We start from the raw sequence: 129,872 nt of genomic DNA, 5'->3' as shown, positions 1-129,872 counted from the left end.
TCAGGTTTGGCAGAACTAGGCTGCTATCTCTTTTCAATTAGGACAGGAAACACATTTGACCTTGCCTCCGTCTGATTGGTGTTTTTTTTTACTAACCCACCACGCTTCCGTCTGGTTAACCCTTTCACTGCTGCACTACCGAACGGTTAACCCTTTCACTGTGACAATACACAGAAGGTTAACCCTTTCACTGCCACACAACAGCAGGCTAACCCTTTCACTGCCAACTACAGAAGGTTAACCCTTTACTATCACACTACCGACGGTTACGGTAGTGTGATAGTAAAGGGTTAACCTTCTGTAGTGTGGTAGTGAAAGGGTTAAAGTATGGGAAGTAGTCACTCCTTGGAAATAGGCTTCAAGATGAGGTCAACTATATTTACCTTAGAACGCCGTTTCTTAAAAGACTACATGCGGTAAGGAATAAAAACTGTCCCTGTGTATCCTATAATGACAAGAGCATTAGTAATGTGTTTACATTAATCCTGTCACTGCCACACTACCAACGGGTTAACCCTTTCACTGCGACAATACAGAAGGTTAACCCTTTCACTGCCACACTACAGAAGGTTAACCCTTTCACTGCGACAATGCAGAAGGTTAACCCGTTCACTGCCACACGACAAAGGGTTAACCATTTCACTACCACACTACAGAAGGTTAACCTTTTCACTACCACAATACAGAAGGTTAACCTTTCACTACCACACTACAGAAGGTTAACCCTTTCACTACCACACTACAAAGGGTTAACCTTCTGTAGTGTGGTAGTGAAAGGGTTCAACTGGGTCCCAGGGCAAGATAGAATAATAATAATTATTATTATTATTATTTAAAATCTGGGTCCTCAGCTTTAGAAGCTTGACCAGGGTCTTGGCAGGTATAGCCTGAACCAGTCACATCAAGCCTGCCATTTGAATGCCCTCCAGGCCTTTTGTACTTAAGGGTAGTATAAGGCCCACGGTGCCTTTTATGGTGAGTGGAGAAAACCTCTTATATCCTCGAGGGCCTGACAATCAGTTAGACAGGCAGGTGAGAGAGACGTTGTCCTGGATGTAAACGGTGAGCGGGGCTGTGGGTCACGACCCCACGGAGGGGTAAAACACAAGATGTGACCTGCGGTTGTTCTTACAGGGCCGTCATCATAAGACCTGCCAAACGACTGGGAGTGATCGGTCCGCGGCGCACACAACAACAACAACAACAACAACAACAACAACAACAACAACAACAACAACAACACGGACCGCATGCTTCAAGGACAAAAGGTTAAGGAGAGGCTGTTTAGGGCTTACGGGCGCGTCTCTTTAACTTTACAAGGGGATTTGTCGTTCGAAAACTGAAATAGAGTCGCAGTTGAAAAAAAAAATATTAATACAATTCCATATTCATGGATAACCAATACTGATGAATATTAGATGGGATAATAAAGACCCCAGTCTGACGGTTCTATGTGAAAGCTCTCCGCCTCCGGTTTGCCTGAGAGACGACATTGTATTTATGTGAAGGTATGAAGCACTCTCTCCATACGCATCCCCCCCCCCCCCCCCCCCTACTCCCCCTTCTCCTCCTCCACTGACCGACCTCACAGGAACACCGAAAATAACTTAACCTGCTCAGCAAGGGGAGTTTCAAGGCAGGGTTTTTTTCAGTGAAAGCGCCTAGTGATGAAGAGGCAAAGAAATTAACAAATGTAGCCTATTTGTTAAGCTATGCGGGTGAATACATTAGCCATGTACACCACAGTGAAGTCATTACCATGGTAAAAAAAGAAAGAAAGTAGATGTCTTCATTTTTTTGTGATATAGACACAGGCAGATACTAAAAACATTGAGCGAGTGCATGGTCTCTGACTACTATAGCTCAATACCACCCCCTGGTGGAGGTTTGTTTGGATGTTGTCAGGTTGACATCCAAACAACAACTGGATCTCCAACGTTTGTTTTAAGGGTCCCATCTTATACATTACAGCGGGATGAAGATGTTTTCCTCCTGTCAGAAACGGCCCGCTGTGCCTACCTTAACTCTTATGATTGAATCCTACATCTAGGCCTGTGTCAGAAACATGTAGGCCTAGTATTAGTTTTAAAAGCTATCAAATGAAACTCTGATATGAGAACTATTGAGTCAACTTGCCATAACTACTGCGCTTTGGAGTTTCACAAGTACTGGCTGGACCCTATTCTTTATTCAGAATTTGTTTTTGACATTTAGAAAGATACAAGGCCTTATCTCTATTTTTCATTTGGAACATCTAAGCTTAGGTTTGTAGACTATGAATATTGTAGGCAATTTGAAGCCTCCGCTTGGGCTCTGTCTCCACCCCGTGGGCTGAAACAACGCCATACATTTAGATTAATTGAGAACCACAGGTTTAAGAAATAATAAACAAAAATAAAAAATATATTGTGTCTCTCATCATGCAAGATCATGCACCAGAAAGGGGAGAGGCTTGCAACCTATAGAGGCTACCATTATCATAGTTTAAAACTGTGGCCAATATAGCCTAAAGAAAATGTCAACAAAAACATCAGCAAAATGCAGACAAATGCATCTATGGCTGTGAGACGTCACTATACTGTCCAAAAGAATCAACCACTGCACAGTTAAGTATGTCTATATCGGCTAGTATAAGTTGAACTGTGGAACATGTAATGATAATAAAGGCTGAAATAACTTTTCAGTCATTTGAAAATGTCAAATATGTTCAATGACAAAAGGTTGCCATACAGTATGGTATAGGTACGCTGCCCCTTTTGACATTGTAGGCTGTCTATTATTCATTCTTTGATGTATTTATTTTAACCTTTATCTCAATAACTTAATTGTTCAAGATCAAATTTAATCCGGCTAAGTTTTACAAAATATTCCACTATTTAAAAAAAAATAAGTCTTCTTATATGCTGTACGTTTTATTTTTATACTGAAATAGACTTTTTTTTTTTATTATTAAGGATTCATCCGGTTTGCCATCATGTATAAAGTAGCCTAGTGGACAGTCAGGCGCGCAGCTCGTGGAACATCTACTCTCCATCATATCAGCACAGCTGCGTTTGGTGTGCTGGCATTCCATTTCAAGTGCAGTGGACGAGCGAGCATTTAAACGCTTATAGCTTTGCTGCTTGTTTCTCAAAGAAAACAAGGGCCGTGTTTTATAGCATGAAATACATATACGTTGACGAAGGGCATCACTTCTGACTCCCAATACTGCCTCTAATGCAAAAAATAAAATCTCGTGCGAAAAGAGGGGTTGAAGGAAAGGGACCCTCTTCCAAGAATGGACGAGTAAATAAAATAAGAATCTATAAAGACTTGCATATTTTAATCGGACATGTTCAAATCGTTACCGAAATCGAAGCAAACTAGTAATGTTGCCTATATATAGTACCAAATTATATTTCTGTTGTATTGACAGGCATGCAAAAAAAAAAAAAAAAAAAAAAAAAACACAACCTCTTTTCAAAGCTGGGTAAGAAGAGAAGTTAGTAGATGACGGCAAAGAGATGTTGTCATTAACTTAGCCATGTTGTTAACTACTTAAACTGCCGATGGGGATGATGGATAAAAAAAAATATGCATAGTTCAAATTCGCTACTTTGATCATCATGCCGACTATTTTGTCCCCCGCACGCGTGCTTTAAAAGATGTGGGCTAGGGATGGAATAGTAGCTGGCTATAGGATGGCAAGCTAATATTAGCTGGGGCTAGGTATAATGTCTCCACCACGTTTAGCATGCCTTATATTCAGAAGAAAATACTAAGGAGCCCCATTCTGCAAAAACCGCTTCACTTGTGTGTCATCTTTAAAACTGTTCTAAAAATCCCATAGCACTCGCACTATTACTGGTGGAATTAATACCATTATATGTCTCTTACCTTCCGGCTTGTTTTCGGCAGCCATTTCCCCTTCACGCGCAACATCCTCCTCCTCCTCACGACCGTGGGTACCACGCGCGTGCACGAGGGAGAGGACAGCAGCGCGGCGGAGGAGGAGGAGGAGGAGGAGGAGAGGCAGGGAGTCAGGACCGAGGCGAACTTACCATTGGTTGTTGTTGTTGTGACTGGGAGAGGCAATGGTGACTGACAACGAAGCTCTTCTGGGATGATGACTTCTCGTGAGTGACAACGTGAAGAAAGAAAACACAAAGAAACAACGCAACTATTATTATACAAAACAACGTGATTGGTCGAAAAGTGAACGATAATAATAACACATGCACCGGTGATCATCTCGACAAGATGCTCGAATGTTTAGCTCCTGTACATTTTGACTGTATATTTTCGGACTGTATATTTAGAATGTATATATATACATATTTTAGAATGTATATCTTTGATTGTGTACTCTTATTTTTTGACTTTTTCTTTTTTTCTCTAAATGTTTATTGTGAGCTATATCTGTGGTGCCGAATTTCCCTCGGGATTAATAAAGTACTTATATTCTATTCTAGATGAGGTATCGAATACGTGGAAATGCTTGTTTATAGTGTATTCAAAATGTGTGTGATGCAGAAGGTCGTATATGGTCGTTTACTGGATGCAAGATGTTGTATGTCACATCATGCACTTAATTTGAGATTATAGTGCAAATGTGTAGACGTTTATATTATACATCTTAATAGCCCTTTCACTGCCACACTACAGAAGGTTAACCCTTTAGTAAAGGGTTAACCTTCTGTAGTGTGGCAGTGGAAGGGTTAACCTGCTGTCGTGTGGCAGTGAAAGGGTTAATAGTCTTCTATATGTCCGAGTGTGTTGCTGTCTGTCTGTCTGTCTGTCTGTCTGTCTGTCTGTCTGTCTGTCTGTCTGTCTGTCTGTCTGTCTGTCTGTCTGTCTGTCTGTCTGTCTGTCTGTCTGTCTGTCTGTCTGTCTGTCTGTCTGTCTGTCTGCTTGTCTGTCTGTCTGTCTGTCTGTCTGTCTGTCTGCCTGTCTGTCTGTCTGTCTGTCTGTCTGTCTGTCTGTCTGTCTGTCTGTCTGTCTGTCTGTCTGTCTGTCTGTCTGTCTGTCTGTCTGTCTGTCTGCGTTGAAACGGGGTTAGCTGTGGGTTTGTTTGGATGGTGGCGCGTGGTGCTGAAGGACAGCTCCTCTTAGAGCAGCTGCTCTGCGTGATGTCAGCGCGAGGCGGCGCTGTTACCTCCCGTTGTTGAAGAACTCCGTTTGAAGTTTTCAGAGGATTCTTTGATTGATTGATTGATTTTTATTTATCTCGAACCAACACACTATAACTATATCACAACAAATTGATAAAAGAAAAAACAATATACATACATACCTACCTGCTACAAGCTACATACACACATACATACAAACACATATACGTGGTATACACACAGAATTAATGAATTAATGAAAACTTTATTTAACAGATTGCAGAATGGGTACAATACGGTACGGCTCAATACACACAATTGTTAAGGGGATGCAGACCAGAGAAAGACGTTTGTCTTGTTTACATCAGGGTCCCCCATTTTCAATTCATATAGACATTTATGACATACACAACATACATGACATCATGACATTTATGGCATAGGGACATACATGACATACAGGTATATAGTACTGTTACATTTGTGACATATACGATATGCAAATACACAGTACTGTTACCCAGAGATCCTAACAGAAAATATACAAACACAGACACACAAACACAGACACACAAACACAGACACACATACAAAAAGGAAGAAACCAAAACATAGAATTTGGTTCGAGAAGGGGCAGAAAGAAGCAGTGCTTATCTAGTCGGAGTCCTGCCCCTTCCTTACATCACACAATTTACAGTTTCTACTCTCTATCTAACCTCTCTATCTCTATCTAGGAACAATATTTGTAACCCTTTCACTGCCACACGACAGACGGTTAACCCTTTATCACACAACCGACGGCGATGCTCCATCATTAGCGTCATTAGCTCCGCATCCTGCTAATGATGGAGCATCGCCGGCGGTTGTGTGATCGTAAAGGGCTAACCTTCTGTATTGTCACAGTGAAAGGGTTGACCGGCTGTCGTGTGGCAGTGAAAGGGTTACACGTCACTATCTAAAGATGGTAAGTTAGAGTGTTAATTGTGTTCATTCTGTACTTCATGGTGATGTATCACATTCACACTCCTCCCAAGTAACTTGGGTTGACAAATGCAAATGCATTGGCTGTCCAAAACATTTCAAAAGGGTTTCAAATGGTTCTTCGTCTCAAGGGTTCAATAATAATAATAATAATAATACATTTTATTTATAAAGCGCTTTTCAAGAACCCAAAGACGATGACAATGAGCAAAACAAATGAACAGAGAAACAAAGAACCACAGGGAATAAGCAACAGTATGGAGACGCAGAACATACAACCACGGGTAACAAGTAACAGATACAGAGTCCAGTAGGGGACCAGTCAGGGAAGTAAGGAAACCGAGGGGAGGGAGGGGGGGGGGGGGGGGGGGGGCAGGAGAGGGAGAGAAAGTAGGGGAGGGGAGGTGGTAGGTTGAAGGAGGGTGGTTATGGGTAGGGAAGGTTGTATGCTTGGGAGAACAGGTAGTCCATTGTATATGCACAACTCTAAATAAATACATACAATTAGAGTTGTATCTTATCAGGAAAGTGTCATCCGCATGGAGCCAAATGTCTTAATTACACCATATACTTTAAATTGTTACACATTTTTATTGAATGTTATTTCAAGTCTCTTGTATGTCGGTAAAATTATTCAGAATAATACATGAAAGTTAATAACATAATGAAATTATTTAAATTGTTATGTTGTATTGGTTTATGTTCTAAAATGAACTGATTGAATGTTTGTATACATAAACTAGCTGTCAATAAATTAAAATAAAAGAAGAGCCCATTTGGATAGGAAATAGATTGCCAATTTTTTTTATATAAATCTGCTATTTTGCTACAGAAAATCCACACAAAGTAAAACTTTTATGTGTCAACAAGCATATTTCACCTGAAAATGAGGTCTGCAATTACGTAAAGATCAATTATGTGAATCAATCTATTGCCATTCTCAGAAAAAGTCCAGAGAACATGCACTCAAATAAATTAATAAGAGAGGAAGTTATGCAACGGTTATGTGGGGAGATACATTACATATGTAAATGCACTATAGAAAGCAAAAACAAATGGTCCTAATCCTTAAACTGATAATAATAACTTTATATACCAGTAGATCAGAAATAGACAGGAAAACAGCCTCTCCCTGAACGTCAGCAAAACAAAGGAGACTATCAAGGACTACAGCCCCCTCAGCATCGACGGGGCACCGGTTGAGAGAGTCAACAGCTTTAAGTACCTCGGAGCCTACATATCCGAGGACTTGACATGGACCACACACATTGACAGTGTTGTGAAGAAGGCACGACAACGCCTCTACTTCCTCAGGCGCCTAAGGAAGTTCCAAGTCAGTCAGAAGATCCTTAAGAACTTCTACTCATGTACAATAGAGAGCATCCTGACTGGCAACATCACCTCCTGGTTTGGGAATAGCACTGCACAAGACCGAAGCAGACTACAAAGAGTGACACGTTCAGCCGAACGCACAATCGGAGGGGGGCTCCCCACCCTCCAGAACATTTACAACAAGCGGTGCAGGGGCAAGGCTAAGAGAATCATTAAAGACTCCAGTCACCCGAACAACTGCCTCTTTGAACTGCTGCGGTCAGGCAAGCGATACCGGAGTCTCAAGGCGAGCACAGAAAGACTCAGAAGAAGCTTCTATCCCCAGGCCATCAGGCTGCTCAACGAACAATGAACACTACACAACAACAACCATCAAACGCACATAGCACACACATCCACACGCACACACTCACTTTAAACAAACACACTGTAGCACCCACTCCCCACACTTTATAGCACACACTCACTTTAAACAAACACACTGTAGCACCCACTCCCCACACTTTATATTTATTGATGAAGGATTGCACTACAACTCGTACACCTTACTGTAAATTGTACCTAAATTGTACCTCATCCCATTTCTGCTTTGCACTATATAGTATTGTACATTAGTACACTGCATAGAATTGTATATTATATGGTAACTCAGTTACGTCTATTCTGCATCGAACATTGTACATATGTCTATACTGAACACTGTGACCTCATTTTCTACTTCTAATTTACATGCTATACTATGTTATTTGATACTATCTTGTCTAGCACAGTCTTTGGAACGTAACAGTAAGAAGCATTTTGTATGAAAGTATTCTGTACTTCTGTATGACAACTATTAAAGAAACTTGAAACTTGGATTAAGTAATGGCTCATATAGACAATGTATGTTGTGGTCCTCCAGTCCACAAGGTGGCGGAAGGCAGCACAGAAACGCACATGCATTGTCAAAATCGCACGAGGAAGAGATGACAGGGTGTAAACATGGCGCCGGCCTTGGACGATGATGAGATTGACAACGATGATTACTATTCTCTGCTAAACGTCAGGAGAGAGGTAAACTATGCAGTAATCGATTACATTTACGTTTGTTTAGATGTATATAGCTGTCATTCTTCAAACTTCACTGAGCCGATATGTGGTGGTAGTGCATAAAGTTTGAGCTACAAACGTTAGCCAGACAACGTTAGCTCGCTAGTGACCCTCGCTTATCATTGATGTCTCTCTGTCTCCCCTGGTTCTGGAGTAACTTACCTCCGTTTCAGGATCGCATCTGTTGTTTGTACTTTTACTCGTTAACTTTGTTACATGCCAGTGTTGGGTACTTTACAAGATGACTGAGAATCTGTAACGTATATTTGCATATCATAAATGTAACATACCTGTATGTCATGTATGTCCCTATGCCATAAATGTCATGATGTCATGTATGTTGTGTATGTCATAAATGTCAATATGAATTGAAAATGGGGGACCCTGATGTAAACGAGACAAACGTCTTTCTCTGGTCTGCATCCCCTTAATTAACAATTGTGTGTATTGAGCCGTACTGTATTGTACCCATTCTGCAATCTGTTAATACAATTTTCATTCATTCATTCATTCATTCATTCATTCATTCAACGTTAGACTTTCTTTGGTGATAGCTGTCAAACTTGTCTTGACACCAAGCAAGTGAATGCATCCAACGTTACTGCTGCTAATGAAGCTTAACCCTACCCAAAGCTGTAAAGGAATGTGAATCCCTGCCCACATTCAAAACTGCTCTTAAAGAGCACCTACGGGAGGCTGCAATTCGAAACTGGCCACCGTAAATGCCCAAAACCCCCACCACCTCCTAATAGACAGTCTCCTCCCCACCGCATGTATATATTCCCTCCCCACCGCATGTATATTTCTCTCCCACCCACCCACCCCCTCCTAATGTACAGTCCCCTCCCCATCATATGTATATACTCTGTCAGGATCTAGGGGTAACAGTACTGTATATTTGAATACCGTTTATGTCAAAAATGTATCAGTACTAAATACTTATATGTCCCTATGCCATAAATGTCATGTATGTTGTGTATGTCATAAATGTCTATCTATATGAATTGAAAATGGGGGACCCTGATGGAAAAAGACAAACGTCTTTCTCAGGTCTGCATCCCCTTAACAATTGTATGTATTGAGCCGTACTGTATTGTACCCATTCTGCAATCTGTTAAATAAAGTTTTCATTCATTCATTCATTCATTAACGTGAGATACCATACCAACAACACTTTCAGTTTCAAAATAAATATAGCTAGCTGTTGGAGTGAACCATTCTATTATCGAGCAGTTTGATAGTACGTTTTGTGTCTTCAAAAGTTTAATGTCAGTATATAACCCCAAGCGAATGATTCCATGTGATGATCAGACCAGATGCATTGAGACATAATCGTTTCCCCCCCCTATGGAAATGAGTTGGTGCCTGGGTTGGGGTTCAAGTATGTCATATATGTTATGATGAATTGAAAATGGGGGACCCTGATGTAAACAAGACGAAAGTCTTTCTCTGGTCTGCATCCCCTTAACAATTGTGTCTATTGAGCCGTACTGTACTGTACCCATTCTGCAATCTGTTAATACAATTTTCAATCAATCAATCAATCAACTCGTAAAAATCATTTTAAGCAATGCAAGTTTTAATATAGATGTCCCCCTTCATGCATTTATTTTCTTCATTCTGTATTGCACTAATTGTGCATTAGGCAACACAGGACGAGCTGAAAGCAGCATACAGGCGACTATGTATGCTCTACCACCCAGACAAGCACCGGGACCCTGAGTTGAAGCTGCAAGCAGAACAACTCTTTAACCTTGTACATCAAGCATATGAAGGTAAGAAGAGCCATAGCTGCATGTTAGATATTTCACAAACTGTGATCTACTGTATATTAAAGGGGACCATGTGGATCTTTTAGAATCCCACCCTATTGATCACCAAGCCTCTTCCTATGACATTCAAAACCTCTTTGCACCATTGATTTGCTTTCTCAGAAAATTGGCACCAGCCTCCTGTCAACATTAAGTTATCAAATTTATCAATGCTAATGCAAGTCAATGGACTATGAAAGTCTTACTAGTAGAAAGTGAATGGAATGGCTTGCATGCAATGATGGGAGAAGGGCTGGGCAATATGGCCTCTAAATGATATCTCGATATTTTTGGGCTATGTCACGATACACGCTATACATCACGATATTTTGACATTTCTTCTAAAGCACTTACAAATGCTTGATTTAAACCTTTGAAGCATACAGTCACGCCAACATGACGATTAAAATAGTCCCTGCAACATATGTCTGCATTAAACCATGAAGATGCTTTAAAAAATTATTGAATTAAAAGTTTAAAAAAATCTAAAAGAATAGTCTACTGATGGGGCGGCTAGGTGGCGCAGTGGGCAAGGCGCTCGCCACCAACGCAGGAGATGCTGGGTTCAAGCCCAGCTCTCGGCGTTGCTACCAGCTTGGCTGGTTGTTCATACTAATACAATTGGCAGTATTAGGGGGTGGGAAGCTGGTGGGTGGGGATCGGACGTTGTGGACAGCGACTCCTACAGGTCGGTTGGTGCGCCTGCGCAGTAGAATCAGGAAGCGACGAGGGCGGCGTGTCCCTCCCACGCAGACCCCCGACGCTGAGAGATCGCGCTGTGCAGGTGAAAAGATGTGACGGCTGCCTCCTCGAGTACCGGAGGGGACACGTGATGCAAGGCTTCGTCCACATTGCAGCCGGCTTGTGGGAGGCATGGCCTAACAACGTTCGAGACAGGGGAGGGTAGAATTGGACAATACGAAATTGGGGACGGGAGAAAAATAGAAAAATGGGGAGAAAAAGTAGATAAAAAAAAAAAAAAGTCTACTGACACTAATACAGAAATAAATGTATTAACATCTAAGACAATTTATATAAAACCCTTTGGTGCCTAAGACTTTTGCACAGTACTGTGTTTTCTATCCACTTGAGCCAAAAATACACACACACGCACTACTGTGAGAAAATAATAAAAAAAGTATTATCAGCAATGTTATAACATCCTACTGGTAAACAAAACACTGTAAAGGTGTGTGTGCATCATTCATCATCATATATATATTAACTTTTTAATTGCATGAAACATTATGAAGCCGCTTTTCCACGGTCTGCACGGTACCTACTCGACTCGGTACTACCCCCCATGGATATATATAAAGACGGTACCCCCCCCCCCCCCCCCCCCCGTCAGTGTAGCTGGGGCGCGTGTAGCTTTATGCCAAGCAAGCAGTGCAAAAATGTACCGTAGTGGCATGCAGTAATGCGCCTTTCATTTTCCGCCGCCCAGCGCCCAGGTCGCGCGGAAATAGGCTGTCTATTGCCATTCTCTTTGACAAACTCTAACCTTAACCAGCTCCTTAACAACGCCTAAACTTAACCGTTCTAACCTTAACCAACTCCGAAACAATGCCTAACCTTAACCTTAACCTTAACCATGCCTAACCTTAACCATAGAAATTATATTGCCATTCTCTTTGACAAACTCTAACCTTAACCAGCTCCTTAACAGCGCCTAAACTTAACCGTTCTAACCTTAACCAACTCCGAAACAATGCCTAACCTTAACCTTAACCTTAACCATGCCTAACCTTAACCGGCGAAAGAATACACGTTAAAAAAAAATCACGTTAAAAAATATTTTCGATGGGATTCGAACTCGCCAGCAAACAAGCCATAGGATCCACAGCCATGTGTCCTTGCCAATTGAGCTATTGCTAGATACTGAATAAGGGGCGGTGACTTATATATATTGAGCTCCGCTCGTGTCGAACCAAGGGATCTCATGCGCATGCGCGGGCACCTCGCGCGAGCACGCCGGCGCACGCACGCACCTGAGCGAGCACGCCGCCGCCGGTGCACGCACGGTAGCATTTGTCTGAAAAGAAGGGCGCTTTACCGCACTAGCGTGCGGTGACGAATGCGGAAGCATTTTTGCACTGCTTGCTTGGCATTAACGTACAGGCAGCTGGGGCGCTGTGACGTCAACGCGACACACACGGACAATAGAGGATTTCGACGCTAGCTATCAAGCTATGAATCCAGTGCCTTATTAGCTCATTTACGCTAGCCACAATGCTAACAGTTAGAACGCGAGGCTACTACCAGTTCATCCGCCTCCGCTCCTCCATATTCCATTGCCGTTTCTGAATAAAACGCGTAGGGCTAACATTTAAACTCGCTAAACTCTCTCCACTTCTCTCACACGCTCGTATCCCCGTTTCCCTGTTTCCTCCAAACAAACCTGTGGCTCTGTCTCTGGATGTGGTGTGTACGTGTGTGTATGTGCATGTACGTAAGTTGGGGCGAGTGTGTGCATTTTTTTTTCTCTGTGAGGGAGAGACGAGAGAGTAAAGTGCTTCGCCAAAGTAAGTCTCATCTCAGCCGCAGCGGCTTATAAAGTAACGTGAGGGATTGTGAGAAACATCACGATATCCACGATAAGTTTAAAAAGTATCGTTTATGAACTGTACCCGATATTTATTTAATATCGTCATATCGCCCACCCCTTAAATGGTTTCATAACCCATTAACTTGCTCTAGCATTGCTAACAAATGTTAACAGTTGGCTGATGCCAAATTCTCAGAAACACACGGATGCGAAAGCGTTTTTGAATGTTTGATTTGTTGTCAAAATCGAATGTACATTTTGTTTAGGCATATGTTTCTCTTCGGACTAATATTATTGATGGTTATTCATATTCCCTTCCAAGTCCTTAGTGACCCACAGGCGCGAGCGATCTATGACATCTATGGCAAGAGAGGACTGGATGTTGAAGGCTGGGAGGTAAGTCCATTACCCTACTATAGTGTCTGTATTGTAGTCCATTACTCTACTATAGTGTCTGTATTGTAGTCCATTACTCTACAATAGTGTCTGTAGTCCATTACTCTACTATAGTGTCTGTATTGTAGTCCATTACTCTACTATAGTGGCTGTATTGTATTGTAGTCCATTACTCTACTATAGTGTCTGTATTGTAGTCCATTACCCTACTATAGTGTCTGTATGTATTGTAGTCCATTACTCTACTATAGTGTCTGTATTGTAGTCCATTACTCTACTATAGTGTCTGTAGTCCATTACTCTACTATAGTGTCTGTATTGTAGTCCATTACTCTACTATAGTGGCTGTAGTCCATTACTCTACTATAGTGTCTGTATTGTAGTCCATTACTCTACTATAGTGGCTGTATTGTATTGTAGTCCATTACTCTACTATAGTGTCTGTATTGTAGTCCATTACTCTACTATAGTGTCTGTATTGTAGTCCATTACTCTACTATAGTGTCTGTAGTCCATTACTCTACTATAGTGTCTGTATTGTAGTCCATTACTCTACTATAGTGGCTGTATTGTATTGTAGTCCATTACTCTACTATAGTGTCTGTATTGTAGTCCATTACTCTACTATAGTGACTGTAGTCCATTACTCTACTATAGTGACTGTAGTCCATTACTCTACTATAGTGGCTGTAGTCCATTACTCTACTATAGTGGCTGTATTGTAGTCCATTACTCTACTATAGTGGCTGTATTGTAGTCCATTACTCTACTATAGTGGCTGTAGTCCATTACTCTACTATAGTGGCTGTAGTCCATTACTCTACTATAGTGGCTGTATTGTAGTCCATTACTCTACTATAGTGACTGTAGTCCATTACTCTACTATAGTGGCTGTAGTCCATTACTCTACTATAGTGGCTGTAGTCCATTACTCTACTATAGTGTCTGTATTGTAGTCCATTACTCTACTATAGTGGCTGTAGTCCATTACTCTACTATAGTGGCTGTAGTCCATTACTCTACTATAGTGACTGTAGTCCATTACTCTACTATAGTGACTGTATTGTAGTCCATTACTCTACTATAGTGGCTGTAGTCCATTACTCTACTATAGTGGCTGTATTGTAGTCCATTACTCTACTATAGTGACTGTAGTCCATTACTCTACTATAGTGACTATTGTAGTCCATTACTCTACTATAGTGGCTGTAGTCCATTACTCTACTATAGTGGCTGTATTGTAGTCCATTACTCTACTATAGTGACTGTAGTCCATTACTCTACTATAGTGGCTGTAGTCCATTACTCTACTATAGTGTCTGTATTGTAGTCCATTACTCTACTATAGTGGCTGTAGTCCATTACTCTACTATAGTGTCTGTATTGTAGGGGTGGGAATCACCAGTTTCATCATGATACGATACGATATCGATTCTTTGGACAACGATACGATATTTGCCGATATCACAAAGTCTCTCACGATACAATACGATACGATTAGATTCAGGTGCCTGCGATCGATATGAGATGATATCATATGCCCATTTAACACAATCAGTAACATTTAGATCAACAAAAAAAAGGTAATGAAAATATCATTTGACATTTGTATTTTTGAGCTCTTCCAGACATTTAAAGGAAAATCAATCTATTGTTTTTAATACAAATAGACCTCCTGTTCACTGTAAAGTGCCACGTTTTTATATATTGAGCTTTAAACTTTAAGCTACATTTTTTGGAACTCAAAACTCACAACCTCCCTCTCCCAAACCGTTCCTACAACAATTTGTTGATGTTGCATGATCATGTATAGGCCTACATTTATTATGTATTATATTGTTTATGTTTAAATAACATTTAAACATCAAACTCCTCTGACCTCATCTGGTCTTTCCAGACGCGCGCACACACACACACACACAGAAAGGGAGAATGCTATGCTGTAACATCTACACACACGGAGCTACTGCTGTTGTTCTTGGGCGGATATGAGACTCGCCACAGGATTTTCAAAATAATAAGAGTATCGATATGAATCGATCTTATTACATCGCATCGATCCGATTCGATTGTTGATAATTACATCGATGTATCGATCTGGATCGATGTATCGTCCCACCCCTACTGTATTGTAGTCCATTACTCTACTATAGTGGCTGTAGTCCATTACTCTACTATAGTGGCTGTAGTCCATTACTCTACTATAGTGACTGTATTGTAGTCCATTACTCTACTATAGTGTCTGTATTGTAGTCCATTACTCTACTATAGTGGCTGTAGTCCATTACTCTACTATAGTGACTGTATTGTAGTCCATTACTCTACTATAGTGACTGTAGTCCATTACTCTACTATAGTGACTGTATTGTAGTCCATTACTCTACTATAGTGACTGTATTGTAGTCAATTACTCTACTATAGTGGCTGTAGTCCATTACTCTACTATAGTGACTGTATTGTAGTCCATTACTCTACTATAGTGGCTGTATTGTAGTCCATTACTCTACTATAGTGGCTGTATTGTAGTCCATTACTCTACTATAGTGACTGTATTGTAGTCCATTACTCTACTATAGTGACTGTATTGTAGTCCATTACTCTACTATAGTGGCTGTATTGTAGTCCATTACTCTACTATAGTGGCTGTATTGTAGTCCATTACTCTACTATAGTGGCTGTATTGTAGTCCATTACTCTACTATAGTGGCTGTATTGTAGTCCATTACTCTACTATAGTGGCTGTATTGTAGTCCATTACTCTACTATAGTGGCTGTATTGTAGTCCATTACTCTACTATAGTGGCTGTATTGTAGTCCATTACTCTACTATAGTGGCTGTATTGTAGTCCATTACTCTACTATAGTGACTGTATTGTAGTCCATTACTCTACTATAGTGACTGTATTGTAGTCCATTACTCTACTATAGTGTCTGTATTGTAGTCCATTACTCTACTATAGTGGCTGTATTGTAGTCCATTACTCTACTATAGTGACTGTATTGTAGTCCATTACTCTACTATAGTGGCTGTAGTCCATTACTCTACTATAGTGACTGTATTGTAGTCCATTACTCTACTATAGTGGCTGTAGTCCATTACTCTACTATAGTGGCTGTATTGTAGTCCATTACTCTACTATAGTGGCTGTATTGTAGTCCATTACTCTACTATAGTGACTGTATTGTAGTCCATTACTCTACTATAGTGACTGTATTGTAGTCCATTACTCTACTATAGTGGCTGTATTGTAGTCCATTACTCTACTATAGTGGCTGTATTGTAGTCCATTACTCTACTATAGTGGCTGTATTGTAGTCCATTACTCTACTATAGTGGCTGTATTGTAGTCCATTACTCTACTATAGTGGCTGTATTGTAGTCCATTACTCTACTATAGTGGCTGTATTGTAGTCCATTACTCTACTATAGTGGCTGTATTGTAGTCCATTACTCTACTATAGTGGCTGTATTGTAGTCCATTACTCTACTATAGTGACTGTATTGTAGTCCATTACTCTACTATAGTGACTGTATTGTAGTCCATTACTCTACTATAGTGTCTGTATTGTAGTCCATTACTCTACTATAGTGGCTGTATTGTAGTCCATTACTCTACTATAGTGACTGTATTGTAGTCCATTACTCTACTATAGTGGCTGTAGTCCATTACTCTACTATAGTGACTGTATTGTAGTCCATTACTCTACTATAGTGGCTGTAGTCCATTACTCTACTATAGTGACTGTAGTCCATTACTCTACTATAGTGGCTGTATTGTAGTCCATTACTCTACTATAGTGGCTGTATTGTAGTCCATTACTCTACTATAGTGGCTGTATTGTAGTCCATTACTCTACTATAGTGACTGTATTGTAGTCCATTACTCTACTATAGTGACTGTATTGTAGTCCATTACCCTACTATAGTGGCTGTAGTCCATTACTCTACTATAGTGGCTGTATTGTAGTCCATTACTCTACTATAGTGGCTGTAGTCCATTACTCTACTATAGTGGCTGTAGTCCATTACTCTACTATAGTGGCTGTAGTCCATTACTCTACTATAGTGTCTGTATTGTAGTCCATTACTCTACTATAGTGGCTGTAGTCCATTACTCTACTATAGTGACTGTATTGTAGTCCATTACTCTACTATAGTGGCTGTAGTCCATTACTCTACTATAGTGACTGTATTGTAGTCCATTACTCTACTATAGTGGCTGTAGTCCATTACTCTACTATAGTGGCTGTAGTCCATTACTCTACTATAGTGACTGTAGTCCATTACTCTACTATAGTGGCTGTATTGTAGTCCATTACTCTACTATAGTGGCTGTATTGTAGTCCATTACTCTACTATAGTGACTGTATTGTAGTCCATTACTCTACTATAGTGACTGTAGTCCATTACTCTACTATAGTGACTGTATTGTAGTCCATTACTCTACTATAGTGACTGTATTGTAGTCCATTACTCTACTATAGTGACTGTATTGTAGTCCATTACTCTACTATAGTGACTGTATTGTAGTCCATTACTCTACTATAGTGACTGTAGTCCATTACTCTACTATAGTGACTGTATTGTTGTCCATTACTCTACTATAGTGGCTGTATTGTAGTCCATTACTCTACTATAGTGTCTGTATTGTAGTCCATTACTCTACTATAGTGGCTGTAGTCCATTACTCTACTATAGTGGCTGTAGTCCATTACTCTACTATAGTGACTGTATTGTAGTCCATTACTCTACTATAGTGACTGTAGTCCATTACTCTACTATAGTGACTGTATTGTTGTCCATTACTCTACTATAGTGGCTGTATTGTAGTCCATTACTCTACTATAGTGACTGTATTGTAGTCCATTATTCTACTATAGTGACTGTATTGTAGTCCATTATTCTACTATAGTGGCTGTATTGTAGTCCATTACCCTACTATAGTGGCTGTATTGTAGTCCATTACTCTACTATAGTGTCTGTATTGTAGTCCATTACTCTACTATAGTGGCTGTAGTCCATTACTCTACTATAGTGGCTGTAGTCCATTACTCTACTATAGTGGCTGTATTGTAGTCCATTACTCTACTATAGTGGCTGTATTGTAGTCCATTACTCTACTATAGTGGTTGTGGTCCATTACTCTACTATAGTGGCTGTAGTCCATTACTCTACTATAGTGGCTGTATTGTAGTCCATTACTCTACTATAGTGGCTGTATTGTAGTCCATTACTCTACTATAGTGGTTGTAGTCCATTACTCTACTATAGTGACTGTAGTCCATTACCCTACTATAGTGGCTGTAATGTAGTCCATTACTCTACTATAGTGGCTGTATTGTAGTCCATTACTCTACTATAGTGGCTGTATTGTAGTCCATTACTCTACTATAGTGACTGTATTGTAGTCCATTACTCTACTATAGTGGCTGTAGTCCATTACTCTACTATAGTGGCTGTAGTCCATTACTCTACTATAGTGACTGTATTGTAGTCCATTACTCTACTATAGTGGCTGTAGTCCATTACTCTACTATAGTGACTGTATTGTAGTCCATTACTCTACTATAGTGACTGTATTGTAGTCCATTACTCTACTATAGTGGCTGTAGTCCATTACTCTACTATAGTGACTGTATTGTAGTCCATTACTCTACTATAGTGGCTGTATTGTAGTCCATTACTCTACTATAGTGACTGTAGTCCATTACTCTACTATAGTGGCTGTATTGTAGTCCATTACTCTACTATAGTGGCTGTAGTCCATTACTCTACTATAGTGGCTGTATTCCATTACTCTACTATAGTGGCTGTAGTCCATTACTCTACTATAGTGACTGTATTGTAGTCCATTACTCTACTATAGTGGCTGTAGTCCATTACTCTACTATAGTGGCTGTATTCCATTACTCTACTATAGTGGCTGTAGTCCATTACTCTACTATAGTGTCTGTAGTCCATTACTCTACTATAGTGGCTGTAGTCCATTACTCTACTATAGTGGCTGTATTGTAGTCCATTACTCTACTATAGTGGCTGTAGTCCATTATTCTACTATAGTGGCTGTAGTCCATTACTCTACTATAGTGGCTGTAGTCCATTACTCTACTATAGTGGCTGTATTGTAGTCCATTACTCTACTATAGTGGCTGTATTGTAGTCCATTACTCTACTATAGTGGCTGTAGTCCATTACTCTACTATAGTGGCTGTAGCCCCCTCAGCTACATATGCTGGGTCCCAGCTGTATATGTACGCTTTGCTCGCTTCATATCACAGCTGGGCAAATTTAAACATAGACTGAAGTCAACTTTAGATCTCCCAGGCGACGGTACTGTATGTCATCTGAACCCTTTCACTACCAAAGGGTTAATCCTTTCACTACCACACTAGAGACGGTTAACCGTCTATAGTGTGGTAGTGAAAGGTTACCCTTCTGTAGTGTGGTAGTGAAAGGGTTAATACAATTATTTAGCATGTTGTGTTGCCTAAACATAAAATCTGGGCCACTTATTTGACACTTTGTTGAAATGGTCCAACTTCTCAAAATTCCAATGGAGTCTTGTCTGTTTTCTGGGGGGCTGACATCTTGATTAGGCAGCCTCTTCATAGCTGATTAGTTTATCGGCCGATTCTGGTCTTAGTTTGAGTCCCCAAGACTCTGTTAGTTGATTTCTATGTTTTTTCTCCTCATGCCGAAAGGGTTATTTCCTGAAAAGTGATGAACACATTTGGAGGAAGCACTAGATCTGACTAAAATAGCTAGATTGGGTATCGGAGACTATTTTTATATTGTTTTCGGAAAGTTTTAAGTCAAGTTTTTAAGTCAAGCCTGATGTTGCCTTGCACAAAAGAATGATCCCAGTCTAGGGGCGGCTAGGTGGTGTAGTGGGCAAGGCACTCGCCACCAGTGTGGAGACGCTAGGATTCGCGTGTTCGAATCCAGCTCTCCACATTGTTTTTCAGTTTGGCTGGTCGTCCGCAGTAATACACATTGGCCGTATTACGGGGAGGGAAAACTGAAGGGTGGGGATCGAACGTTGTGAACAAGCGACTCCTACAAGTCGGTTGGTGCGCCTGCGCAGTAGAATCAGGAAGTGTCGGGGGCAGCGTGAGCCTCCCACGCGTTACTCCTCGACACTGAGAGATCGAGCTGCGCAGGTGAAAAGATGCGACTGCTGTTACCTCAAGTACCGGAGGGGACTTGTGCTATGTATGACTTAGTCCACATTGCAGCCGGCTTGTGGGAGGCAAGAAACAGCGTTCGTGACAGGGGAGGGTTGAATTGGATGATACGAAATTGGGATGGGAGAAAATATGGAAAAATGGGAGAAAAAGTGGATCAAAAAAAAAAGAATGATCCCAGTCTCTTCCACACAGTGAGGCATACCGTTTATTAATTGGGTATCGGATCGGTACTCTGTATCGGCCAATACCAAAAGCCCAGGTATCGGTATCGGGACTGAAAAGTTGGATTGGTGCATCCCTACTTTCAATATAATACCGATACTAGATATTTTAAACTGTTTCAATACAACATTTTTACACCGTCTCTCTCTCTCTATACCAGTTGGCTGCATTTCTCTCACTCTGGCAGTGACACGCATACTAGGTGCTGTTGGCTGGTGATATACACACACACACACACACACACACACACACACACACACACACACACACACACACACACACTCTCCTCGCCTCGCCTCCTCATCTCTAATCTGCTCTCTTCCACTTCACTTGAAAACAGTGTGCAGATCTCGTCTGCTGTTAGCTTGTTAAATATGCCGAGGGCCTCCGGGACGGACTGTTGATTTGAACAAGAAAACAACAGGACTCCTGCTTACAGCCAGCGCTGTTTGGAAAGGCTTTGCGTTTCGAGGCGAATGAACAAGGAAATGGCAAAGGATACTTTACTAGCGAGCCCGTGTACCGGAGATGCAACGGAACAGTGCAGGGTGCTAATGCACCTGGTGTTAAAGGAACATGCCAACTTTTGGGGAAATTTGCTTATTTGCCATCTACCTTGGCAAATAAGGGTAGCGGATACATAATACCCTTTCTTTCTCTGTGCATGCATTAGGCTTAGGGAACAGCCGTTAGCCTAGCTTAGCATCATTCACTGGAAGTAGGTGTGCCAGTGTAGCCTAGTCCCCAACAGTCACGAAATACACTCCAACTACAACTCCAAAACGTTCCTGTAAACATGTTGTGACTTGTGTATTTACTACGTGGAGAAATAATAATTTTTTTGGTGGGCGGCTAAGCGGCGCAGTGGGCAAGGCGCTCGCCACTAACGCAGGAGATGCCGGGTTCGAGCCCAGCTCTCGGCATTGCTACCAGCTTGGCTCGTCATTCATACTAACACAATGGACCTGTCTCAAAACCCTGCCCTCTTTTCTTGATCCTCCAATCACAGCTGTCGCTTACCTCTGACTTCCTCGTACAAACAAAGTTTGTACGAGGAATTCAGAGGTAAGCGACAGCTGTGATTGGAGGATCAAGAAAAGGGGCAGGGTTTGAGACCGGTCTATTGGCAGTGTTAGGGGTGGGAAAGCTGGTGGGTGGGGATTGGACGTTGTGGACAGCGACTCCTACAGGTCGGTTGGTGCGCCTGTACAGCAGAATCAGGAAGTAACGGGGGCAGCATGAGCCTCCCACGCGTTACTCCTCGCCACTGAGAGATCGCGCTGTTCAGGTGAAAAGATGTGACAGCTGCCTCCTCCTGTACCGGAGGGGACACGTGATGCAAGGCTTGGTCCTCACTGCAGCCGACAAGTGGGAGGCATAGTCTAGCAACGTTCGAGACAGGGGAGGGGAGAATTGGCGAGTCGAAATTGGGATGGGAGAAAAATTGAAAAATAAGGAGAAAAAGTGGATAAAAAAAAGAGAAATACTTAATTTTTTTACATTAAAATTTTCTAAGCAGATATACTCCGAAAAATCTTTTGCCGAACCACTGCTGCCTGGGCGCAGTGATTTCATCATCTCAAAAGCCCTGTTGTTTTTTGAAAAATGTCATTTTTTTAAAATGTTTTATTTCTCCACGTGGTAAAATACACAGGTCACACTGATTGAACTGATTTTACTTTGACTACGGTCTGTAATTAATTGAGTAAAGATGCTGTTGTGCTCGGACAACACCCAGTAAACTGTATGTATGTTCTGATTCCAGGTGGTGGAACGGAAAAGAACGCCGGCTGAGATCCGAGAAGAATATGAGCGCCTTCAGAGAGAGCGAGAGGAGAGGAGACTTCAGCAAAGGACCAACCCTAAGGTGTGTTCACGTTACATTAGATTCAACTTGATTGTCATTGCACAGGGTACAAGTACAGAGTACAACTAAATGTACTTAGCGTCTAACCAGAGTGCAAAGGGGCAGTGAGGTGCGTTGTAATGTACATAATGTGTATAGAATGTAGACTACCGGTATATGAAAAAGCTGAGGTATATACAGTATTAATGTTATTGATTTACAGTATAAACCGAGTGAGTAGCCATCAACACTGTCGACTGTAGTATAAATATGAATACACTGTAGATAATATATGGCCAGTGGTTGTTATAGAAAATATGATATGTTTCATCCTATTACATAATTTGTACACCTTACTGGGCATGTTCATAGCTCTGTTTTAAATACATATTATCTGTACAGCCTTGACTAGTTCATATAGTTTAACTAGTGTACACTACAGCTACTCTGGCAATAGGGCAAACATTCTTCCTTTAAAATATTCCACAACATGGTTTAAAGCCCAACCTCCAGGTTAAACCCTACTGATCAATTATGGGTAGTTTACATCATTGGTATATAATTTCATTATTTTTTTTTCCCCATTTGACACCGGAAATGCCACTCCGAAAGAGTTAAAAAGGTCCACGCACGAATAACATGCACGCGCGAATCAAAAAAGCGTATCAAACGCCGACGTCACTACAGGTGCATATTAATGAGCCGAATCTAAAAGCTTATCAGACGCTAGCACGGCCGTGACGTCACTTCAGGAAACGTATGCCTTGCCCGTCCGGGTCATAGTACTACTCGATATATGGCGCTGGCTAACGTTAGCATTATGTCTACTGTCGTGAACCATTTGAGATCGGGGCATGTAGAGGAGTTTGGGGAACGAGTAAAATCATGTGCAGGTCCTCTTCTCAGACCTGTGTGGTGGTTCTCTCCTCTTTGTGTGCCCCCGTCCTCGCGGGTGTCCTGCCGGGGAGCTTGTGGACGCGGCGGCGGCCGTAGGGTGTTTGAGCCTGTAGCGTTAGTTAGCTCATAGCTATCGTGTACCACTAGCCTTTGCGGGCTCGAGCACCCTGCGGCTGCCGCCGTTGTCGCGTCCGTTGGCTCCCCGGCGGGGTACCCGTGGGGACGGGGGTGTACAGAGAGGAGAGAACCATTTTGGGTCGGCCGTTCATGCCGGCCAGCGAGCCGGATGTCGGGATATGTTGTTAGCACAATAGCTACCAAGCTAAGCTATGTTAGCTTCTAATGGTGTATACACAAACACAATATGTACAACAACACAATGATTTACATTACATTACATTAACGTGGTTGTGGCTTTTACAAATAGTGGTTAGCTTTAGAGATGGATGGCTATGATCACGGAGCGATAATGTTGTTAGGTGAAACAGATACATTTTCATTCGGCTAGTACTAGTAGTAGCAAGGCTCTCTGCCTGCAGTGCCTGCCACTAGCTGTGTGTGACTCTCAGCGCCCCCTGGTGAGCCCCCTGGTGCCCTGCACCTCCTGTGACGACATCATTTCGATTACACGTGCACGTTATGAACCATTGATTAAAATATGCACGTGCGTGGTGATTGTGTTGGGCAGACAAAATGTTTGATAAAAACGCTAAAACTGGGTCAATTTCAATACTTTTTTTTCCCTTCTTCATGAAAGTCACTGTTGGCCTAGTCCACATTGTTTATTGAACAAAAATACAACGTGAAGAAGGTTGGCCTTTAAATAATATGAGTAGATATGAAATATGTATAGAATATGGAAGATAGGAAATCTAGGGTATAAACAGTATGAAACTGTATGAACAGTGAGTATAAACACTATATACTTTGTAACTGTTACAGTAATCCAGAACTATTTTATTGAACTGTAAAAAAAAACAGATTTTATATGTCTTATATGTGCTAATTTTATATCTATTCTATTCTACAATTTTATTGCACTGCACTATTGCACAATTTTACTCTTGTCTATTTTATCTTACTCTTTTTATTATTGTCTATTTAAAACTGAATCAAACCATAAACAAGGTGGCCTGTTGGGATGTTGTGAAGCACTTTGAGCTGCAGTTTCTGTATGAAATGTGCTATACAAATAATGTTTATTATTATTATTATTATTATTATTATTATTATTTATTATTATTATTATTATTATTATTATTATTATTATTATTATTATTATTATTATTATTATTATTATTATTTATTATTATTATATATATCTATAGAAGAGTATTCAGTGGTATAAATAGTATGAGTGGATAAGACTAACTATGAATGAACTATAGGTTGGATATAAGTAGTATAAATGAAAGTAGATATGAACAGTATATGGCAGATGTAGGCAGTATATACATAGTAGTCAGGGGTGTAAAAAGTACCCAGAAATTATACTTAAGTGAAAGTATGGGTACCGTTTCAAAATCGTATTCAAGTAAAAGTCAAGAGTATCTGGCTAAAAACACACTTGAGTAAAAGTAAAAAAGTTTCTACTTTTAAATGTACTTTAATGTGAGTGGTGTCACCGAGTTCAGCCAAGGTGACAGCTGAGGGCAAGAAGCTATTCCTGAACCTGCACCTCTTGTAGGACCAGCAGTCTGTGGTTCGGGTGAGAGAGAGGGGTCATCGATGATGCTGCATCATGCCTTCCTCAGACGTCGTTTGAGCCAGTCAGTCTCAATTTGCAGGGGCTGGTGTACCGGTGAGGCGTTGGGCTGTTCTCACCACCACCCTCTGCAGTGCTGTCTGGTCCGAGGCAGAGCAGTTGCCTGCCATTAGTGGTGCACGATATATTGGCCGCCGATATAATATTGGCAGATATGGTCCTTTTTCTTTTTACACATCGGTATCGGTCCGATATCAAAATAAGGCCGATTTAAAAAAATATATATATTAAAAATAAAAATGATGATAATTATAATAATTTTTTACATGTTTTTTTTTTTTTATCCACTTTTTCTCCCATTTTCAATTTTTCTCCCATCCCAATTTTCATATCGTCCAATTCAACCCTCCCCTGTCTTCGAACGTTGTTTCTTGCCTCCCACAAGCCGGCTGCAATGTGGACTAAGTCATACATAGCACGAGTCCCCTCCGATACTCGAGGTAACAGCCGTCGCATCTTTTCACCTGCGCGGCTCGATCTTTCAGCGTCGGGGGTCTGGGCTTTGGAGGGGCCCCGCCCCCGTCGCTTCTTGATTCTACTGCGCAGGCGCACCAACCGACCTGTAGGAGTCGCTGTCCACAACGCCCGATCCCCACCCTTCAGTTTCCCTCCCCGTAATACGGCCAATGTGTATTACTGTGGACGACCAGCTAAACTGAAAGCAATGTGGAGAGCGGGGCTCGAACAGGAGGCATCCTGTTCGAGCCTAGTCTCCAGCATTCGGTGCGAGCGCCTTGCCCACTGCGCCACGTAGCCGCCCAATAATTTTTTACATGTTTTGGTCTTAAATTGTTTAAAAATATCAGTCATTTCTGAAAAGAAATGACAAAAGTTAAAAAAAAAATGCGTTTTGGAAAATAGCTGGGGCTGGGGCTTCTCCACTAGGACCTTGTGATTATCATAAAAAAGTGTTTTCTATACAGAGATATCGACATCGGTGCATCACCACCTGCCATACCAGACTGTGGTGCAGTTGGTGAGGATGCTTTCTATGGCGCATTGGTAGAAGTTCATCAGAAGTCTGAAGACTGATGGGCTTTCTCCTCAGTCACATTAGGAAGACACTGGTGAGCTTTCTGTGTCGAGTGCCCAAGAGAGGTCTTCAGAGATGTGGAAACCCAGAAACGTCAAGCTGGAAACATACTCGACCTCCATCCTGTTGATATCATCCTCAACCTTTATTTATACTCGAAAAGACAATTGAGGTCACCCTCATTTTTCATGTCGTCGAGACTTTACAGACATTTCAATGCACACATTTCTACAATATAACAATAATAAATATTCATAACTCTCTATATAGTATAAAATGAACATAGGCATAAATCAGCACACAGATTGACAGAATAAAAAAAAAACAATGCATAAATTGCAGACATAAGAATAGGTATAAAAGACAATAAAAGTAGTGCAATGTAAACGTGCAGACTTAATAATGGCATAAAATAAGTACAAAAGTACAATGACGCTCGAAGGCGTGTGAATTCCCCCCGGAACAGTCAGTCCCCCCAAAACACCCCACACATCAATTCCTACCACATCCCCATCCAAGACGCACCCCCCCCCCCCCCCCCCCCCCCCCCCCCCCCCGATAAAGCACGCCATGACCGAAGGAAAAACACACAACAGCCCGTGCACCACTCGCATCGCCATGCACGGGTGGGGCCGTGCAGCGTGATTTTTTTTTCCCGTAGCCGCAGTTTGCGGAGACGCTCTCTGATTGGCCACTGACGTTTCTGGTCATGTGACATGTGCGCCCAATCGTGTGACGCCCGTTTCTTTCACCGGTTAAGCTTAGGCGACTCTTTCGAAGTTGGTTAAGGTTAGAGTTTGTCTTAGAGCAGGGCGATAGAACACCAGCCCTGATTCCAAACTCTAACCTTAACCAACTTAACCAGTTTAACCAGTGATAAACTAGGCGTTAGGTAGTTTGCATGCTGTTCGAGGCGGAAATGGGCAAAGACACAGGCGTCACGCGATTGGGCGCACATGTCGCATGACCAGAAACGTCAGTGGCCAATCAGAGAGCGTCTCCGCAAACTGCGGCTATGAAAAAAAATCACGCGGCCGTGCGTGCCTGCTTTGGTCTTCCTGAAAGTCCACGATGAGCTCCTTGGTTTTCTTGGTGTTGAGGGCCAGGTTGTTGTCTCTGCACCACCACGGGTCAGGGTGAGGCCCACCACCACCACGCCTCCTCCCTGTAGGGTCAGAGTGAGGCCCACCACCACCACGCCTCCTCCCTGTAGGGTCAGGGTGAGGCCCACCACCACCACGCCTCCTCCCTGTAGGGTCAGGGTGAGGCCCACCACCACCACGCCTCCTCCCTGTAGGGTCAGGGTGAGGCCCACCACCACCACGCCTCCTCCCTGTAGGGTCAGAGTGAGGCCCACCACCACCACGCCTCCTCCCTGTAGGGTCAGGGTGAGGCCCACCACCACCACGCCTCCTCCCTGTAGGGTCAGGGTGAGGCCCACCACCACCACGCCTCCTCCCTGTAGGGTCAGGGTGAGGCCCACCACCACCACGCCTCCTCCCTGTAGGGTCAGGGTGAGGCCCACCACCACCACGCCTCCTCCCTGTAGGGTCAGAGTGAGGCCCACCACCACGCCTCCTCCTCCCTGTAGGGTCAGGGTGAGGCCCACCACCACCACGCCTCCTCCCTGTAGGGTCAGGGTGAGGCCCACCACCACCACGCCTCCTCCCTGTAGGGTCAGAGTGAGGCCCACCACCACCACGCCTCCTCCCTGTAGGGTCAGAGTGAGGCCCACCACCACCACGCCTCCTCCCTGTAGGGTCAGGGTGAGGCCCACCACCACCACGCCTCCTCCCTGTAGGGTCAGAGTGAGGCCCACCACCACCACGCCTCCTCCCTGTAGGGTCAGGGTGAGGCCCATCACCACCACGCCTCCTCTCTGTAGGGTCAGGGTGAGGCCCACCACCACCACGCCTCCTCCCTGTAGGGTCAGGGTGAGGCCCACCACCACCACGCCTCCTCCCTGTAGGGTCAGGGTGAGGCCCACCACCACCACGCCTCCTCCCTGTAGGGTCAGAGTGAGGCCCACCACCACCACGCCTCCTCCCTGTAGGGTCAGAGTGAGGCCCACCACCACCACGCCTCCTCCCTGTAGGGTCAGGGTGAGGCCCACCACCACCACGCCTCCTCCCTGTAGGGTCAGGGTGAGGCCCACCACCACCACGCCTCCTCCCTGTAGGGTCAGGGTGAGGCCCACCACCACCACGCCTCCTCCCTGTAGGGTCAGGGTGAGGCCCACCACCACCACGCCTCCTCCCTGTAGGGTCAGAGTGAGGCCCACCACCACCACGCCTCCTCCCTGTAGGGTCAGGGTGAGGCCCACCACCACCACGCCTCCTCCCTGTAGGGTCAGGGTGAGGCCCACCACCACCACGCCTCCTCCCTGTAGGGTCAGAGTGAGGCCCACCACCACCACGCCTCCTCCCTGTAGGGTCAGGGTGAGGCCCACCACCACCACGCCTCCTCCCTGTAGGGTCAGAGTGAGGCCCACCACCACCACGCCTCCTCCCTGTAGGACACCGGTCTTCCGGGTAAGGGGGGGTGGTGCCTTTAACCCTTTCACTACCACACTACAAATGGGGTTAACCCTTTCACCGCGACAGTACAGAAGGATAACCCTTTCACTACCACACTACAGAAGGTTAAACCCTTTCACTACCACACTACAGAAGGTTAACCCTTTCACTACCACACTACAGACCGTCTATATACGTGTACTATATATATCGATTTGAATCGGTAATTACTAGGGATGCTCGATATTGGCTTTTTTACCTATACCGATATTGTCCAACTCTTAATTTCCGATACCGATATAAACCGATACCGATATATGCAGGGTTCCCCCCCCCCCCCCCCAAAAAAAACGGAATAATTTCAGGTAATTAACATTACTTATTACATGGCGTTTTCACAATCGCCGAAATGCTTGCTTGTGATTGGTCAACAGCGCGCGTCAGAGGTCCGTTATCACACGATAACGGACCTCTGCCAAGCAATAATGACCGCTGTGCGCAGCTGTTCGCAATCAAGCCCACTACAACACTGTATCAGTGCTGCTCAGCATATGCACAGCTGCACTCAGTCATCCGTGCAATCAGACCACAGACCTGCCGACTGCCGATAATAATAATCACTTTATTTGGGCTGACAGAGCCACAGAACAACTGCGTTTGCATTTGATCTCGTCTTGTCGATGGTGTACAATGAATTAGGTATATTTGTTAGTAAGTTAGCCATGTAATAAGCGGGATAATGTATAGCTATACTCGATCATTGTCGCAAAATAATTGACCTTCACTGACGTTTAAAACACCTCGGCGCTGCGCCTCGGTATTTTAAACTCTGTGTCGGTCAATTATTTTGCGACAATGACCTCGTAGCTATACATTATCCCTTACATATGTCTTGTTGTAGAATTAACATAACATTATGCATACTTTTGACAATAAATAAAATCAGAATTTGTTCTTACTTGCTTGCCTGGGTAAATAAAGGTTATAGAAATGTAAAAAATAAAATAAAAAATGAAAACCGATACCGATATTTTCCGATATCACATTTTAATGCCAATATCGGCCGATAATATCGGTAGGCCGATAATATCGGACATCCCTAGTAATTACTCATTATCATGCATTATGATACTAATTTGTGAATATGCATCTCTTCTAGGGAATGATCAGTGTGGGTATCGATGCCACGGACCTCTTTGATCGGTATGACGAGGAAGAGGCGCCTGGAGGGGGAGTCCCACACGTGGAGATCAACAAGATGGCAATATCACAGTCGATAGAGGTAACTGTCTGGACCAACTGCTGCAGAACGTGTTGATGGGTGTCTTCAGTTTGATAGGTGTCTTCAGTTTGATAGGTGTATTCAGTTTGATAGATATCAGTTTGATAGGTGTATTCAGTTTGATAGGTGTATTCAGTTTCATAGGTGTATTCAGTTTGATAGGTGTCTTCAGTTTGATAGGTGTATTCAGTTTGATAGATGTATTCAGTTTGATAGGTGTATTCAGTTTGATAGGTGTATTCAGTTTGATAGGTGTCTTCAGTTTGATAGGTGTATTCAGTTTGATGGGTGTCTTCAGTTTGATAGGTGTATTCAGTTTGATAGGTGTCTTCAGTTTGATAGGTGCATCTATCAGTTTGATAGGTACATCTATCAGTTTGATAGGTGTATTTAGTTTGATAGGTGTATTTAGTTTGATAGATGTATTCAGTTTGATAGGTGTATTCAGTTTGATAGGTGTATATCAGTTTGATAGGTGTATTCAGTTTGATAGGTGTCTTCAGTTTGATAGGTGTCTTCAGTTTGATAGGTGTATTCAGTTTGATAGGTGTCTTCAGTTTGATAGGTGTATATCAGTTTGATAGGTGTCTTCAGTTTGATAGGTGTATATCAGTTTGATAGGTGTATTCAGTTTGATGGGTGTCTTCAGTTTGATAGGTGTCTTCAGTTTGACAGGTGTCTTCAGTTTGATAGGTGTCTTCAGTTTGATAGGTGTCTTCAGTTTGATAGGTGCATCTATCAGTTTGATAGGTGTATTCAGTTTGATAGGTGTCTTCAGTTTGATAGGTGTCTTCAGTTTGATAGGTGTATTCAGTTTGATAGGTGTCTTCAGTTAGATAGGTGTCTTCAGTTAGATAGGTGTCTTCAGTTTGATAGGTGTATTCAGTTTGATAGGTGCATCTATCAGTTTGATAGGTGTCTTCAGTTTGATGGGTGTCTTCAGTTTGATAGGTGTCTTCAGTTTGATGGGTGTCTTCAGTTTGATAGGTGTCTTCAGTTTGATAGGTGTATTCAGTTAGATAGGTGTATTCAGTTTGATAGTTGTATTCAGTTTGATAGGTGTATTCAGTTTGATAGGTGTCTTCAGTTTGCTTTGGTCAGTGATACCATAGAAACCTGATCAAGCTGTTTTGTTTGGTGAGAATCATAGCGTAGTAGGTTTGTATGAAAATATGCGAAAGACAGTGGCTCGGGAGGTAGAGCAGTCGTCTGGTAATCTGGAGGTTCCCGGTTCGATTCCCGCTCCTCCCAGGCAGCGTGTCGAAGTGTCCTTGAGCAAGACACTTAACCCCCTAACTGCTGACCCGATGAGCAGGTTGGCACCTGGCATGGTCGCCTCCGCCGTCGATGTGTGAATGTGTGAGTGAATGGGTATAATGTGAGGAACAAAATTGTAAAGCGCTTTGGATAAAAGCTGTTGTATAAATGCACCCTTTACCATTTATGTGTAACGTAAACAAACTATGTTCCGTACATGTGGAATTGATGTATGGACTCTATATCCTGGTTCCGTGGTTGCTCAAAGGGAAGGCACAGGCAGGGAGAGAGGCGTGTGTACTGATTAGCTGACATCCTTTTGAAAATGTTATTCTCAAATCCGGGAGGAGTTTTACTCGTGTTCTTTTGAAAATCTATGCTATAGGGAGGTGTAGTGGTTACGCTATTGCTGTTTCCGGCCGGTACACCATCTTGAAAACGCAATGTAATTCCCCATTGACCATTTCTAAATTGTCTCGTTTTAAAACAAATAAAGCATTAACATTTGCATGGTGTACCTTTCTGTGTGTATTCATCCACAATCTATAGCTCAACATAAAAATATTCGCAAATAATCGTAAAACAAAATCGGCAAATTTTATTTCAACCAAAAATGCTTAAACAATAATGTTAGTGATAGAAGGGAACTCGTTTTGTGCAAAAACGGAAAGCTTTTCAATGTTCATGAGGCAGAATTGTTACAATAGCCGATAATCCATTTTCCCAATGATAAATCCCTATACGGGTGGACCTTGCGGGCGGTCCAAAGCGACGTCAGACTACACCTCCCTATTTCCTACCACGTGTGTGATTTGTGTTTTTTTGTCGTCTGCCGCAGGCCCCTCTGACTACAAGAGACACCGCCATCCTGTCTGGCTCCCTGTCGACCCACAATGGAAACGGAGGCGGAAACATCAACTTGTCCTTGAGAAGAGTCACCTCCGCTAAGGGCTGGGGAGAGGTCAGGGTCCCTCCTGTCACCTACACTACAGTCTCACCACACCATCCACACAGCACACGCATACTCTAATTAGGGGTGTAACGATGCATCGAAATGCATCGATTCTAATGTGACGATTCAACTGCATTGATTTGAAAATGTTAGAATCGATTATAATCTACGGTAAATGTATCGGGAAAAAAAATATATATATATTAGGGCTGTCAGTTTATCGCGTTAATTAGATTAATTAATTACACAGCAAATTATCGCGTTATGAAAATTAACTCAAAATTAATTACAATTTTTTTTTTTTTTTTTTTTTAATGATATTTTTTTTGTATCTCATTCATTCCATAAGAATGTAGAATACACATTTACAGACTTTTTTATTTTTTAATATGGTCCATTTGCATGTTCTTGGTATCTGATTCTAGGGACATCTATGAATCTCAGGGAATGTATTCCCAGTGTCAGAAATACTGTGGGCTAGATCCACAAAGAATGGATTGCACGGTGCAAGTTGCACCCTGGTCTGCATCCCCTTAACAATTGTGTGCCGTACTGTATTGTACCCATTCTGCAATCTGTTAATAACATTTTCATTCAATCAATCAATCTGCGCGGTGATTGATTGAATGAAAATTTTATTTTGAGTAAATTGTAATGAACCAAATGAGAATATCAATACATTTTTTTGTATCTTTGACTGTGAATAACACCATGCTCAAATTGACCAGACCTGAAAAATCTAAGCAAATTAATAGATAGAAGATGATTAAACAGAAGGTTTTGTAGATACAGTACTGAATTCTGCCATCCGGACACATGCAATTTGAAATATGATTATATAATATAGAATATCAGGCATAAAATGGTTATGCGATTAAAATGCGATTAATTAGATTAATTAATTACAAATCCTGTAATTAATTAGATTAATTTTTTTAATCGCCTGACAGCACTAATATATATATATATATATATATATTATTATTATTTTTGTGTATTTTTTTATTGACCTATAGTCCATTCATGCTGAGTGAATCAGTTCCCCCAGCCACATTTGTGTATTCAAAAAATTTTGGGGAATTAACTGATAGAAAATGTATCGAATCGAATAGAATCGTGGTCAAATGAAGACATTTCATGATGCATTGAATCGTTGCCTGAGGAATCTTAATCGTTGTTGTGAGGTCGCATCTCTAACTCTCGCTCTCTCTCTCACTCAAGTTTTGTTTTACTTGTCACATAAAGTACATGTATATTACAGTGAAATGCTTGGCTCTGTATGAGCCCCCTGAGAATGTGTTTCATACAGTAAAAAAAAAAAGTCAAAGAATAAAGTCTACACTACAAATATACAAAATGCAAACAATGTGGTACAGAAATGCAAACGATTTATAAAAAAAAAAAATGCTAAATGAGGTATGGATGTAGTGCAAATCTTTAGTAATAAATAGATAAAATATGGTGTAGTTAAAAGTGAATGTTAAGGGTGAGTGTTTGTTTAAAGTGAGACTCCGCTCCGTCCCCCCTCTGGTTTGCGTACACACTGCAGTCTTGGTTCGCTCCCAGGCACATTATGGCCATGCCGCGCGCTAACCACATAGATTACAGACAGATAGACAAATCATATAACGAACAACGTAAAAGATAATTTGCATATATACTTGATCGCTATAGTCCTGCTGAACACAACTAGTCACAACGTCGGGCTCCCTTGCTTTGGATGGGCTAACCGGCCACATTACTGTGGGTAGTGATTAAACAACGGAGCGATCACTGGTTGGTTTTGGCCGATTATGCTGTCCACTGCATCAAACCACGGAAAATATATTGAAGCCTCATCTTCTTCACTTTTAGCTCGACATTGTTGACTGATCTGTTGTACCCATGCACGCACATTTTCTAATAACAGCATTATTAGACATGCTAATCCAACGTGCCAATGCCAATCCTGGTCGCGCTGGAGAAAAGAAAATATGTTGCGTTTGTCTTTTACGTGTTATTTGTTATTCTAAGATGCTAATTCATCTGTATCTGGATAACCAATGAACGGATTTTTTCGAGGCAGGTATCGTCCACGGAAAATGGAGGCTCTAATTATTATTATTCATAGAGACTCTCGAGCAATAATAATTATTACAGCCTCCATTTTTCGTGGACGAAACATATACCGGACTATAGAATATAATTTCTTTCCGAAATAACGCTACCTGCCTCGACAAAATCTGTGCATTGGTTATCCAGATACATGAATTATCATCTCAGAATAAGTGGCTTTGTACGTGCGTTTTATCTTATCTTTTACAGCTTACGTTTTGGGCAATAATTATTTAGCGGCTCCATTTTTCGTGGACGAAAAATACATCAGTCTAAATAAATGCATTCGAACAAGAAACCAATGTATAGCAATGGCAAAATTGCTTACAAAATTGCTTGGGCTTGTAACGTAGCTTCATCTCGAAGTTTTCATCGATCCACTCAGCCGTGAGGCTCAACATGCTTGTTTGGTTGAGGTCTGAACTCGCCAAATTGCCCATAAATATAGTTTTTGTGGGTACTATTGTCCAGTTGTTGCTGTATGTTTTTATCTGCCCAAAATTCAAGCAAGCATGAAAGCATTACAGGTTTGCTTGCACACCACGCCCCGCTCCGTCGTCGGGGACACTGGCGCGCACCCGAGACCACCTATTCCAGCGGTCCCGTCTTGGACCGAATCAGCGTCCCCGGTGACAGGGGGGGGGGGGGGGGGGGGGGAGCGTTCTCATCACACTCTATTTTGGTGCGATCGTGCTCTGATTCTACCCCGAATGGCTAGTGTGAAAGCCCCCTCTGACTCCATGAGACTCATACACACATCCATGTGAGTCATTGGGAGGTATGAGCCATAACGCACCACTGTGTCTCTGTCCACACAGGTGGAGATGGGTGCTGGAGACACTCACGGGCCTCTCCTCGGAATGAAGATCTTCAGGAACCTCACGACTCGCTGGTACGTTCCAAGAACCACTGGAAAGGCAGGGGTGTAAAAAGTACCCAGAAATGATGGTGAAAGTATGGGTATTGGGTACCGTCTCAAAATCGTACTCGAGTAAAAGTCAGAGTATCTGGCTAAAAACACACTTGAGTAAAAGTCAAAAAGTTTCTACGTTTAAATGTACTTAGCTACTAAAAAGTAAAAGTAAAAAAAATATATATATCTGACTGTCTATTCCTCTGATAGCAGGTGTTTAACCCATTGCCACCTAAATCCGCCTAGTAAAAAGGCCCTATAAAACTGCATTAAAACCCCCAGAATCTAAGCTGTTTTTTGAAAAATGTCAAATAATTGTCAACGCCTACTAAAAAATCTTTTTCTCAGGCTCTGAAGTAGATATAAACATGGAATAAAAAACATTTGATAGCTTACAAGTGTGGCTTTTATTTACAGTTGATTGCTTTAAAATAGTATTCAACTAGAATAAAGTAAAAATCAATGAATAACAAAATATCTATAAAATGTAAATAAACGTATAATAAATGTTGAATAAAAACTATTCAGAACACATTTATCACCAGGTAACATGTGAAAAACAATAAGAAGTGACAGAGAGCCCTGGTGGGGAGATCAGGGGGCTCTCTGTCACTACTAGCTGGTGTGGCTAGCACCTGGTGTGGCTAGCTAGCTGGTGTGGCTAGTAGCTGGTGTGGCTAGCAGCTGGTGTGGCTAGCTAGCTGGTGTGGCTAGCAGCTGGTGTGGCTAGCAGTTGGTGTGGCTAGCTGGTGTGGCTAGCTAGCTGGTGTGGCTAGTAGCTGGTGTGGCTAGTAGCTGGTGTGGCTAGTAGCTGGTGTGACTAGTAGCTGGTGTGGCTAGCAGCTGGTGTGGCTAGTAGCTGGTGTGGCTAGCTGGTGTGGCTAGCAGCTGGTGTGGCTAGCTAGCTGGTGTGGCTAGTAGCTGGTGTGGCTAGCAGCTGGTGTGGCTAGTAGCTGGTGTGGCTAGTAGCTGGTGTGGCTAGTAGCTGGTGTGACTAGTAGCTGGTGTGGCTAGTAGCTGGTGTGGCTAGTATCTGGTGTGACTAGTAGCTGGTGTGGCTAGCAGCTGGTGTGGCTAGTAGCTGGTGTGGCTTGCAGCTGGTGTGGCTAGTAGCTGGTGTGGCTAGTAGCTGGTGTGGCTAGTAGCTGGTGTGGCTAGCAGCTGGTGTGTCTAGTAGCTGGTGTGGCTACTGTAGCAGCTGGTGTGGCTAGTAGCTGGTGTGGCTAGCAGCTGGTGTGGCTAGCAGCTGGTGTGGCTAGTAGCTGGTGTGGCTAGCTGGTGTGGCTAATAGCTGGTGTGGCTACTGTAGCAGCTGGTGTGGCTAGCAGCTGGTGTGGCTACTGTAGCAGCTGGTGTGCCTACAGTAGCTGGTGTGGCTAGCAGCTGGTGTGGCTAGCAGCTGGTGTGCCTACAGTAGCTGGTGTGGCTAGTAGCTGGTGTGGCTACTGTAGCAGCTGGTGTGCCTACAGTAGCTGGTGTGCCTACAGTTCCAACGAGAGGTGAGAGACGCTAACATCTTGTTTTACGGAAACATGGCTCAAGCCAGCGACTCCAGACCACAGCGTCTCTCCCTCGGACTCCTTCACCGTCCTACGAGCGGATCGCACGGCAGCCTCCGGCAAGAGCGTCGGCGGGGGTGTCTGTCTCCTTACGAACAATGGCTGGGTAAGCCCCAATGAGGTGCAGGTACTCTCCCGTTCATGCTCCCCGGACATGGAACATCTCTCCATTCTATGCCGCGCCTTCCACCTTCCCCGAGAGTTTACTGCGGTCATCATGACTGCTGTATATATCCCTCCACAAGCAAACACCGCCAGGGCCCTGGCAGAGCTACAAGATCATCTCAACAAACATCAGATTAAACATCCGGATGCAGCGATGATCGTAGCTGGTGATTTCAATCAGGCGAATTTGAAAAAAGTGATGCCGTCCTTTTTTCAACACATCGCCTGCTCCACAAGAGGAGGAAACACACTCGACCACTGCTACACCCCGTTCAGAGCCGGCTACAAGGCTGTAGCGGCTCCACCATTGACGGGGGCTACAAGCTCATCCGATCACGACTCCATTATCCTGATTCCGGCTTACAAACAAAGATCACGTGACACGTGAGACAAAAAAATTGACCGGCCAATCAGAGGCCACGCTTCAGGATGCGCTCGAGGATGTTGACTGGAATATGTTTCAAGGAAGCGCCAGTGACGTCAGCGAGTTCGCAGACAGCGTTGTCTGCTTCATCACAACACTGGCTGATAGTATTGTACCCACAAAGAAGGTGCAGGTCTTCCCTAACCAGAAACCGTGGGTGGACAGTACTATCAGAGCAGCTCTGAAATCCTGCACCACTGCCTACAACCTGGGCAGAGAGTCAGGAAACATGGAAGAGTACAAGGCTTCAGTCTATACTCTGTGCAAGGCTGTAAAACTTGCAAAATGGACATATGCTGATAAACTGGAGACACAAATGGCACAAAACGACACAAGAGGCTTATGGCGGGGACTGAGGACAATAACTGACTACAAAGTCAGCGCCCCCTCAATGGGGAGCGACGACGCCTCTCTCGCGGACAAACTCAACTCTTTCTACGCTCGGTTTGGTGTAGACAGTGGCGCCACTAGCTCAACGGCTAGTGACGTCACTGGCGCGCCGGCTGTTGTGGAGGGGGGGGGGGCAACCGCGGGGGGGCGGGAACGCTCTCTCGTTGTCGGAACAAAGTGTGAGAAGAGCATTTATGCAGGTGAACACCAGAAAAGCTGCTGGCCCAGATGGTATAACAGGACGCATACTTAAGTCCTGTGCCAACCAGCTAGCCCCTGTGTTCACCGCCATATTTAATCAATCCCTGGCGGAGTCAGTGGTCCTTGCCTGCTTCAAGATGTCTACCATCATCCCTGTACCAAAGAAACCCTCCCAAACATGTCTCAATGACTAGTTTGACTACAGACCGGTGGCACTCACCTCTGTGGCCATGAAATGTTTCGAGAGGCTGGTCAAGGATCACATTTGTGCCTCCCTCCCCAGTGATATGGACCCCATGCAATTTGCATACAGGCCAAACCGGTCCACTGACGATGCGGTCTCCCAAGTACTGCACAGCACCCTCTCTCACCTTGACCGCCAGAAGGGGGGCTATGTGAGACTGTTGTTCATTGACTACAGCTCAGCGTTCAACACCATAGTCCCCACCAGACTGGTGGACAAGCTGATCGAGCTGGGTCTGAGCTCCGCTCTGAGCGCCTGGATACTGGACTTTCTGAGCGAAAGGCCCCAGGCGGTCAGGGTGGGGGGTCAGACCTCCAACACCATCACCCTGAGCATCGGGTCCCCCCAGGGCTGTGTTCTGAGCCCCCTGCTGTACTCACTATACACACACGACTGTGTGGCCAAGTTCAGCTCCAACTCCATAGTGAAGTTTGCGGACGACACAGTGGTGGTGGGGCTGATCTCGGACAACGACGAGAAGGCCTACCGGGAGGAGGTTGAGGTACTGGAACGCTGGTGCCAGGACAACAGCCTGCTCCTGAACATTGGTAAAACCAAGGAGCTGATCGTGGATTATAGGAGAGGACAGCAGAAGACACACACACCACTGAGGATAAACGGGGCTACCGTGGACAGGGTGAGCAGCTTTAAGTACCTGGGGGTCCACATCTCAGACGATCTGACATGGTCAACACACATAGACTCAGTCGTAAAAAAGGCGAAGCAGCGCCTCTACCACCTGAGACAGTTAAGGAAGTTCGGAGTATCTGGGAAGATACTCCAGTCCTTCTACTCCGGAGCTGTAGAGAGCATCTTGACTGGAAACATCACTGCCTGGTATGGAAACAGCACGGCACAGGACAAGAAGGCCCTACAGAGAGTGGTGCGCTCAGCCGAGCGTACCACGGGTATTGCACTACCACCCCTGCAGGTTCTATACAACAAGAGGTGCAAATCCAGAGCCTGCAGAATAATGAAAGACCCACACCACCCCAACAACAGCCTGTTCATGCTGCTGAGGTCAGGCAGATGCCTGCGAACCCCAGCTACCAGGACAGAGAGGCTTCGGCTCAGCTTCTTCCCCCAGGCCATCAGAGCCTTGAACACTGAACTCTCCACACACAAGCACACATGAGCACACACACGACACACACACTGTACACTCTCACACACTAGCAGCCACTTTAACATGAGCAAGCACACACTCATGCTGCACACGCCCACACTTATGGCCACTAAGGAAAGGTCACTTTAAAAATAGTATAGTATAACCTGAGATTGTATAAAATAGCAATGTACAGAAAGACCCAGTGCCTCATCCATAGCTAACAGTGTATTGCACTACCACAGGACCTAGCATGTCCTTCATGCTCTGTAAATAACTTGTACAAATACCGATATGCCCTACTATGTTACTTGTTTATTGCACAATGTTGTTTTATTGGATTCTATTACATTTGTTACTACTGTATTGCACATCGTTGCGGGCAAGACCACCCGCATTTCATTGTATACTTGTATGCCGTGACAAATAAAACTCTTGACTTGACTTGACTACAGTAGCTGGTGTGGCTAGCAGCTGGTGTGGCTAGTAGCTGGTGTGGCTAGCAGCTCAAAGTTCACTCGTGCTCAACCAATAAGGGAGCATAAAAAAAAAGATCTATGACCATATATGGACCCCCCTCTCACTTACCCACGTGGGGTTTCAGCCAATGAAGGCGCATATCATTGGTTACTGGCCTTGAAAATGAGTCACGCTGAAAGACGCAATAATGTGTATTCAGCTGGGAACCACCTACGCACGAATGCGCATCCAGTTGTTAAAGGTATATACACACCAATGTGTATCCTGATGTCAATGGGTTAATCAAAGATCCCCGCTTTCTAGTCTTGCACAAGGACCAATCAGCATTGGTATGGGCGGGTTAATTTTCCATTGATGGGGATTTGATTGGCTGTTTTTTTTTTCTTTTTTTTTTCACTTTCTCCATTTTCCATTTTTCTCCCATCCCAATTTCGTATTGCCAATTCTCCCCTTCCCTGTCTTGAACGTTGCTTGACTATGCCCCCCACTGGTCGGTTGTAGTGAGGATAGAAGCCTTGCATCACGTGTCCCCTCCGGTACACGAGGAGACAGCCTGTCGCATCTTTTCACCAGACAGCGCTGACTCTCAGTGGCGAGGAGTAACACGTGGGAGGCTCACGCTGCCCCCGATACTTCCTGTCTCTGCTGTGCAGGCGTCACCCAACCGACCTGTAGGAGTTGCTGTCCACAACGTCCAATTCCACCCATCGACTTCCACCCGCTGACTCTGCCAAATGAGCCAGTATGACGGCCGGCCCAAGTCGAAGGCAATGCTGAAACTGGGATTCGATACCGGAGTCTCTTGCATTGGTGACGAGCGCAATCTCCGCTATGCCACCCAGCCGCCCTTAATTGGCTGTTTTTAAATAAAGTGCTGCCGCAGGATTAATAACATTAACGTTAGTTCGGCCAGAGAAACAAATATACTAATTAAAATGGTTGGACCAGCGAGATTTGTACTTTGTACAATTACTCAAGTACTTTACACCCCTGTGTAAAGGCAACAGACTGTGTTTTGATTGTGATCGGGGCTGTTGTTCTTCAAGTTCAAGTTTCAAGTTTTGTTTTATTTGTCACATATAAAGTACATTACAGGGAAATGCTTGGTTCTGTACGAGCCCCCTGAGAATGTGCTTCATACAGTAGAAAAAGTCCAAACACTATACAAAATATACAATATGCAAACTATAAGTACAAAATGCAAAGAATGAGGTACAAAATGCTAACTTATTTTTTTTATGCAAAAATTTGTTTTAGTAATAAATAGATTAAATATGGTGTAGTGTTAAAAGTGTCTAAAGTCAATGTTAAAGGTGAGTGTTTGTTTAAAGTGAGTGTGTGCATGTGGATGTGTGTGCGAGGCATGTAGATGGATGAGTTAGTGCAGAGTCATTGAGCATCCGGATGGCCAGGGAACAGTAGTTCAAAACTTTTAATCCCCATCTGATTTGGATTTTGGGTAGTTCAAAACCAAAAAACAGGATTAGGATCACTGTGATATCCAATCAGATCAGGAAATCAAATCCAAGCTTTAATCTGGATAGAATCTTCAAAAACGGGTAGTTCAAACCGACAACACAGGATTGTGTTTGTAAAAGTATCACGACAAAGATTGTCAAATCACAAATGTAATTTAGATGAAAGAAAACTGAACATCTCCAGCAAACTGAAACCTCACTTAGAATTCAGCTCCTCAAAGCATGCCTGGATGATCCAGCTGCCTTTGAATGAATGTTTTTTTGTTGTTACCCTAGTAGAGTATTTTTTTTTATTACAATTGCATCATGATTGTGTGTATTTAAAATAGAATTAGACATTATAGATAGATATTTCATATCCACTAGCTGGAGATCGGTAGGATTAAAGCACTGATATTCAGGATCTAGTAATCTTGAAAAGTCTGAATTTGGATCAGGGTTATTCTATCTTGAATTGCTTTGAAATACCGGGACAAAATCTGTCCGAGTTGTCTGATCCTGGATCACGAAAAAATGGGATTTCAAAATCTGATCGGATCTGATTGAGAATAAAAGTTTTGAACTACTGCGCCCTGCGGATAGAAGCTCCTTCTGAGTCTCTCTGTACCGGCCATGAAACTCCGGTAGTGCTTGCCTAGGGATAGAAGCTCCTTCTGAGTCTCTCTGTACCGGCCATGAAACTCCGGTAGTGCTTGCCTAGGGATAGAAGCTCCTTCTGAGTCTCTCTGTACCGGCCATGAGACTCCGCTAAAGCTTGCCTAGGGATAGAAGCTCCTTTTGAGTCTCTCTGTACCGGCCATGAGACTCCGCTAAAGCTTGCCTAGGGATAGAAGCTCCTTTTGAGTCTCTCTGTACCGGCCATGAGACTCCGGTAGCGCTTGCTTTTCTTAAACTAAGTCTTAAAACTGTTTCCCCCTCCAGCTTCCTGACCGCTCACTGCGGGCTCCAGTTCTCGTCGCGAGGCGTGCGTCCCGCCGTCACCACCGTGCTGGCCCGGCACCTGGACAAGAACACCATGGGCTACCTGCAGTGGCGCTGGGGGACCCAGTCGTCCATGAACACCAGCGTCGTCAGAGACACCAAGACCAGCCACTTCACCTTCGCCATGCAGGTGAGCAGAGGACCGCAGACCTGAGAACAGTTGTTATGTAAAGATTAGGGCTGTGGAGACGATACAAGTAACTCCCGATACTGTCGTTGAAGGGTTAAGAATGCGCTTGGTCGATCGTCTTGTTTTTTTTACAAGATGTATTTGCTAAACCATGGTAAATCTAATACAATTTAGTTCAGGAGTTTAGGTAGAGGACTTGACGACTCTCTGGCCGGGGGAATCCAATCAAGCTCCCGATTCGTCTTGTGAGTAGAACTTTATACACCCTGGGAGCGGGCGGGGAAAGGTGACCAGGTATACAGGAAGGGGGAAGGGGATGTTTAGTGTTGGGTACCGTTCACATTTGAACTGATACCGGTACCCAACGGTAGCTTTTTTCTGTACTTCAGTCTCTCCGCCGCCAGGTTGTCGACAAAAGCAGCCAAGCAAGGATCGAGGCATGCAGATTCTGAGAGGTTCGGTCCATCTGTTGCATGTCATTGGAGGAAGGACTGATTGATTGATTGAACATTTTATTAACAGATTGCAGAATGGGTACAATACAGTACAGGTTAAGGGGATGCAGACCAGAGAGACTTTCGTCTTGTTTACATCAGGGTCCCCCATTACACTACATTGAAGTACACTGACACAAAATAGCAATACACAGAACACAGAAATCTATATTACATATTATTAGAAACCCCCCTGAAAGAAGGTTATTTTTAAAGAACTGGCTGCCCAATTGCGCAATATCGCCCCACAAGAAGCATGAAACGGGTTTAAGTTAGAGTGTTGTGTTCATTCATAGTTAAAGACAGTAGAAGTTGAATACTTTCTTGTGTTATATCACATTCACACTCCCAAGTGATATGGATTGACTTTACAACTGCAAACAGTTGTATGGTTCTTCAATGAGAGGGTTCATTCATCCTATTTCACTTCGACCTTAGTATATAAATGGAAGGCGTTCTTGGTGTCGCGTGAGAGCGGTAAATGCCACTCACTCTCATTAAAAGCAACCAGAGCTGCATTGAAATGACCTTTTTGTAAAATTGTAAACATATTTCCTTAATTTCAGTTGTAGTGATTGTGAAATCAATTGATAAACATCATATTTAAGCCGTGTCTTTTACATTACCAAACGGTCATTGCAATAGCTTAAAAGAAATCCAGCTAAACCCAACATGAGTCATCTATTTACATTTACTATTATCAATTACATTTTTATTTTCTTTATTTTCTTTTACATGAAATATAAAAACAATACAGTAATAATAAGCAGGACTTCACAGGACAATAATAGTAATAACAATAACAATACAGACAATAGAAATGAAGAACAAACTAAATTAATAAATACAGAACATAAAAACAAAATCTAATTATATTATCACAGACACCACAAAAGCCATTTACTCCCACCCCCGGACCCCCCAGGACCCCACTCCGCCACTAGATTGTGGCTTTAACTTTCTCGGCCGCTGAGACCCAAAGTTCAATGCTGGCCAGTCCAACCCCAATAAATTGTATGCTTATTTTATGCCTAATCTTATGTCTGCACTTTATGCATTGCTCTTGATCTGCCAATGCTGTGCTCATGTTATGCCTGTCTTTTTTTTTACTGCTGTGAAGCACTTTGAGCTGCAATTCTTCTATGAAAGGTGCTATACAAATAAAGTGTATTATTATTATTATTACCTTCACCTTGCCTATATTACTACCTACTATGCTAATATGTCTATACTAATGCACTCAAGACTGTAGCCCCCAAATTCAACACTGTTTGACGAATAATGTTACTTACCCTTAGCTGCCAGAGTTATACCCTTCCTGCTGGCTTGTTGTACAGAACTTGTAAGCGTCGGCTAAATTACTAAAATGTAATCATTGTTGTTTATGTGCTCCCCCTCTAGCTGGGAATCCCTCACTCCTTCATGATGATGAGCTACCAGTACAAGTTCCAGGACGACGACCAGACTAAGATCAAGGGCTCAGTGAAGTAAGTTCTCAAAGTCAAACACCAAATACTAAAGCTCTGTTCCTGGCGGCCTATTATTGCTAACAAGATTACATTACAGCCCAGTTTTCTTTCTTTCTTTTTACCGTGTTCATACCAGTGTTGTAGTACTCTCGACTTGGACTTGAGCACTGATGACTTGGACTTGGACTCGAGCATTCGGACTCGGAAGGTGCAGACGAGAGGACTCTGACTTGTTAATTGATAAATACAGTTATTATTTAATAGGCCCTAATCATTTGGCATAAGATATTGATTAATAGTAGGGCTGTCAGTTTATTGCGTTAATTAGATTAATTAATTACACAGCAAATTATCGTGTTATGAAAATTAACTCAAAATGTATTTAAAAAATAATAAAAAAATGTAAGTGTTTTTTAATCTCATTCATTCCATAAGAACGTAGAATACACATTTACAGACTTTTTTTTAATATGGACCCTTTGCATGTTCTTGGTATCTGATTCTAGGGACATCTATGGATCTCAGGGAAGTATTCCCAGTGTCAGAAATACTGTCTGTTACTAGGCTTGAGTAAATTGTAATGAACTAAATGAGAATATCAATTAACCTGTTCCACCCGACGGGGTCGGTACCGACCCAAAAATGGCATTATGGTCATAAATCAATATTTTTCATTTTTTATTTTTTTTTAATGTTTTTTAACACTATGGTCGCCAAAAACGCCATAGGACGTCTTTCCCCGCCATGCTCATTCTGCCAAAGACGCCGTACCACGTCTTTGATATCAATATTTCAAAAATCTGTGATCGAAATCATATTTCTCCCCCGGAGACTTGAGATCTACTGTTGAGCCCCTCTCAACTCTCCAACGGTTCAAGAGCGCCATCTGGTGGCCGATCGGCGGATCGCCCAGAGCGGAAACAGGAAATGGAAGCTAGTGCTCATTTCAATTCGGTCCGATCACTCAGTAATAGTCCCAGGACTCGAGCTAGACACAACGGATAGCAATCCGTTACCAATAACTCGATAAACAACATGATTTGGACGTATATACTATTATACAACCTGGAAATGGATCGCATATTTCTACATCCCATAATAGGAATATTTCTGTTCCACGCTCATCGCCCAACGCTATGAGGAAGCTACGGTAAGATTCAGCGTTATTTTTTAACGTGTTCGATACTAACTGCTCTAATGATCATATCACCCACACTAGATGAATCATCTAACGTTGGCCACGGAATTATAAACGACCTCCCCCCCATCCGGTCAACATCAGATGCACGTCCATTTGAAATTTTTTATCTTGCGCAGATTCCTATCAAACTATTTCATCATCAATATAATGTATTTGGGGCTATAAATCACGTTCTGGAGAAAGCTGCAGAAAACGATAAAAACATACTTATACTTTAGACCGTATTTTAGTATGAATATGTGAATGAAAAAGTATAACGTTGCTACACCCTGAACAATAGATATAGGACGTTGAATGGGCCATAGTAATGTCAATTTAGCAATACAATTTAAAAAGTTATAGCCCTGCAAAGAAGGTAAACATCCCCATAGACAAATGGAGCTGGCGGAGGATGGTATATTAAGAATATAAGCCTGGCGACCAAAGTGTTAATATAAAAAAAATTTGTTATGATTGTTTGGTTTGACAAAGCTAGATCGTGATTTGTTTGGAGGAATATGGAGAATTACTTTTTCATTCATTCATTCATTCATTCATTCATTCATTCATTCATTCATTCATTCATGTCACAAAAGCATGTAGAATGTATATTATCATCAATACGTTAGTTTAGCAATAGGTTAAAAATGCCATTAGATTGTTTTAACTTCTCGATTTGCTGAAGTCTATTACAAGGCGGTGACCATTTTGGAACATTTTAATCATGGGAATTGTAGTTTCTTTCGGCCATTTTGTCGAGGGGATGCATAGCTGTGGATCAGCGTTGGAATTATTCCGAACTACACTTCCTGTCAGATACTGTGGGGGTTCAAAGTTCAGCGTTCTGAATGAATTATTTCAATAACTGTTATTATTTGGGATAATAAGCCACAAAAGGTAACGTTTTTGACAAATATTGAAACGCAGTTAGTTTCTCCTCCCTATTGTTAGCATGTAGCAACAATTAGATCTGAAATGAGTTTCAAAATGGTTGCACTGTGGTGAAAATAAAAAGGTACAGTAGATATCATTATCTGTTCTTATGCACGCCTGGTGATACTAAATCCAAATTTAACTCGGGCATTTGAAAGATAATATATAAATGTGCGAATTGGCTATAATAAGGTAATTTATGAGCATCATATTCTATATTCTATAATAATATTTCAAATTGCATTGGTCCGGATGGGAGAATTCAGTACTGTATCTACAGAACCTTCTGTTTAATGATCTTCCCTTTATTAATTTCCTTAGATTTTTTTGTACACATGATCTCAAGAAGGTACTGAACAAGATCAGTGGCAGTTTTTTAAGTTTGGTCATTATTATCATGGTGTTATTCACTGTCAAAGATTCAAAGAAAAATCATAATTCATATTCTCCTTTGTTTCATCACAATTTAAGCAAGCCTAGTAATAGACACAATATTTCTGACACTGTGAATACATTCCCTGAGGTCCATAGATGTACCTAGATACCAAGAATATGCAATATTACCTTCTTTGCAGGGCTATAACTTTTTAAATATTATAGCTATATCTGCATTACTATGGCCCATTCAACATCGATTATCTATCGTTCCGGATGTGGGAACGTTATATTTTTTCATTCATACATTGTTGTGTTAATACCGTCGAGAATATAAGTACCGGTATGTTTTTAAGCTTTTCTGCTGTAATTCCAAAAACGCTAGTTATAGGCCCTGACGCATAATGATAGATTATCGATTGGCGTTTCTTTCCTATACACTATATTAAAAAATTCAAATGTATATGATCGGTATACATTATGCTTCATCATGCGTGAAGGAAAGGGGGGGGGGGGTCGTTTGGCGGGCAATAACGACTTACGCCGTTTATGGCGCACAATGTGTTAATAGTAATACCGTAACATTATTTAATTTCGTGCAAGGGCAGACACGTGTGTTCCACCTACATTCGGACTAGGGTAATGGGGACTCTACTCGGGCTCTTCTTTGGTGACTCGGACTCTAACACTGAGGACTCGAGACTCGACTCGAGACTTAGTGACTTGACTACAACACTTGGTTCATACTGTAGATTCACTTGAAATGGTCCTGCTTGTACAGCTAAATAAAAATTATACTTTCAAATCGATAAAGTTGTCTTGACGCTTTCTATATTAAGAAGCGAGACCGGGGCCCATATATATCAGAGCGCTGAGAGGAAAGACATACTGATCCAAGAGCGCTGCTCAGATCACATGACCACAGATCAGATCAGCGCTCCGACTCTAAAGTCTGTGTAAAGCATGTGTTCCGAGTTTGTCACGTCACAGAACAAAATGTGTTATTAGTAAGCACCTAGCCAAATTTTTATGATTAAAAGAAAATTGGCAATTATATAAAATTATGTTTAAAATTGTGAATAAATTGGTAGTATTCTCTGCTCTGAAACACTGAATGTGCTGAAACCATACCTCTCTCTCTCTCTCTCTCACACACTCTCTCTCTCCCTCCACCCTCTCTCTTTCCCTTCCTCTTATCTCTCCATGTATTTTTCTCTCCGTCTCAATTTACATAAGCAATTTACCTCAGTTAAACAATGATTTAATTTTTTTTAGAAATATTTAGAAATAAATAAAATAAAAACAATGAGAACAAAAATTATCCTGAACACAAAAATGGTGAAAAACTGTTTAAACAATCTACAATTCACTAATACATAGTTCGCAATATTTTCAGCAGCTATTTTCTTAACACGTTATAATGTGTTTTAGAAACAAATCTGAGAGTTTCCTTTAGACACAGACTTCAAGATCCTTGTTAAACGTCGGCCCTGATCTTAAAAGTGACAGTGATGGAGAGGTGCAGGTTTTTGAAGACTGGTGTGTTTTTTACATCCCAGGTCCGGGTTCTTCGGTACCGTGATCGAGTACGGGGCTGAGCGGAAGATCAGTCGGCACAGCGTGTTGGGGGCGACCGTCAGCATCGGAGTGCCCCAGGGTGTCTCCCTCAAGATCAAGTAAGTAGAGCTCCCTGCTCCACTTTCCTCTCTAGATCACTTCCATCACTTCCATGGTTCCTTCCATGGGATGCAGACCAGAGAAAGACTTTAGTCTTGTTTCCACCAGGGTCCCCCATTTTCAATTCATCATAACATTTATGACATACATGACATATACAGTACTGTTACATCCAGACATTTATGACATACAAGATATACAAATATACAGTACTGTTTATTTACAGACAGAGTTTCTAAAAGATGTTTCTTTCAAGGATGTTATTTAGGTGAATAAATACATTTGAAGTGTTAAAGGTTTTTCACAATTATAGACATATATTTCATCAGTATCTAGAACCTACCTTTTCACTGTGCCGATGTTTCTTTCAAGGATGTTATTTAGGTGAATAAATACATTTGAAGTGTTAAAGGTTTTTCACAATTATAGACATATATTTCATCAGTATCTAGAACCTACCTTTTCACTGTGCCGCTTGGAGGTTTTCTGGGTGGTACTCAAAGGTAACTAGGCCATAAGACATGGTCGGTTTATATAATATAACAGGGTATCTGAGGCGTATTAAAAAAGTATTACATTCATCATTCTCAATGTAAGGCCTTAAAAGGAATTTTAAAAGTCTTAGATTTACGGTAATTTGCACTGGTTTTCGGGGGCGGGTGGGGGGGGGGGGGGTGGCTGTCAGGAGATTAAATAATATGAAATATATGAAATGTTTTTGTACCCAAGTCGTTGTTTTTTGCGGGTGGTACCAGGAGCCTGGTGCGTCCTGCGAGAGCTTGTATGGAACGGGTGCCGGTTCGGTGTCCCTATGTGTTTTTGCTTTTTTTGCTAGTATGGTTATGAAATTTGTATTACGTACATTTTGTGGTATTAAAAAAGGTCTTTAAAAAGTCTTAAATGTAACTTGTTGAAACCTGCAGACACCCTGTATAACCCCAGGCAGAGTTTCCGTGGACAAGCTGCTTTGACATTATTCGGTGCACAGATTCATGCTTTTTGGTACTTTTTGTCCAGTGTCCTTATCTCAGGTGTAAGTATCTCAAAAATATACATTAACTTAAAAGCCACATAAGTCGGTCGGAAACTAATCCTAAAGGTAGACAATCCCAGATAGTTAGCTACCAGTTTGATATCAGATGAAATCCAGTTAGAACACAGTGGTAGAACACACTGGCTGTTGGACCGATGCAGCCTCTCTCTGCCCGCAGGTTGAACAGAGCCAGCCAGACGTATCTCTTCCCCATCCACCTGACCGACCAGCTCCTGCCCAGCGCCGTGTTCTACGCCACGGTGGGGCCGCTGGTCTTCTACCTCGCCATCCAGCGCCTCGTCATACGGCCCTACGTCCTCGCGCAGAAGGAACAGTAAGAAGTCCCGTGCCTTGCGTTGACCATCGGTTGTCTCATCAAAGCAATTAGGGGGGGGGGGGGGGGCGACAGTGGCTCGGGAGGTAGAGCGGTCGTCTGGTAGTCGGAAGGTTCCCGGTTCGATTCCCACTCCTCCCCATGGCAGCGTGTCGATGTGTCCTTGAGCGAGACACTTAACCCTTAACTGCTCCCGATGAGCCGGTTTGGCACCTTGCATGGTCACCTCCGCCGTCGGTGTGTGAATGTGTGAGTGAATGGGTAAAATGTGAGAAACAAATTGTAAAGCACTTAAAGCTGCTATATAAATGCACCATTTACCTTTGATTTGTTTGACCATTTAACAACACGTTGATAATAGCAGTAGTAACACACACCGGCCCAAAGTTTGTCAGAGGGAACCAACGGTTGCAATTGGAGGATCAAGGAAAGAGGGCGGGTTTTGAGATGGGTCAATAAAAAATGGGCCTGTGTGTGTTACTACTACTATTATCAATGTGCGTTGTTATTATCTTTTTATTATCTCACTATTAAACTTTGTTTGTCCGAGGGAAGTGACTGTTGCGATTGGAGGATCAAGGAAAGAGGGCGGGGTTTGAGAGAGGTCTTCCTTCATGTTTTTCTCTCTCCGTCCAACAGGGACCTGGACAAGCACCGAGAGAGCTCTGCCTCGGACATCGCCAGGAAGAGACAGGAGGCGGAGTCTGCTGTGAGTCCACTGTAGTCCTACTTAGGGATGGGCGTGAGTAATCGATTACTCGCGGCTATGAGAAAACTCGATCTTAAATTATTAACACTTTGAGTGCCAGCCACGAGAAATCTCGTTATTTCATGCCATGCGTTGAGTGCCAACAACGAGAAATCTCGTTTTTTAATCGTTATTGCTTTTATTAGCGATATCCATACATTTTTCATCAATCTAGCCTCATGTTACCATTGGGACTGGCTCTGAGCTCGAACAGGGAAAATACCGCCCCCTATCGTCTCCCGGATGGTAATGCATCCATTGGATTGGACTCAATGGAAATGCATGGGGAATTAGACACGTAGCCATAATATAGAATATAGAAATAGCTCCGTGAAAATCATGAAATATCGGAAAATCCGTCTAAAAAGGCTGGCATTCAAGTGCTAATTCTGGCGCCCCCTGCTGGCAATCAAAGTGTTAATAATTTGTATGAATAAAACATTTATTATATTATTATTATTATTTTTTATTTTTTTCTCTCCATGAGTAATCCACGATAAATCAAGTATATCATGCGATTAATCGATCTGGATTTTTCTTTAAAATGCCCATCCCTAGTCCTACTGTAGTCCTGAGTCCACTGCAGTCTTTAGCAGTAGATCTGGTGATGATGATGATTCAAGTTTACATGCTGTTATGTGTTTCTATCGGGACACACTGGGCAGTGTGCGGTTAATCAACCGCAAGGCTGTACTAACAGAAGGGGTTGAAGTGTATTTGGATTGGCAAGGTATAAACAAAATCATAGTTTGTGACGTATTAATATGATTAATGATGGCTGTGTGTGTGTGCCTGCCTGCCTATCTGTCTGTCTACTACCTTCCCTCGCTCTCTCTTTCATCCATGCAGGTCTTACTCATGCAGGAGTCTGTGCGCAGGATCATTGAAACTGAGGAATCTAGAATGGGTAAGCTCAGTATTATGTGATGGGGGAGCTGTAGGTTGTAGGCTGTAGGCTGTAGGTTTCATTCATAGAGAAACAAACAATGTCAGTATAGTTTAGTAGAAGTAGAAGTAGAAAGCTTTATTGTCATTGCACAAATTCTGGTCCCTCAGAACAGCGTGGAATATGTGTTTCGAGCACCCAGCGTTGGATCAATAAAAGCGATCGATTTTTGGAATGGCGATCAGGAATTGGAATGATCTTTTTGGAGAACATCTGATCTGAGGTAAGGAATCTATTTTACAAGTCTTGGGATAATCAGAGTTGTATTCGCTGAGCTCTCAGCGTTCGCCCTATGTGTGATGTGGCTGTTTGTGCGCGATGGCTTTGAGGAAATCAGAGAATCGGTTTTTCAGATCGCCTATATAGCGTGCATACGTACACATTAGGGGTGGGACGATCGATCTATTATCAATAATCAAATAGGATCGATGCCACGTAAAAAGATCGATTCATATTGCGATACTCTTATTTTGAAAATCCGGCGACGGCGACGTCATCGCCCCGCGCCCAGTGTTGTGAAACTCAAACTCCGTTTAACATCAACAGCAGTAGCGTCTAGAGCGTCACTAGAGCAAGACTAGTGTGCCTATTCTGTGACCCAAAACATGTCCCTGCTGTTTTATTCCACAACGGGTCCAATGCATCTAACCTGCTTTGCAATCCTCGTCACTCCATTATGCCCACGTCGCGTTAAAGATCGAAGATAACGTTACTTTAGCGTGAGCTAACAAGCTAACCCAGAGCCATAGGCAGAGAGAAGTGGGGACTGGGAGGGTGCATTCTCGGGGATAGCCCCACTAACAGGATCTGGCCGGTACTGCACCTTGGGACTCCCAATATGCTTTTCCAGCCAAAATACAGCTCTGTGACAGTGAATAGGATATTAATATCGAGAAAGAAAAGAAAAATGAACCAAAAACAGTGAACAGGAGGTCTATTTGTATTAAAAACAATAGATTGTTTTTCATTTAAATGTCTGGAAGAGCTCAAACATAAAAATGTCATGATATTTCCATTGCCTTTTTTTTGTTGATTTAAATGTTACTGATTGTATTAAATGGGCACATAATATCGTCTCATATCGATCGCAGGCACCTGAATCGAATCGTATCGTATCATGGCAGACTGTGTGATATCGGATAATATCGTATCGTTGTCCAAAGAATCAATATCGTATCGTATCGTGATTAAACTGGTGATTCCCACCCCTAGTACACATACAGTATATTATCGATAATCTAGCGTTTATTTGAAAACGATTCATAAATAGGCCGAAAAATTACAACGTTTTTGTGTATTCTAGAATATTCCAGTAAAGGGCGTTTATTATGGAATCTTTTTATTTTCCTTGAAAACAAGGGCTTTTCAAAATGCTATAAAACTGAAATGAACCGATAAAAAAACAATCCGCTTCGATGTTGACTGGAAAATGAGTCATTGATAAGCGACGGGCAGATTAGACACATAGCCATAATTTAAAACATAGATTAGGCGTTATTAACGCTAACATTGAAGTGGATGATGGGCATTCAAGCACTAAATCGTGCGCCCCCTGCTGGCACTGAAAGTGTTAAGGGCTCGAAGTTGCCTGGGTTTTGGTCATATGCTCCCGAAATGCTCCCGCTGTTTGACTGGTTCTATGTGCAGTGAAAACTACTATGCTTTGCAACCTAGTCATTCATTTAATTCGGGGTAAACTAGCGTTAGCCTCGCGGAGCTAACGCTGCTCCGTGTATACACAAACACAGAGAGAGAGAGAGAACAGCAGGTTGACCAGAAGAGGGTGGGGGCTAGCGGGGGAGGAGCCGTCTGTGTGTGTGGTGTGTGTGCGCTGACGGAGGAACGACCAGTTGAATGCAACTACAGTTCAATAGATTAAATTAGTTTAAGATATTGAACGATAGTTGCATTGAACAGGTCGTTATTCAATAGATTAAATTAGTTTAAGAATAAAAAAATTCAAAGAAAATTATAAATTAGTTTAAGAGAATCTCAAATACATTATTTTATTTTAAGTGTATAGAAGTGTATAGTTAAAACAAATTACAGTCTTTTTTTTCTGACATGGGGGCCCAACAATAAATAAATAAATGTCAAGTTGCATGTTGTTATTCTAACCAGCTTAGTTCTGTTGCATTTCCAATTTATTTATTTAAATTATAAATGATCAGGAATCGATAAAGAATCGGATCGATAAGCAGAATCGATAATGGAATCGTATCGATAAAATCTTATCAATTCCCATCCCTAGCGTTCTGTCTCATCTCAATAAACCCCAGCAAAGCGAGCTTAAATGTATTTCCTTAGAAATCGTGCCATTTGTCGCTTGATTTATGAATCGGTTTCAAATAAACGCTAGATTATTGCTATTATATGTGTACTTATGCACAAAGAGCAGCGGGGTCTGAAAAATCGGTTCTCCGTACTTTGGTCGGCGCGACCTCACACACACACACACACACACACTCCGAAGGAGGTGATAGGAACATCTGATTACCCCAAGACTCGTAACATAAAGGCCTTACCTCACATCTGATGTCATGCAAAAAGATTAATCCAATTCCTGATCGCCATTCCAAATGTTGATCGCGTTTATTGATCCAACGTTATATCCAAAAACACATAGATCCACGCTGCTCCCAGTCCCCACAGTCAATGCAATGGTATCCAGCTGCATCCCCGAGAAGTAAAACCTGGACCGGACTTGTTTTTTTGCTGCACTGTCCCAACCAATCCAATCCAATGCAATGATGTGCAATACCATCCGGGAGACGATAGGGGGTGGTATTTGCCCTTTGCGAGCTCAGACCCAGTCCCAATGATTACGTTAGGCTGGATGGATGAAAAATGAATGGATATCGCTAATAATAATAAAAGAAATATGGATTAAAACCCGGATTTTCTCGGGTTTGGCGTCCAGAGCATGGCGAGTTAACACGGACTATCTCGGGTTTGGCCTCCAGTGAGTTAACGAATACCATTATTGCTCATGTCCCAACATCTATCGTTATATATAGTACAGTATAATGAAAATAAGTTGGCATCTAACAAATGTAACAGTAAAGGTACTTTCTACTCAGTGAAAAACCTGTAGGAACCCTGGGACTCATACATGAACATTTATCTTATTTTTCTCCTAAATACTGTATCTCTTCAGAACATCACATTCATAAATCAAATCAAAATAAAATTATTTGTAAGGCCCGACAACACACGTTAATGTCCCCATGGGCCGGACACATCTTCTGGCCGGACAAGTCAAGAAGAAACATCAGAATAAATCAAGAACAAAACAAAAACACCATGAAATCCAAAATAAATTTTAAAATAAATAAATGAATGCAACACCAGACATACCCCACGCGAAGGTAAGGAAAAACTCGCTAAAAACCTAGCAATAGGAAAAAAGCACCACAGTCAATGTGGAGGGGAGAAACCTTAGAAGGGCCGTTCAAGGGGGGATCTCCCTTCTTAGATGTCGGTGATAGTAGTGTTGCTATAAAACAGGCGAAACAGTTGGTAAGTATGTACATAATACGTGTAATGAAACACAGATAAGTACATGCAATAGCAACTGGAGTACATAAGAACATAAGCGTTCACCCCAACCCACCACCACCCAAATTCTATGAACACCAGCTGTCCTTAAATTGTATGCGTGTGGCTGTGCATTTGCTATTAGCATGATTAAAATACACCTAATCCTCCTATATACCTACTTATACACCTGCATATAACTCTGTATGATGGCATGTACAATAATGCTGTATATACCGTATATAAAAGAATATATGAATTTGAATACCAAGCTCTCTTTCGAATGTACATTTAAAAAATTACTTTTTTGTGATTTAGGAATAATGTGCCTGCAATACAAGCCAATACATGTGTTACAAAGCACAGCCCAGTGCATAATGATGGCTTCCTATTGCTACTACAAATTGTAAGCATCTTCGATGTGATGTACATTTGTATCATTAATGGCTCATTTCAGCCTATTTATATTCAAATGAAATTATTGGGGACACTTGACAGCCCCAATAGGCTTCATAATAGAGGTGTTTTACTATGTACTATTCTACTATATCTATAATGCTACCCACCATGCTAAATATATCTCTACCACTATGCACTCCGAGTGTAGCACTCTACCTCTGTATTGCTAGATGAGAAATGCCACTTACAACATAGGATGGCTTAGAGTAGACGACAGAGTACAGCAACTTGCAATGGGCCTGGTCTACAAGATACACTACACCACAAAGATACCCATGTACATGTCTAAATACTTCCCAAAGGTCAGTGAAGTCCTCGACCACAACCCCAGAGGGAGTTCCACAAATCATGTTCAACCCAGATTCGGCTCAAACAAGGGACTAAGCACGTTTCGCAACTATGCCACAATAATGTGGAACGCCCTACCCACAGCCATAAAGGAATGTGATCCCTACCCTCCTTCAAAAACGCTCTCAAAGAGCACCTACGAGTGGCTGCAATTAGAAACTGGCTCCGGTAAATGTCAAAATCCCCCCCACCCCACCCAACCCCCTCTAATGTACATTTTCTTCCCCTTCTGATTTGTATTTTTGTTATGATGTTCTCTCTTTCTTCCATAATAGTACCGTATATTTCTATGTCTCTAAATGTCTTGATGAATTGAAAATGGAGGACCCTTGTGTAAACAACACAAAAGTATTTTTCTGGTCTTCATCCTCTTAGCAGTTGTTTGTATTGAGCTGTACTGTATTGTACCCATTCTGCAATCTGTTAATAAAGTGTCCAATCAATCAACACTTAGCCGCCAGAGATGTACCCTTCCTGCTGTCTTGTTGTACACTATGTAAGTTGCTAGATAAAAGTGCCAGCTACATGACCAAATGTAAATTAGATTAGATTAGATTGTACTTTATTGTCATTATATTTGCATACAACAAGATTTGGGACTCAAACTTAAGGTGCAGTAATAAAATCACACGAGTAATAAAATCAAAACATAAAATACTATACAAGAAACATTAAATACTATACAAGAAACATAAAATACTAGACAATAAGACAATGTTACAATACTGTACAATATACAGAATAACAATACACAAATAGCAAACACAGTGTCAGACGGTAGTGGGTGGGTATTGCACTGTGGATATTGCACTTGAGGGGTAGGATGTTGCACAGTGTGGGAGGAGGGGGAAAGGTGAATTATTAGTGCATGTTAGAGTTCAGGGGGGTGATGGCTCTGTGTGGTCTTTGGACAGTAATTAAATGACTGCAAATGTTTTGTTCGTAAGCCAGGTTTTAAGATCACATCTGTGCATATACACGCGGTTCTTGCATTAGGCCCCTCGTCCGATTCCATTTATAGACTCTCACCAAGCTTGCCGTTTGTTTCTCAAAGGTCTCATCATCCTCAACGCTTGGTACGGCAAGTTCGTGACGGACAACAGTAGGAAACACGAGAGGGCAAAGGTCATCGACGTGACCGTACCGCTGCAGTGCCTGGTGAAAGACTCGAAGCTCATCCTCACAGAGGCCTCAAAGGTATGTAGGACAGTCTGTACGTTGTAGTGCAGCATTCCCAGACACAGTTAATCATTTACTTCCTTCGTGCCTCAACCCACGCACTCGGATATATCTTCTTTGGTCTAATTAGTAATGGCTGTCTGTGCATAAAGTGGTTTAGGTTTACTTTATTTGTTCAAGGGGGATAGTGTACATTAATTTCATTTATACAGGAAAGGGTAAAAAAAAAAGAAGACATTTCACAATGTACATTTAAGCTGTCCTGACTCGGTTACAACCTGTTTTTTAGCAGGTTCCTGTTCTGCAGCACATGAAACAATAATTTAAATACAAAACAAATAGGCAGTTGCACTACATACAATCCTGACAAAGACATTGCATTATAGTCATAATAAACATTTTAAAAACATAAATGCGCACAATTTTAGCCAAAAAGGCAAATTTCCATTGGTAGTCCCCCTGCCAGAAAGTACAGGCTAAAATCCTATGAAAAAAAAAAAAAGAGTTTGCAATACAAACTAGAGTACAAGCGAGATAAATAACATTACAATAAAAACTAAAACAAAAGCATATAATAGTAGGACATAAAATAGGGATACAGGGCCCAATACAGTCATGGACACAAGGACAGAGCACATCATGACAGATTAGATGGCCCAGGCATGGACAAACGCACAATATCCACACACACACACACACACACACACACACACACACACACACACACACACACACACACACACACACACACACACACACACACACACACACACACACACACACACACACACACACACTCTCACACACACACACACACAGTGTTGACAGTGCTGATTTTCAATGAGCCCTTTCTTGGTGATGATGTTCATCTACGTTTGCTATTTTGTTACATTACTACTATTACTTACATATCACCACATACTGTAAGGCTTGATGATTCAGACAGTTACGTCTCTTCCATACATGGAACGACACACGGTTTGAGTTGTTCCAGTTCATGTCTTTCTTCACGTGGTGTTTATTCAGCGTCCAGGCGGGTCTGTCTGTTCCTCCCCTCCTGGACGACGGCCACCCTGGATTAGTCAGTTTCAAAATGAGTTCATTCCTTTTAGTCTCGTGTGCTACGAGACGTAGGTTAAAGTGTCGGTTACAATGCAATGGGACCGGAATTGTGAATGTTATCATTCATATTCATTGGTTAACGTGAACGCAAATCTAGCTTAGGCATTTTAGGCTGCATACACAGTACATCCCAGATGGCTTACTCGCTTGTATTTGCATATTCATGCTGCCAATTCATATCCAGAATTTTAATAAGCTACAGTACATTTCCACAGAGACACTAAACACTGGTTCAACTGCAAATGGAATTAAATGAACTGATAATGACTTTGCTTTTTTAAAACTTTTGTCTTTTGTTTTTATACCGGAATACCAAAAAGTGTAAACTAGTCACAGGGTGTCTAGGTTTCCAATGATGGACCTCGGGCTAGTATGATGCATTAACCCTTTCAGTGCCACGGACGACATATCTCGTTTTATTAGCCCCCCCACTGAGTGCCGACGACGACAAATATCGTTTTATTAGCGATCTGAAATCATATTTCATCAACCGAGTCTCCCGTTGGTACACCAGCTCCTACAGGAGCTCAGAATGGGAAAAAGCACCCCCTATCGTCTATCCCTGTGTAACTGCAGGTCAGTCGCTTAGACCTGGGATCTGTAGATATGTAGAGGCGGAACCAGCTGGTTCCTTGTGCTGGCAAGAAGTCTGATCAACATGGAAGTCATCGCGGGACGGGAATCAGCCTGGAATATATATTCACAGCAGCCAATACTCAATCAATAAGCGTGATCGATATTTGGAATGGCGATCAGGAATTGGAATGATCTTTTTGGAGAACATCTGATCTGAGGTAAGGAATCTATTTTACCAGTCTTGGGATAATCAGAGTTGTATTCGCTGAGATCTCAGCGTTTGCCCTATGTGTGTGTGTGTGTGTGTGTGTGCGCGATCGCTGATGAGGAAATAAGATAATCGATTTTTCAGCTTGCGTCCATAGCGTGCATATGTACACATATACTATCGATAATCTAGCGTTTATTTGAAAACGATTCATAAGGCAGAAAAATGATATTTGTGTATTCTAGAATATTCCAGTAAATGTCTTTTATCATGGAATCTTTATATTTTCCTTGAAAACGAGGGCTTTTCAAAATGCTATAAAACGAAAATGAACAGATAAAAAAACAATCCGCTTCGACAATGTTGACTGGAAAACGAGTCATTGATAAAGCGACGGGCAGATTAGACACATAGCCATAATTTAAAACATAGATTAGGCGTTTTTAAGATAACATTGAAGTGGATGGTGGCATTTAACGGGTAAATCAAGGTTACGCAGGGTGGACGGTATAAACGGTATGAATTTGCTCTACGGTATGGATTTTGACTATACCGAGTAACCGGTAGGGCAGCTCTAAAATAGCAATGACGTCATGTAACCACAGCGCGACTATTTCAATCGCATTTGCCCCTAAAAGTAGATCGAATTAGTCATAGATAATAGATATGTGCAAACTGGAAAAGGTTATTTAGGAGGCTTCGCGCAGTGGGCGCACTGGGCGTGTCAACACGCAATTGTCATTTCATAATAAACACATATCACCGCGGCGCACAGCAAGTTTCAATTTCAGTTCCTGGCATTTTTAACCAGTGGAGAAAGGTAAGAGATCTTACCTATCGTTTTTCTTATATGAATTATTCTACGTTAATAAAACATACCTGGTGATCAACTACAGTTTGCTGTAAACATTATGATATGTGTGTAGTGTTATGATAACGACGGGAGGACGGCTGCTGCAGCAGTGGATTTGCGAAATAGCATGCAGCTGCAGAGCCGCAGAGCCAGTGGCTCTTTCAGGTCTGGTCACAGGCCCGCTCAACAGCGCCCCCCCCACCAAACGGCTGAACGACCTGAAAGAGCCACTGGCTCTGCGGCTCTGCAGCTACATATGCTTCTAGCAAAATCCAGCCCCGCTGTTTGCAATGGGAGCAGCACGGAGTCTCGACTCGGGACTTATTTTATTTAGAATATAATGACTTTATACGCAAAAGTAGCCTAGTTTTAAGTTAAAATATTATAAATCTACATGCCTTGAGGATGTCATTCTTTATATAGCCTGCCTATTAGGCAAAGAAAATTATTCTAACGGAAACACTGATACCGTGATATATACCGTTACCGTCTATGCTTCAAATTATACCGTGATATAAATTTTAGGCCATACCGTCCACCCCTAACGCAACGGCTCTGAAAGTGTTAACAATGAGGGTTCTTGTGCTTTTTACACAAATGCCTAAACAACAGCCCCACTGTGCCAATGTCAAACTATTATAACATCTATATGCCACACTGACGGATCTGTTTAATATGCAGAACAGCTGTCAAATATTAGAAGAATCTGAGGATTTCCTTCTGATACAGTATATACCGTAATTTTCGCACTATAAGGCGCACCTGAATATAAGCCGCAGCAGCTAAATTGAATGATGTATTGTGTACATATATAAGCCGCACTGGAATAAGCCGCAGGTGTTTTAATGTTTAATTACCATATGTAAGGGTCCAGCCTTTCGGAACCCGTTGGTGATCGTGGATGTTTTGACACTCCTCCACGCTGTCAGGATCCACTTGCAAACTTGAGCGAAAGTTGCTTTTCGCATGCGACCAGTTTTGGTGAATGATTTATCGCCGCTGGTCATCCACGCCTCCCACTGAACGCGTAGTGCCACTTTGAACGAACGCACGATTGACACTGATGTCGAGTGGCTGCAGATGCTTCGTGGTGCCCCCAGGAATCACAGCTGGAATTGAGTTTGTGCTCTTGATGGCTGTTTTCACAGACTCTGTTATATGTCCAAAACGAGCAAAGTTTTTTTTTTTTTTTTCTGCGAAAGAATCCTCCAGGGCGCTTGACGTAGCACTCATTCAGCCACTCCTTCATTACGCTTTCCATCATCCACCCTTTCTTGTTGACTTTAAAGGAGATGCCGTTCGGGATCTTTTCTTTTGGCATTGTAATCCGCTTAAAAATCACCATTAATCCAGATGCTGTGCAGCCAAGAACACAAGTGAAATTCCATAGAGGTCCCCTAGTGGCCATTAGCTGTAAAAATCCATAGATTAGCCGCACCGTTATTGTTTTATTGTGGATCCCCATTAGTCTACACCAAAGTGAGACTACTCTTCCTGGGGTCCAAACATTAAAAATACAAACACACACACAAAAAAAGTAAAATAAAAATATAAAACCACAAACATTGAAGTACTCACAAGAAAACATCACAACGAACAAAACGGTGAATAAAAGTTAGATATCACAATTCTCAACCATAAAATACAAATTACATATTCAGTCCATAAGAACAAAACGGATCAAAATCATATATATGATTTTAACTCCTATTATAGCATAACTTTTCTTAAGTCACCGATCACCTTTATATTTCCATACTAATTTCAAAAGTCAATGGTCAAAATGTAACTCATTATTCATGAGCGCAATTTTAAACTTTTTTTTAAACATAAATTTGTTCCTTATCATAGTTGTATTTCTGGGTATTTTATTCCAATAAGCAACTGCTCTATATATTACCGTCTTTTTCAGAGCATTTGTTTTTGGTAGAGGTAAAGCATGAATCTAATGCTTGCCTTGTGCTATATCCATGTCTCATATTAGTTGGGTACAGTACAGTGAGTGCAAACCCTCCGGTTTCCCAGTATTACAGATATTAAACAAAAAGGTTACCAGGCTACATGCCATCCTCTGTTCCACTGTCATCCAGGTCAGCGCAGCATGCATCACTCCAACACTACTCCTCACAGAGCAGCGCAGAGCGAGGCGTGCCGCCCTGTTCTGAGCTAACTGGAGTTTGTTCAGGTCAAGCCTAGAGGCGTTAGACCATATATTAGGACAGTAGTCCAGGCGTGATAAGACTAAAGATTGTAGTATAAGCTTTGCTGTACCATTAGTCAACAGATTTCTACACCTTCTGATCATTGAAGTACCACAGCTCATCTTAGCCACCATATTGCTAATGTGTTTCGACCAAGAAAGTGTTTAATCTATTACAACACCCAGCAGTTTTGCCTCACTGACCTGTTCGATATCAGCACAGTTCAGGACTAGATTTAATTTAGGATTTGATCTAGATGTATATTTTGAGGCTATCATTATACTCTTGGTTTTTGCAACATTTAACTTTAACTTATTTTCACTTACCCTGTTGGATCTCATCTTGCAATAACCTATTAACAGACTCAGATTGTTCCGCCGCTACATACACGGTAGTATCATCTGCATAGATCTCCATTGATGCATTATTAAATACTAATGGTAAATCATTAACGAAGATTGCATACAATAAGGGACCCAGGCAACTCCCTTGGGGCACTCCGGCATGGTTATATAAGTCGCAGGGTCGAAAAAAGGGAAAAGGCGCGGCTTATAGCCCAAGAATTACGGTACTGTATATTTGTCAATTACTTAGATTATATTAGACTTTATTGTCATTATATTTGCATACAAGAGATTTTGGACTCAAAAAATGAAATCACACAAGTAAGAAAAGAGAAAAATAAAATACTATACAGAAACATAAAATACTATACAAGAAACATTAAATACTATACAAGAAACATAAAATAATATACAGAAACATAAAATACTATACAATAAGACAATGTTACAATACTGTACAATATACAAAATAACAACAATATACAAAATAACAACAACAAACACAGTGTCAGACGGTAGTGGGTGGGTATTGCACTGTGGATATTGCACTTGAGGGGTAGGATGTTGCACAGTGTGCATGTTAGAGTTCAGGGTAGTGATGGCTCTGGGGAAGAAACTGTCTCTGAGCCTGTTTGTTCTGGCTCTGATGCACCTGTACCGCCTGCCCGATGGCAACCAGTCCAACAGGTGGAAGCCAGGGTGTGAGCTGTCGATGCCGATATTGGCATTCAAATGTAATATCGGAAATTATCGGTATTTTATTTATTGTGAAAAGTATGCATAATGTTGTGTTAATTCCACGACAAGAGATATGTAATGTTAATTACCTGAAATTATTCCATTATTTGGGGGGGGGGGGGGGACCCTGCATATATCGGTATCTGTTGATCGGTATCAGAAATTAAGAGTTGGACAATATCGGTATATATCGATATCGGTAAAAAAGCCAATATCGAACATACCTAACCCAGACTGCGTCTATTCTACCCAGGCTGCGTCTATTCTACCCAGGCTGCATCTATTCTACCCAGGCTGCGTCTATTCTATCCGACTCGGGGATGCACACACTTATACTGTCTTACTAGGTTCAGTGGGGACAACACTTATACTGTCTTACTAGGTTCAGTGGGGACAACACTTATACCGTCTTACTAGGTTCAGTGGGGACAACACTTATACTGACTTACTAGGTTCAGTGGGGACAACACTTATACTGTCTTACTAGGTTCAGTGGGGACAACACTTATACTGTCTTACTAGGTTCAGTGGGGACAACACTTATACTGTCTTACTAGGTTCAGTGTGGACAACACTTATACTGTCTTACTAGGTTCAGTGTGGACAACACTTATACCGTCTTACTAGGTTCAGTGGGGACAAAACTTATACTGTCTTACTAGGTTCAGTGTGGACAACACTTATACTGTCTTACTAGGTTCAGTGGGGACAACACTTATACTGTCTTACTAGGTTCAGCGTAGACAACACTTATACTGTCTTACTAGGTTCAGTGAGTACAACACTTATACTGTCTTACTAGGTTCAGTGTGGACAACACTTATACTGTCTTACTAGGTTCAGTGTGGACAACACTTATACTGTCTTACTAGGTTCAGTGGGGACAACACTTATACCGTCTTACTAGGTTCAGTGGGGACAACACTTATACTGTCTTACTAGGTTCAGTGGGGACAACACTTATACTGTCTTACTAGGTTCAGTGTGGACAACACTTATACCGTCTTACTAGGTTTAGTGTGGATAACACTTATACCGTCTTACTAGGTTCAGTGGGGACAACACTTATACCGTCTTACTAGGTTCAGTGTGGACAACACTTATACCGTCTTACTAGGTTCAGTGTGGACAACACTTATACCGTCTTACTAGGTTCAGTGGGGACAACACTTATACTGTCTTACTAGGTTCAGTGGGGACAACACTTATACTGTCTTACTAGGTTCAGTGGGGACAACACTTATACTGTCTTACTAGGTTCAGCGTAGACAACACTTATACTGTCTTACTAGGTTCAGTGAGTACAACACTTATACTGTCTTACTAGGTTCAGTGGGGACAACACTTATACTGTCTTACTAGGTTCAGCGTAGACAACACTTATACTGTCTTACTAGGTTCAGTGAGTACAACACTTATACTGTCTTACTAGGTTCAGTGTGGACAACACTTATACTGTCTTACTAGGTTCAGTGTGGACAACACTTATACTGTCTTACTAGGTTCAGTGGGGACAACACTTATACCGTCTTACTAGGTTCAGCGGGGACAACACTTATACTGTCTTACTAGGTTCAGTGGGGACAACACTTATACCGTCTTACTAGGTTCAGTGTGGACAACACTTATACCGTCTTACTAGGTTCAGTGTAGACAACACTTATACCGTCTTACTAGGTTCAGTGTAGACAACACTTATACCGTCTTACTAGGTTCAGTGTGGACAACACTTATACTGTCTTACTAGGTTCAGCGGGGACAACACTTATACTGTCTTACTAGGTTCAGCATAGACAACACTTATACTGTCTTACTAGGTTCAGTGAGTACAACACTTATACTGTCTTACTAGGTTCAGTGTGGACAACACTTATACTGTCTTACTAGGTTCAGTGGGGACAACACTTATACCGTCTTACTAGGTTCAGCGGGGACAACACTTATACCGTCTTACTAGGTTCAGCGGGGACAACACTTATACCGTCTTACTAGGTTCAGTGTGGACAACACTTATACTGACTTACTAGGTTCAGTGGGGACAACAACACTTATACTGTCTTACTAGGTTCAGTGGACAACACTTATACTGTCTTACTAGGTTCAGTGTGGACAACACTTATACTGTCTTACTAGGTTCAGTGGGGACAACACTTATACCGTCTTACTAGGTTCAGTGTGGACAACACTTATACCGTCTTACTAGGTTCAGTGGGGACAACACTTATACTGTCTTACTAGGTTCAGTGGGGACAACACTTATACTGTCTTACTAGGTTCAGCGGGGACAACACTTACACTGTCTTACTAGGTTCAGTGGGGACAACACTTATACTGTCTTACTAGGTTCAGTGTGGACAACACTTATACTGTCTTACTAGGTTCAGCGGGGACAACACTTACACTGTCTTACTAGGTTCAGTGGGGACAACACTTATACCGTCTTACTAGGTTCAGTGTGGACAACACGTATACTGTCTTACTAGGTTCAGTGGGGACAACACTTATACTGTCTTACTAGGTTCAGTGTGGACAACACTTATACCGTCTTACTAGGTTCAGTGTGGACAACACTTATACTGTCTTACTAGGTTCAGTGGACAACAACACTTATACTGTCTTACTAGGTTCAGCGGGGACAACACTTATACTGTCTTACTAGGTTCAGTGTGGACAACACTTATACTGTCTTACTAGGTTCAGTGTAGACAACACTTATACTGTCTTACTAGGTTCAGTGGGGACAACACTTATACCGTCTTACTAGGTTCAGCGTAGACAACACTTATACCGTCTTACTAGGTTCAGTGGGGACAACACTTATACCGTCTTACTAGGTTCAGTGGGGACAACACTTATACTGTCTTACTAGGTTCAGTGGGGACAACACTTATACTGTCTTACTAGGTTCAGTGAGTACAACACTTATACTGTCTTACTAGGTTCAGTGAGTACAACACTTATACTGTCTTACTAGGTTCAGTGTGGACAACACTTATACTGTCTTACTAGGTTCAGTGGGGACAACACTTATACTGTCTTACTAGGTTCAGTGTGGACAACACTTATACTGTCTTACTAGGTTCAGCGGGGACAACACTTATACCGTGGTACTGTTAGTGCATATCAGAGTTCAAGGTGGTGATATCTGAGTCGTAAGACAACCATTATTATCTTTTGTTTTGAATTAATCAAACGAGCTGCTATTATTATATGATGCTTCAGCGCGCCGGAGCCGCTGGTGGTGGTTGACCTTTTTCCGTGTTTGTCTTTTGCAGTCGGGGCTCCCCGGGTTCTACGACCCCTGCGTGGGGGAGGAGAAGAGCCTGAAGGTGCTGTATCAGTTCCGGGGAGTCATGCATCAAGTCCTGTCAACAGACGTGGAGGCACTCAGGATACCAAAGCAATGTAAGTCACATTGACAAACTGTGGGCGGAACACAGTCACTCATCGCACGGCGCTGCTGCACGGAAACACTGACTGTTTGTCACAGTTAGAACCCCCCCCCCCCATCGCCGTTGTCCTTGAGTAGGTCACTTGGAGGCTTATTTGATATTATTCAGAGGCGCTTAACCATATTCTCTCCCTTAAGTCTGTGGTGCCTGTGAGCGTATGTTTCGAGTGATAATGACGACAAGGAAGAAAACTCACAGTATTTTATTTGATAATTTTTTTTTCTCATACATTTCTTGAAATTCAGATTTGATTGGCCCCCTCCGCCATGCTGCTATAACACCCGATTTTCCCCAAGGGGATCAATAAAGGAATATCTTATATTATTACATGGCGTTTTAACATTCGCCAAAATGCTTGATTGTGATAGCGCTCGGTTGCCCCTAACAGCGGTCAATTATTTCTCGATAATTCACCGCTGCTACGGGGCAACGCACAATAATGACCGCTGTTAGGGGCAACAGAGCGCTATTGACCAATCACAATCAAGCATTTTGATCGCAGTCACGAAAGCTAAGCTTTACCATTATGCACAGCTGCACTACATCAGGTGCAATCAAGTCCACACACCTGCCGGCGATGACAGAGGAGCAACAGAACAACTGCGTCTGCATTTGATCTCGTCTTGTCGATGGTGTAAAATTAATTACGTATATTGTTAGTAAGTTAGCCCTATAATAAGCGGGATAATGTATAGCTATACTCGGTCATTGTCGCAAAATAATTGACCTTCACTGCGTTTAGAACACCTTGGCTGCGCCTCTGTGTTCCAGAACGCCGTGTCGGTCAATTATTTTGCGACAATGACCTCGTAGCTATACATTATCCCTTACTTATTTTGCTCCCATTCATCTTATATCTATACATCTATTTTTTTATAGATATGAATTCTCTGCTCATTTTATGCCTGTCTATATAATTTAGCCAATTTTATGCTCATTTTATACCTGTGTCTATTTTGTGTCTACATCACTACTGTGAAGCACTTTGGGCTGCAATTATTGTATGAAAGGGGCTCTACAAATAAAGTTTATAATTATTATTATCATTATTATTATTAAATTAATAATTAATTAAATTAAATTCCCAATCGGGTGTCTGACATCAAGGCCACCTAATCATCCCCTCCCCTTAATTGGCTGATATCAATCCCTGTCTCCTGAGCCGTTCAGCCATTGTGTAGTGTGTGATGTGTGCCAGTGTATCGCAGCCATTGAGCCTGCGTAGCCCAAGGTTGGGTGCTACCAGTGGTGGTGAAGGAGGCAATTTCCACCCTACATTGTGGGGAGTGCTTTGAGTGTCTAGAAAAGCGCTATATAAATGTAATGTTCATTCATTCAAAATGTCGTCCTGATATCCCTCGAGCTGTTTCCACTTCCTGTGTAAGTAGCGGCACCCGGCAGCGCTGGTATTAACGGTCATGTTCCTCCTTGTGTTCCACCGTACAGCTCACCGGATCGACGCCGACGACACCTAGGAGGCGGGAGCTCCTCCACGGGAACCAACCGAGACACATCATTGAACTGAACTGTTTGACAGACAGATGGATTTGGATTAAAGCTCCTATGGTTAGATAGGAACGCGGATTTGTCCTCGTTCACTGAGAAGTCATGCATTTTCTTTTTTTGTCTTTATACTGTTCATTTAGATATGCAGAGTGGAGTCGGGAGCATCCCAAACGGGATGGATAATGATTTAAAGGTGCTGTAAGTGGTATTTCTTTAGTTTGAAACAAGTGGTCTACAGGTTAGAATAATGGCTCTACAGACTCCCATCACTGGTATAGAGTGTCTGGTCAGTAACGTGGGTCTCCCCTCAGTCCCTCAGCTCTGCAGTAAACAGCCATCTCTGGTATAGAGTGTCTGGTCAGTAACATGGGTCTCTCAGTCCCTCCTGCTCTGCAGTAAACAGCCATCTCTGGTATAGAGTGTCTGGTCAGTAACATGGGTCTCTCAGTCCCTCCTGCTCTGCAGTAAACAGCCATTGTTGGTATAGAGTGTCTGGTCAGTAACATGGGTCTCCCAGTCCCTCCTGCTCTGCAGTAAACAGCCATTGTTGGTATAGAGTGTCTGGTCAGTAACATGGGTCTCCCAGTCCCTCCTGCTCTGCAGTAAACAGCCATTGTTGGTATAGAGTGTCTGGTCAGTAACATGGGTCTCCCAGTCCCTCCTGCTCTGCAGTAAACAGCCATCACTGGTATAGAGTGTCTGGTCAGTAACATGGGTCTCCCCTCTGTCCCTCTGCTCTGCAGTAAACAGCCATCACTGGTATAGAGTGTCTGGTCAGTAACATGGGTCTCCCCTCTGTCCCTCTGCTCTGCAGTAAACAGCCATCACTGGTATAGAGTGTCTGGTCAGTAACATGGGTCTCCTCTCTGTCCCTCAGCTCTGCAGTAAACGGGGAATGCATTTTCTGGTATTCTGTTCCCCACTTTATCCAATCAGGACAGAGAAGATTTGTTTGTCTTGACAACAATAAGAAATAAAACAAATTTGTAAGCAAATAATATGCTTGAAACAAGTAAACGAATATGCCAGTGGAGTAAGCAAAAAGCTAAATCAGGACTCTCCAATCAAAGTGGGAACGGGACACCAGAAAATGTACTTTGTGTTTTACTGCAGAACAGAGGGACTGGGAGACCTATGTTACTGACCAGACACTCTATATCCGCGATGGCTGTCAGAATGTAGAGCTATTTAACACTTATACAAATATACAAAAATACCACTTTTAAATCACCTTTTAAGTATCAATGGAGAAGGTTGTGGCCTGCTTTAAATTCCAAATTGACACGAAAATCTATGGCTACTACTATCTTATTCCTATGGCCTTTCAGCCGTCACAGTACCCATTTATTTTTGGTATGGCTTGTAATGTATGATTAATCTGTACTGTACTCGTACTGTACCGTACACATCACTGCAGTGCCTATGTGATTGAAGACATGAATGCACCTCTGTATATTTGCCATATTATTAAAACCAGTCTCTTCCATGTTGCGTAAATGTTTTGGTACCTGCAGAGGAATAATCTTGTGAAAGTGAACTCTCACTCATCTCAGTTATGTGTTGTTGTTTTTTTTACATGAATATCAGGGGTGTAAAAAGTACCCAGAAATTATACTTAAGTGAAAGTATGGGTACCGTCTCAAAATCGTACTCAAGTAAAAGTCAGAGTATCTGGCTAAAAACACACTTGAGTAAAAGTCAAACGGTTTCTACTTTTAAATATACCTAAGTACTAAAAAGTAAAAGTTTCTGACTGTCTAGTCTTCTGATAGCAGGTGTTTAATCAAAGATCCCTGCTTTCTAGTCTTGCACAAGGACCAATCAGCATGGGTATGGGCGGGTTCATTTTCCATTGATGGGGATTTGATTGGCTGTTTTTAAATAAAGTGTGGCCGCAGGATTAATAACGTTAACGTTAGTTCGGCCAGAGAAACAAATATACTAATTAAAATTGTGGGACCTGTGAGATTTGTACTTTGTAGGTCAGCATTTTAAATGTAAGGAGTAAAAAGTATGTTTTTTTTTCTCTGAAATGTCATTGAGTAAAAGTACAAGTATACAAACCTAATAATATTCGAGTAAAGTACAAATCCCCCAAAACACTACTTGAGTATTGTAACGAAGTACAATTACTCAAGTACTTTACACCCCTGATTGAATATACGTTATGGCTGGTGCGCGACTGTGAGCTGTCAACACCACTACACAGACCCTTCTCATACTGAACGGTTCAGCCCCAACCAGAAACAAGAATTTGTCTCTCTTCCAATTTTCTGGGTTTATTTTTGACATTGGTTAATGAGCTGAGTATACTGCAGTATTATTGCCTGTACATTGAATTAGCATGTACAGTATGAACTACAGCGCCCCCCACAATGTTTCACTAGCTATACTGTAACTTCCTGAGTCCTTCCTTAGAGGCTTCACCCACCAGAGGGGTGGGACCATAGACATATATAAAGGCTAGATGACTCACTCGCGCTGCTGGCCAATGGAGACCGACGTTGCCACATGGTGGCCATCTTGCCACAGACGGCACGCCCACTCTTAACATGAATGTCTATGGTGCATGTACTATTGAAATAACCATAACTTGCTAAATTTTCAAACGGTTTGGTTTGTTATAAAAGTCAGAGATGTAGTTATCATACTGCATACGTATAATGGACTTTCATGTGAAAATTATTTTTAACATGTCCAAGCATCATAGCCACGGTAATAACGTTTGTAATAAACCAAACCGTTTGTAAATCGGTTGAAAATTGAGCAAGCTATGGTTATTTCAATAGTACATGCACCATGGACCATAGACATTCATGTTCTGAGTGGGCGGGCTGCCTGTGACAAGATGGCCACCGGCGAACCACACCAGAGACTCGGCCTTGCACCATCTAGTTATATATATATCTATGGGTGGGACTGGGAACAATATATTTCCTGAATGCTACCGGCCTCTTCTGATGACAAGAACATGGCGTAACATAAATGAAGAGGAGAGCAATGGAACACATTTCTTTTTTGTATCCACTTTTTATCCCCATTTTATCCCATCCCAATTTCGTGTATCCAATTCTTCCCTCCCCTGTCTTGAACGTTGCTAGACTATGCCTCCCACAGGTCGGCTGTAGTGAGGACAGAAGCCTTGCATCACGTGTCCCCTCCGGTACACGAGGAGGCAGCCTGTCGCATCTTTTCACCGCAGCAGCTCGAACTCTCAGTGGCGAGGAGTAACGCGTGGGAGGCTGCCCCTGCTACTTCCTGCTTCCGTCGCACCGGCGTCACCAAACCGACCTGTAGGAGTCGCTGTCCACAACGTCCAATCCCCACCCACCGGCTCTCCCACCCTCTAACACTTGCCCATTGTGTTAGTATGCGGTAGCAACGCCGAGAGCTGGGCTCGAACCCAGCGTATCCTGCGTTAGAGGCGAGCGCCTTGCCCACTGCGCCAATCAGCCGCCCATGCAATGGAACAAATTTATAATTTTTACAGACACACGAGATGCAGCTGAGGCTGTAATACATCTCGGCCTCTGGAAAGTGTAAGTTGCTTAAATGCAGGATGTACTGTAGCCCTAGAGAGAGAGGTTATATGGCTGTCAAACCATAGATCTGTTTGGTTTTAACCGTCTAGTGTGGTAGTGAAAGGGTTAACTGTAGTGTGGTAGTGAAAGGGTTAACCTTCTGTAGTGTGCTAGTGAAAGGGTTAACCTTCTGTAGTGAAAGGGTCCAGACATGGGTGCCCTTGACTCATGTATCAAACCCATAGTCACCAACCTGGGGGTCAAATAGAATAAAAAAAAAATTGATAAACAAATTAATTCTGTGGTTAGGTCCAGCTGAAGCAACTATCCAAAGTCAAGCCTCTTCTCTCCTTTAAAGACTTTGAGAGAGTCATGCATGCCTTTGTGACAACACGGCTGGACTACTGTAATGCGCTCTATGTTGACGTTGGCCAGGCCTCGCTGTCGCGTCTTCAGCCGGTCCAAAACGCTGCTGCTCGGCTGTTGACTGGGACACGCAAACGGGACCACATGACTCCTGTCCTCGCCTCCCTTCATTGGCTGCCTGTGCAGTTTAGGGTCCATTTTAAGATCCTGCTGTTTGCTTATAAAGCAATGAATGGTCTGGCCCCACCCTACCTCACCGAGATCCCGCACCCCTACACCCCATCACGGTCTCTGAGATCTGCTGACCAGTCCCTCCTGGTTGTCCCTAAATCCAGGCTAAAAAACAGGGGGGGACGGTGCATCTGCGGTTGCAGCCCCCAAACTGTGGAACGAGTTGCCCCCCCACATTAGGCTGGCCCCAACGCTCCCAGTGTTTAAGTCCCATCTTAAAACACATTTGTTCTCCCTAGCTTTTAAAAAAAAATGTAGTCTGCTGCCATCATTTTGTTTGTAGTTCTGTGTACTTTGTATTGTGTTTGTGTTTTTTTTTTTTTTTACTATATTATGGTTTTTACTGTGAAGCACTTTGGTCAACCATGTTGTTTTTAAATGTGCTATACAAATAAAGTTGGATTGGATTAATACATTAAAAAAAAATCAAGATTTGGCTAGCCATCTAAACTTATAAGACGTTATGTTGTCAGTCTGCAGTCCCTTCTCTTCCTTTGGAGGTCTTGGAGGAGATCTTTGTGAATCTTCCTCCCCAGCAGGTGGTGCGCGTTTGCCGGTTAGTGTGCCGCGAATGGAAAGAAGCGGTCGACTCTCAGTCTCTGTGGAGAGAGAGGTATTGGCCACGTGATCCGGTTAAACTCCCCGAAGACTGGAGACTCTTTATTTTATTTTATTTTTTTATATATATATATATATATATATATATATATATATATATATATATATATATATATATATATCACTGATTCTTGAGAGTCGGGACAAAACACTTTTTAAATATTATATTTTGAGAATGCACACTATATTAATTAGAGTTATATATTCATGTAGAGAAAGGTCTGAGCTATTTAACCATGTAAAGGTGCAGGCTCTACATAGAAAAACATTTTCAACAAATTCACATGTTTCCCTTTGAAACTTGATTTGTGTTAACTCCGTCAGACACACAAAAAAGTATATAATTCTAATTATTCCAGTCCAACAAGAATCTGAAGTATGTTGTAATAGTGTTAGTTACTCTGGTATGCAATAAAATATAATATATAAACCTCAGGTGTAATTTCACACTATTCTGAAAACCCAGAGTTAGAAATATTAGCATTTTCAAACTTTGTTTTTAATTTTGATATGATAAAAAAAAGATCATTAAGTAAATAAGACACAAGAGGATGAAGATCTAATGCTCCTTTATTACTTAAACAACATAAACTGAAGAAGGAATTTGTATTTTCCCCAAGATTAACAAAAATAAATATCTGACGGTGTTGACAATGATCTGACGGTGTTGATGAGAAACTGACGGAGTTGACAAAATTGGATTTGCATCTCTGCTCAATTTTTTAAACAGATGGAAGTGACAATAAGAACTAATAACTCCTTGTCTTATACTGAACATTTTGTTAACTCAATTGTAATAAACAACAAACTTTACATACACTGTTTCCAACTATTACAAAATGCACCGTTTCCAACAACAAAAACAGTAATGGAGAACAGGACCCCTTCTTCTCGTCCCTGTTTTCATCTACCTCCTCTACACCACTTCCTGATCTCCACTTTCTCACCCACTTCTCCTCTTCCTTTCCTTCTGCATTTCTGATTAGTTTCACTATGATGTCTTGAACTGGGCAGAAACAGACATCCTTCTTGCCACATTTGGGCTGAACCACATTTCTGTTGGACCATGGGGTTGCAGAAATTCCACTTTCACATCTTGTTGCTCATTATCCACATCGATGGTCTTGGCTAGCCACCAGTGGTCATCATATACTACTGCTAACCAGTCTCTATTACTAAGGCTGCTAACAGTCTTTACTGTCACCGTACCCTCAGGACCTTTCAAAGGTTCTTCGTCCAACTCCTCCATTACATCTTCCATCTCCATACCCTCTTCCATCTCATTTTCCATCTCCTCCCACAACATGGCCAGAGGTCTCTTCTTCCTTGCCCTCCGTGTATCACTCTGCTGTTCTCATGGGTTGCCATGGTAATAGGAGGTAGCTGGGCAGAAGCACTGGCAATCCAACATCTCGCTGCAAAAGCAGGATAGTTGTCTGTTGTGGATCCTGTCCTTATGTGCGATGATCTGGTGTATTTGTCTTGTTGAGGGAACCGGTTTGAGAGGATTCATGAGAAGTGTGTCGTATCTTTGCATGTCTTCTTCCACAATATGATACAGCTGAACACCATTCAGACTGTTTGAGACCTTTTTGAAGAATATGTGTCCATCAGTCACATAATTTCCTCTCAGGACCAGGTTGTCAGCTGTTCTTTTTACTGTTCCGCCAATGCCGTCTGGTGCGCCCTTACCATGAGAAGTGGGGAAGAAGTTCCACGTTGTCCTTTCAAACCCCAGTGTAGGTGGGATACCAGACAGAAGAAAAAAGTTCTTCTTGTTCTTGTTTGCTTGGACCATCAGACCAAAAGTGCACGGTGGTAACCTGTGGATATTTTGTCTTGATATCTTTTAGGACTGGATCCATTTGTGTCCAGATTGCTGCAGCATCCTGTCTCTTTGACTCTGACAGTGTGCAAAACCCTGCCTTTCCACCCTTAGTGTAATACATTCTGGTATGGAGTGTTATCTGTGGCAGATTTTGTTCGAAATGGCAGGCCTGAACTTCAGCTTTATATTTGAATTTCCAGGATTCTGAAAAGTCAACATGGACGATTGCTGTACTCTCATCACAGGACTCAATTGTGTTGCTGTATTCTTTTGACTGGTTTCGCAATGAACACACATGTGTTGTGGTTTCCTATCTGAGTTTTTGCTCATAGAGTTTGATGAGCAATGAAAGGCTGCCTCTGTGTTCGACGAGCTTAGTGTTCATGTCGATTCCATTGCATGTGTCTTCTTGAACTCTCTCCCATTGAACATCCATTGAACATCGATTTTGTCTTGCTCTTGGGTTGTAACTGTACCTTTGTTTAGACATTGTGAGCAGGCGCGAAGAAGGCAGGCCTCACTTGCTGGAGAGCAACAAACTAATTGAAAACTGTCATCCAGTTTGTTTGACTTCACAACACCAGACATTTTAAGGACCTCGAGCATTAAGCATGCATTTTCATGTATTTGACACAGACATGTCTTCCGATCAGATGCTTTTGGTGCTGTGACATAGAAGGGCCTCAGAGCACAGAATGAAGAATAGCTCAGCTTTACAGTGGGGTTCTTAATCTGGAATTCAGTGTGGAGGTTGAGCATGGAGTCTAGCAGGATCATTATGTGCCGCTTGATCTTGTTCCTGGTGATTGTGTCAGTCTTATCCGTTGTCACACGTGTAGAGTTCAGGAAGAAATCCTGAACAGTCTGTCTGTGTTATACCCTGTATTGATGTTGGCTTTTTCTGAGGCTGCTCCTTTTCTCTCATTAACTTGTAGGTTAACCCAAACTCTTTCATTTGTTGAAGAAGACGATACTTTTTAAGAATCGTGCCTGATGACACACTCAGTGCTGGTTTTTGGCGCCGTGGGCCAGGAGTTTGTTTGTCTTCAGCTCTCTTCTGGGGATGTTGTGGAATAGAAGGGTCTTTTGGATTTTCGGATTCCTTACTTTGCTTCCTGATAGCATCTTCTTTGTTTCTGTGCCTGGAGAGTCCAGTGGTGATGTATTTGTAGCCTTTTTTCTGCGCATTATTGTTTTTATCAGGTTGTTTCGTTGCTTTGTTACATTTGTAATATTCTCTTTCATAGTTTTTATTTCTCTTGAATGCCTTTTTCGCATTTTACTTCGTTGCTTTTCCTGTCTGAGAGACTCCCTGCACTGTCTGGCATTGTTATCTAGAATATCCTGATCTGATCTTTATCTGATCCTGATTTTTCTTGAACTCTACACTTGTGACAACTGATAAGATTGAGACAACTGACTAGCAAAATATTATCCTGTTGATCACTCCATACCATAATGTATTACACTATGGATGGAAAGAGTCAGATAAAGGATGATGTAGCAATCTACAGTAGACACACATGGACCAGTCCTATATTAAGAATTATTATAAAGATATTAAGATGAAATATCCACAGTTTACCACCGTTCACCTTTGCTCTGATGATCTAAGTAAACAGTATAAGAACAAGAATAACTGTTTTCTTCTGTCTTGTATCCCTACTGGGTTATGAAATTTTACATCAATCAATCAACCACGTAGACAAGTGATATATTTATATTTATGTATTAACACATGTGCTGGGAAAGTAAGACAATTATTCAATAAGCAGACCACAGCCTGCCCATGCTCTAAAAGTCAGAAGTGTATTGTAATGCATGTTATTATATGCACACTTCTGTGCAGATACAACTCTGAAATAACATTTAAATCCTTTACCATGTTCAAAAATAGTATAATAATAGCATATTATGAGGTTATTGATGGATTTGTCAACTCCGTCAGCTTACACGTCAACTCCGTCAGACACAAAATCTGACGGAGTTGATGTCTGACGGAGTTGACAAAAAGGCACACATTTTCCCTCCAAGCCTGTATTGTGCACTGCAGCTAGCTAGTTTTTTGGCAGTTGCTAGCTGTCTTAATAATCTCACTGAAACACTTGAATTCAATCCACTATTGTTTTTTAAAAGTATAATAACGGAGAGATGGTGTTGACATGTTCCAGCTGTGACCATAGGAATATTGACATTGTTTGTCTAAAATATCAAAACGTATCAAATTTACCAGACCATGTGTGGTAGTGTTGCATTCACCACAGGCAGGGAAAGGAAAAGGGGTCCTCAGGGATAGAGCTGGCCATGCTATTGCCTGATTTAATTAGGTTTATGAAAAAGTCTGACTGAGTTGACATAAACTGAGGACACAACTTTGATAGGCAGATTTCTATGGAAAATATTATTTGAGTTTCATGGCATGCATTGTTTTATACATTTATAACCCTTATCCTTGATTTGATATGTATGTTTTCACAAGTGGAGAGGTTTTTCAAGCTTTTTTGGGCTGGTCAATAATGTGACCCTTGCTGAGGACAAGGAAATTAACATGGGAGCTTCTAACCACAGATTATACATTTAAAGAAATATCCCCCAAAAAACAAATATATGTGCTAAAACATAACATCAGTATACACAATACATTTAGATTGAACTTTGTGAGTATGTCAATCATTATTAATTTCTTAATTTTTTATATAAATTTGACTTTTTTTTTTTTTTTTTTTTTTTTTTTTATTATTGCAAAACAAAACTTATTAAAAGTCAGTACTCAACACACAATGTATAATGAAACTTTCAGTAAAGGTGGTTAAAATATATGCAAGTACAGAAACAGGATAAAACAAAAATAGTCAATAATAACATTTTAACCGTATACCGTGTATATCCAGCGAAGTTACAATTATATAAATGTTAGTATATAATATACCCCGAATACCTATTTTCTAAAACCCTACACACATATGCTCCAGCTCAAATCCCCAGCTAAATTTGACTTTTCTATGTAGGACATGTTTTGTCCCGACTCTCAAGAATCAGTGATATATATATATATATATATCTTTTTTCCTCCGATTTTCTCCCATCCCAATGTTAGTCGTTATGCCAATTCCCAATCCCCTTCCTGGTCGCTGCGCACTTACCCCCCACAGTCGGTCTGGGAGAGTGGAGGCTATCACGTGCTTCCTCCGACACACGTGTAGCCAATCAACCGCTTCTTTTCACCTGGCAGCGCGGACTCTCACTGAGAGGGTGTAACGTGTGGAAGGATCACACTACCCCCCTTAGATCATATCCGCGCTGAGCAGGCGCCCCGACCGAACTGTAGGAGTCGCTGTTTACAACGACCCGGACCCACCCCACCAGCTTTCCCACCCTCTAATACTGCCAATTGTATTAGTGTGAACGGCCAGCCAAGCTGGTGACAACGCCGGAGCTGTGAGCTGGATTCGAACAGGCGAATCCAGCGTCTCCGGCGTTGGTGACGAACGCAATCTCCGCTATGCCACCTGACCGCCACTGACTGGAGACTCTTCTAATACTTCTTGTGCAGGAAGAGACGCAATCTTCACAAGAACCCGAAAGGTTATGGTGAGAGAGTCGAGACGATAAAGGACCAAATGCTCACCACTGACCCTGAAATCAAATGTTGGAATATTATTATTATTATTATTAGGGCTGTCAGTTTATCGCGTTAATTAGATTAATTAATTACACAGCAAATTATCGCGTTATGAAAATTAACTCAAAATTAATTACAAAAGAAAAGAAAAAATGTATCTTTTTTTGTATCATTCATTCCATAAGAATGTAGAATACACATTTACAGACTTTTTTTTTATATGGTCCATTTGCATGTTCTTGGTATCTGATTCTAGGGACATCTATGAATCTCAGGGAATGTATTCCCAGTGTCAGAAATACTTTTTTTTTTTTTATCAATTTTTTTTATTATTAACATGAAAACAAGACAACACAATACAATAACCATAATAACAATACACAGAACTTCACAGGGAGATAACAGAACAATAATAATAAAATAAATAACAATTTATAAAAACAGAGTACAACATTTTAAATTTTAAGGGGGTAGTATTCAGTACCGTTTCCCGGCCGTGTGGCTCTATATCAATAAGACTTATGTCTCTAATTCTCATATTGGCGCACTCTTCCAATTCCCCTCACAACCCTCACCAAACTGAGTCATCTCAAAACGTGCATATCAGTGATGTCAGAGATTTCCAGCTGCATAACAATGTGGCAATTGTCACCAGGCCACACAGTGGTTGGAGCCCAGCCTCAAAACGGCTTAAGATCCTGAGGTAGAAAAACGCTGCCCCTGAGTACCCGACCAGAAATACAAAACAATGAACCTTTTCGAAAAACAAAACCTACAGAGTGTTCCATAGACTCACAGGAACCGTGCAAAAGTGCCCAAACAGTGAAGAAATAGCAAAATAGCTCCCCCCCCAATAAAATTCCCCCAGTTAAAGTTAAGAAGGACAAGACAAAAGACAAGACAGACAAGACATTTCCTCCTCCCCCCCCCACGAGACCGCCGGACTCCCCCGAACAAGCACCTCAACCCCGCTCAGCCGCACACGGCGGTCCTGACCTTCTCAGCTGTTGCAAACCACAGGTCAATACCAGCCTGCCCCACCCCAATCACCCGCGCCGTGGATATCTCAAGATAAATCACTGTCCAACAGTGTTAGGGACCAGTTAATCACTGTGAGCTTCTCTGGCTCCTTCCATCTCAATGCTATTAGCTTCTTCGCTGCTGTGACGCCCGCTAGGACAACCCTTTTTAGTTGTACGGACGCGGGTAGTGTCGTTATATCGTTCAGGAGTAGGGTAACAGCTGTGAATGGGATAGTTAAGCCACACAAATCTGAAAGTTTGTCCGTTATTGACCTCCAGAAGCGGGCCACTGGTGGGCAATCCCAATACATATGCATATAAGTGCCAGCGGCCCTTTGAGAGCACAAAGTGCACAGAGAGTCGGTTACCAGTCCCATAGCAAATAGCTTCCTAGGTGTAAGATAGGTCCTATGAATATAATTAAAATTAATTTGCTGGTGATTGGGGTTGCGGGAAGACAATGCCACATTTGCCCAAACATCATCCCAGTCAAACTCGGGGTCCAACTCCGGGATATCCACACGCCAGATTGTATCCAATGACAAATTTTTATACGTGGATTGAATTAAGAGCGTATAAAAGTCTGAGACAAACCCTCTGGAGGTCGTCCTGTCCGCGTGAATATTAAAGGCAACCAACTTGTGTTCAGCTTTTCGTTCAGCGTTTCTCTGATTGGCCACACGGCCAATCAATCAATCCACTAGCACACGCCCTTGCGGCGCGGCAGAAGCGCTGGTCGAACCAGCGGTGTTCTGTTGTGTGACTGTTACAGCGGTGTTCTGTTGTGTGACTGTACTAAACTCTTCCACCACATGACCGACATTTGACATACAGTACACCTCCTATCTATGTTGGGATTATGTTTGGTCATGACAAAACAATAAAAATCGCTACTGTTAGTAATGCTGCCACCACCCACTTCAATGACAGAGCTCTCATATTTGCGAATGCATAAACTATATCTTAAATTATGGCGATGTGTCTAATATGGCTGTCGCGAAGTCATTGATAAGCGACAGCCATATTAGACACATAGCCATAATTTAAGATATAGTTTATGCATTCGCAAAATATGAGAGCGCGCCGCTGTCATTGAAGGGCTTCCTACAGTAATTTATATTTGTTCTTTGTTTTAATTCCACACTCAACCCATTCCACAGATTCACTCCACAAACTGAAATACGCATACTTTTCATTGTTGAATGAACAGCCTGTTTCTTTTTTTTTTTTATCTACTTTTTCTCCCATTTTTTCTATTTTTCTCCCATCCCAATTTCGTACTGTCCAATTCTACCCTCCCCTGTCTCGAACGTTGTTAGACCATGCCTCCCACAGGCCGGCTGCAATGTGGACAAAGCCTTGCATCACGTGTCCCCTCCGGTACTCGAGGAGGCAGCCGTCGCATCTTTTCACCTGCACAGCGCGATCTCTCAGCGGCGGGGGTCTGCGTGGGAGGGACACGCCGCCCCCGTCGCTTCCTGATTCTACTGTACAGGCGCACCAACCGACCTGTAGGAGTCGCTGTCCACAACGTCCGATCCCCACCCACCAGCTTCCCACCCCTAACGCTGCCAATTGTGTTAGTATGAACGACCAGCCAAGCATCTCCTGCATTAGTGGCGAGCGCCTTGCCCACTGCGCCACTTAGCCGCCCTATGAACAGCCTGTTTCTTGAAGTTAGACTCTCCTCTTAAATTGTATTAAATGGTATGTCTATAATTTATTTGAGCACCTGCGGGAAGTCCCAGCTGATTGACTTGGAGAAGGAGGGTTTAACCCCGCCTTCATGGACCATCTTCAGCCGGATATCAAAATATGTGATTGGTGAGCAATATTTATACACTATGAAATGACTCTCGTCACTGCAACTCCTGACAGATCAGTGTAGGGGGGGGGGGGGTGTTGTGTGTTTGCCATAGGATTAGTTAGTTGCTATTGCATGCACTTATCTGTGTTTCATTACACATATGAGTGCATGCTTACCAACTGTTTCGCCTGTTTTATTGCAACACTATACTATCACCGACATCTAAGAAGGGAGATCCCCCCTTGAACGGCCCTTCTAAGGTTTCTCTCCTCCACATTGCCTGTGGTTCTTTTTTCCTATTGCTAGGTTTTAGTGAATTTTTCCTTACCTGCGCGTGGGGTATGTCTGGGAATGTTGCATTTATTTAAAAAGAATTTACTTTATGGTGTTTTTGTTTTGTTCTTGATTTATTGTGATGTTTTTTTTTTTTTTTTTTTACTTTCTTTTTTCTGGTCAAGTATGACCGACAGAAACAGGTTGAAACGGGATGTAGAGCAGGGGAAGACATTCTGAGAAATGACGACGGGTCCGGGAATCGAACTCGTGTCCCCCAGATCCGTGGCGAGCACGGTTTTCCCCGACGCAGAAATAGCGCCGAGATATGCGGTGAGCTACTGGAGCTCCCCCTATTGTGATGTTTCTTCTTGACTTGTTTAAAGAAGACGTGTCCGGCCCATGGGGACATCAATGTGTGTTACTTGTCGGGCCTTACAAATACATTTGATTTGATTTGATTAAATAAATTAAGCTTAGTACCTCCTGTTTTCATCCAAGGCATGCTTCAACTTGGCGAATCGGATACACAATCTGCATTGAGTTGCTTGATCAAAGAATGAGGCAAATCCAGACATTTGCTCCTGATCCGGTCTTCTATGAGAGGAATTGACTACACGACATAATGTACAGGTAATTACTATATGGAGGTGTAGTGGTGTGAATGAATGAATGAATGAAAACTTTATTAACAGATTGCAGAATGGGTACAGTACAGTACAGCTCAATACATACAATTGTTAAGGGGATGCAGACCAGAGAAAGACTTTCGTCTTGTTTACATCAGGGTCCCCCATTTTCAATTCATCGTAACATATATGACATACATGACATACAGATAGACAGTACTGCTACATCTATACATTTATGACATATCAGATTTGCAATTACAGTACTGTTTGTGATACAAAAAGAGTCCAGAAAGAAAAGAGTATATACATTAGGCGTAGAAACTGTACATTGGATTGTGGGGGTGGGGGGGGGCTGTACATTGGAGGTGGTTGGGTGGGTGGGGGGGGGTTGGGTAGGAGTGGGGGGGGGTGGGTAGGAGTGGGGGGGGGGGGGGGTTGGGTAGGAGGGGTGGGGGGGGACTGTACATTGGAGGTGGTTGGGTGGGTGGGGGGGGGGGGGGGGGTTGGGTAGGAGTGGGGGGGGGGTTGGGTAGGAGGGGTGGGGGGGGGACACTGTACAACTGTACAAACAACACTGTACATTGGATTATTGACAAGACCATACTTGGTAATTTACTGTACATTGGAGGGGGTTGTGTTCGGACATGGTGACGTCATTGCCGTTTTTTGTGTTCCACCCTCTGTCCAACGCAATGTATTTCCCCATTGCCCATTTCTAAATCGCCTCGTTTAAAACAAATAAAGCATTAACATTGGCATGGTGTACCTTTCTGTACTTATTCATCCACAATCTATAGCTCAACATGAAAATATTCGCAATTAATCATAATAACAATTCGCAGAATTTTATTTCAACCAAAAATGTTTAAACAATAATGTTAGTGATAGAAGGGAACTCATTTTGTGCAAAATGGAAAGCTTTTCAATTTCCATGCAGCAGAATTGTTACAATAGCCGATAATCCATTTTCCCAATAATAACGGGTGGAACAACCAGTGACGTCAGACTACACCTCCCTATACTGTGTTTACTTTTCTGTGTATATCGCCCAACACCACTATTAGTATCTGATCAGAAGTTATGAAGATCAGGTCTTGTGGTGCACATGTACACCAACCTTCCCTCCTGAAGGACTTGCACAACTCCCGCTGCCTCAACAGAGCAAAAAACATTCCAAAGGACAGCTCACACCCTGGCTTCCACCTGTTCGACCTGTTGTCACTGGGCAGGCGTTACAGGTGCATCAGAGCCAGAACAAACAGGCTCAGAGACAGTTTCTTCCTCAGGGCCATCACCACCCTAAACTCTAACATGCACTAATAATTCACCCCTTCCCCCTCCTCCCACACTGTGCAACATCCTACCCCTCAAGTGCAATATCCACATTGCAATACCCACCCACTACCGTCTGACACTGTGTTTGCTATTTGTGTATTGTTATTCTGTATATTGTACAGTATTGTAACATTGTCTTATTGTATAGTATTTTATGTTTCTTGTATAGTATTTAATGTTTCTGTATAGTATTTTATGTTTCTCTTTTATTACTTGTGATTTTATTACTGCACCTTAAGTTTGAGTCCCAAATCTCGTTGTATGCAAATATAATGACAATAAAGTACAATCTAATCTAATCTAACATGTAATATATATATACATATTTTTTACATCATTCTTTCCTAAAGCAAAGAGGCCTAGAAGCGTGGCTAACGCTAATGGCGCGCATACCAGAGAGGCTAACTGCCTAAGAAAACGGGCACAGAGGCACTGAAAGAGGATTTCACCCGTCTAATGAACACACTATAGAGTAGACAAATATCAAGATGTATCCATCAGTGGACCAATTGCATGCTTTCACAGAGGACAAGAAGCCTTCAGTCGACTCCTTCAGACATTAAGCACCCCCCACAGCCCAGACTATATCGGCAACTTTTGGCCAATCAAAGTCGACTATACAAATCCTTAGTCGGGGACAGGCCTAGTACTGTATATCGCCCAACACCACTATTAGTATCTGATCAGAAGTTATGAAGATCGGGTCTTGTGGTGCACATACATGACATGGTCCTCTTGATTTCAGAGGACAGGCGTGCTGAGGAACTATGGGTACAATACATCCGGTTCACCCATGGAGGAGACACCAACGCGCTTAAACCGGCTTCGTTTTTCTACATTCATAACCCACCACCCTAATCATGAAAAGTACATTCCATTAACTCATTAATTCGACCAGCTTTTTTCCCCCCACCTACCCAACCTCCTCCAATGTACAGTTTTTCCCCCCTCAAATGTATATAATGTATATACTCTCTTTTTAGAAACTGTCTATTAATCAGAGTTTCCAACACCAGGGTCTATATGACAGGCATTGTACTCTTAAACAGTACTGTATATTTGTAGATCTGGTATGTCATAAATGTCTGGATGTAACAGTATGTCATATATGTCCTGATGAATTGAAAATGGGGGACCCTGATGTAAACAAGACGAAAGTCTTTCTCTGGTCTGCAACCATATGCATTTATATTTCTCTTTTATCCAAAGCACTTGACAATTTGTTCCTCACATTTCACCCATTCACTCACCGACGGCGGAGGCGACCATGCGAGGTGCCGACCTGCTCATCGGGAGCAGTTAGGGGTTAAGTGTCTTGCTCTTAACCCCTAGGAATCGAACCGGGAACCCCCAGGATTACCAGGCAACTGCTCTATTGAGTGTGTGTGTGTGGGGGGGGGGGGCTGGAATTAAAAGGAGATGGTGGTGGGTCACAGCAGCCTGGATCCAACCCCCTGGATTGCCCACTTCTGCTCTTTTTTTGTTTTTTGTTTTTTGTTTTATACAAAGTTCTTATAAATCTATGATTCAGTCCCTTGAATTGAATGACAACATTGTGGGTGATTCAGGTAAGGGGGCTGGATCCAGGCTATAGGGGTACAGCCCCAACTTTTTCATGGAAGTTGTTCGGCACTGGACTGGGAGGCAATGCTATTTCTTACACGGTGTGTCCCAGTGAGACGTGCTCGAGCGGCTGAAGGTCCCCCGAGCGAGCGCAGTCTGAATTTGGAAAGTCAGCTTTTTATTTTAGTGCCTCAACTTCTTGGAACACGAGCTGAAAATCGGTTCTCTGCTCCCCCCCGTTTCGTTATGTAACTGTTACTGTTTTAACCCTTTCATTACCACACTACCAAAGGGTTAACCCTTTCACTGTGACAATACAGAAGGTTAACCCTTTCACTGCCACATGACAAATGATTAACCCTTTCACTACCACACTACAGGTTAACCCTTTCACTACCAGAGTGACGGTAGTGACAGGTTAACCTTCTGTAGTGTGGTAGTGAAAGGGTTAACAGATTTTTTTTGGCTTGTATTTTATTGTTTTATTATATCTTGCCTAATTTGATTGTTTTTAGCACATTTTAAAATGTATTATTATTGCCTCATGTAATCTCGGCATCATTGAAAATGAGGGCCCACGCTGAATGTATCTTCCCAGGTTTAAATAAAGGTTGATGATGAGACAGGGGAAGTCATTTTCAAGTGTTACTATGACAACATGGACCCATCCCCTCTTATTTATTTCATGACCTGAGTAACTGTTACTTGGCATTTTCACTGTAAGTCATTCTGTCATCATCTTCAAGACAGCACATGGAGAAAATGAATAGGCATAATTCTATATTTAGAATGATCTCATCTCTTTTAAAGCCTATGCATGGTAATATAGACTCAACAGTGCCAAATATCTTTTAGCCAGCATACACAAAAATAACTAAATACTAGGTATGAGATGACAAGTTCAGTGTGAGGTCATACCAGCTAGTGTTTTGGACTTTTTAAATATTTAAATAGCTAAATAGCCTGTGTTTAAAGCAAATGGTCTTCTCTGTTACCCAGCGACCACGTCAGGTTTTAGTCCAGTGGTGTAATATTAGTATTATTAGTGGTGCTGGTACCTTAATTGTAAACATGCTATGCTGTCAGCTGGTCTCTGACAGGGACAAGTTGCAGGTTGAAAAAGCCCTCAGCTCAGAATATGCACCTGGCTCGCTGATAACAAAAATCCTAAATAAAATGGGGTCGCGACTCGCGGTATGAAAAAGTTTGAGAACTCCTGATGAATTGAAAATGGGGGACCCTGATGTAAACAAGACGAAAGTCTTTCTCTGGTCTGCATCCCCTTAACAATTGTGTGTATTGATTTGAGCCGTACTGTATTGTACCCATTCTGCAATCTGTTAAATAACGTTTTCAATCAATCAATCAATCAATCAATCAATCAATCAATCAATCTCCCTTTCCTTAACCTTAACCATGACGAAATTGAAACTGTTTGGATTGAAATCTTATTAGACAGGGCGAAACCAGTACTAGTAGGCACAATCTATAGACCGCCAGAACAGAGTGGCTTTTATGACACACTTGATGGGTGTTTAGCTGGGGTGGAGGGGGTAGAAAAAATGCTCATTGGGGACTGGAACACGGATATGCTGCGTAAAGCAGCACCCGTCTTCAAGGCCTTCAGTAGATTTTCTGATCTGCATGGTTTCAGCCAGCTAATCACCCAACCCACAAGGGTATGTGATTCGACACAAACCACCATTGACCTCATTTTGACCTCTGACAAGCCCATGATCTCCAAAAAAGGGGTGATAGCATGCGGGTTAAGTGATCATTATATGATTTTCTGTACCCGCAAAAAGCTAAAACAGAAGGCCGGCTGTCACAAAACAGTCACATCTAGAGACCTCAAAACTTACTCTAGAGAGGCCTTTAACCTAGAACTGGGGAGCTTGGACTGGTCAGATGAACTCAGTGGTACACAGGTTGAAGAAACATGGCTTGGATTAAAAACCAAATTCACAGCAATACTCAACAACATGGCACCCATAAGAACCACCAGGGTTAAAAATCGCGCTGAGCCATGGATGCACACTGAAATACTGGCCGCTATGAAAACCAGAGACAAAAAATGCTCTGAACTTCATAAAAGTCAGACAAAGCTTTCCAAAAGCTCAAACAGTGAACTCCAAGCCCACGTGGTTGAACAAAAAATTCAAAGAAACAGACTAAGAAATGACGTAAACACCATGATCAGAACCGCAAAAAGAAATTTCATCAACGACAAAACTGAGGAAAACAAAAACAAACCCTGCGAACTTTGGAAATTACTCAATAATCAACTAGGCTGCAGTAAAAAACATAAAACCAGATTCTCAAACATAAAGACGGACAACACGCTCATCACAGACAAGCTGGATGTAGCCAATTACTTAAACATCTTCTTCACAAACATAGCCACAACACTGGTAAACAAACTACCCTCCCACTCAGGGCATTATGGGGTAGAACACATAGTAGCATACTACAAAAACCTAGGGGTCCACAAAGATGACTTCAAACTTGAAATGGTAACAACCGATGAGGTACTCAAAAAATTGAGCGCCCTCCAACCTAACAAGGCCACTGGCCATGACAACATCCCCTCCAAATTCCTCAGAGACGCAGCAGCCGCCATCACCCCAGTCATCACACACATAATAAACCTCTCTATAAAACAGGGACACGTCCCCAAGGACTTCAAAATTGTGAGAGTGACCCCTCTGCACAAAAAGGGCAGCAAATTAGACCCAGGCAACTACCGCCCTGTTTCTATTCTTACCTCCATCTCGAAAGTCATGGAGAAAATAGTCTACGAACAGGTCGAAAAGTACCTGGCGGAAAAAATCTAATCTACGAATTCCAATCTGGCTTCAGAACGTCCCACTCCACTGACACATGCCTCCTCTATTTGAACGACCACATCAAACAAGAGGTGGACACAGGCAAATACTGCGGCATGGTCATGCTGGACCTACAAAAGGCCTTCAACACTGTCAATCACTCCATTCTGATTGACAAGCTAAAAGCAATTGGTTTTGATAGCTTATCAGTGAGCTGGATGCAATCCTACCTGGAGGGGAGAGAACAGATGGTAGAGGTAAACAGTACTCTATCCCCCCCCTCACAGTGAGCTGTGGTGTTCCACAAGGAAGCATACTAGGACCGCTACTCTTCCTAATTTATGCAAATGACATGTCGTCAGCCTGTGACTGCAACTTGTTCCTGTTTGCGGACGACTCAGCCCTGCTGGTCTCTGACAAGAACAAGTTGCAGGTTGAAAAAACCCTCAGCTCGGAACTAGGCAAAATCTGCATATGGCTCGCTGATAACAAACTATCATTACACATGGGCAAAACAGAGTCCATTCTCTTCGGTTCAAATAACAAACTCAGCAAGACCGACGGCTTCTCAGTTGCAGTGGGTGACAATATTGTCACAAGGAAAGACGAAATTACCTACCTGGGTTCCATCCTAGAGGCAAATCTTTCCTGTGAATTACAAACATCACAAAACAAACTGGTCAGACTACTACTTGACCTTACCCCCAGAACCCACCTCACCCCTGCCCACTTTGACAACCTAGGATGGCTTAGAGTAGACGACAGAGTACAGCAACTTGCAATGGGCCTGGTCTACAAGATACACTATACGACTAAGGTACCCATGTACATGTCAAAATACTTCCCAAAGGTCAGTGAATACCACAACCACTACACCAGAGGAAGCTCAACAAATCATGTTAAACCCAGATTCGGCTCAAACAAGGGACTAAACATGTTTTGCAATTATGCCATATCAATGTGGAACGCCCTACCCAAAGCTGTAAAGGAATGTGAATCCCTACCCACATTCAAAACCGCTCTTAAAGAGCACCTACGGGAGGCTGCAATTCGAAACTGGCCACCGTAAATGCCCAAAACCCCCACCACCTCCTAATAGACAGTCTCCTCCCCACCGCATGTATATATTCCCTCCCCGCCGTATGTATATTTCTATCCAACCCACCCACCCCCTCCTAATGTACAGTCCCCTCCCCATCATATGTATATACTCTGTCAGGATCTAGGGGTAACAGTACTGTATATTTGAATACCGTTTATGTCACAAATGTATCAGTACTAAATGCCTATATGTCCCTATGCCATAAATGTCATGTATGTTGTGTATGTCATAAATGTCTATATGAATTGAAAATGGGGGACCCTGATGTAAACAAGACAAACGTCTTTCTCAGGTCTGCATCCCCTTAACAATTGTGTGTATTGAGCCGTACTGTATTGTACCCATTCTGCAATCTGTTAAATAAAGTTTTCATTCTTCATTCATTCATTCCCCTCCCCATCACGAGCTCCATGTAACGCGGAAGTGCAGTAGTCTCGCGAGCTCCATGTAACCCGGAAGTGCAGTGGTCTATTTTTCCAGGAAGGAGGAGTGAGTGAGTAATCGCCGACCGTAATCGTATGCGACTGACTGAGCTCGGGTCGATATATAATCAATAGAAGTACATAATAATAATAAACCCGGGTTATTTTCGGACCTGGTTTCACTTTCGCTAGGTCTAAACATTATAAAACTGCACTTCTGCGGCTGCTGGTAATGATGATGACTGTGTTGACATGGACGTTGACCTAAGTAGATGTTAACACGACGACAACAACATTACTGGCCAAGCCAGAGAGTTAGCCGGGCTAGCTTCAAGATTGGCGATCGATCGATAGCAGCGACACGTAAATATCGAACAACACACAGGGATGAAGAAAAGAGCCACCATGGGTCAAATATACGGCGTGAGCAGCACGAATGATGCGACCGTCCCAACTCAGAGTCTTCTTGACCCAAATACATGTTGTTCGTCTGTTTCGGCAAAAGTAAGTACGACGTTAGCTAACATAGTTACTAACATATCCGGACGAATGGCTCTTCATAAATGTCTATTTAACAGTACTGTATATTTGTTGTACAGTGTCCCCCACCCCACCTACCCAACCTCCTCCAATGTACAGTTTATACGTCAAATGTATATACTCTCTTTTCTTGACTCTTTTTGTATCACAAACAGTACTGTATTTGCAAATCGGGTATGTCATAAATGTATAGATGTAGCAGTACTGTCTATCTGTATGTCATATGTCCTGATGAATTGAAAATGGGGGACCCTGATGTAAACAAGATGAACGTCTTTCTCTGGTCTGCATCCCCTTAACTATTGTGTGTATTGAGCCGTACTGTATTGTACCCATTCTGCAATCTGTTAGTGAAGTGTTCAATCAATCAATCTTCTGCTCTACTGGAGCTCTACATTTAACGCTATGAGGGTAGACGCTGGGGTCTTCTATAATTATATGTACAGTATTCATAATTAACAGATTGCAGAATGGGTACAGTACAGCTCAATACACACAATTGTTAAGGGGATGCAGACCAGAGAAAGACTTTCGTCTTGTTTACATCAGGGTCCCCCATTTTCAATTCATCATAACATATGACATACATGATATACAGTACTGCTACATCTGACATACCAGATTTACAAATGCAGTACTGTTTGTGATACAAAAAGGGACACCGCTCATTGGTCAAGGTTGTGATTAAAGGATAATAACCTGCTATTTGATTACAATCACCGGTTGTTTACGGCCAAGATGTCTGCGGTCGAATACTTTGAATTGCGTTTTTATTTTATAAATTTTTTTACAGAACGCAATTTCTCACATCTAAAATCCACCCAGCTTGCAGTCTAAGCGCCTCCACGGGGTGGCGTTGTTTTGCTTAGCCTTTTTGTTTAATTTTTTTTCATTTCTCAAAAACCATGCAGAACAATGTTTCCCTGTGGATGTTCCAAGGCTACAATCTAGCTATAATTTCCACACATTTGCTTGATGTGAAGCTGTAGTGTAGTGGGGCATTTAAAAGGCTGTGGTTCAAGGGAACTGTAAAAGGAGGAAGGTTCATCATATCAGAAGAATACCATTCTATGCTTTCTAAATAATACAAGCTATCTGAGGAAATATACATCAACCAGTATCTCAAATATTAGCTAGTTGGCAATGCAACAAATTGCCAATGATTCTGACATCCGAGGTAATAACCTGTTGACGGATCATAAACCAGGAGATACGGCTGGGCTGATCCCATTCAACTCAATGTCGGCCGAACTGAGCGTTTCCACACTTGGCACCAGAATGTGCGTTCACACGCTATACAGTGACACGGTGACCCTTCCATCTTTTATAGTTTCCTTGCTGTGGTTAAGGAAGTGGTTCTGAATAACGTTACATTTAAAGTGAAATGATCATTCTGATATCCTTTCCCCTTTTCTTTTTTGCCTTTTCAGTGTACAGATCTACGCTCACTTCCCTGGGAGGTCTTGGAGGAGATCTTCATGAGTCTTTCTCCCGGTCAGGTGGTACGAGTTTGCCGGTTGGTGTGCCACGAATGGAAGGATGTGGTTGACAGCGAATCACTGTGGAGGGAGAGATGTCGAAGAGACGGGTTCCATCTCTGTCATCCCACCAGGCTTCCTAAAGACTGGAAGCTGTTCTACTTCCTGTGCAAGAAGAGACGCAATCTTCTCAAGAACTCAAAAGGAGAGGGTAAGAAGCCACAGTGCTAGCTAACCCCAAACAGCAACTGTTTATACTGGAAATAAATCTTAGCTTAAAGATGCTGTAATTATGCTGTCATAAATTATATTGTTTGCACTGTTTATTATTATTATAATTCCCCCCCCATATATTTTCTTTTATATTCAGATCCAATTGTATTGCCTATATTTATGTCTTTCTGCTATTACCCTGCCCATACATGCTGTTATGACGCCCGAATCTCCCCATGGGGATCAATAAAGGAATATCTTGTCTTATCTTAAGTGGTATTTTGTTGTTTAAATAACTTAAATAGCATAGAGTGTTTGGTCAGTAACATGGGTCTCCCAGTCCCTCCACTCTGCAGTAAACACAAAATACATTTTCTTGTATCCCCTTCTCACTTCATCCAATCGGGAGAGAGAATCCTACATTTTATTATATATTTTTTTTAACTTATTTCAAGAAATCTTGCCAAGCCAAATTTGCTTACTCCACTGGCAGATTGTTTTATTTGTTTCAAGCACATATTTGCTTAAAACTCGTTTTTATTACTTATTTTCGTCAGACCATGTTTGCATTGTGAAGTTTTCTCCTGATTGGATAAAGTGTGAATGGGATACCGGGACATTTCTTTTTTGTTTAGAACTGGGAGACCTACGTTACTGACCAAACACTCTATATCAGTAATAGCTTAAATTATTTTACCACTTATTTTAACAAGAAAATACCACTTACAGCACCTTAATTACCCAAATACAAAAAAAAAAGGTTTGTGTCTGATATTTGTGCAGAAACATCAACAAACGGCACAAACTGACACTTGATACAATTGGACAACGGGACGTCACAGAACCTCATGCAAAGAGTTTGTACTGCAAATGATAGACAGTACTGCCCTACAAACTGCACAAGCTGTGAAACAAGAAAAAACGTCAATGTATCTCCTGTCCTGCCAAATTGTTGATGGCAACAACTTCTATGGCAGAAGTGGATATTATCATTATTGTATAATGTATATACCCGTCTGCTCTTAACGCCAACAATACCTTTTAGTGAGACGGCAATAAACGTCACGGTTGTTTTTCTCTGAGTCACTACTTGGCTACACTACGCTACATACATCGTACATATACGAGGGCGACAGTGGCTCAGGAGGTAGAGCAGTCGTCTGGTAGTCAGAAGGTTCCCGGTTCGATTCCCGCTCCTCCCGGGCAGCGTGTTGAAGTGTCCTTGAGCAAGACACTTAATTAACCCCTCAGATTGCTCCTGATGAGCAGGTTTGTCACCTTGCATGGTTGCCGTCGGTGAGTGAATGAGTAAAATGTGAGGGAACAAATTGTAAAGCGCTTTTGGATAAAAAGAGATGTATAAATGCAGCCATTTACCGTTTATATAGGCTGTAAACACTTGATACTTTGCCAACACTAATACGACCTCTTCCTATAGAGAAACTCAATAGCTGGCAGATTGTGGAGAGTGGAGGAGATGGATGGAAGGTTGAGGACGTGATGGGCCGCTCGCCACATCCAGACAACACAGTCCAGAAGAACTTTGTGACCTCGTATTCGTGAGTATCAGCAGAACTGTTCTGAGGTGGAATTCTATAAGGCTGGTAAAGATATGCCTCCTAAAATGTCTAAACCGAAGTACAGGAAGTACAGGCTACAGGCTTTCTGGTTTCGACAAGAATTTACTACATGACGGGACGTTCTAGCTTGTTTGCCGACAGGATTCGGGAAAAGTTTGGTCCGTTCGGAGGCAGCTTCCAGGGGAAGTACATACACCGGAAATTCTACCCCATACACACTTTCGGGCAGTAGTTCTTTACTGGGCTTTATCTCACGGAGGAGATAAAACTGGAAACGAGGTTAGAATTCTATAGTGATGGGGGCAAAACTCACACAATTACTATTCGATAATAGTCACTCGGAACTATTCGCTTACTAATCGAAAACCACTCTGATCACTCGTTCATTCTGAACGTTACATCGCTGGTGCTTTAACCCTTTCACTGCCACACAACAGCAGGTTAACCCTTTACTATCCCACTACCGACGGTTACCGTCTGTAGTGTGATAGTAAAGGGTTAACCTTCTGTAGTGTGGCAGTGAAAAAGGGTTAACCTTCGGTGTATTGTCGCAGTGAAAGGGTTAAATGTGTGAGCTTCAGTGACGCCACATGGCGAACTTACAAAACGTTGCTGCCGCGTAACGTCTCGGTTCTCTCTTTCTTCATCTTTCTTTTCTGTCATTCTACGTGGCTAGCGAGCTGTACCCAGCATACCATTGGTTAATATGTTTGTTTTGTCTTTTTACTCAGAATGTGCAGGAAGTCCCAGCTGATTGACTTGGAGGAGGAGGGGTATAATCTCTCATTTATGGACCACTTCCAGCCGGATATCAAAATATCTGATTGGTAAAAATGTTGATATTACTCTGTGCACACTAAATCATGGATATAAACACATCCCCAGATTCCTGTTGTCAATTATTAACGTTATTCTTATTATGCAATGATCTTATGACCAAATAACCTTTTAAGCCTCGGTTGACGTAGGTCAGTCTAGGCATTCACAGACATGAGCACATTTGTATTACTAATATCATTTGAATTCATTCATTAATTTATTTCTAATTGGAGAGGCCAATCAAATTTGGAAGTCGGCCGTAGAGCTCTTGATGGAATTGTGCGTGTGCGTGTGTGTGTGCGTGTGTGTGTGTGTGCGTGTGTGTGCGTGTGTGTGTGTGTGTGTGTGTGTGTGTGTCCGTCCTACATTAGGTATGCACCACGGTGGGACTGTGGCAGTGTATATGAGATCAGTGTGGAGTTGCTGAATAAGAAAAAGAAGCCTGTCCAGACCTTTGCTCCTGATGCCGTTTACTTTGAGCAGTGGAACGATCAGCCATGGAATGAGGTAATAATGGCATACAACATAAAGTTAAACACTAAAACATAATCATTTTCAGTTGATCAAAGCTTTTCTAAAGCTCCAGGGGCAATGAAATGTAAGAATATAGATATATTGTACTCCAATGGTTTACATACATTACCAACACAAACAAACACGTTGCAGCCCTAAAATACACTGAATCCAATTTTAAAAACTCAGGTTTATCTGTCGTCTATTGTTACTTCCTGTATGTTACTCCTTTGTTTACATTTAGATCCCATATTAGGCATTTAATGTGATTATGACACTTGAGTTGGATTTATTTTTGTTAAGTTTCTTTCCCCTGTAATCTCCTTAACCACATTAATGTCTTGACCCTGATTTACACTTTGTATACACAATGCAATCACATAATTAAAATAGTCCTACATCATGCTGATGTTTTTATTTTCATGTTTCAGGCAACCCATGTATTCAAGAACTACGGACCCGGAGTGAGATACATACGATTTGTCCACGGAGGCAAGGACACCCAGTTCTGGGCCGGTTGGTACGGAATTCGGGTGGCAAACAGTTGCATTGAGATCTGCCCGTCGGTGGACCGATAGCTCCGATTGGTCAAACTGAAGGGGGACCTATCTTGAACTCTGCCCCCCCTTTTTCCCCTCTCGATCCTCCGATCACAAATGTGACAGTTGTTGTGATTGGAGGATCAAGAAAAAGGGGGCAGGGTTTGAGACGGGTCAACAACACCGCTGCTTACTGCCTACCTCCAGCCTTCGCTTAAGAATTTGCACCTTTTCCAAGTCTCTCTTCTGCCTCGTGTTCCCAGTTGTTTTCTTTTCTGGAAAATAGTGTCGCTACTATTTACAAAAGCTTGTATATTGTGTTCTGTATGAACTGTAATTTTTAACGTCAGGAATCCCCCCCCCCCCCCCCCCCCCCCGAAGAGGACATGTTTAGACTATAGAGGAAAGCCATGTGTGTACAGTTGTTTACTAAAGCACTGTATATTAGCACTGGGTACTTTGGTAAAAGCCACAGAGATATATCTAGGATAGTGATTGAACCGTTGAATAGATTTGTCATAACGCAAGTGGAAATGCAAGCTGAAGCGCCCATCCATCGTGACCAATTTCTAACTGTTGTCTCACTTAAATTGCACGCGTCACTATGAATGTAGAAGCACCTTCAGAAGAAGCCATTGAAGTAACGGGTTTGGTATTTTTTTTTACTTGCAATGCATGGGTATTTGATTTGATTGGATTATTTCCAAACCAGAGCTAATGTAAAAACGATGGTAGCCAAGAGGTTCAATAACTATGGAAATGGGTCCATGAGATGGTCCGTGTTTTGCAACCAAGTACTTTACAAGCCTTGGAGGAATCTTGAGAATCTCTTATTGAGAGGTGCATGCCCAGTCTCCCGCTATGCGAGTTCGCCTATAGAGGTGTAGTCTGACTGATGTCACTTTAGTTTTCCCGCGCGGTCCACCCGTATAGGGATTTATCATTAGGAAAATGTATTATCGGCTATTGTAATAATTCTGCCTCATGAACATTGGCAAGCTTTCCATTTTTGCACAAAATGAGTTCCCTTCTATCACTTTTACATTATTGTTTAAGCATTTTTGGTTGAAATAAAGTTAGTTATAAGGTTGTTTAATTTGGTGTTAAAAAAGAACTACACTTACCAGTAGAACGCCTGCCGTTCAGTGCTGTCGCCTAATACACGTCACGGCCATTGTGTAGTTCCTCAGTGAACGAAAACATAAATGTTGTTATTTTGCTATACTTTTACGATTAATTGCAAATTTTTCATGTTGAGCTATAGATTGTGGATGAATACACACAGGAAGGTACACCATGCCAATGTTCATGCTTTATTTGTTTTGAACGAGACGATTTAGAAATGTGTCCATTGGAAATACATTGCGATTTCAAGAGGGGTGAACCGCGCGGGAAACAGCAATGACGTAACCACTACACCTCCCTATGGATATACATGAATAATACTTGGCATTTCTATAGATATTCACATTTTGGTCTGAGCTGTTTGTTGTCAACTTCACCAAGGAGACTCACTGTAGTAGCAAAGAGACCTATCAAATCTAGCTCCAGTACAACCGCCAGCACCTCTGGACTATCTTGGCTTCTTTATGGTCATTATGGTCTGAGGTTTAGTGAGAAGGTATTTGATCTATTGTTTTGCCCAATGCTGTTCCCAAGTTGGAGTGTAAACAATCCTGTTAGTGGGTTAATGATTTTGAATTTAAATGTCTGTAGAGGAGAGTGGGTTAATGATTTTGAATTTAAATGTCTGCAGGGGAGTGACTCAGCTATATGCTCAGTTATGAATGTCGATGATGTTAAAGTAATCCATTTGATTAGATTTAAACACAAAAAAAAAAAACGATCAGTGATAAATATCTGTATATTGCCCGGTCCGACAACTGATCCCAGGACACTGTTGCTCGTTTTCAAATCACGTGTTTCAATCATAACGATTTTAAAGAATGCACCTATTCGTGGCTAATTGGAAGTTGTCGGCCACATCAGAGGTACACTTTAACATCATATTCCTTTTGTTAATGATTTTGTTGCTGTGCATAATTCAGCACCGTTGTTTTAATCATTAATCTTTTCTCTGTACACCATTCCTGTGTATTAAGTTAACTAATTTTGTCTTGTAATCATTGACGGTGTAAAGACAACTTGTGCATTTTATTCTATTGTCTGGTGCCTGTGTATACTACTATTTCACGTGTGTCTCTCTTCCATGTGGGCTATTGCATTTGATACAATTTAATGACAAAGTTATACATTTATTTACCACACAATCGTTTGTTTGTGTATTTTTTTCGGCTCGACTCAATTCTTTAAATAATCTCATAAGGTCTGTCATCAACATGAGTTTTTAGGTATGGTCAAAAATGTAGAACTTTTTAGACGCTATATGTGCTTCAACATATTGTCCAAAAAGAGGGCTTTCAGTGGACACACACACACAAAGAAATGTTTATTGATAATACTGGTTTATTGTGATGACATTTTATCACAAGTGAGTTACAGTACAATTTTAAGGTAAAATAGAACAGAAATCAGCATCTATGCCAAGGTCCTACTTTTTGATGAAAAAATGCATTGAAGTAATTTGTATTAATTTGACTTCAGCTTTACTGCAGAGTTTCTACTTTACGTCAATGTGCTTCATGGTTTTCATTGGTGAATTAAATCATAGTTATTCTCTTACAAAACGTAGGGCTCAGTTTCAAACACGAGACATCGATTGTGTGTACAGTAACGCCGGCCCTCGTTTCAAAAGATGCACAAATGGTTTCACTGGCTGCAGTTGAAAATGGAAACGTCTGCCAGGATTAATCTTGTGCAGCATCCAGCACTGGACGTGGTCGGTTTACAGAATGGAATGTTGACTAGGTATATATGCCCCGGCATACTGACGAGTAAAGCAAAAAGAAAAAGTTGTGGATCAAACTTTGCCCCAATTATATTCTACCTATGAAGCGTTTGCAGGTCGGAGGTTAGGATGCACTTGCATCACCACGTCCACGTTGAGCCTGGGCCGCCCAGAAGCCACGGCCTGTGAGCGACTTCAAAGAAACGAAATAAGACTAATATTTCTCAAATTACAAACGTAACAATATCCGGTTATCTCAACGAGCGATGACTTCTGACTTGACTTCTTTGAACAAACACTTGATATTTGCCCACAAGGTTTCCTATACATTGTAGCAAATCAAATGTAATATTTTTCCATATGATTTATAGTAGCGGTCCCATGACCAGTACTATTCAACACTTATTGATTATTCTCCCCCCCCCCCCCCTCTGAATAGCTGAATTCATCAGGTCTTTATTTGGCAAGCTGGAACACAAGTTTCATTATCCTACAAAAACTCATCATCCTACACATAGCATTGACACTGAATACTTACACTCCACTATACTTAAAAGGACACGTATCACTTCCCAAAACTGCCCAGTAAAAACACACATTTCCAATTGCTAGCTTGAAAACCTGCCGGTGTCTTGGGCTTTAATGGAGGCCCACGGTGACGAGCCCAAAGCAGTCGAGACCAGAGTGCGAAAGGATGGAGGATTACAACACAGGATAGGAGCAGCCTTAGTAACGTTGAGCGGTAACGGCCACAGAGTGTTGGTGGAATTAATGTTTAGCACAACTATTAACACTTTGAAGGGAACGTTTGAACTTTGTGACAGACGGTGATATGAGATATAAGAAACAAAATACCAAGATGACACAAAACACATCATCCACTGATCCTAGTTTTTTTTTTCCTTCCTACGTGCCATCTTCATTATCATCACATGTGTGCCCATGTCCAACTTCAGTCACTCACTTATGGACAGTAGTTCATAAAAGAACACAATTCAAATCATTTCAACAGTGGTTCCATTAAAAAAAAAAAAGGATAATTGTACACTCATGTAAAAGGCTTATTTTGTAGTATAGCAGTAGGTTTATGCTTAAGATAGAATGAACAACTGTAAACATTCAAACTCAAGTGGTGTGTGTGCTATAATCTTATATATTCCTTCTCAATGTTTGAATGTTTACGTGTTTGTTGCATCCAGTGTCCTCATCACAAAAAGACTTAGTTTTTTTTAAGTCTCAAAATTATCTCTCAAAACAACACAGACAGGTACTGTATCTTTAAAATCATGCTAAGCGCAATGGATATTATGCGAGACAAGCCTACCACATAGGGGGGGGGGGGGGCAGGCACTTTATACATCTCTCGAGGTTGATTTTACAGCTACAGTAAACATCTGGGCCAACGTTGTTAGCCCAGATTCAGAGGATGGTTGGGGGGGGGGGGGGGTGCAGAGGAGGGCATTCAGAGCAGCACACATCTACGCCTTTTCTTAGGTTCCGGAGGCTCCAGTGCAGCCAGTATTGCCTCATCAAACACATTCTTTAATCCTTTCTGTGGAAACAAAACACCAATCCTCAATAACAGAAGCACTAGTTCATTTCAAAACGAGGAGCAATGGGGTCAGGGAACCGGGATCAAGGGCGATCAGAAACGTTCCTTTATTCAAATGACAATAACACAAGACTCCTCATGATCACGTTGTCGACTCAACCGTCTTAAGTTCTAAACGGACGACTTAGCCGTAGGAAGAAAAAAAAATGTACATAGAAAAGGATAACTGCAATAATACCATCATTGACGACGTAATAAATGCTTTACATGGGTAGAAACAAAAAAAAATATGCGAGTGTTCAATACTTGGGTCAATTCAAATAGAAAACAAAACTGCTATGTACAGCCAAATGTAAACTTGCACACAAAGTCTTGAGAACAAGAGAATCGGAAAAAGAAAGATTGGCACCCTTGTTATAAAGGCCGAGGCAGCATGGGTTGAAAAAGAAAAGCAGGAAGCAGATGAAAAATGTTAAAAAAGGTGCTGTAAGTGGTATTTTCCTATGTTAAGTAGCTCTACATTTCAACAGCCATCACTGGTATAGAGTGTTATATTGTATTGTAGTGTTCAGTAACATGGGTCTCCCAGTCCCTCTGCTCTGCAGTAAACAGAAAATAAATGTTCTCTGGTATCCCTTCCCACTTTATCCAATCAGGAGAGGAAACCCTAGATATTTTTCCTTATCTCAAGAAATCTTGCCAAGCCAAATGAGCTTACTGCCCTGGCAGATGATCTTGCCTGATTGGATAAAGTGGGAATGGGATACCAGAAAATGTATTTTCTGTTTACTGCAGAGCGGAGGGACTGGGAGATCCATGTTACTGAACATAAGACTCTATATCAAATGATGGCTGTCGGAGTGCAGGCAGAGCTATTATTTTAACACGTAGACCACTTGTTTTGAACAAAGAAAAAAAAATACCACTTAAAGCACCTTTAACGGACACAAATTGTAAAAGAAAGAGCATCTTAGTTATTTCAGTGATGGACAGACGAGTCATTCTGAATAAAGCAGCAGACAATCAACAGGCAAAGCGAGATTCAAGAAGCCATCAGAACAGACAGCATTTTCTCTTTCTCTGAGTCTCAGGAGGCTCTAGAGCAGCGAGGATAGCCTCGTCAAACACATTCTTCAGTCCCCGCTAGAGAGAGAGAAGAGCAGGGAGAGAGAGGGGCGAACGACACCAGGGTTAGATCAGAGAAGGAGTGGTTAGCAAAAGATAAGACAGAGCAAAGCATTTTGCCATTGTTAGTTAATCTACTAAAAGACACGAGCTTGGCACACCGACGATATAAATCAAGACTAAATTACATGTCTTACTTGTGTTAGAGCGGAGACTAAATTACGTGTCTTACTTGTGTTAGAGCGGAGATTATGTTAAGTGTCTTACTTGTGTCAGAGCGGAGACTAAATTACGTGTCTTACTTGTGTCAGAGCGGAGACTAAATTACGTGTCTTACTTGTGTTAGAGCGGAGACTAAATTACGTGTCTTACTTGTGTTAGAGCGGAGACTAGATTAAGTGTCTTACTTGTGTCAGAGCGGAGATTATATTAAGTGTCTTACTTGTGTTAGAGCGGAGACTAAATTACGTGTCTTACTTGTGTTAGAGCGGAGACTAGATTAAGTGTCTTACTTGTGTCAGAGCGGAGATTATATTAAGTGTCTTACTTGTGTTAGAGCGGAGATTATATTAAGTGTCTTACTTGTGTCAGAGCGGAGATTATATTAAGTGTCTTACTTGTGTTAGAGCGGAGACTAAATTACGTGTCTTACTTGTGTTAGAGCGGAGACTATATTAAGTGTCTTACTTGTGTCAGAGCGGAGATTATATTAAGTGTCTTACTTGTGTTAGAGCGGAGATTATATTAAGTGTCTTACTTGTGTTAGAGCGGAGATTATATTAAGTGTCTTACTTGTGTTAGAGCGGAGATTATATTAAGTGTCTTACTTGTGTTAGAGCGGAGATTATATTAAGTGTCTTACTTGTGTTAGAGCGGAGACTATATTAAGTGTCTTACTTGTGTTAGAGCGGAGATTATATTAAGTGTCTTACTTGTGTCAGAGCGGAGATTATATTAAGTGTCTTACTTGTGTCAGAGCGGAGATTATATTAAGTGTTTTACTTGTGTTAGAGCGGAGATTATATTAAGTGTTTTACTTGTGTTAGAGCGGAGATTATATTAAGTGTCTTACTTGTGTCAGAGCGGAGACTAGATTAAGTGTCTTACTTGTGTTAGAGCGGAGATTATATTAAATGTTTTACTTGTGTTAGAGCGGAGATTATATTAAGTGTTTTACTTGTGTTAGAGCGGAGATTATATTAAGTGTCTTACTTGTGTTAGAGCGGAGACTAGATTAAGTGTTTTACTTGTGTCAGAGCGGAGATTATATTAAGTGTCTTACTTGTGTTAGAGCGGAGACTAGATTAAGTGTTTTACTTGTGTCAGAGCGGAGATTATATTAAGTGTTTTACTTGTGTTAGAGCGGAGACTAGATTAAGTGTTTTACTTGTGTCAGAGCGGAGATTATATTAAGTGTCTTACTTGTGTTAGAGCGGAGATTATATTAAGTGTCTTACTTGTGTTAGAGCGGAGATTATATTAAATGTTTTACTTGTGTTAGAGCGGAGATTATATTAAGTGTTTTACTTGTGTTAGAGCGGAGATTATATTAAGTGTCTTACTTGTGTTAGAGCGGAGACTATATTAAGTGTTTTACTTGTGTCAGAGCGGAGATTATATTAAGTGTTTTACTTGTGTTAGAGCGGAGATTATATTAAGTGTCTTACTTGTGTTAGAGCGGAGATTATATTAAGTGTTTTACTTGTGTTAGAGCGGAGATTATATTAAGTGTTTTACTTGTGTTAGAGCGGAGATTATATTAAGTGTTTTACTTGTGTTAGAGCGGAGATTATATTAAGTGTCTTACTTGTGTCAGAGCGGAGATTATATTAAGTGTCTTACTTGTGTTAGAGCGGAGATTATATTAAGTCTTACTTGTGTTAGAGAGGAGATTATATTAAGTGTTTTACTTGTGTTAGAGCGGAGATTATATTAAGTGTCTTACTTGTGTCAGAGCGGAGATTATATTAAGTGTCTTACTTGTGTTAGAGCGGAGATTATATTAAGTGTCTTACTTGTGTTAGAGCGGAGATTATATTAAGTGTCTTACTTGTGTCAGAGCGGAGATTATATTAAGTGTTTTACTTGTGTCAGAGCGGAGATTATATTAAGTGTCTTACTTGTGTCAGAGCGGAGATTATATTAAGTGTCTTACTTGTGTCAGAGTGGAGACTATATTAAGTGTTTTACTTGTGTTAGAGCGGAGATTATATTAAGTGTCTTACTTGTGTCAGAGCGGAGATTATATTAAGTGTTTTACTTGTGTTAGAGCGGAGACTATATTAAGTCTTACTTGTGTTAGAGCGGAGACTATATTAAGTGTCTTACTTGTGTTAGAGCGGAGACTATATTAAGTGTCTTACTTGTGTTAGAGCGGAGATTATATTAAGTCTTACTTGTGTTAGAGCGGAGACTATATTAAGTGTCTTACTTGTGTCAGAGCGGAGATTATATTAAGTGTCTTACTTGTGTCAGAGCGGAGATTATATTAAGTGTCTTACTTGTGTTAGAGCGGAGATTATATTAAGTGTCTTACTTGTGTTAGAGCGGAGATTATATTAAGTGTCTTACTTGTGTTAGAGCGGAGATTAAGTGTTTTACTTGTGTTAGAGCGGAGACTATATTAAGTGTCTTACTTGTGTTAGAGCGGAGATTATATTAAGTGTTTTACTTGTGTTAGAGAGGAGATTATATTAAGTGTCTTACTTGTGTTAGAGAGGAGATTATATTAAGTGTCTTACTTGTGTCAGAGCGGAGACTATATTAAGTGTCTTACTTGTGTCAGAGCGGAGATTATATTAAGTGTCTTACTTGTGTTAGAGCGGAGACTATATTAAGTGTCTTACTTGTGTTAGAGCGGAGATTATATTAAGTGTCTTACTTGTGTCAGAGCGGAGATTATATTAAGGGTCTTACTTGTGTCAGAGCGGAGATTATATTAAGTGTCTTACTTGTGTTAGAGAGGAGACTATATTAAGTGTCTTACTTGTGTCAGAGCGGAGATTATATTAAGTGTCTTACTTGTGTCAGAGCGGAGATTATATTAAGTGTCTTACTTGTGTCAGAGAGGAGACTATATTAAGTGTTTTACTTGTGTTAGAGCGGAGATTATATTAAGTGTCTTACTTGTGTTAGAGCGGAGACTATATTAAGTGTTTTACTTGTGTTAGAGCAGAGATTATATTAAGCGTCTTACTTGTGTTAGAGCGGAGACTAAATTACATGTCTTACTTGTGTCAGAGAGGAGACTATATTAAGTGTTTTACTTGTGTTAGAGCGGAGATTATATTAAGTGTCTTACTTGTGTCAGAGCGGAGACTATATTAAGTGTCTTACTTGTGTCAGAGCGGAGACTATATTAAGTGTCTTACCCGTGTTAGAGAGGAGACTATATTAAGTGTCTTACTTGTGTTAGAGAGGAGATTATATTAAGTGTCTTACTTGTGTCAGAGCGGAGATTATATTAAGTGTTTTACTTGTGTCAGAGAGGAGACTATATTAAGTGTTTTACTTGTGTTAGAGCGGAGATTATATTAAGTGTCTTACTTGTGTCAGAGCGGAGACTATATTAAGTGTCTTACTTGTGTTAGAGCGGAGACTAGATTAAGTGTCTTACTTGTGTCAGAGCGGAGATTATATTAAGTGTTTTACTTGTGTTAGAGCGGAGACTAGATTAAGTGTCTTACTTGTGTCAGAGCGGAGATTATATTAAGTGTTTTACTTGTGTTAGAGCGGAGATTATATTAAGTCTTACTTGTGTTAGAGCGGAGATTATATTAAGTGTTTTACTTGTGTTAGAGAGGAGATTATATTAAGTGTCTTACTTGTGTCAGAGCGGAGACTATATTAAGTGTCTTACTTGTGTTAGAGCGGAGATTATATTAAGTCTTACTTGTGTTAGAGCGGAGATTATATTAAGTGTTTTACTTGTGTTAGAGAGGAGATTATATTAAGTGTCTTACTTGTGTCAGAGCGGAGACTATATTAAGTGTCTTACTTGTGTCAGAGCGGAGATTATATTAAGTGTCTTACTTGTGTTAGAGCGGAGATTATATTAAGTGTCTTACTTGTGTTAGAGCGGAGATTATATTAAGTGTCTTACTTGTGTTAGAGCGGAGACTATATTAAGTGTCTTACTTGTGTTAGAGCGGAGATTATATTAAGTCTTACTTGTGTTAGAGCGGAGACTATATTAAGTGTCTTACTTGTGTCAGAGCGGAGATTATATTAAGTGTCTTACTTGTGTCAGAGCGGAGATTATATTAAGTCTTACTTGTGTTAGAGCGGAGACTATATTAAGTGTCTTACTTGTGTCAGAGCGGAGATTATATTAAGTGTTTTACTTGTGTTAGAGCGGAGATTATATTAAGTGTCTTACTTGTGTTAGAGCGGAGACTATATTAAGTGTCTTACTTGTGTTAGAGCGGAGATTATATTAAGTCTTACTTGTGTTAGAGCGGAGATTATATTAAGTGTTTTACTTGTGTCAGAGCGGAGACTATATTAAGTGTCTTACTTGTGTTAGAGCGGAGATTATATTAAGTGTTTTACTTGTGTTAGAGAGGACACTATATTAAGTGTCTTACTTGTGTCAGAGCGGAGATTATATTAAGTGTCTTACTTGTGTTAGAGCGGAGACTATATTAAGTGTTTTACTTGTGTTAGAGCGGAGACTATATTAAGTGTCTTACTTGTGTTCGAGCGGAGATTATATTAAGTGTCTTACTTGTGTTAGAGCGGAGATTATATTAAGTGTCTTACTTGTGTTAGAGCGGAGATTATATAAGTGTCTTACTTGTGTTAGAGCGGAGACTAGATTAAGTGTCTTACTTGTGTTCGAGCGGAGACTATATTAAGTGTCTTACTTGTGTCAGAGCGGAGATTATATTAAGTGTCTTACTTGTGTTAGAGCGGAGACTATATTAAGTGTCTTACTTGTGTCAGAGCGGAGATTATATTAAGTGTCTTACTTGTGTCAGAGCGGAGACTATATTAAGTGTCTTACTTGTGTTAGAGCGGAGATTATATTAAGTGTTTTACTTGTGTTAGAGCGGAGATTATATTAAGTGTTTTACTTGTGTCAGAGCGGAGACTAGATTAAGTGTTTTACTTGTGTTAGAGCGGAGATTATATTAAGTGTCTTACTTGTGTTAGAGCGGAGATTATATTAAGTGTTTTACTTGTGTTAGAGTGGAGACTATATTAAGTGTCTTACTTGTGTTAGAGCGGAGATTATATTAAGTGTTTTACTTGTGTTAGAGTGGAGACTATATTAAGTGTCTTACTTGTGTTAGAGCGGAGATTATATTAAGTGTTTTACTTGTGTTAAAGAGGAGACTATATTAAGTGTTTTACTTGTGTTAGAGCGGAGACTAGATTAAGTGTTTTACTTGTGTTAAAGAGGAGACTAGATTAAGTCTTACTTGTGTCAGAGCGGAGATTATATTAAGTGTCTTACTTGTGTTAGAGCGGAGATTATATTAAGTGTCTTACTTGTGTTAGAGCGGAGACTATATTAAGTGTTTTACTTGTGTCAGAGCGGAGATTATATTAAGTGTTTTACTTGTGTCAGAGCGGAGATTATATTAAGTGTCTTACTTGTGTTAGAGCGGAGATTATATTAAGTGTTTTACTTGTGTTAGAGCGGAGACTATATTAAGTGTCTTACTTGTGTTAGAGCGGAGATTATATTAAGTGTTTTACTTGTGTTAGAGCGGAGACTATATTAAGTGTCTTACTTGTGTCAGAGCGGAGATTATATTAAGTGTCTTACTTGTGTCAGAGCGGAGATTATATTAAGTGTTTTACTTGTGTCAGAGCGGAGATTATATTAAGTGTCTTACTTGTGTCAGAGCGGAGATTATATTAAGTGTCTTACTTGTGTTAGAGCGGAGATTATATTAAGTGTCTTACTTGTGTTAAGAGCGGAGACTATATTAAGTGTCTTACTTGTGTCAGAGCGGAGATTATATTAAGTGTCTTACTTGTGTTAGAGCGGAGATTATATTAAGTGTCTTACTTGTGTCAGAGCGGAGATTATATTAAGTGTCTTACTTGTGTTAAGAGCGGAGACTATATTAAGTGTTTTACTTGTGTTAAGAGCGGAGACTATATTAAGTGTTTTACTTGTGTTAGAGCGGAGATTATATTAAGTGTCTTACTTGTGTTAGAGCGGAGATTATATTAAGTGTCTTACTTGTGTTAGAGCGGAGATTATATTAAGTGTCTTACTTGTGTTAGAGCGGAGACTATATTAAGTGTTTTACTTGTGTTAGAGCGGAGACTATATTATGTCTTACTTGTGTCAGAGAGGAGACTATATTAAGTGTCTTACTTGTGTTAGAGCGGAGACTATATTAAGTCTTACTTGTGTCAGAGCGGAGATTATATTAAGTGTCTTACTTGTGTTAGAGCGGAGATTATATTAAGTGTCTTACTTGTGTCAGAGCGGAGACTATATTAAGTGTTTTACTTGTGTCAGAGCGGAGATTATATTAAGTGTCTTACTTGTGTCAGAGCGGAGACTATATTAAGTGTCTTACTTGTGTCAGAGCGGAGACTATATTAAGTGTCTTACTTGTGTCAGAGCGGAGATTATATTAAGTGTCTTACTTGTGTTAGAGCGGAGATTATATTAAGTGTTTTACTTGTGTCAGAGCGGAGATTATATTAAGTGTTTTACTTGTGTCAGAGCGGAGATTATATTAAGTGTCTTACTTGTGTTAGAGCGGAGATTATATTAAGTGTCTTACTTGTGTTAGAGCGGAGACTATATTAAGTGTCTTACTTGTGTCAGAGCGGAGATTATATTAAGTGTCTTACTTGTGTCAGAGCGGAGATTATATTAAGTGTCTTACTTGTGTTAGAGCGGAGACTATATTAAGTGTCTTACTTGTGTCAGAGCGGAGATTATATTAAGTGTCTTACTTGTGTCAGAGCGGAGATTATATTAAGTGTCTTACTTGTGTTAGAGCGGAGATTATATTAAGTGTCTTACTTGTGTTAGAGCTGAGATTATATTAAGTGTCTTACTTGTGTTAGAGCGGAGATTATATTAAGTGTCTTACTTGTGTTAGAGCGGAGATTATATAAGTGTCTTACTTGTGTTAAGAGCGGAGATTATATTAAGTGTCTTACTTGTGTCAGAGTGGAGACTATATTAAGTGTTTTACTTGTGTCAGAGCGGAGATTATATTAAGTGTCTTACTTGTGTCAGAGCGGAGATTATATTAAGTGTCTTACTTGTGTCAGAGCGGAGATTATATTAAGTGTCTTACTTGTGTTAGAGCGGAGACTATATTAAGTGTCTTACTTGTGTTAGAGCGGAGATTATATAAGTGTCTTACTTGTGTCAGAGCGGAGACTATATTAAGTGTTTTACTTGTGTTAGAGCGGAGATTATATTAAGTGTCTTACTTGTGTTAGAGCGGAGATTATATTAAGTGTCTTACTTGTGTCAGAGCGGAGATTATATTAAGTGTCTTACTTGTGTCAGAGTGGAGACTATATTAAGTGTTTTACTTGTGTCAGAGCGGAGATTATATTAAGTGTCTTACTTGTGTCAGAGCGGAGATTATATTAAGTGTCTTACTTGTGTCAGAGCGGAGATTATATTAAGTGTCTTACTTGTGTTAGAGCGGAGACTATATTAAGTGTCTTACTTGTGTTAGAGCGGAGATTATATAAGTGTCTTACTTGTGTCAGAGCGGAGACTATATTAAGTGTTTTACTTGTGTTAGAGCGGAGATTATATTAAGTGTCTTACTTGTGTTAGAGCGGAGATTATATTAAGTGTCTTACTTGTGTCAGAGCGGAGATTATATTAAGTGTCTTACTTGTGTCAGAGCGGAGACTATATTAAGTGTTTTACTTGTGTCAGAGCGGAGATTATATTAAGTGTCTTACTTGTGTCAGAGCGGAGATTATATTAAATGTTTTACTTGTGTTAAGAGCGGAGACTATATTAAGTGTTTTACTTGTGTTAGAGCAGAGATTATATTAAGTGTTTTACTTGTGTTAGAGCGGAGACTATATTAAGTGTCTTACTTGTGTCAGAGCGGAGATTATATTAAGTGTCTTACTTGTGTCAGAGCGGAGATTATATTAAGTGTTTTACTTGTGTTAGAGCGGAGATTATATTAAGTGTTTTACTTGTGTTAGAGCGGAGATTATATTAAGTGTCTTACTTGTGTTAGAGCGGAGATTATATTAAGTGTCTTACTTGTGTTAGAGCGGAGATTATATTAAGGGTCTTACTTGTGTTAGAGCGGAGATTATATTAAGTGTCTTACTTGTGTCAGAGCGGAGATTATATTACATGTCTTACTTGTGTTAAGAGCGGAGATTATATTAAGTGTCTTACTTGTGTTAGAGCGGAGATTATATTAAGTGTCTTACTTGTGTCAGAGCGGAGACTATATTAAGTGTTTTACTTGTGTTAGAGCGGAGATTATATTAAGTGTCTTACTTGTGTTAGAGCGGAGACTATATTAAGTGTTTTACTTGTGTTAGAGCGGAGACTATATTAAGTGTCTTACTTGTGTTAGAGCGGAGATTATATTAAGTGTCTTACTTGTGTTAGAGCGGAGACTATATTAAGTGTTTTACTTGTGTTAGAGCGGAGACTATATTAAGTGTCTTACTTGTGTTAGAGCGGAGATTATATTAAGTGTCTTACTTGTGTTAAGAGCGGAGACTAGATTAAGTGTTTTACTTGTGTTAGAGCGGAGACTATATTAAGTGTCTTACTTGTGTTAGAGCGGAGATTATATTAAGTCTTACTTGTGTTAGAGCGGAGATTATAATAAGTGTCTTACTTGTGTTAGAGCGGAGATTATAATAAGTGTCTTACTTGTGTTAGAGCGGAGACTATATTAAGTGTCTTACTTGTGTTAGAGCGGAGACTATATTAAGTGTCTTACTTGTGTCAGAGCGGAGATTATAATAAGTGTCTTACTTGTGTTAGAGCGGAGACTATATTAAGTGTCTTACTTGTGTTAGAGCGGAGATTATATTAAATCTTACTTGTGTTAGAGCGGAGATTATATTAAGTGTCTTACTTGTGTCAGAGCGGAGACTATATTAAGTGTTTTACTTGTGTTAGAGCGGAGACTATATTAAGTGTCTTACTTGTGTCAGAGCGGAGAGTATATTAAGTGTCTTACTTGTGTTAGAGCGGAGACTATAATAAGTGTCTTACTTGTGTTAGAGCGGAGATTATATTAAGTGTCTTACTTGTGTTAGAGCGGAGATTATATTAAGTGTCTTACTTGTGTTAGAGCGGAGACTATATTAAGTGTCTTACTTGTGTTAGAGCGGAGACTATATTAAGTGTCTTACTTGTGTCAGAGCAGAGACTATAATAAGCGTCTTACTTGTGTTAGAGCGGAGATTATATTAAGTGTCTTACTTGTGTCAGAGCAGAGACTATAATAAGTGTCTTACTTGTGTTAGAGAGATTATATTAAGTGTCTTACTTGTGTTAGAGAGGAGACTATATTAAGTCTTACTTGTGTCAGAGTGGAGACTATATTAAGTCTTACTTGTGTCAGAGTGGAGACTATATTAAGTCTTACTTGTGTTAGAGAGGAGACTATATTAAGTGTTTTACTTGTGTCAGAGCGGAGACTATATTAAGTGTCTTACCCGTGTTAGAGCGGAGACTATATTAAGTCTTACTTGTGTCAGAGCGGAGATTATAATAAGTGTCTTACTTGTGTTAGAGAGTAGACTATATTAAGTGTCTTACTTGTGTCAGAGCGGAGATTATATTAAGTGTCTTACTTGTGTCAGAGCGGAGACTATATTAAGTGTCTTACTTGTGTCAGAGCGGAGACTATAATAAGTGTCTTACTTGTGTCAGAGCGGAGACTATAATAAGTGTCTTACTTGTGTTAGAGCGGAGACTATATTAAGTGTCTTACTTGTGTCAGAGCGGAGATTATATTAAGTGTCTTACTTGTGTTAACCCATTCCGTGCCAACCACGAGTATTGTCGGGTTAACTAGCCAACCGTTCCGTGCCAATCACGAGTATAGTCAGGTTTTAATCGTTATTTCTTTTATTAGCGATATCCATTCATTTTTATCCATCCAACCTGATGTTATCATTGGGAATGGGTCTGAGCTCGCAAAAGGGCAAATACCGCCGCCTATCGTCTACCGGATGGTATTGCACATCATTGGATTGGCTGGGATGTGCATCGAAAAAATAACTCCGGTCTGGGTTTCCCTTCTCGGGCAAGCAGTATCGTGTTACCACATTGACTGAGGACACTCGGAGCAGCATCGATTATGTGTTTTGGACTATAACGTTGGATCAATAAACGCGATCGATATTTGGAATGGCGATCAGGAATTGGATTAATCTTTTTCCAGAACATCTGATGTGAGGTAAGGAATTTATGTTACGAATCTTGGGTTAATCAGATGTTCCCATCACCGCCATCGGAGCGTGTGTGTGTGTGACGTTAGCGCTGAGCAAGTCACGAATAAGCGAATTTCAGCCCGCTTTTGTATCGTGCATAAGGACATATATACTCTCGATAATCTAGCTCTAGCGTTTATTTGAAAACGATTCATAAATCAGCCAAAAAAATGACGTGTTTTGTGTATTCCACTAAAGGGCGATTATCGCGTATTTCTCTGGAATTACTAGAAATCTCCAAAACTATACTCTTATTCAAAACTGTATAAACGGAAATGTACAGATGAAAAAACAATCCGTTTCGTACATGTTGACTGCAAGCAAGTCATTGATAAGCGACGGGTGTATTAGACCCATAGCCATAATTTAAGATATAGTTTAAGCGTTCGCAAATATCCCCGTTCTCCCATTGAGTAAAGTGCTGGCATAGAAGCCCTAATTTGATCATATGGGCGTGGCTCTGAATGAGTTAAGAGCGGAGACTAGGGCTGGGCGATAAAACGATAACTATCGCGATAAATTATTTCCTCGAAATAAACATGAAACGTGGTCGCAAAGTTTCGATATATCGATTTTCCAAGCTTGGCTCCGTTCAGCCTCGGCTCAACACACTCACTAACAACAACCAGCGTTACGTGATGACGTACTTACGCACAACAGCTAACAACCAATCAGTGAAGGAGATGGCCGAGACCCGGAAGGAGGTAGGACTCACTCACTCAACAACAAGGCTTGCTAGGCTAATTAGCTTGCACGGCATTGTTTTATATATTTACGTGCCGAGTATGTGTGTGTTTTGAATTCTGAGGCCACGTTTATGGTAGTGTGGGATATACAGTGGACGCCGTTTCAATATATTGTGGCGGAAGAGAGTATTTTAGTGTCCTATTTAGCACATTGTCATGGAATACTCCGCTTAGAACCAACAGGCTGGCTAGGATAACTAGCTTGCACGGCACTGTTTTATATATTTACGTGCCGAGTATGTGTGTGTTTTGAATTCTGAGGCCACGTTTATGGTAGTGTGGGATATACAGTGGACGTCGTTTCAATATATTGTGGCGGAAGAGAGTATTTTAGTGTCATATTTATTGTCATGAGATACTCCGCTTGTCGGCTAACGTGCGCAGACTGATGACGACATCAACTCGACTTGAGACATTCGCAGCAGCATAAGAAGTTAATTAAACTTGACGGACATTATATCGACGATAATTATCGATATCGAATTATATGAAAATAATTTTATAATTTTATCGCAATAACGTTTTTGGTCATATCGCCCAGCCCTAGCGGAGACTATATTAAGTGTCTTACTTGTGTCAGAGCGGAGACTAGATCAAGTGTTTTACCTGTGTTAGAGCAGAGCACTCAACAATATAAATCATAACTAAATGAAGTGTCTTACCTGTGTTAGAGCAGAGCACTCGACCATCTTGACCGCCTTCAGGTCCCGGGCCAGCTTCTCTGACGTCTCGGGGGTGATGGGTTTCTGTTTGTTTTTGGCTAGCTTCTCCACAGTGGAGGGGTCGTCGCGCAGGTCAATCTGGGTTCCCACCAGCAGGAAGGGGGTCTTGGGACAGTGGTGAGTTATTTCGGGAACCCACTGCAATAGAGATGGTGTACAACAATAACTAAAAAGGCAAATGTTGGTGTATGGGTTACCTCATTAATATATTGCTGTGAAATATGTTATGATGACACAATCTACTGCTACTGGGGGAGGGCTAAGAGGGTAGCTTTAGAAGATTAAATATGATTGATAACAACTTAAGTCTAAAGACATTATCCTTCCATTTACTTTTAACATGGTGTTTACATTCTTGGGTACAGTAACGTTAACTATAAAACTAATATCCCAACCGCAGTTACAGTAACCTATACTAAGCTGGTTATGTGTGGAGTAAGTCTTGAAGGCCTGCACAATCTCGTAATGCTTGAGGTTATCAGGCTGCAGTTTTGATAACATGAATATTAAAGCATTCACAGCTAATAAGAAATTGTTTCATTTAATTTCAAACCTTTATTGATACTCGTGAGGCACTGAGGTTTCCCTAATTTACAATTATTATTATTGTTGTTGTCGTCTACTTTTAGGTGAACATTCACATTCTAAATTATTTGGATCAAGTGCCAGACATGTTGGCTTTTCTGAACATTTCAAAATGGACTTATATGGCTTTTCATCTAAGGTATTCAAATCATACTCGCCTTTTCTTTAACGTTCTCAAATGAGGAGGGTGAAACAACTGAGAAACAGACAAGGAAAACATCCGTCTGCGGATAGCTTAGTGGCCGCAGCCTGTCGTAATCCTCTTGGCCTGTAAGGAGAGAGAGCACCGTAACCCATGGAGTCATCGAGGGAAAAGATACAAGTGGATCCAGGAACAGTCTCCGTTGAATTTCAAAATAAATGTAAGCTTGAAATGCAGTCTATTTGAATCCCAAGGTAGTTTCTCATTTAGCAGTCAGTCATTTAAAATGATGAGTTGCAATTTGATTAGATTAGGTTCAAATGTATCGTCATTATACAGTACAACGAAAATAAGTTTGGCATCCAACCAGAGTCCAAATGTAACAGTAAAATGCAATAGTAATATACAATGTACAGGTAATTAACTCTTTCTGCGCCAAACCCGAGTATAGTCGGGTTTCGTCGCCAACCGTTGAGCGCCAAACCAGACTATACTCTGGTTTTCTAAACACTCGCGCGGACCTCCCTGTATCTCCCTTGCACCACTGCCTATGTTAAAATTGCAATGACGATCGAATCCTGCCAGTATCGCCTACCTTTTGAACTGGGATAGTTTTGTGTGGGGAAACTTTTTTTGCAAGAACTCCTCCCCCTCAGAGGACAGAGCGATCGCTCTGACATTTTATCGCCTCAAACCTATATCCCGTATACACGTATACATGAGTAATGGCGATGGGATCACTGGGGATTATTCTTTTTGGAGTACCTTCTGGCTAAGGTAAGGTCTATTCTATGTCTATTTTACCGAACCTGAAACATGCTTTTGGTAACGATCGCAGTTTTGTGTTAAAACGACCCCCCACCCCTTGATGATTTTGTGAAGACACATATGTACATGGTATATACCTTTGATGTGGAAGTATTTGGGGTTTCAGGCGAGCAACCCGAACGATTTTGGCATATTGCATATAACACGCCATATCTCGCGATCTATGAAAAAATCTGGATTATTTTGGAAAGGGGCGATGTTTAGCGTGTAAAAGTGCACAAACTACAGTATGTAGAAATTAACTGGTTAGTCAGTGATGGACTATGAACAATGCCTGTCAAATGAGCCATACTATTGTCTCCATAGCTATAATACAGAACACACGATGGGTCTGCAAACATCGCTAAAATGGTCAATAAAGCTGGCGCCATCGAGTAAAGATGGGACAAGAGCGTGGCGGTCAATGAGTTAAGGTCTGTATAAATTAGTACTACTGAGTGTAGTGCTAATCAGATGTATGTACAGAGTTGTAATATTAATATGTATGATACAGGTATGAAGACACTAATAGTAGTCATACTGGCCAGGTATATGCACAGATAATATCTACAGATTTGTGCCACAGATTCGAAATATTAAAAGGAACACTTTTCAACCATTCTGTTGTGACATTGCATGGTTGCTTCTGCCGTCAGTGTGTGAATGGGTGAACATGAGGCATAAATTGTAAAGCGCTTTGGACGAAACCGCTATATAAATGCAGTCCATTTACCATTTACAATCACATGTTGACAAACATTACAGATATGTAGACAGAGGACCAACCGGATGGAGAATGTGTTTGTGTGCTGGTGTATGTTGTTTAATTTCATGTTACAGAGGTAACATTGGTACACCCGACTGTATTTTATTCTTAGTCGTGATTTTTGACTACCTAAATGTTTACTGCGAGCAATCTGTGGTGCTGAATTTCCCTCGGGATCAATAAAGTTCTTCTATTCTAAATGTGATAATACACCATGATATGGATTTCAGGTCATAGCCTACCGCCCAGCCCTGATAATAAACAGTCTTACCTGCTGTATCAAATAAGCCTAGGGTGTATGGTTCACCCCCAATCATAACCGTTACTGCATAGTTATCGAACACCTGTAGGAAAATTATTTAAAAGAATATTAGTACCCTTTCCAGATTCATAAAATCCTTACAAAGCTTAAATAGTTTGTAGTGAAACCATCATTTTGACAATTTCAACATATTTTACTCTAGACCTACTTACTGTTGGTACATATTCAGAAGGAAATTTGTTGGTCGTGTAGGAAATCAGCAGGCAGGTTTTTCCCACGGCTCCATCCCCGACCACAACACATTTGATGGTCTGCATGTCTGTGCTTTCTAACCTAGCAGGGGAGAAAGATCAATCAGAATCAGAAAAGGTCTTTATTGCCAAGAAGGAGTTTTTTCACATACAAGGAATTTGATTGTCGTTTTTTTGGTGCGACATTAATGGACAGACAATCACAGTAGAATAAAAGAAAGAAAGTGTAATAAAATAAAATGGGAATATAAGATAAAAATAGAAGCACAATAGAATAGAATTATAAAATAAAAACAGGCCAGGGCTGTGTACAACTGTGCATGATGTGGTCATGAAGTATATACACAAATTAGTATACAAATAATAATGGGATGGAACCATTTGCTATTTGAGAATCCAACAAGAATAGCATAACATTGATCAACGACTACTTCGCACATCATTAACGTTATAAAGTTTGAGCAAAGGACAGGTTAGTACAGTAGACAGGCGATGTGTCCAGGAGGTTCATGTCACACCCCATCATAATTCATAAGCAGTGTGTTGTGGAGCAGATGTGAACGTAGCGTTAGCTAAGCTAATAGCTCGCTAACAACAAGCCAGCTAGACAATGATTTTATATAGGTGTTAATGGATCGATCACACACGATATGGTTTGTCTTTGCTAAGATACAACACGTAGCCAACATGTAGGCTAAAACGTTAGTTGTGATTGATATAAAGATGGACAGCTTTTTTCTCTCCTGCATTTAGCTATAACGTTACCTAGCTTAAGCTAACCAGCAATCAGATGTCGGCTGTTGTTGTTGCTAACTAACTGTTCCCGAATTCCACCAAAACAGGGCAAAACACACAAGAATACCAGAGAGTGCTTTTTTTCTTCCACTTTTAGTAGAATAATCGAAGATCAGATGGATGTTCCTACCTGTGTGTGTGTGTCTGTGTGGCTGGCTGCTTCGCCGGGCGTTGGCAGAGTAGCAGCAGCTCAGCTGAAGTCACTTCCACAGTTGAGGAGCGGTGATGACGTCAACATGCTCCTCGCTGCCTTCCTGCCTTCCTCAGTTCATCTCCTTACTCCCTTTCCTCGCCCAGTACAGTCAGATATACTTTTATAATGCAATACCATTATCATTTATATCATATATTATATAAATTATAATTCATAATTTGGTATACTATGTGTCCACCCTGACCCACCCCCTCCTAATGTACAGTCTCCTCCCCATCATAATGTATATTCATATTATATAAATTATCATTTATAATTTGGTCTATATTGTCCACCCACCCCCCCCCCCCTGAATGAATGAAAACTTTATTAACAGATTGCAGAATGGGTACAGTACAGTACGGCTCAATACACACAATTGTTAAGGGGATGCAGACCAGAGAAAAACTTTCGTCTTGTTTACATCAGGGTCCCCCATTTTCAATTCATAGTGACATTTATGACATACACAACATATATGACAGCATGACATTTATGACATAGGGACATACATGACATACAGGTACTGTATATAGTACTGTTACATTTGTGACATATGCAAATATACAGTACTGTTACCATAGATCCTGACAGAGTATATACATTATGATGGGGAGGGGACTGTACATTAGGAGGGGGTGGGTGGGTGGGAGAGATTCATATATTATATAAATTATAATTTATAATTTGGTATAATATGCCCACCCACCCCCTAATGTACAGTCTCCTCCCCATCATATGTATTATTCTCTGTTAGGATCTATGGGTAACAGTACTGTATATTTGCATATATCGTATATGTCACACTCACAAATGTAACAGTGTATGTCATGTATGTCGCTATGCCATGAATGTCATGATGTCATGTATGTTGTGTATGTCATAAATGTCACTATGAATTGAAAATGGGGGACCCTGATGTAAACAAGACAAACGTTTTTCTCTGGTCTGCATCCCCTTACTGTATTGTACCCATTCTGCAATCTGTTAAATAAAGTTTTCATTCATTCATTCATTCATTCATTCATTCATTCATTCATTCATTCATTCATTCATTCATTCATTCATTCATTCATTCATTCAGTCATATACTTTCAACACTATACCATATTTTGATCTATGTATTACAAAAACATGTGCCTACATCCCTACAGTAGCTCATTTCTGCATTTTGCAGTTTTAAAAGCTTGCATTATTTTGTACTTTATTGTTTGCATTTTGTACTTCACTTTGTACTTTAGGTTGTACTTTAGTTTGTATAGTGTTTGGCCTTTATTCTTTTTACTGTATGAAGCACAATCTCATACAGAACCAAGCATTTCACTATAATGTACATGTACCTTATATGTGACAAATAAAACAAAACTTCAAACTTCAAACTTAATAGTAGTGAAGGCACAGGACAGGCATACAAAGGTGTAGCTAGCAGGGTTCACAATTCAGTCAGAATCATAGACTTTTTGAGGTTAAAGGACCATAAACTCCATGATCAAAACAGCAACAAAAAAAATTCATCAATGACAAAACCGAGGAAAACAAAAACAAACCACGTGAACTTTGGAAATTACTCAATAACCAACTAGGCTGCAGTAAAAAACATAAAACCAGATTCTCAAACATAAACATAAAGACGGACAACATGCTCATCACAGACAAGCTGGATGTAGCCAATTACCAGTTTCTTCACAAACATAGCCACAACACTGGTAAACAAACTACCCTCCCACTCAGGGCATTATGGGGTAGAACACATAGTAGCATACTACAAGAACCTAGGGGTCCACAAAGACGACTTCAAACTGGAAATGGTAACAACAGATGAGGTACTAAAAAAACTGAGCGCCCTCCATTGCCTCCAACCTAACAAGGCCACTGGCCATGACAACATCGCCTCCAAATTCCTCAGAGACTCAGCAGCCGCCATCACCCCAGTCATCACACACATAATAAACCTCTCCATAAAACAGGGACACGTCCCCAAGGACTTCAAAATTGCGAGAGTAACACCCCTGCACAAAAAAGGCAGTAAATTAGACCCAGGCAACTACCGCCCTGTTTCTATCCTTACCTCCATCTCGAAAGTCATGGAATTTTTTTTTATACAAACAGGTCGAAAAATACCTTGCGGAAAAAAATCTAATCTACGAATTCCAATCTGGCTTCAGAACATCCCACTCCACTGACACATGCCTTCTCTATTTAAACGACCACATCAAACAAGAGGTGGACGCGGGCAAATACTGTGGCATGGTCATGCTGGACCTACAAAAGGCCTTCGACACTGTCAATCACACCATTCTGATTGACAAGCTAAAAGCAATTGGTTTTGATAGTCTATCAGTGAGCTGGATGCAATCCTACCTGGAGGGGAGAGAGCAGATGGTGGAGGTAAACGAACGGTACCCTATCCCCCCCCCTCACAGTAAGCTGTGGAGTTCCACAAGGAAGCATACTAGGTCCACTACTGTTCCTAATTTATGCAAATGACATGTCGTCAGTTTGTGACTGCAACTTGTTCCTGTTTGCGGACAACTCAGCCCTGCTGGTCTATGACAAGAAGAAGTTACAGGTTGAAAAAACCCTCAGCTCAGAACTAGGCAAAATCTGCATATGGCTCGCTGATAACAAACTATCATTACACATGGGCAAAACAGAGTCCATTCTCTTCGGTTCAAATAACAAACTCAGCAAGACCGACGGCTTCTCAGTTACAGTGGGTGACAATATTGTCACAAGGAAAGAAGATATTACCTACCTGGGTTCCATCCTAGAGGCAAATCTTTCCTCTGACAAGATGGCATCCAATGTAATAAAAAAAGTCAACCAACGAACTCGATTCTTGTACCGGATCTCCTCTCTGGTAAACAAGAATACCCTGAAGACTCTGGCAGGAGCACTCATTCAAGGGTACTACGATTATGCTTGCACCTCATGGTACCAAAGCACCTCAAAGGCGCTAAAAACAAAATTACAAACATCTCAAAACAAACTGGTCAGACTACTGCTTGACCTTACTCCTAGAACCCACCTCACCCCTGCCCACTTTGACAACCTAGGATGGCTTAGAGTAGACAACAGAGTATAGCAACTTGCAATGGGCCTGGTCTACAAGATACACTACACGACCAAGGTACCCATGTACATGTCTAAATACTTCCCAAAGGTCAGTGAATACCACGATCACAACACCAGAGGGAGCTCCACAAATCATGTTAAACCCAGATTCGGCTCAAACAAGGGACTAAACACGTTTCGCAATTATGCCACATCAATGTGGAACGCCCTACCCAAAGCTGTAAAGGAATGTGAATCACTACCCACTTTCAAAAACACTCTCAAAAAACACCTACGGGAGACTGCAATTCGAAACTGGCCCTGTAAATGTCCTAACACAACCCCCATCCAATGTACAGTAAATTACCAAGTATGGTCTTGTCAATATTCCAATGTACAGTTTTGCTTGTACAGTTGTACAGTGTCCCCCACCCACCCCTCCTACCCAACACCCCCCCCCCCACTCCTACCCAACCTCCCCCCCCCCACCCACCCAACCACCTCCAATGTACAGTCCCCCCCACCTACCCAACCTCCTCCAATGTACAGTTTCTATGTCAAATGTATATACTCTTTTTTTCTGGACTCTTTACGTATCACAAACAGTACTGTATTTGCAAATCTGGTATGTCATAAATGTATAGATGTAGCAGTACTGTCTATATGTTGTGTATGTCATATTATGTTATGATGAATTGAAAATGGGGGACCCTGATGTAAACAAGACGAAAGTCTTTCTCTGGTCTGCATCCCCTTAACAATTGTATGTATTGAGCGGTACTGTACTGTACCCATTCTGCAATCTGTTAATAAACTTTTCAATCAATCAATCAAAACCAATCAAAAAGAAACTGCAGTACTAATGCAGTAAAGTGCAATGTTTTGTACAAAGGAAAATATTACACTCCACAAGCATCAGTAGTACTACAACTCATAGCAGTGTTGTAGTCGAGTCACTAAATCTTGAGTCCGAGGCGAGTCTCGAGTCCCCAGTGTTCGAGTCTGAGTCCGAGTCCGAGACGAGTCCGAGTTGAGTCCCCATTACCCTAGTCTGAGTCTAAGTCATCGAGGTTGAGTCCACTCCACTCAGTGCTCTTGCAGGAATTTGATGTAAAATAAGCTACAGTAAGCGCACGATTCAGGGCGTCTCTTTCTGCATCTTAAGTACTGAACATGAGGATATCGACGTGAATCCGCATAATATAGGTGTGTAACACACGTGTCTGCCCTTGCACGAAATTAAATAATATTACGGTATTAATACAGCCATCAATATCTTATGCCAAATGATTAGGGCCTATTACTAAACAAAAATAAAAAAAAACTGTGTTTACAAATTAATAAAAAAAAACCTTGTCTGCACCTTCTGAGTCAGAATGCAGTCAATGCAAGTCCAAGTCCGAGTCATCAGTGCTCAAGTCCAAGTCGAGTCACAAGTCCTGATCATCAAAAGATTAAGCAGTAAGAAAAGAAGCCAGACACTTATTCAGTGGATATTTTTATTTCTAAAGACAAACAGGTTAAGCTCATTCCAGATAATTGTAGTAGAACAGGCCTTCTTGCTTGTTTGTGTACTCAATTGTTCCCCAACAGCTTCAAACATCGATTTTCAAATGTAACTGTTCATTTTTCTTTTTCAGACTTTTTCTTTTGAATTTTGTTTGGATGAAATTGAAGTTTTACCTCTTAACATATTTCATAATTGTAGAGTTGCATTCATAAGGTTAACCCTTTCACTGCCACACGACAAAGGGTTAGCGCTTTCACAACCACACTACAGAAGGTTAACCGTAGTGTGATTGGTTAACTGTAGTGATTGATTGAATTGATTGACTGAAAACTTTTATTAACAGATTGCAGAATGGCTCAATACACACAATTGTTAAGGGGATGCAGACCAGAGAAAGACTTTCGTCTTGTTTACATCAGGGTCCCCCATTTTCAATTCATAATCACATTTATGACATACACAACATACAGATATACAGATATAATAATCTAATCTAATCATGACATTTATGACATACAGATATACAGTACTGTTACATTTGTGACATACAAGATATGCAAATATACAGTACTGTTAAACAGATCCTAACAGTAAATATATACGAAGGGGAGGGAACTGTACATTAGGAGGGGGTGGGTGTGTGGGAGGGGGCTTCAGACATTTATGGGGGCCAGTTTCGAATTGCAGCCTCCCGTAGGTGCTCTTTGAGAGTGGTTTTGAAGGTGGGTAGTGATTCAAATTTTTTTATGGGTGTGGGGTGTTCCACATTGATGTGGCATAATTGCGGAACGTGTTTAGTCCCTTGTTTGAGCCGAATCTGGGTTGGACATGATTTGTGGAACACCCTCTGGTGTTTTGGTCATGGTATTCACTGATCTTTGGGAAGTATTTCGACATGTACATGGGTACCTTAGTTGTGTAGTGTATCTTGTAGACCAGGCCCATTGCAAGTTGCTGTACTCTGTCGTCTACTCTAAGCCATCCTATAGGTTGTCAAAGTGGGCAGGGGTGAGGTGGGTTCTAGGAGTAAGGTCAAGCAGTAGTCTGACCAGTTTGTTTTGTGATGTTTGTAATCTTGTTTTTAGTGCCTTTGAGGTGCTTTGGTACCATGAGGTGCAAGCATAGTCGTAGTACCCTTGAATGAGTGCTCCTGTTAGAGTCTTCAGGGTATTCTTGTTTATCAGAGAGAAGATCCGGTACAAGAATCTTGTTCATTGGTTGACTTTTTTTATTACATTGGATGCCATTTTGTCAGAGGAAAGATTTGCCTCTAGGATGGAACCCAGGTATGTAATTTCATCTTTCTGTGTGACAATATTGTCACCCACTGTAACAGAGAAGTGTGGTAGTGAAAGGTTAACATTCTGTAGTGTGGTAGTGAAAGGGTTAACACTGTACACTGTCCTGGAACTGATGAGGGGATTGAGTCTGTCTGAAATGCATTCATGGTTTGGCACAGACGTGGTGCCAAATATTTCATGGAAAAGTAGTCTGAGTTTTAACTGAGTTCTAAGGCACTTTGTGGCTGTTGAAATTTTTTCTTCATGGTATTTGTCCTCCACACAGTGAAATGTGTTGCAGCAATACAACACAGCATTAAAACAAACACGATCCCACGAAGAATCATCCACCAACTGCGTAAAAATAAAGAAAAGAATGATTAGAATTAGAATCCTCTGGTCCTTCGTACCAAGTACAGCCATCAGACTCACTGAGCACAGAGTAACAGTATAAATCCCTGTATATCTTCCTGTACATTCCTGCACATTTTACTGTACATTTTTACTGTATATTTTGGACTGTATATTTTAGAATGTATATACATATATTTTAGAATGTATATCTCTGACTGTACTCTTATTCTTATTTCTTTATTTCTTTTAGATTTTAGATGTTTGACTACCTGAATGTTCATTGTGAGTGATCTGTAGTGCTGAATTTCCCTCGGGATCAATAAAGTACTTCTATTCTATTCTATTCTATTCTATTATACTCTATTCTATTCTACAGGATGTCATTGTTATGGCCATTTGCTTATTGTTGCTTGGTCTAAGGAGATTGATATGTCAGTGTGGCACAATCAGTAATATTGTTGATATATATATCCATCTATTGCCTGTTTTATACTTCTGCTCACCATGTACAGGTGTCATGCTGTTGCTCTGGTAGAGGTGTCTGCACCTCCCATGGGGTAGATGTAGTAGGTGTTGTCTCTATAGGGAGAAAAGACAAACGACAACAACCGGCGTCTTAAGGCATGTTGTAGTAAATCTTTAAACCCCTCTTTGTCACTCGCAGTATAGGTTTTGTTTTCAAGGTACATTCTGAAACATCTGTATGATAGCATGTACGACAGTGCTGTATATACCCATATTTATATTTACATTTATATTCTTATATTTACTGCATATACTATATATATCCATATTTGTCTGAATATACCTGCATATAACCCTTAGTTCTGTATGATAGCATGTAAAAATGCAGTATATACCATACTGTATATTTTATTCTCTCATATCTGTGCATATCTTACTCTTACTAGTTACGCTGCTGGCCAGTGCTGTATCACTGTACATATTTTACTACAACTCTGTACATACATCTGATTAGCACTACACTCAGTAGTACTCATTTATATACTTTATATCTAGTTTAATCACCTGTACATTGTATATTACTATTGTATTTTACTGTTACATTTGCACTCTGGTTGGATGCCAAACTTATTTTCGTTGTACTTGTGCAGCGTGCTCTATAATGACAATACATTTTAATCTAATCTAATCTAATCTAATCTAATCTAATCTAATAAACAACACTGTTAAACCACTTCCATTTTGTGGGTTTGCATAACAGCTTGGTCTCTTGAACTATGACCTGGCTTTCTCTAGTGGGTTTCCACATAGCAAGGGTAATAAACTGATATGTGTTAATAAAAAAGAGAAAAATATCATCGAATTTGGGTCCCCAACTTGAACCTGGACAAAAGTTTAAAGTGTCATATTCGGCTCAAACAAGGGACTAAACACGTTTCACAATTATGCCACAACAATGTGGAACGCCCTACCCAAAGCTGTAAAGGAATGTAAATCACTACCCACCTTCAAAAACACTCTCAAAGAACACCTACGGGAGACTGCAATTCAAAACTGGCCCCTACAAATGTCCTAACCCAGTTGTACAATAAAGACCAAGCATGGCTATTCCAATGTACAGCCCCACCCAACCCCACCCCACCTACCCAACCTCCTCCAATGTACAGTTTCCATGTCAAATGTATGTCAGTATTCCAATGTACAGTGCCCCCCCCCCCCTACCCAACCCCCCCCCCCACACCTCCAATGTACAGCCCCACCCCACCTACCCAACCTCCCCCAATGCACAGTTTCTATGTCAAATGTATATACTCTTCTTCTGGATTTTTTTAGTATCACAAACAGTACTGTATTTGAAAATCTGGTATGTCATAAATGTATAGATGTAGCAGTACTGTCTATCTGTATGTCATGTGTGTCATATGATGAATTGAAAATGGGGGACCCTGATGGAAACAAGACGAAAGTCTTTCTCAGGTCTGCATCCTCTTAACAATTGTATGTATTGAGCTGTACTGTACTGTACCCATTCTGAAATCTGTTAATAAACTTTTCAATCAATCAATCAATCAATCAATCAATCAATCAATCAATCAATCAATCAATCAATCAATCAATCAATCAATCAATCAATCAATCATATTGTGAGGCTAAGAGCCATCCCTGTGAGGTGCCACTAGGGGGCAGAGTGGCTAACCGTGAGTGAGTTACTGAATCAATGAGTGACATTGCCGGTCATGAGGAGGTGCTTTCATGCTTTGCATCTAAACGTTTAACCCTTTCTCACTAACCAAACTACCAAAGGGTTAACCCTTTCACTGCGACAATACAGAAGGTTAACCCTTTCACTGCCACACGGCAAAGTGTAACAGCCTGTTGTGTGGTAGTGAAAGGGTTAACCTTCTCTGTAGTGTATTAGTGAAAGGGTTGAGAAGCCACACTTCAGATGAAACACTCAGGAGCCTCACGTCTGTCCCACTAGGAAGATGCATTGTTACTAGGGATGTCCGATATTATCGGCCGATATCGGCAGTAAAATGTGATATCGGAAAATATCGGTATCGGTTTAAAAAAATATAAAAACAATAACAATATTTGTTATATATATATCCAGTAAAATTATTAGTTACCTGAAATTATTCCGTTTTTTGGGGGGGGGGAAACCCTGCATATATCGGTATCGGTTGATATCGGTTGATATCGGTATCGGAAATTAAGAGTTGGACAATATCGGAATATCGGTATCGGTAAAAAAGCCAATATCGAGCATCCCTAATTGTTACCTGTGTGGATGAGCAGATTGATGCCAATGTAGTCTTTCCGCCCCCTAGGTTTAGCAACCACACACCAGTACTTGTCCTGGTCGCTTTGCCTCAGCGAGGTCATGGTCAGAGTGAGGGTCTCCGCTCTCTTGTCCTCCTCGATGAAGCTTCTCTCACTTCGTATGGGCCCGTTGGTCTTCACCACGATCCTACACCCACGGTAATATTTCCCCCTGCACCAGTACTTTGTGTAGTTCAGGTAGGGATGGGCGTACTTGCACAGCAGCCTCACAGATCCACCGCTGTCTGCTGTAACCTCTCTGTGAGCCGACAGCTGAAACGAGTCGGCCCTCTCCCACATTATTAGCCACATGAGGCTGAAGAATGGAGCTGCGAAAATGCGAAGACATTTCAAGTTCAAGTTTTGAGTTCAAGTTTTGTTTTATTCGTCACATATAAGGTACATACATGTACATTATTACAGTGAAATGCTTGGTTCTGTATGAGATTGTGCTTCATACAGTAAAAGAATAAAAGTTAAAAGAATAAAGACCAAACGCTATACGAAATATACAATATACAACTAAAGTAAAAAAAACGAAAGTACAAAATGAAGTACAAATGTAAACAATGAAGTACAAAATGCAAACTTTTTAAAATGCAAAAATGAGGTAGGGATGTAGTGCAAATCTTTTAGTAATACATAGATAAAATATGGTGTAGTGCTAACACGTGTTTAGAGTGTCTATCATTCTCCAACGGACTTACGACAAAAAGGGCTTTCTCTTAGGGCCATTTGAGACCTTTTCGGGCAAGACATGAATAAAGACAATATATTATAATATAATATTAATTATATATGTTTTATTGGGACGGTTGGTGAATCCCAAAATCGGCCCGAAAAGGTCTCAAATGCCCCTAAGAGAAAGCCCTTTTTGTCGTAAGTCCTTGGAGAATGAGCCCAAAGTTGAACACATGTAGGTCAAGCACCAGAAATGCAAGTAATATTTCCCTCTTTTAAAAAAACAAAAACAGAATCCACCCACAATGTAGAGGTCTCAGTCAATCTAATATAATCCATCTGAGAGTAACTGAGTGTGATCATTATTACCTTTAAGACAACAGGCGTATAACCCAGGCGTCTTCATGGTGAGGATGGAGAGGATTTATGTGACACAAAAAGCCAAGTGTGAAGCACAGAGAGAGTTCCTCTTCGTCCTTCTCTTTGGTCACATTGAGCAATGATGATGGAATCATAGGAGAAGCTATGACTCAATTAGTGTTCAAATAATGTGGTGAACTGGAGGGTGGGAAGATAATGCATGCATGCGTGTGTGTGTGTGTGTGTATGTGTGTGTGTGCGTGTGTGTGCGTGTGTGCGTGTGTGTGTGCGTGTGTGTGTGCGTGTGTGTGTGCGCGTGTGTGTATGTGTGTGTGTGCGTGTGTGTGTGTGTGTGTGCGTGTGTGCGTGTGTGTGTGCGTGTGTGTGCGTGTGTGTGTGTGCGTGTGTGTGTGTGTGTGCGTGTGTGCATGACCAAATTAGGATACATTCACTGTTTCTCGGCAAAGTGACCAACAGTGTATTAACTGTTAAAGTTAAATTGTTCTTTCTTTCTATTAGAAGCGTTTGCAATTATATCTGCTTATGATCTGGTAAAATAAACTTAAAGGTACATTTAGAAAATTGGCTTCCTATACAGAAACAGAACCAGCTTTCCTTTGATTAGTATAGGAAGAGAGTTGTCAAAGCAGTTTTCTTATCAGTCCTGGACTATGGTGATAATTTATAGGCTGCGGCCTCAACCCTTAAATCCTTGGATTCTGTATATCACTCTGCCCTCAGATTCATCACTCATGATAGATACGACACTCATCACTGTGTCCTTTATAAGAAGGTTGGTTGGTCCTCGCTGATGTATAGGCGCAACAAACACTGGTATTTGTTCATTTTTAAGGCCCTTATTGGTAAGCTACCCTGGTACGTGTACAGACCTGGTCCCTTACTAATGGAATTGTGGTATATGGACCCGTTCTAGTGACTGGCTGGTTCTAAGGTCTCTCTCAGTTTGTTCTGAACAGGGTAAATCTGCATTTTGCTATGATGCCCCTAGCTCATGGAATGAACTCCAACAGTCCTTAAAGCTTGAGATTCTCAACACCTTGATCTCCAACCTTTGTCAATCAAGTTGTGTTTTAATTGATTGTTATCCATACTTGTCTAATCGTTATGATATGCTGTGTGATTTTATTGTTGTTAATATGATTTATATTACTGGTAGTTCATACAAGACATTATCGTCCTCTAAGCCAATCTGCACTTTAACATAGGCCTGGGTTGTTTTTAATTTCTGTTAGCACCGCGGATATAAGAAAGAGGTCTAGCTGAGTCAATGTTGATGGTTTTGTTGAACATTTGTATTTCACAGGAGAGAAACTGTATTCAAAGAAAGCTATTAAAATAGTCTTTGAATCTATATTTCTTTGTGTTGATTTTACATTAATTCCATGATTTTACTCAAGTAAATATCTGTTACAAGCTTCGGTCTTAAGTAGAAAAATGCTATTTTGAATCTAGATGAATCTAGATTAATTACAGAAAATTGTGAGATTGGCGGCTGGGTGGCGCAGCGGACATTGCGCTTGTCACCAACGCAAGAGACACCGGGTTCGACTCCGGCTGTCTGCGTTGCCTCCGGCTTGGTCCGGCCGTCATACTAATTCAATTGGCAGAGTTAGCGGGTGGAAGTCGATGGGTGGTAATCTGGACGTTGTGGACAGCGACTCCTACAGGTCGGTTGGGGATGCCTGCACAGCAAAGACAGGAAATGGCGGCGGTAGTGTGAGCCTCCCACACGTTACACCTCGCCAATGAGAGTCCGCGCTGGCAGGTGAAAAGATGTGACAGGCTGCCTCCACATGTATCGGAGGGGACATGTGATGCAAGGCTTCTATCCTCCCTACAACCGGCCAGTGGGGGGCATATGCGAGCAATGTTCAAGACAGGGGAGGGGAGAATTGGCACTGCAAAAAATTGTGATGGGGAAAAAATAGAAAAAGAGGAGAAAAAAGTGGATAAAAAAAAGAAAATTGTGAGATGAATTAGTTAATTCTTTTTAATCTATTGACAGCACTAGTTTGAAGTAATTCCACAAAGCACCAGTGTGGTTGGGTTGAATAAGAACTGGTGAAAGGTTGTGCAGTACTGTATGTTCCGCATACATGCAGCAAAAACAGAGAGACTCACTCAGCTTCTTCCCCCAGGCCATCAGAACACTCAACACTGATCTATCCACACGCACGCACGCACGCACGCACGCACGCACGCACGCACGCACGCACGCACGCACGCACGCACGCACGCACGCACGCACGCACGCACGCACGCACGCACGCACGCACGCACGCACGCACACACACACACACACACACACACACACACACACACACACACACACACACACACACACACACACACACACACACACACACACACACACACACACACACACACACACACACACACACACACACACACACACACACACACACACACACACACACACACACACACACACACACACACACACACACACACACACACACACACACACACACACACACACACACACACACACACACACACACACACACACACACACACACACACACACACACACACACACACACACACACACACACACACACACACACACACACACACACACACACACACACACACACACACACATCTTCACTTACACTCTCTCACACACCACATAATACACTACAAAAAGGTCATTACCTTTATTTCTTACGCTCAGCATTGTATTTTATTGTTATGACTTTTTTATCATGTCTATTTCTATTTTATTATTTCTATTTTTGCACAATCGAGGCGGGCATGGCCACCTACATTTCACTGCATGTCTTGTGTATGTATGTGACAAATAAAACTCTTGAAATCTAGTTCAAGTTTGTTTCAAGTTTGTTTATTAATTATCACAATAAAATACACATTATACAGTGAAATGCTTGGTTCTGTATGAACCCCTGAGAGTGTGCTTCATACAGTAAATAAAAAGTAAACTTAAGAAAGTAAGTAAAAAGTAAGTAAAGAGGAATATACAATATACATATATACAATATACAATACAATATACAATCTAAAGTACAACCTAGGTACAGTCTAAGTACAGTGAGTAAAATTGAGTAAACAGTGACAATGCAGAAAATGAGGTAAGGTGAAATTGCAAATGAGGTATGAATGTAGTGCAAATCTCTTTAATAATAGATAAATATAATGTAGTAAGTGACTGACGGCCATATACATTAAATGCACCAACAGTTGGTTCATCAAAAACACGTAAAACTATAAAAATTAACAAAATAAAGCACAATCTCGACGGAGCCCACAGAGACACGGCCGGACAGTGCTGCGCCATTTTGAGTGTAAATCTATGTTGACCGCGTCACGACTGCAACAGGTTCCATTTTCACAAGCAAACCACCGATGGGGAAACACCAGCTCTCAGTTGGATTGTAACATTTTATGGTCACCTTCATAAAAAAGGGTCAGTCTGCTCTTGTTTGTTGAGTGAAAGTGGACGCTGCAACTCATCTGGATAAATGGACGAAGAAGACCTTAATTATGCTACAGTTACTTTTAGAAATTATAATTCTACTCCAAACGGTGAGTGCTTGCTCTCCTGTCTGTCACCATTTGGTGTCTCGTTCAAGTTGGAAATGTGCACCTGAAGTTGGAAATTCTGACCCTGAATGTCATTATATAACATTACAAT

The 129,872-nt window shown here is 41.3% G+C and overlaps 5 protein-coding genes across 6 annotated transcripts in view; 4 read left to right on the top strand and 1 right to left on the bottom strand.

Annotated features, from left to right (window-relative positions):
• The first annotated feature begins 8,356 nt into the window (after positions 1-8,356).
• On the top strand, positions 8,357-69,567 carry dnajc11a (DnaJ (Hsp40) homolog, subfamily C, member 11a). The gene is made up of 16 exons (XM_084333210.1): positions 8,357-8,456; positions 10,138-10,267; positions 13,174-13,247; positions 22,423-22,524; positions 29,874-29,996; positions 32,092-32,214; positions 35,118-35,191; positions 42,180-42,369; positions 44,265-44,350; positions 48,380-48,496; positions 49,709-49,864; positions 50,504-50,573; positions 51,462-51,519; positions 56,957-57,099; positions 66,399-66,528; positions 68,022-69,567. The coding sequence occupies exons 1-16, from the start codon at positions 8,385-8,387 to the stop codon at positions 68,048-68,050; spliced, it is 1,677 nt and encodes a 558-aa protein (XP_084189336.1). The 5' UTR covers positions 8,357-8,384; the 3' UTR covers positions 68,051-69,567.
• Positions 69,568-72,196: 2,629 nt separating this feature from the next.
• Positions 72,197-81,117, top strand: LOC311244186 (F-box only protein 17-like; the record flags this gene model as incomplete). The annotated part of the gene is given in 4 exon segments (XM_084333593.1): positions 72,197-72,286; positions 72,673-72,812; positions 81,019-81,059; positions 81,062-81,117. Coding segments are annotated over 4 exon segments (327 nt in total).
• An 8,204-nt stretch (positions 81,118-89,321) lies between these two features.
• On the top strand, positions 89,322-95,292 carry LOC311243847 (F-box only protein 6-like). The gene is made up of 6 exons (XM_084333219.1): positions 89,322-89,752; positions 91,219-91,477; positions 92,918-93,038; positions 93,791-93,886; positions 94,250-94,385; positions 94,823-95,292. Exons 1-6 carry the CDS (start codon positions 89,636-89,638, stop codon positions 94,967-94,969), a joined length of 876 nt encoding a protein of 291 aa, XP_084189345.1. The 5' UTR covers positions 89,322-89,635; the 3' UTR covers positions 94,970-95,292.
• Positions 95,293-97,366: 2,074 nt separating this feature from the next.
• LOC311244476 (cell division control protein 42 homolog) lies at positions 97,367-116,180 on the bottom strand. Of its 2 annotated transcripts, none has more exons than XM_084334013.1 (6): positions 116,087-116,180; positions 115,123-115,243; positions 114,920-114,992; positions 113,092-113,201; positions 112,289-112,486; positions 97,367-99,330 (listed from the first exon to the last, which is right to left on the bottom strand). In XM_084334013.1, exons 2-6 carry the CDS (start codon positions 115,225-115,227, stop codon positions 99,241-99,243), a joined length of 576 nt encoding a protein of 191 aa, XP_084190139.1. In that variant the 5' UTR covers positions 115,228-115,243; positions 116,087-116,180; the 3' UTR covers positions 97,367-99,240. The 2 variants fall into 2 exon arrangements, with proteins under 2 accessions (XP_084190139.1, XP_084190140.1); XM_084334014.1 differs by lacking the exon at positions 97,367-99,330 and adding an exon at positions 100,106-100,473.
• Positions 116,181-129,636: 13,456 nt separating this feature from the next.
• The window catches only part of LOC311244514 (C-type lectin domain family 9 member A-like), a 4,401-nt gene continuing 4,165 nt past the window's right edge, over positions 129,637-129,872 (top strand). The window contains exon 1 of the mRNA XM_084334058.1: positions 129,637-129,763. Coding sequence (XP_084190184.1) covers positions 129,700-129,763 — 64 coding nt within the window. The 5' untranslated portion in view covers positions 129,637-129,699. The remainder of the gene's footprint in view (positions 129,764-129,872) is intronic.

This window comes from Notolepis coatsorum (assembly GCF_963971535.1).
Source record: "Notolepis coatsorum genome assembly, chromosome: 17".
In the NCBI taxonomy this organism is placed as follows: Eukaryota; Metazoa; Chordata; class Actinopteri; order Aulopiformes; family Paralepididae; genus Notolepis; species Notolepis coatsorum.
Note: the sequence above shows the minus strand (reverse complement) of the source record. Positions and strands in the feature narration are given on the sequence as shown.

Coding starts and splice junctions, on each gene's coding strand:
- dnajc11a (XM_084333210.1), top strand. CDS start 8,385: ATGGCGCCGGCCTTGGACGATGATGAGATTGACAACGATGATTACTAT. Junction 29,997..32,091: donor CAATATCACAGTCGATAGAG/GTAACTGTCTGG, acceptor CGTCTGCCGCAG/GCCCCTCTGACTACAAGAGA. Junction 57,100..66,398: donor TCCTCACAGAGGCCTCAAAG/GTATGTAGGACA, acceptor TGTCTTTTGCAG/TCGGGGCTCCCCGGGTTCTA.
- LOC311243847 (XM_084333219.1), top strand. CDS start 89,636: ATGAAGAAAAGAGCCACCATGGGTCAAATATACGGCGTGAGCAGCACG. Junction 93,039..93,790: donor AACTTTGTGACCTCGTATTC/GTGAGTATCAGC, acceptor CTTTTTACTCAG/AATGTGCAGGAAGTCCCAGC. Junction 94,386..94,822: donor ACGATCAGCCATGGAATGAG/GTAATAATGGCA, acceptor TTCATGTTTCAG/GCAACCCATGTATTCAAGAA.
- LOC311244476 (XM_084334013.1), bottom strand. CDS start 115,227: ATGCAGACCATCAAATGTGTTGTGGTCGGGGATGGAGCCGTGGGAAAA. Junction 113,202..114,919: donor AGGCTTATTTGATACAGCAG/GTAAGACTGTTT, acceptor CTCTCCTTACAG/GCCAAGAGGATTACGACAGG. Junction 112,487..113,091: donor TTGAGAACGTTAAAGAAAAG/GCGAGTATGATT, acceptor TCTCTATTGCAG/TGGGTTCCCGAAATAACTCA.